The following is a 131,551-nucleotide window of genomic DNA, read 5'->3' as shown; positions in this document are numbered from 1 at the left end:
TCAACAGAGAGACAAATGACCGGATAGCTAATCTGTCCCAATTTTGCTAGTTGAGGAGTAAATACTTGCCAGGATGCAAAAGGTCATCTATGAAATGCCATGGATTTCTTGGAATTATTTTAGACAGTCATAGAGTATTAGATTGGTACAGCATGGAAACAAACTCTTCAGTAAAACCTGGCATTCCTGATGAAGGGCTTGTACCCAAAACATCGACTGTCCTGCTCCTCGGATGCTGCCTAATCTGTTGTGCTTTCCGTCACACTTATCGACTCCACTTCAGTCTAACTTGCCCACGCTGACCAAATATCCTAAATTAATCTAGAGCCATTTACCAGCATTTGGCCCATATCCCTCTAAACCCTTACCATTCATGTATGCATCTAGATGCCTTTTAGATGTTGTAATTGGTACAGCCTCCATCACTTCCTCTAATAGTTCATTCCACACACGCGCCACCCTCTGTGTGAAAAAAATGCCCCTTAGGTCCTTTTTAAATCTTTCACCTCTCATCTAGTCCCCTTTAGTTTTGGACTCTCACACCACAGGAAAAAAGACCTTGGCTTATCACACTATCCATGCCCCTCATGATTTTATAATCCTCTATAATATACCCCCCTCAGCCTCTGACGTTCCAGGGAAAATAGCCCCAGCTTATTTAGCCTCTCCCTTTAGCTCAAACCCTCCAACCCTGGCAACATCCTTGTAAATCTTTTTTGAACCCTTTCAATTTTCACAACACCTTTCCTATAGGAGGGAGACCAGATTGAATACAGTATTTCAAATGTGGCTGCACCAAAACCGTGTACAGCCGCAACATGACCTCCCAACTCCCATACACAATGAAAACTGAAAAAAATTGCAGATGCTGTAAATCAGAAACAACAACAGAAATTGATGGAAAATCTTAGTAAGTCTCGTAGCATCTGTAGAGAGAAATCAGAGTTGATGTTTCAGGTTCAGTGACCCTTCCTCTGAACTAAGATAGGGTCCTTCTGAGTCAGGGTCACTCGACCCGAAATGTTAACTATGATTTCTCTCCACAGTTGCTGCCAGACCTGCTGAGCTTTTCCAGCCATTTCTGTTTTTTGTTCCTATACTCAATGCACTGACCAATAAAGGCAAGTGCACCAAATGCTTTCTTCACTATCCTGTCTATCTTCAACTCCAAATCCAAGGGACTATGAACCTGCAGCCCAAGATCGCTTTGTTTGGCAACACTCCCCAGGATCCTGTCATTAACTGTATAAGTCCTGCTCTGGCTTGCCTTTCCAAAATGCAGCACCTCACATTTATCTAAATTAAACTCCATCTGTCACTCCTCGATCCATTGGCCCATCTGATCAAGGTCCCATTGTATTTTGAGATAATCTTCTTTGCAGTCCACTACACCACCAATTTTGGTATCATCTGCAAACTTACTAACCATGCCTCCCATGTTCACATCCAAACCATTTATATAGATGATGAAAAGCACGGATCCTTGCGGCACACCGCTGGTCATAGGCCTTCAATCTGATAAACAATGCTCCACCATCGCACTCTCTCTCCTACTTTCAAGCCTATTTTGTATTGAAATGGCTCTCCCTGTATTCCATGTGATGGAACCTTGCTAATCAGTCTACCATGCGGAATCTTGTCAAAGGCATTGCTGAAGTCCTAATAGCCAATATCCACCATTCTATCATCATCAATCTTTTTTGTCACTTCTTCAAAAACCTCAATCAAGTTTGTGAGACATGATTTCCCATGCACAAAGCCATGTTTACTATCCCTAATCAGTTCTTGTCTTTCCAAATACATGTAAACCCTGTCCCTCAGAATCCCCTCCAATAACCTGCCCACGACTGTCAGGCTCACCAGTCTATAGTTCCCTGGCATTTCATTGCCACCTTTCTTAAAGAATGGCACCACTTTGGCCACCTCCCAGGCTTCTGGCACCTCACGTATGGCTGCCAATAATAAAATATCTCAGCAAGGAGCCCAGCAATCATTTCCCTAGATTCCCACAAAGTTCTGGGATACACCTGATCAGATCGCAGGGAATTATCCATTGCTGGAGGAGTCTTGGTTTCATAGTTCATTCAGCTTCTCAGACAGTGCAGCACTCCCTCCGTTCTCCTCTGAAATAGAAGCTTGGATAATGGGATTTGTTTTCATTCTTTACTGGGATGTGAAAGTCACTGGCAAGGTTAGCAATTGTTTCCCATTCATGATTTGCCCTTGAGCCAAATGGCTTCCCTGGTCATTTCCTGAGTGAACTACATTTCTGTGGGTCTTGATGACAAATCTCATACCTATAAGGCCCCATATGACAAATTTGATATTACCTAACCAACCTGTTCAACGATGTTATCACACACCTCTGTTTCAGGTGGGACTTGAACAGAGGTCTCCTGGCTCAGAGCTAGGGACACTGCATCACAAAAGCCTCTTGTCCATTTGATGATGAAATTTTTTAAAAATCCATTTATTTATTATAACACCTCTGAAGCAGATGGGACTTAAATCTGGGCTACATCCCTGTATTTTTAAACCCCTGCATTTTTAAACCCCTTTCTATGGTGAATTGGCCGTGCTAAATTGCCCATAGTATTAGGTGCATTAGTCAGGGGTAAATGTAGGCTAGTGGGTTGGGGAATAAGTCTGGGCGGGTTACTCTTCAGAGGGTCGGTGTGGACTTGTTGGGCCAAATAGCCTGTTTCCACTTTGTAAGAAATCTAATCTAATCTGATCTAATCTAATCTTGCTAAAAAATTGATATCCAAGAACGCTGAGCTGTCATTTCGCCCCTCTTTAAGCCAACTTTCTGTTACAGTAATGATATAATGCTATCAAGTGCCTGTCTGTGCCCTCAGATCATCAGCTTTATTTGCTATACTCCTTGCATTTCCACCTATACCACTGAACTGTGTGCTGCACACATTTTAACCATGGCTTCCATTCTCTTTCAGAATTGCTTACTAAATTCCCATCTCCTACTCTCTGCTCTGAATTTGTCCTTTTGTCCTACATGAGTCTTTGTCCTTACAAGGTTTCCATCCCCTGTCAATCCAGAAAACCTCCCTGTTAGCTTATTCGCCCCAGTCCAGTTTCACTGTAGATGGCCTGGCTTTTACAACATGTATCTTCCCCAGAACTGGTTCCAATATCTCAGAAATCTGACACCCATCCCTATCCACTCATTGTACAGCCTCACATTCAATCGCTCAATCCTGTTTTTAAGCTCAACAGCACGTGGGACTGGGAATAATCTTCAAATTATGTTAAAAACCACACAACACCAAGGTTATAGTCCAGCAGGTTTATTTGGAAGCACTAGCTTTCAGAGCGCTGCTCCTTCGTCAGGTGGTTGTGTTCCAAAAGTTAGTGCTTCCAAATAAACCTGTTGGACTATAACCTGGTGTTGTGTGATTTTTAACTTTGTACACCCCAGTCCAACACCAGCATCTCAAATCTTGGAATTATGATCTGACGTCACAGTGACATACCTCCTTTTGCAATCCTACCTGTAATAAAGATACAATTACCTTGACTCTGCAGCATTTTAATGCGTGATTGCTTTGAACTTTTGCCTGGGAACAAGAAATGACCAGAGGTCATGCTATTTATCCAAGTTTCCTTTGAGAAGCTTCTAAGAAATCCAGCAATTTATTACAATCATTTCCTGTAACAATGAAGAGAGTCAAACATTAATGACATTTTAATGTTCCTGGTTCTCACAAGGCTAAAGCCTACCTATGAACACAGCACACTTTGACTGTGCAGCAGTTATTCAACATAAGCTACCACAACAAAACTGTTGGGAAAATCTTTCATGAATGATTCATCTCAACCTGGGGGCCGTGTAAGTCTTTCAATTGAACCTGGAACTGTAGTAATAATTGATACATCTGATGAATTTTGACCTGAAATCTCATTTCTGCTGAAAGTGGCATTTTTCATTTAAAGAGATAATGCCCCTAAATTGAGAACAACCATTTAGATTTTGCATTAAGAATAACACAGAGCAGCAATTAGTAGCAAATAAATCAAACAACAGCTTCCAGCATCCAGACAATTCTGGTCTCCTTCCTATCGGAAAGATGTTGTGAAACTTGAAAGGGTTCAGAAAAGATTTACAAGGATGTTGCCAGGGTTGGAGGGTTTGAGCTATAGGGAGAGACTGAACAGGCTGGGGCTGTTTTCCCTGGAATGTTGGAGGCTGAGGGGTGACCTTATAGAGGTTTACAAAGTTATGCGGGGCATAGATAGGACAAATAGACAAAATCTTTTCCCTTGGGTTGGGGAGTCCAGAACTAGAGGGCATAGATTTTGGGTGAGAGAGGAGAGCTATAAAAGAGACCTAAGGGGCAATTTCTTTCACACAGAGGGTGGTACGTGTATGGAATGATCTGTAAGAGGAAGTGGTGGAGGCTGGTACAATTGCAACATTTAAAAGGCATTTGGATGGGTATATGAATAGGAAGGGTTTGGAGGGATATGGGCCAGGTGCTGGCAGGTGGGACTAGATTGGGTTGGGATATCTGGTCAGCATGGATGGGTTGGACCAAAGGGTCTGTTTCCATGCTGTACATCTCTATGACTTTATAACTCTTTCTGCACATGTTGTGGGCGGCACGGTGGCACAGTGGTTAGCACTGCTGCCTCACAGCGCCGGAGACCCGGGTTCAATTCCCGCCTCAGGCGACTGACTGTGTTGCGTTTGCACGTTCTCCCCATGTCTGCGTGGGTTTCCTCCGGGTGCTCCGGTTTCCTCCCACACTCCAAAGATGTGTAGGTCAGGTGAATTGGCCATGCTAAATTGCCCGTAGTGTTAGGTAAGGGGTAGATGTAGATGTAGGGGTATGGGTGGGTTACGCTTCGGCGGGGCGGTGTGGACTTGTTGGGCCGAAGGGCCTGTTTCCACACTGTAAGTAATCTAATCTAATCTAATCTTATTAAAAGCAAGTTGAACCTGGAAGTTCATAACAAAATCCAGCAAAGCCACACCATCATTTCAGCAAGAATCCATCAGAACAGCCAGGAATTAGACTGAGCAGGAGAGGTGATGGTCCAGTGATATTATCACTAAACTATTAATCCAGAGACCCAGTTCTGGGGGCCTGAGGTCAAATCTCTGCCATTGCATGTGATGGAATTTGCAGCTGCCTCACAGTGCCAGGGAGCCAGGTTTGATTCCAACCTCGGGTGACTGTGTGGAGTTTGCACATTCTCCCCGTGTCTGTGTGGGTTTCCTCCCACAGTCCAAAGATATGCAGGTTAGGTGAATTGGCCATGCTAAAATGCCCATAGTGTTCATGGATGTGTAGGTTAGGTGCATTAGGCAAATATAGGGTAGGGGAATGGGTCTGGGTGGGTTACTCTTCAGAGGAGCAGTGTGGACTTGTTGGGCCAAAGGGCTTGTTTCCACACTGTTGGGATCCTAATTCTAAAAATCTGGACTTAGGAGTCTTATGATGACAATGAAACAATAGTCAGGGGAAAACCCCATTTGGTTCACTAATGCCCTTTGGGGAAGCAAATGTCTGGCCCATGTGTGACCCATGACTCACAGTCCTCTGAGCAATAATTAGTGGCATAGTGCGCACATCCTGTGGATGATTTATTTTTAAAATAATCTTGTACTGAGCAATTGGAATGTCCCTCCTGATTATTTTAGATTAGATTACTTACAGTGTGGAAACAGGCCCTTCGGCCCAACAAGTCCACACCGCCCCGCCGAAGCACAACCCACCCATACCCCTACATTTACCCCTTACCTAACACTACGGGCAATTTCGCATGGCCAATTCACCTGACCTGCACATCTTTGGACTGTGGGAGGAAACCGGAGCACCCGGAGGAAACCCACGCAGACACGGGGAGAACGTGCAAACTCCACACAGTTAGTCACCTGAGGCGGGAATTGAACCCGGATCTCTGGCGCTGTGAGGCAGCAGTGCTAACCACTGTGCCACCATGCCGCCCACTAACTTCTGAACAAAATGAAACCCTTGTTAAACTGTTTGTGTGGAGTTTGCACCTTCTCCCTGTGTCTACGTGGGTTTCCTCTGGGTGCATCAGTTTCCTCCCACAGTCCAAAGATGTGCAGGTTAGGTGAATTGGCCATGCTAAATTGCCCATTGTGTTATGTGCATTAGTAAGAGGGAAATGGGTCTGGGTGGGTTACTCTTCAGAGAGTCGGTGTGGACTTGTTGGGCCAAATGGCTTGTTTCCACACTGTAGGGAATCTAATCTAATCTAAACATGTGGGCTGCTTTGACTTACTGTGCCTTAACAGACAAAATTACAAATTTCTAAAATCGATGCCACAACCTTAATTTAATGCTGACATTGGACTGATTGCTGTTTGCTGAAAAATATCAGAGACACTGCATCAACAAAAGTTGTAAGAAACAGGATCTAGTGGAACACATCATGTTGGGTGAAGTGCAATGAAAAGTCGTAATTCCTCAGCACACAGTTTCTATGGCACTCATAACGAAAAAGTGAGGACTGCAGATGCTGGAGAGTCAGAATTGAAAAGTGTGGCACTGGAAAAGCACAGCAGGTCAGGTAGCATCCGACAAGCAGGAGAGTCGATGTTTCGGGCACAGGCAATTCACTAGGAAAGTGTCATGAAGGGCTTATTCCTGAAACATCGATTCTTCTATTCCTCGGATGTTGCCTAGCCTGCTGTGCTTTTCCAGCACCACTCTTTTCGACCCATGACGAAAAGTCGTCGACCTGAACCGAGAAGCTGATTTTCCCCCCTTTTTTTGGAGTTTTTTTTGAGTGAAGTTCATGGTGCCTGATCCTCGTGTTCCATGCTGACTTTTCTCATACAACATTTCGCTCTTCAACACGTTAATTCCACAATTGGCCTCTCTAGCACCTACTCATCTCATGGAATTGTGTGGCTGGAGAGGAGGAACTACTCCAGGTGTCTGCTATTGGCACCATTGGTAATGCCCAAGCGCAGACCACTTCACCTGCTACAAGTCAGGAGCTGCCTCTCACAATGCGGTTAGCCACTATTATTACCAAAGGTATGGCCCAGGAAGGAAACCAGGGATCTAGAGGCAAAGTTGGGCAGTGTTGTTAAGTGGAGGGCCACTTGCTTCCCAATGACTGGTGAACAAGGCCCCACGATAAGACATTCAGCAAATCTGGACTGTGATAACTGTCCAGGTCATCGCAAACTCCCTGTTTAAAAGAAATGCCCAGCCAAGCAGGGAGAAGGTTAATCATCCTCTGTGTTCCACAGGGTAAGTGAAATCGTCTTCTCTCTGCTACTACCTCACGTTCACAAGGCTCCATGGCGGGCTCACACACTCTAACTGTACCACTGCATTCATAGCTTACCAAAGCTCATGGACTACAACTTTCATGATTGTATGCATCATCCACTCAACAACACTCACCCACCTCATCCTCCCAAATTACTACAGCTGCCTGCTCTCTGAGCTTCCTACTCACTTAATAGCGACATTTCTCCTCATCTTACAGCACCATTAATAGTTCCTCTATCCACTGTATCATCCCAGTCCCCCTCTTTGCCTCAGTTCAGGAAGAATTTGCCCACACCTGGACTGAAGTCTCCACAGCACCTCACTTGATGAACACAGCTGCATTTCTTAGTCTGGTTGTACCCGACCTGCAAGACTGATTGTGGCCTCTGGACTAGAAATGACGGAGGCCCTGACTGACTGTAGTCCACCTTGATCCCACTAAGGACCATCCCCTTTTGACTTTCAGGTATGGCCATTTTGTTAAAGCACATGGAGTGTATTTGCCTTGTAAGCTGTTGGCACATGCTGTAGAGGTGGTATTGACATAACACTACACTACACTTCCGCTGCCTCAACTATTCAGTGCTCTGAACCATGGCAAACTGCGTGCCTCTCACTCTGCGCTAAAAAGCAATGCCACTTCCCATTTCTGTAAACAGACATGAAATAATGGAGTTCAGGTTCACGGTTCTCTGAAAGTGGACTCACAGGTAGACAGGGCAGTGAGGAAGGCTTTTGGCACACTGACTCTCATCTGTCAGGGGACTGAGTGTAGAAGTTGGGAAGTTCTGATGCAGCTGTACAGGACGTTGGTAAGGCTGCACTTGGAGTATTGTGTTAGGTTTGGTCACCTTGCTATAAGAAGGATGTAATTAAACCAGAAAAAGTGCAGAAGAAATTTACAAGGATGTTGACAGGACTCAACAGTCTGAGGGAGAGGTTGGACAAGGTAAGACTTTTTTTTCTTTAGAGCTTTTCTTTAAAGTGAGGGTTGAATCTTATAGAAGTGTACAAGATTGTGAGAGCCATGGATAGGGTGAATGCATTCAGTCTTTTTCCCAGAGTTGGAGAATCAAGGATTAGAGGGTGTCGGTTTAAGTTTAGAGGGGAACGAATAAAAAGGAACCTGAGGGGTACCCAAATGCCAGTGGAAGTGGTTGAGGCAGGTACATTAACAACATTTAAAAGACATTTGGACAAATACATGGTTAGGAAAGGTTTAAAAGGATATGAGCTAAGTGCAGGGAAACGGGATTAGCGTGGATGGACGTTTTGGTCAGCATGGACCAGTTTGGGCCAAAGGGCCTGTCTCCATGCTGTAGGACTCTATGGCTCTATGATCCTGTAAGTGACCAGAACCACAGAATCATTGCAGAACAGAGGATGCTATTTGGTCCATTGTGTCTGTGCAAGAGCCACTCAATTAGTCCCACTCTCCTTCCCTTTCCCTTTCTGTTTGGCCCTTCAAATATTGCCTCTTCAGCTAATGTTCTGTTATGGACCAGACCAGAGCACCCCACCCAACCCCATCCCACCAATGTATTATGAGGAGATAGCCTAGACTCTAACTTTTATATTTATTTAAAGGCAAGCATAAGATGCTGTGTCCATCACTAAGCTTTAAGCAAAGCACACTTTATTCTTACAACATGGTTAAAACACCCAAAAAAAGAAGAATTGACATTATCTTAGCTCTATTGAAATACTTAACAAGATAATATATGATTTAACCACTAATTTTCAACAGTTGCAATATAGACAGCATCCCATAAACTTGAAAAGTTTAACCTCGAACTTGAAAAGTTACTCGTTCACTTTCCACTCTACTTTTGGCCCGCTGGCCTTCATCAATCAGGGCATTGAGTATACAAGTTAAGAACACATCTCTTTTAAAGGCACAGTATTGTCACAAATTTAATTGTCTTTTGAAAGACATGAATGAATCTGCCTCCATGACAAGGGTAAATATTGGCTGAGAGGCCCAGAAAACATCCTTGCCCTTCTCTGTATAATGACGTGGGCTCATTTGCACTCATCCAAGTGGGTGGAGAGATCCTTGACTTAACACAGCATTTAAAAAAACAGACCTATGACTGTGCCACACTGACTTCGTACTGCACCGGAGTATCGGTCTGGATTATGTTTTCATTGTTCAGAGGTGGAATGTGAACAAATAACTTTTCAAGTTAGAGGCAGGAATATTGCTAACTGAGTCACAGCTATACAGTAAAACTGTCAGAACCAAAAAACAGCCGTTAGACGTGCAATGTCTACCTGATAAGATCAATTAATCTAAATTACATTTTGTACAGCTCCAACACAACCTCACTGTTCTTGTGTTCAATGCCTTGACTAATAAAGTTGTGCATCCCATATGCCTCCTTAATTCCTTACCTACCTGTCTCACTGCTTTCAAGGAGTTATGGGCATGCACACCAAAGTCCTCTCTGGTCCTACTATTCATCATGTACTTCCTTGCCTGTTAGTCCTCCAAAAATGTATCAGCTCATACTTCTCAGGATTAAATTCCATTTGCCACTGTTCAGCCCATTTGATCAGCCTGTCTATATTGTTCTGTACTCTGAGGCTTTCTTCCTTGTTAGTTACAACGCCACCAATTTTCAAGTCATCTGCAAACTTACTCATCATACTTCCTACCTTCATGTCTAGATCATTAACGTATTCACCAAACAGCAAGGGCCCAGCACCAGATCCTGTGGTATGCCAGTGGACATAGACCTCCCATTACAAAAACACATTTCAACATAACCCTCTGCTTCCTGTCACTAAGCCAATGTTGGATCCAATTTGCCAAATTGCCCTAGATTCCATGTCTTCTTACCTTCTTGAACAGTCTTCCATGTGAGGCATTTTCAAAAGCCTCGTGGACGTCCATGTAGACTACATCAACTGCACTGACCCCATCTTCACACCTAGTCACTTTGTCAAAAATATTCACTCAAAAATATTTGTTCATGGAATGCCCTGCCAGTAGCAGTAGTGGACTCTCCCTCTTTATGGGTATTTAAGCGGGCATTGGATAGGTATATGGAGGATAGTGGGTTAGTGTAGGTTAGGTGGGCTTTGATCGGCGCAACATCGAGGGCCGAAGGGCCTGTACTGCACTGTATTGTTCTATGTTCTATGTTCTAAATTTCTGAGACCTGATCTCTGCTGGCAAAGCCATGCTGGCTATCCTTGATTAATCATTGTCTCTCCAAGTGCAGATTAATTCTGTCCTTCAAATGTTTTTCTAATATTTTCCCCTTCCCCGATGATCGGCTCACTAGCCTGCAGTATCCTGGTTTATTATTACCACCTATCTTGAATAATGATATCACACTGCTGTCCTCCACTCCTCTGGTACCCCTTCTACGTCCGGGGAGGATTTGAAAATTAATTTCAGAGCCTCTGCAATCTCCTCCCTTGCCTCACTCAGCAGCAACTAATCAGGTTCTGGGGATTTATACACTTTAAAGCCCACTAAAACCAATAATACCCCCTCACCTTCACTGCCAATGTGCTCCAGTATGTCACAGTTCTCTGCCCTGATTCCTGTACTTACACTGTTCTTCTCTACAGTGAATACAAATGCAAGGTACTCCTTTGAAAACTCACCTACATTGTCCATCTCCACTCACAGCTTGCCACTTTGTCTATAACAAACTTAAAAAAAAGCCTTTGTATTTTCCTTTATTTTACCCACCACTGACTTTTCATGCTCCCTTTTTCACTCTCCCAATTTCATTTAAATTACCCCCTGCCCTTATATTCTGTACAACTTTAGAGCATTCACTGTTTTGTTATCTGTTATCCAATCCTGGAAATCTCTTGATGTCCAAGGCTCTCAGGATTTGTTGGTCCAACCCTTCACCTTTACAGGAACATATTGCCTTGTGCTCTCACAATAGGTTGTTTTCAATGACTCCCACTGTTCTAATGTAAAATTTCCTACAAGTAGATTTGCTCCCAATCCATTTTAGCTGGATCTGGTCTTACCTTTTAGAATAGGCCTTCCACAACTTAGATACTTTACTTCCAGTCCATCTTTGTTTTATTTCATGACTTACTGAGTTATGATTGCTATCTGAAAATGCTCCCCTATTGACACTTCTACTGCTTGCCTGACTTTGTTCCTTAAACATAAGTCCAGCATCACCCCAGTTTTCTACATGCTGGCTTAAAAAGCTCTCCTCGATTCATTTTATCCCCTTTCACACATTTTCTCTCCCAGTTAATATTCAGGAAATCCGCTCCTGGAATACTGTGTCCAGTTCTGGTCACTCCATTATAGCAAGGGTATTATTAAGCGAGCAAGGGTTCAGAGGAATTTTACCAGGATGTTGCCAGGAATAGAGGGTTTGAGTTATAAGGAGAGGCTGGGAGTTTTTGTCAATGGAGCTTAGGAGGTTGAGGGGTGACCTTATAGAGATTTATAAAATCATACAGGGGCACAGTTAAGGTGAATGACAGGTGTCTTTTGGCTAGGGTGGGGGATTTCAAGATTCGGGAGCATATTTTTAAGGTGAAAGGAAAAAGATTTTAAAAAGACATGAGGGGAAGCTTTTTTTACATAGAGTGGTTCATGTGTTGAATGAACTGCCAGAGGAAGTGGTGGATGTGGGTACAGTTATAATGTTTAAAAGGCATTTGGTTAAGAACATGATTAAGAAATGATTGGAGGGAAATGGGCCAAGCACAGACAGGTGGGACTTGTTTAATTTCGGACTATAGTCTATTTCCGTGCTGTATGACTCTATAACTTAAAATCTCCTACTGTTATTTTTATAATTCTCTGGAATTTGCCAACATATTTGTCTGACAATCTCTCACTGGCTGTTTGGAATCTATAGGACACTCACTGCAAAGTGATTGTCCCCTTTTTGCTTTTAAATTCGAGGTGTGAAGTTAGATTTTGGCTGTATTCCAAAAAAACTCCCAGCCTCTCCTTATAACTCAAACCCTCTATTCCTAGCAACATCCTGGTCAAATTCCTCTGAACCCTTGCTAGCTTAATGACCTCATTCAGGGAATTTTCCAATTATCATCCTTCCTTATTACAATTATTGATTCCTTGATCAATATCGCAATACCCACCCCCTCTTAGAACATAGAACATAGAACAATACAGCACAGAACAGGCCCTTTGGCCCTCAATGTTGTGCCGAACTGTGAACTATTCTCAGCTCGTCCCCCTACACTATTCCATCATCATCAAAGTACTTATCCAAGAATTGTTTAAATCTCCTTAAATCTCTTGTAGGAAGAATGTTCCTGATGAGGGGGTGAGTCCAGAACCATGGGTCACACTCTAAGGATAGGAGGTGTATCACTTAGACTGATGTGGAATCACACAACATCAGGTTATAGTCCAGCAGGTTTATTTGGAAGCTAAAACTTTCAGAGTGCTGCTCCTTCATCAGATAGCTAGTGGGGCAGGATTATAAGACACAGAATTTATATTAAAAGGTCAAAGTATCATGCAACTGATGCGATATATTAAACAAACCTAGAGTGCTGTTAAGTCTTTAATCACTTTGAATGGTTTGCAGGTTTGGATTCATTAATATATAAATCCCAGAACATCTTTCAAGTTACATTCCCAAGATAACTGAAGGTTTTATAAAATAAAGGTGACATCATAGCTCAGGCAATGTATTAAAGGTGTGAAGTTAGATTTTGACTGTATTCCAACCTTGAGTCAGACTGATTCTATTTACAAAGTAGGAATTTATAAAATGTTACTTGAACTGACTGCCTACAGATTATGTGTTTTTTGAACAAAATCGAACTTATCTGCAAATACAAATCTGCAAATGCAAATTCACCCCATAGACTTATAGGTGTACCTGCATGTGTGTGCATGTGTGAGGGAGAGTGAGAGTGTGTGTGTGCGTGGGAGAGAGGGACAGAGTTTGTGAGCGTGCGTGTGAGAGTGTGTGTGTGCGTGCAAGTATGATGAAGTGTGTCCTATGATTCTGTATCACTCGCTATCTAACAAAGAAGCAGTGCTCCGAAAGCTTAGATTTCCAAATAAACCTTTTGGACAATAACCTGGTGTTGTGTGATTTTTAACATTTCGACTGAGATGAAGACAATTATTTTTCACAAAGAGACCGGTGAGCCCGTGCAATTCACTACCTTAGAAAGCAGTCAAGGCTAAAACATTGCATGATTTCAAGAAGACATTGGAGCTAGCACTAGGGGATTAGGGGAGATGCGGAACAGGATAGTGAATAGAATGATCATAATAAATGGCAAAAACCATTCTGAGGAAGAGTCACCAGATCCGAGACATTAACTCTGATTCCTCTTCACACTTGCCACCAGACCTGCCAAGCTTTTCCAGCAATTTCTGTTTTTGTTGTTGATAATGAATGACAAACCAAGTTCGAAGGGCCAAATGGCCTACTCCTGCTCCTACTCTCAATGCTTCTATTTTACACCCACTTTGCCCCAGATAGCATAATCTGGAACTTCCAGATCTGCTCTTCCCTCACCCATGTCACTGTGATGGCAATAATACCATATTTCCAAATGTCTCAATGATTCGTAAGATTCCCTATATTAAAATCAATAACTTCTAGTGTCAACATGCTCCCTTGTGCCTTAATTTGACTATGTATTCTCTGCCTTCCAGACTGACTTGGTTTTTCTTCTATACTTGTCAGTGCATCATCCCTTACAGTAACCCCACTCTGTGTTCCATCCCCCTCTCAAGAGAGTTTAAATCCCTAAAAATCATACCAACAAACTGACTTGGAGAAGGTCCTATCATTTCCAGAAATTGAACCAAAGATCCAGGAATCTAAAGCCACCCCCAACAACACTGCAGCCATAGATTAATCTGCTCCATCCACCTATTCCTGTACTCACCAGGAGTAATCCAGAGATTACAACTTTAAGGTCCTGCTTTTTAATCTGCCACACAGCTTCCTAAATTCTTGTTGTGAAACCTCATCCCTTTGCTTCCACAATCTTTGACCATTCATCTTCTGCCTTCAGTTATTCAGTGATGTGTTCACCCTAGCCCCAGGCTGCAGAGGGGCCTAACCGTACAGTGATGTTTAGATTACTTACAGTGTGGAAACAGGCCCTTCAGCCATACAAGTCCACACCGACCCGCTGAAGCGCAACCCACCCAGACCCAAACACCTACACCTAACACTATGGGCAATTTAGCATGGCCAATTCACCTAACCTGCACATTTTTGGAGGAAACCCACGCAAGCACGGGGAGAATGTGCAAACTCCACACAGAGATTGCCTGAGGCAGGAATTGAACCCGTGTCTCTGGCGCTGTGAGGCAGCAGTGCTAACTGCTATGCCACCATGCCGCCAGTCTCCAGAGAAACCATCACTCCCACCTTTATTAACACAGAAAATCTGTTACTGAGTGAGATGCAGCCTGGGGCTTTGCTATCTGCCTGTTGTCTGTCTTCTGACCAGTGGCCACACATTCCTCACTGACTGCATGTGACCATGTTTAAAAACTATTTTATCCATCTAACTCTCAACCTCGTGAGTCTACTGTTGTCCCTCCAGCCAACATTATTGTTTGAAATGATAGTTTCAATAACAGCGATTGTGAAACTATCATTTTTCTTTTGTTGCAAAAGTCTTCCTTTCCTCTTAGGGAAATGACGTCTGTCATTCTTATCATGCCTGGCCAAAATGTGACTCTGAACCCATGGCAATGACGTTGTCTATTCAGTAAGCTCAGTTCAAGGGCAATTAGGGATGGGTAACAAACACTGACTTTCCAACCATCCCATAAAAAAAGAGAAAGGAAGATATGAACATCCATGTCATGAGGTTTCATAACCTTACTGAGTAAAGGAGAGCAGATGCATAAAAGTCTACTGAATAACATGTCTTGTTCAGTTCAGCTGATCCACCCCCTAATTGTAAGTCAAAAGATAAAAGTTGGCAATATCTAATAGAACATGGAGTGCATTGTATCAATACTTTTTGGTCTGTGATCAAATATACAGAAATCTCATTATCATAACAACAACAGCTCGCATTTGGATTAGATTCCCTACAGCATGGAAGCAGGCCCCTTGGCCCACCAAGTCCACACTGACCCTCCGAAGAGTAACCCACCCAGACCCATGCCCCAACATTTACACCTGACTAATGCACCTAACACTATGGGCAATTTAGCATGGCTAATTTACCTGACCTGCACATCTTTGGATTGTGGGAGGAAACCCACACAGACACAGGGAGAATGTGCAAACTCTACACAGACAGTCACCCAAGGTGAGAATCGAACCTGAGTCCTGGAGCTGTGAGGCAGCAGTGCTAACCACTGGGCCACTGTGCTGCCTATGTACTTAGGTAACACTTTTTTTTTAGAATTGGGACAAGGATGGTAATTTATTTTTATGTAAAGTTATTGCATAAGGAGGTTCTTCAAACAGCATAGTAATATGAAGAAAGGAGTTTTCTCTCACAAATTCCCTCTCATATGTGCAAACAGAAACCACGTCATTTAGAGTAAGAGTCAATGTGAGCTGCTCATTCCTGATTTCGCAGGTGAGTGTTGTTTGTTTTCCATCCCATTTCTGAACTTGAATCAATTTATCACCTTCCAATGATACAACTGTCTTACAATCTCTATTGTCAACAGTAAGTTCATTGAAGATGAAGGTGTAAGATAAATTCTGTGTTTATGTAGGTGCTCTTGGTTTGCAGAATAATATTATTGCCATTTACTTTGATGACTGTGATGGTTTGAGGACGTTGCCCACCTATCAGATTGTGAAGTCCACTCCCAGTTCCCTCATGTAATTATCGAAATTACGGGTGCCCAAAACAGGTTCCATGATTCCAGATCAAAGAACATCAGGTAATACTTTTAACATGGGAAAATGTCTTAAATAGTTCACAGGATGGAATCAGATAAGATTTGATAAGACGAAGAAGGATATATTAGGTTGGGTATCTAAGACCTTTATTCAGATGTCGGTGAGGATGGTCTTGAAAGATGAGAGTCAGGTGGGAACAGGAAAGGTTTAAACAGAATGAGGAATTCCAGACTATTCCAGAGGAAGGCACACCAGCAACTAAATGCTGGAAGAACATTTTGTGTGAATGGATAGGGAGACAACTCATGGACTGGAATAGGCTCCATCTCAGGAAAAGAAACAGAAATTGCTGGAAAAGGTCAGCATAATGTGTGTGTGTCTGTGTGTGTGTGTGTGTGTGTGTGTGTGTGTCTGTGTGTGTGTCTGTGTGTGTGTGTATGTGTGTGTGTGTGTGTGTGGGTGTGTGTGTGTGTGTGTGTGTGTGTGTGAGTGTGTGTGTGTGTGTGTGTGAGAGTGTGTGTGTATGTGTGTGTGGGGGTGTGTGTGTGTCTGTGTGTGTGTGTGTGTGTGTGTCTGTGTGTCTGTGTGTGTGTGTGTGTGTGTGTGTGTCTGTGTGTGTGTGTGTGTGTGTGTGTGTGTCTGTGTGTGTGTGTGTGTGTGTGTGTGTGTGTGTGTCTGTGTGTGTGTGTGTGTGTGTGTAAACATCAGTTGGACAGACAAAGGAGTGGATAGTGCTCAGCCTGGGAGAATGAATAGCTACTAATGGGGACAATTAGCAACTACCGATAGCAGACCATGAGTTAACAGGGGTTGGGGGTTGGGGTAAGAAGGTGGGAGGAGGTGCTTCAAGTTGGACTCGATATTGAATCCAGAACGTTGTAGAGTTCCCAAACAGAAAAGGAGATGCTATTCTTCCAGTTTACATCGCAGCGCAGCTCACTTGCTCTCTTGGTGTTCGCTTACTTAGTGCCAAGTATCCATGCCTTGCCTTGTATTGCTATTGCTAATTAATGCAGTCACACCATCAGGCAGCCTGCTTTACTGGTCATCAGTGCTCAATCTGGAAGGGGGAGCACATCTTACTGTATGACACTGTACTACGTCAATCTCACACCTTCACTGTGTGCCAGCAGCATGGGCAGCAAGCAGGAAGCCATGTCTCAAAGCCTTAGGGGAGTATTCCTCACTGAGTCCACAGAGGTATCTATCAGTCAGGGGTCCTGGCACAGTAAGTGAAGTGCAGCCCCAATATCATTCCAGGGGATTGACCATGGCCAGGCAGGGTATTCTTGGTCAGGGAACAAGAAGACTGAGCCCACACTCGGAGAAGCTCTCTGAGGGATAGATCCACCAATATGAGGCAGTTTAAAGGGAAACCACATTACATACAGACCTATGCACTGAACAGGGCACAGACCTGTGCGTCTTTATCCCTGGCCAGCCTAATGTATCAACCCCCTGTTTGATGTACACCTCCATGCCCCAAAATCGCTGACCACCTCATTCACATAAGAAACTGAAGCAGGAGTAGGCCATCTGACCCCTTCAAGCCTGCTCCACCATTCAATAAGATCATGGCTGATCTGTTTGTGGCCTCAGCTCCACTTACCCGCCTGCTCACAATACCCCTTAATTCCTTTACTGTTCAAAAATTTATCGATCTTTACCTCAAAAACATTCAACGAAGTAGCCTCAACTGCTTCACCGGGCAGTGAATTCCTTAGATTCACACCCCTTTGGTTGAAGAAGTTCCTCCTCAACTCAATCTGTTAAAAAGCGGGGGTTGACCCCCCCCCACTCCAAGAAATAAAACTGAAACACCCAAAGGTGAGCACCTTGCCTTATAATCTGTAAAAAGACTGCGAAACGTGGTGTAACCTGTCTTGCAACAACTTCCAGTGGTCAACTAAAATAAATCCCCTGACACTCACTTTAAAATCAACAACTCACAATTTATTTATTTAACTCTAATAGTGAAAAAAATAACTAAACTATTAACAAACCGAATAAATCCCTTCTAACTACTAACTATTCCCAAATATAACAAGATTCTAATGATATGCTGTTCCAATAAATATAAATCCCACTCATATATAAAAAAAGGAAGTTAGTCTCTCAAAATTTTAGTCAAGATTAGAGTGACACTGGAAAAGCACAGCAGGTCAGTCAGCATCCGAGAAGCAGGAAAATTGACGTTTTACGTAGCTCTTCATCAAGAACATCTCATCTCTCAAATTTATAGCCAGTTTACAAGTCTTCCAGAATGTTCTGTGCTTTCTCTGTCAATTCTTCTGTCAGGAACTTAGATGGTGCTTTTTATAATACATAAATGACTGTGAGACCCAGCAATTATCTCCTGATCTGAGGGCTGTTAGCTCTGTACAACTGTCCCCTTCTTTTATACCCATGATCACATGACAATTTCTTATAATAGGATTGGTCCAATGTTGTCAAGACCATCAGATTTAAATTGAATTGGTTTTTGGTATCTAAGTGCCTAGTTTAAATTAATTAGCTAAATTTAAAAGCCTGTTGTCTTGGTAAAAAACTGCTGCTTGCCCTGCTAACCATATGACCCTTCGATATAAATGTTTCTGTTCAGATGCTCCCTGTGCCCCTGCAAACATCCAGGCTGCTGCTCATAGATATACAGTTTTACATCACTAAGCACTGAAAAACAACATAGAGTCATAGAGTCATCGAGATGTACAGCATGGAATCAGACCCTTCGGTCCAACCCATCCATGCTGACCAGATATTGCAACCCAATCTAGTCCCACCGGCCAGCACCCAGCCCATATCCCTCCAAACCCTTCCTATTCATATACCCATCCAAATGCCTCTTAAATGCTGCAATTGTACCAGCCTCCACCACTTCCTCTTGCAGCTCATTCCACACACGTACTACCCTCTGTGTGAAAAAGTTGCCCCATATGTCTACCCCATCCATGCCCCTCATAATTTTGTAAACCTCTATAATGTCACCTCTCAGCCTCCAACACTTCAGGGAAAACAGCCCCAGCCTGTTCAGCCTCTCCCTATAGCTCAAATCCTCCAACCCTAGCAACATCCTTGGAAATCTTTTCTGAATCCTTTCAAGTTTTACAACATCTTTCCGATAGGAAGGAGACCAGAATTGCACGCAATATTCCAACAGTGACCTAATCAATGTCCTGAACAGCTGCAACATGACCTCCCAACTCCTGCACTCAGTACTCTGACCAATAAAGGAAAGTATACCAAACGCCTTCTTCACTATCCTATCTACCTGCGACTCCACTTTCAAGGAGCTATGAACCTGCACTCCAAGGTCTCTTTATTCAGTAATACTCCCTAGGACCTTACCATTAAGTGTATAAGTCCTGCTAAGAACGTAGAACATAGAACATAGAACAATACAGTGCAGAACAGGCCCTTCGGCCCTTGATGTTGCGCCGACATGTGAAGTAGTCTCAGCTCGTCCCCCTACACTATCCCAAAATCATCCATGTGCTCATCTAAGGATTGTTTAAATCTCCCTAATGTGGTTGAGTTGACTACATTAGTAGGTAGTGCATTTCACACTCCTACCACTCTCTGTATAAAGAACCTGCCTCTGACATCTGTCTTAAATCTATCACCCCTCAATTTGTAGTTATGCCCCCTCGTACACGCTGAAGTAATCATTCTAGGAAAAAGACTTTCACTGTCTACCCTATCTAATCCTCTGATCATCTTGTATGTCTCTATCAAATCCCCTCTTAGCCTTCTTCTTGCCAATGAGAACAGACCCAAGTCTCTCAGCCTTTCCCCATAACAACTTCCCTCCAGACCAGGCAACATCCTGGTAAATCTCCTCTGCACTGTTTCCAATGCCTCCACATCCTTCCCGAAATATGGGGACCAGAACTGTACACAATATTCCAAGTGTGGCCGCACCAGCATTTTGTATAGTTGCAGCATGATATTGCAGCTCCAGAACTCAATCCATTTACAAATGAAACTAACACACTGTATGCCTTCTTAACAGCACTATCCACCTGGGTGGCAACTTTCAGGGATCTATGTACATGGACTCCAACATCCCTCTGCATATCCATACTACCAAGAATTTTTCCATTGACCCAGTACTCTGCCTTCCTGTTATTCTTCCCAAAGTTATCCTGTTATTCTTCCTCACATTTAGCTGCATTGAACTCCATTTGCCACCTCTCAGCCCAATTCTGTAGTTTATCCAATTCCCCCTGCAACCTGTAACATTCTTCCACACTGTCCGCTACTCCACCGACTTTAGTGTCATCTACAAATTTACTAACCCATCTACCTATGCCTGCGTCTAAGTCATTTATAAAAATGGCAAACAGCAGTGGTCCCAAAACAGATCCTTGTGGCACACCACTAGTAACTGGACTCCAGGCTGAATATTTTCCATCAACCACCACTCGCTGCCTTCTTTCAGAAAGCCAATTTCTAATCCAAACTGCGAAATCACCCTCAATCCCATGCCTCTGCATTTTTCCAACAGCCTACCATGTGGAACATTATCAAAGGCTTTATTGAAGTCCATGTACACCACGTCAACTGCCCTACCCTCATCTACATGCTTGGTCACCTTCTCAAAAAACTCAATGAGGTTTGTGAGACACGACCTGCCCTTGACGAAACCATGTTGACTATCTGAAAACAAATTGTTGCTTGCTAGATGATTATAAATCCTATCTCTTATAATCCTTTCCAAAACCTTTCCTACAACAGAAGTAAGGCTCACTGGTCTATAATTACCTGGGTCATCTCTATTGCCCTTCTTGAACAAAGGCACAACACTTGCAGTCCTCCAGTCCTCTGGTACTAAACCTGTAGACAACAACGACGCAAATATCAAAGCCAAAGGCTCCACTATCTCCTCCCTAGCTCCCAGAGAATCCTCGGATAAATCCCATCCAGCCTAGGGGACTTGTCTACTTTCACTCCTTCTAGAATTGATAACACTTGTTTGTAACTAATCTCGATCCTTTCTAGTCTAATATCTCGTACCTCATTCTTCTCCTCTACAATATTCTCCTTTTCCTGAGTGAAAACTGATGTGAAATGTTCATTTAACACCTCCACGATCTCCAAAGGATCCACACTCAACTTCACACTTCTGTCTTTGACTGGCCCTCTTCCTACCCTAGTCATCCTTTTATTCCTCATATGCCTATCGAAAGCTTTAGGGTTCTCCTTTATTCTATTTGCTAAAGACTGCTCGTGTCCTCTCTTTGCTCTTCTTAACTTTCTCTTTAAATCCTTCCTAGATAATCTGTAACTCTCCACCGCCTCATCTGAACCATCTTGCCTCATCAACACATAAGCCTCCTTCTTCTTCGTAACAAGAGATGCAATTTCTGTTGTAAACCACGGTTCCCTTACCTTATCACTTCCTCCCTGCCTGACAGGGACATACCTATCAAGGACACGCAATATCTGTTCCATAAACCATCTGTTCCATTTCCATTGTCTGCATCCCCTGCGTTTTGCTACCCGATTCTATGCATCCTAATTCCTGCCTAATTGCATTATAATTGCCCTTGTCCCATCAATAACTCTTGACCTGTGGCATGTACCCATCCCTTTCCATCATTAAACTAAATGTAACTGAATTATGGCCACTCTCTCCAAAGTGCTCACCTACAACTAAATCAAACACCTGGCCTGGTTCATTACCAAGCACCAGATCCGGTGTGGCCTCCCCTCTTGTCGGCCCTTCGACATACTGTGTCAGGAAACCCTCCTGCACACATTGGACAAAAACGGATCCATCCGACATACTAGAGTTATAGCATTTCCAGTCAATGTTGGAGAAGTTAAAGTCCCCCATAATGACTACTCTGTTCCTTTCAACCAGAAAAATTTTGCTAATCCTCTCCTCCACCTCCCTGGAACTCTATGGAGGCCTATAAAAAACTCCAAGCAGTATGACCTCTCCTCTCCTGTTTCTAACCTCAGCCCACACTACCCCAGTAGACGAGTCCTCATCAAAAGTTCTCTCAGCCACCATTATACTATCCTTGACCTACAGGGCCATGCCTCCCCCTCTTTTACTGCCTTGCCTGTTCTTAATGAAAGATCTAAACCCTGGAACCTGCAACATCCATTCCTCACCCTGCTCTATCCATGTTTCCGAAATGGCCACAACATCGAAGTCCCAGGTACCTATCCATGCTGCAAACTCACCGAACTTATTTCGGATACTTCTGGCGTTGAAGTAAACACACTTCAAACCACTTCGCTGTCTGCCAGCACATTCCTGTCACCCTGAAATCCTGCCTTACATCCCTATCCCTCTTTCCACCTGTGTCATTGGTACCTACATAGACAACAACTTGAGGCTCCCTTCAGGACCCCAAAGATACGATCTGAGACATCATGGACCCTGGTACCTGGGAGGCAACACACCAACCGCGAGTCTTGTTCGTTCCCTACAAACCTTCTACCTGAGCCTCTAACTATTGAGTCCCCAATGACTAATACTCTCCTCCTTTCCCTCCTTCCCTTCTGTGCAACAGGGACAGGCTCTGTGCCAGAGACCTGGGCCCCACTGCTTGCCCCTGGTAAGTCGTCCCCCCCAACAGTATCCAAAACGGTATACATGTTTTCAGGGGAACAACCACCGGAGATCCCTTCACTGACTGTTTTTTCCTCCTTCGAACAGTCACACAGCTTTCTTTGTGCCTAGGAGTAACTGCTTCCCTGTAACCCTTATCTATTACAGCCTCTGCCTCCCGAATGATCCGAAGTTCATCCAGCTCCCACTCCAGTTCCCTAAAGCGGTCTTGGAGGAGTGAGAGTTGGGTGCACTTCCTGCAGGTGGACTTGTATGGGACACTAATGGCATCCCTCACTACAAACATCATGCAGGAGGAACATTGCTCTCCCTGCACTGCCATCCCTGTTAGTCCCCTTATCAGAAAGTAAAAACGAGAAGACGCTTACTTAATATGTTTCTGGTCTTTAAGGTTAGAGGAGTTGGTTGGGTGGGAGGCCTTGCAAAGGTAGGGTCTCGGGTTGAGAAAACACTGACTTATATAGCTGGATGGAAATAAAAATAAGAAGTCCCTCCTTTCCCAGAAACCTCTGCTTTCTGGCTTCAAATTTAAAAACTCAAATCAGTGACTCACCGCTCCCAGCAGGCCCTTGGTGCAAGCTCCCACCCTTCAAGTTGCTGCAGCCGCTGAAAAACAGAAAAAAAAGACTTGCTAAGATTTGCTTTCACAAAATGCAGCACCTCACATTTATCTGAATTAAACTCCATCTGCCGCCTCTCAGCCCATTGGCCCATCTGGTCAAGATCCTGTTGTAATCTGAGGTAACCCTCTTTGCTGTCCACTACACCTCCAATTTTGGTGTCATCTGCAAACTTAGCAACTGTACCTCTTATGTTCGCATCCAAATCATTTATGTAAATGACAAAAAGTAGAGGACCCAGCACCGATCCTTGTGGCACTCCACTGGTCACAGGCCTCCAGTCTGAAAAACAACCCTCCACCACCACCCTCTGTCTTCTACCTTTGAGCCAGTTCTGTATCCATATGGCTAGTTCTCCCTGTATTCTGTGAGATCTAACCTTGCTAACCAGTCTCCCATGGGGAACCTTGTCGAATGCCTTATGAAGTCAATATAGATCATAACTACTGCTCTGCCCTCATCAATCCTCTTTGTTACTTCTTCGGAAAATGCAATCAAGTTTGTGAGACATGATTTCTCACACACAAAGCTATGTTGACTATCCCTAATCAGTCCTTGCCTTTCCAAATACATGTACATCCTGTCCCTCAGGATTACTTCCAACAGCTTGCACACCACCGACATCATGCTCACTGGTCTATAGTTCCCTGGCTTGTCCTTATCACCTTTCTTAAACAGTGGCACCAAGTTAGCCAATCTCCAGTCTTCTGGCACCTCACCTGTGACTATCACTGATACAAATATCTCTGCAAGAGCCCCAGCTATCACTTCTCTCGCTTCCCACAGAGTTCTCGGGTACACCTGATCAGGTCCTGGGGGTTTATCCACCTTTACCCGCTTCAAGACATCCAGCACTTCCTCCTCTGTAATATGGACATTTTGCAAGATGTCACCATCTATTTCCCTACAGTCTATATCTTCCATATCCTTTCCACAGTAAATACTGATGCAAAATTCTCATTTAGTATCTCCCCCATTTTCTGCTGCTCCACACAAAGTCTGCCTTGCTGATCTTTGAGGGGGGCCCTATTCTCTCCCTAGTTACCCTTTTGCCCTTTATGTATTTGTAAAAACTCTTTGGATTCTCCTTAATTCTATTTGCAAAAGCTATCTCATGTCCCTGTTTTGCCCTCCTGATTTCCCTCTTAAGTATACTCTTACTTCCTTCTTTTAAAGGGACCACACAATGCTTCCCCCCACCCTCGGCACTTTACAAACACCATCAATACGTTTAATTCTTTCTCTCCCTCTGACTAGGTCTCAGTGCACTCACTGTTTCTGTAACTGAGGTGGAGGGAGCCTGATCAGCCAATGAGGTTCTGAAGGAGGGCCACTGGACCAGAAACATTAACCTTGCTCTCTCTCCACAGATGCCATCAGACCTGTTGAGTTTCTTCAGCAAGTTTTGCTTTCGTTGTGTCAGCCGAGTTTGTTGGGCCTGCATGTTTGGTCAGGTGTCCCATGGTATTTGTGTCTTATTTCTGAAGGCAAGTTAATCCTCCTCAGTTTCAACTTCCAAGGTGGGCAAAGGAAGGCATCAGGATGGAGGTTGAGAGTCCAGGTACCATCACAGTGTCCTGAGAGGAGACTTCTCCGTGCGTGTGGTTCTTCCTCTAGCTGGCAGCCACCCTGTCTCATTGTGAGGAAGGAGCACGGGGAGTGCTGATCAGGTTCCTTGTCCCTTTATCGTGATGTTTTCAGTCCTGAGGGCAACAGCTGTGACAATGCAGTGTAGGTATGACCACCTCAATCAGCAGACCCTGAGGGAGCTTGCCCTGGCACTCCATGGCAGTGCCAACCTCTCCATGGAGGCTGACGGACACTCACATTGACTCACTGCACTGCTCCAGCTTCAGGACAGTGAGGGCCACGCCTCCCATATTCCTGCCTGCTGCTCCCGATCCTCCCTGTGCATGTGGACCAAGTCCCTGATTATCGACCCCACAGGGTCTTCTCCTGCCTGGGGTGAGCAGGTGCCTGGTCTCGGGCAATCAGAAAATCCCTACAGTGCAGAAGCAGGCCATTCAGCCCATTGAGTCCGCACTGACTCTCCAAAGAGTATCTCACCCAGTCCTACCCTGTCCCTGTAACCCTGCATTTCCCATAGCTAATCCACCGAGCCTGCACATCCTTGGACACTATGGGGTAATTTTAGCATGGCCAATCCACTCAAACTTGGACTGTGGGAGGAAACTGGACCACCCAGAGGAAACCGACAGGGAGAACTTGCACACTCCCCAAAGACAGTCACCCGAGGCTGGAATCAAACCTGAGTCTCTGGCGCTGTGAGGCAGCAGCGCTAATCACTTGAGCCACCATACCACCACCCAGTCCTCCACGTGCCAATGGCCCAGAGTGTTTCTTCTCTGCCAGGCTGTGAAACTGTCACAGTGAGGTGCTAACCACACTTTCTAAACCTGATGTCCCCACCAAGGTCGACAGTGTGGTGCTGGAAAGCAAAGCAGGTCAGGTAGCATCTGAGGAGTGGGAAAATCAACGTTTCGGGCAAAAGCCCTTCATCAGGACCCGATGAAGGGTTTATGCTCAAAACATCGATTCTCCTGCTCCTCGGATGCTGCCTGACTGGCTGTGCTTTTCCAGTGCCACACTCTCGATGCTGATCTCCAGCATCTGCAGTCCTCACTTTCGCCAAGTCCTCACCAAGGTGTCAGTATCTGAGCTGGTGGAGGGTGCAGGAGGTAGGAAGCAGCCTCACTGATGCTTCCTCTGAGACTTTTGTACTCTCACCTTCAAAGATTGAGGTCTTCTGGGGTATGTGGCCATTTCACTGCAGGAGGTAGTGGTGATGCTGGCAGTACCTGCAACACACAAGGGAGTCAGAGTATCTTGGTCAGTGCTTAGACATGGTGTGAAATGGATAACACTGACAGCATGGTTACTGTGATAATTGCAGTCTAATGAAGAGATGTAACTACTCGACTGGTGGGACATGGACAACATCCCCACAAGAGCGCCCTCAGTCAATTCCTTCAAGGGCCTCCTGGTGGGTGGGGAGGGTAATATCCAGCAGCCCTCAATCCATACAGGCTCCCTTTTCCCTATAATGAGTAGTTTCTCCTGTGTTGCGGGAAAGGGAGGGACTGAGTGAGGCACATGTGGATGGCACGACTGTTAGTGCTGATGCCAGTGGGCAAAAGGTGTTGAGGTGACCCAAGTAACTGAGTAGGCTGCACAGAGGTCATGTAGCATGGGAGGCTGGTTGTTGAGTGATAGTGAGAGAGGGCAGATGTTGAAGGCAGAGTGGTATGTAGGAAGGTAGTCTTGAGATGGAAGGTGGGTGTGTTCATAGAGATAAAGTGAGTGTGAGGTATCAGAGAGAGGGACTTGCATTTACCCTGGCACAGTGGAAGAGGTTATTGATCGTGTTATGATGTAGCTGGCTGTTCGCCCACACCATGGAGATGACACTGACACAAAATATTGTGCCGATCAGCCCTGGCACAAGCAAAGTTACACATGCTGCCAGACTTTCAATGATACCTGCTGACTGTGAGCTGTTCTGAGATGACACATGGTAAGTGGGGTTGGAATCAGATGTGAGAGATGCCATGGAGGCAGGGTAAGTAGTTAATGAGGCATGTTGACAAGATACAGAAGGAATCTCGCTAAGCCTCACTGGAGGAATCCCTCCAAAATAAACATAATGTAACTCGTAAAAAATGGTGGATTCAGTCCGTTGTCTCTACAACTGACACAGTGTGATACAGAGTCAAAGTTACCTTGACAATTAGAGGCTTCACTTGGTTGAATAAATACTTCCTTTCGCATCAGAAAAAACTATTGACGAGATAACAAAACAAGAGAGTTACACTGATCTCATTCACCCAGTGGAAAAAGAGTTTGTTAAGTAATGAAGCAAGTTTATCAACTTATTTAATAAAACTCTCCATTCACACAGTTGTATTTTGTTTATTGATGAATACAGATACCTCAAAAGTCTACTTGAAAACGGTTGGATTTGAGCTCAATAACTGGAAGAGAGTGAAGTGGAATGCCCATGATGATGAATGCTGCTTCGCCATTATCTTACTCTACTTGGCTTTGACGGAAGATGGACGACAAAGGCTAAAGACACTAGAGAAGGAAGAAAACTCAAGAAGGCATGCAACCACCAAATGGACTGACTGAAGGTTTGTCCTCCCGTTGATACAGTTCCTCCCTTAACCTTGTTCTTTTCACATTCTCCCTCTTCTACTTTTCACCGACTTTACCCCAGTCTCTTCCAACCTCTATCTCTACCTCTCCCCTATCATTTTTAAAAAATCTCTCTCAGTCTCTCTATTGCAGGGCACCACGACAAGCCCATCCTCTTCAAAGGGGCAGTCAAGAGATAAATAAGAGAAATGTATGAAATACAGAGCTTTGTACCGAGATCTTGGAACTGAGAATGTCAGATGGACTTGTATTTATAGATAAACGCATCTACGCACATGTACATATATCTTACTTCAAGGTGACTCACAGGAACAGCAAGTCATTTAAGGAAATATGAGGCAAGGTGACCAAACGATAGATCTAAGAGGCACGTTTTTAAGGGGAATCTTAAAGGAGGAAAGAGAGGTGGACAGTTTGAGGAAGGAAATTCCCAGAGTTCCAAACCCAAACAGCTAAAGACACGACCAGCAATGGGAAATCAAATAAAATTAGCTGTGATGAAATTCCAGAATCAGAGGAATTTGATGTCTCAAAAGAGATTATTATGTTCGGGACGGGGAAATGATTTACACTTTGCAAATCCAGCAGAGTATCTTTACTTGATGTGGCATACTTATCAGTTGTAACATAAGAAACTAGGTGTGGATAATATGGTATTGAAAGATCTGGTTAGTATACACAATTATTACACTCACAGGCACATAAGTGTCTGGGCCACTGTTAGGCTATTTGTCACAAGGAGCAGCACGCTTTCATCAGCTCATCCTGATTCAAGTGATCCCAGGGTAAGATGGAGTCTGAGAACATTATACCTTCAGATCCCATGCTACAATACAGTGAAGATATTATGAGCATGCTGTAGAGCCATGGAGGTCTACAGCTCAGAAAAAGACCCTTTGGCCAATCGCATGCACGCCAGTCAAAAGCAACCAGCTAACTATTCTAACCCCATTTTCCAGTGCATATCTCTTAGAAGCATACTGACCGCCAGACATACTATAATGGGCATGGTCATGTTGGGATTTGAAAACAAGCAAAGTAAGTTTTAAAAGATAGCAGTTGCTTCGCAGGAAGCCAGGACTTTAAATGAGCTCACACTTACACCTTGAAGTAAGATATATGTACATGTGCGTAGATGCATTTATCTATAAATACAACTCCATCTGACATTCTCAGTTCCAAGATCTCGGTACAAAGCTCTGTATTTCATACATTTCTCTTATTTACCTCTTGACTGCCCCTTTGAAGAGGATGGGCTTGTCATGGTGCCCTGCAATAGAGAGACTGAGAGAGTTTTTAAATTATAAGAAAATGGGAAAATAGCCAAGAGTGCTGTAGTCAAGTGCCAGCATCAAGTAAAATGAGGCAGGAGTTAGATGGAGGAAGAAATAGGTGACCTTACTATTGGTGCAGAAATGTGCAAGAAAATTGCCCATAGTGTCCAGGGATGTGCAGGCTAGGTGGATTATCCATGGGAAATACAGGGTTATAGGGATATGGCAGGGGCTGGATCTGGATATGATGCTCTTCAGCGGGTCAGTGTGGACTCAATGGGCTGATTGGCCTGTTTGGACACTGTGGGAATTCTATAATTTGATGATATATTAGCCTTTGTACCAAGCATGGAACTGTGAAACATTTGCATTCCTGACCAAGAATACCCAGGGAGTGGTCACCAGGTGGAATTTATTGTCATGTGGAGATTTTGAGATGAATAGCGTTGATGTAGTTCAGGAAAATCTAGATAAGTTAATAAAGGACAAGGGAGTAACAAGAGATTTGGTGGCCAAGTGGTATTCTGAATGGGCTTGTACTAGAAAGGCTGAGTCTAATGTTCTAGTGATATGGGTTCAACTCCTGCCAAAGCAGATGATAAAGCTTTAGTTCCATAATGGCGACCATGTAACCACTGTTGATTGTTGTAGAAGCCTATCTGGGATGCTAATGTCCTTTAGAGAAGGAAATCTGCCATCCTTACCTGGTCTGGCCTACACGTGGATCCAGACCCACAGCAATGTGCTTGACTCTGTGCAATTAGGGATGGGCAATAAATGTTGGCCCAATCACTGGTGGCACATCCTGTGAGTGAATAAAAATAGGGGGACAGGGATAAATAATATGTAGTTGGAAGAGATTTGTGTGGAATATAAACACCAGCACAGACCATCTTGCTCAATGGCCTGTTCAATTTCTGTAATTTCTGTGTAATTCAGTGAAACTTATCTCTGCTCAGGCACGGTTGTAAGAGCTACGTTTTAGATACTATACCATATTCTGTGGGTTTAATAAATGATGAATTCAGGACACACACAGAGTGCCAGCACCTTAGTCATTTGAGAAGTTTGGACATTTAACTATAAGTTAACAATATCCTTGAACGGAGGATTGCCCAAGCAGAGTGTGATTGTCAGTGGCGGACATGAAAAAAATACAGGCAGCTAATACCACCAAGACTGGCTGTCCTGAATGAGCCCTTCATTCTCTGAAAGCAAACGTTAGAAGGTGTAAACAGAAAACCCATCAATGGTACTCCTAACCCACCACCCCCTCCCTTGTCAGCATTTCTGAAGGGACCATTCTCTTCATGAAACCCTAGCTCACTTCTCAGCAATCCCCATCCTACCACCTTCTACAGCATCTCACTCTGCAACCCCTGACTTTTTACCTACTCCCTTTTCACTGACCGAAGTTCCAAACCCTTCTTCCAAATGAAACAGCAATTTATTTAGGTGCACTTTTTCACTTTGGCTTATTGTACTCGTTGCTTGTAAATATTGTCTCTCCTTTCCGCGTGGCGAGACCAACATTGTTTTATGGAGCACCTCCTTACTGTCCCCAAACCTTTCCAACTGGCTCTCGTGCTATTTCAACATTGAGTTCAACAATTTCTGATCATCGTCTCTGCCTGATTTTGCTTCCTTTGCATGCTTTGAATTTTTATCTGTTTTTTTTTGTAATCTTGCTTGCAGTTTGTGGTGCACCTGCTGTAAGGTACATCTTTTGTTTCTTTGTTTCTTTCCATTCTCCATCACCATAACCCTCTGACCCTGGAGGACTAATCCTCTGTCATTCAATCTCTCCTGCCTTCCAACCAATCACGGACACTCCTATTGACCTTGTCCCACCCACCTCTTGTTCAAATTCAAAATCATTTCTGATTCTTCACAATTCTGAAGGAAGGTTTCAGCCCTGAAACTTTAACAATGTTTGTCTCTCACACACTGTCTCCTGACACTGCCATAACCTGTTAAGTTGAGCATTTCCAGCATTTTCTGTGGGGTTTTTTTTTCATCTTTGCAATCAACCAAACTGTTTGCACTGCACCAGCTAAGTAGAAGTTATAACCTGAAGGATCAAGAGCAACTCATCTCCCGTTATCAATAAAAGGGAGCCTTGGTCACTCATTGAGCCAATTGTCTTGTTAATTTTTGACTGGATCTCCCATCACTTGTAACCAAGAAAGCTATGAAGGACGTCTTGCGGTTGATATGGAGCTATCGGCAACAACTCGTCTTAATCTTGGCACCGCTTGTGTTTTTACCAGTTGTATTTGTAATGCCTCCTCAGGTAGGTTCAGGTGTCATAGCTTCAGGAATGTTTGCTAGTCTGTAATAAGTGTGTACGCATCCTGCATCCCGAGGATTACAGTGGTTCGTAGAAACATAGCAGATAGGAGCAGGAAGAGGCCATTCGGCCCTTCGAGCCTGTTCCACTATTCATCATTATCATGGCTGATTGTCCAACTCAATAGCCTCATCCTGATTTCTTCCCATAACCTTTAGTCCCATTTGCCCCAAATGCTATGTCTAGCCACCTCTTGAATACGTTCAATATTTTGGTATCAACTACTCCCTGTGGGAATGAATTCCATGGGCTTGCCACTCTTTGGGCGAAGAAATGTTTCCTCATCTCCGTCCTAAATGGTCTGTCCTGAATCCTCCAACTGTGATCCCTGGTTCTCTGGACACACCCACCATCGGGAATATCCTTCCTGCATCTACCCTGTCTAGTCCTGTTAGTCTTTTATAAGTGTCTATGAAATCGTCCCCCACCCTCGACCCCACACAATCCCAATCCGGTCAATCTCTCCTCATACGTCAGTCCCGTCATCCCCAGAATCAGTCTGGTAAACCTTCAGTGCACTCCCTCAAGAGCAGGAGCATCCTTCCTCAGAAAAGAAGACCAAACCTGCACACAATATTCTAGGTGTGGCCTCACTAAGGCTCTGTATAACTGCAACAACACATTCCTGCTCCTGTACACGAAACCTCTTGCGATGAAGGCCAACTTACCACTTACCATCTTTACCGCCTGTTGCACCTGCATGCCTACCTTCAGCGATTGGCCCATAAGGACACCCAGGTCCCACTACACGCTCCCTTCTCCCAATTTACAACCAGTTAAGTTGTAATCTGCCTTCTTCGTTGGGTTTCCTCTGGGTGCTCCAGTTTCCTCCCACAGTCCAAAAGGTGTGCGAGTCAGGTGAATTGGCCGTGCTAAAATGCCCATAGTGTTAGGTGCATTAATCAGAGGGAAATGGGTCTGGGTCAGTTACTCTTCACAAGGTCGGTGTGGGCTTGTTGGGCCAAATGGCCAGTTTCTACACTGTAGGGAATCTAATTCTTGTTTTTGCTTCCAAAGTGAATAACCTCACATTAATCCAAATTATACTGCAGCTGCCATTGATTTGCCCACTCGTCCAACTCATCCAGATCATGCTGAAGGATCCCTGCAACCTCGTCACAGTTCACTCTCCCACCCAACTTGGCATCATCTGCCAACTTTGAGATTTTACATTTTGTTCCCTCATCCAAATCACTATTGTATATTGTGAATAGCTAAGGTCCCAGCACCAATCCCTTTGGCACCCCGCCAGTTACTGCCTGCCAACTTGAAAAGCACCCATCAATTCCTACTTGTTGTTTTCTCTCTGAAAACCAGTTTTCCATCCATCACGATGCACTTCCCCCAATTCCATGTGCTTTAATCATGCGCAATAAACTCTTATGCAGAACTTTGCCAAAAGAATGTAAGGTCCAAATATACTACATCGACTAGCTCCCCTTTGTCAACTCTACTAGTTACGTCTTCATAGAATTCCAACAGGTTTGTCAAGCATGATTTCCCCATCATAAATCCATTACTCAAGGAGATTGCTCACCACCACCATCTCAAAGGCAATTAGGAACAGGCGGTAAACATTGTCCCAGCCAGCATTGCCCACACTCATGGAACAAATGTGGACAAAGTGAGATTAATGTGAGGGGTAGGGAAGTAAAATAAAACAAGTTCATAGTCATAGAGTTGTACAGCATGGAAACAGACCCTTGCGTCTAACTCGTCCATGCCAACCAGGTATCCTAAATTAATCTAGTCCCATTTACCAGCATTTGACCCATATCTCTCTAAACCCTTTCTATTCACATACCCATCCAGATGCCTTTTAAATGTTGTAATTGTACCAACCTCCACTACTTCCTCTGGTAGCTCGTTCCTTACACACCACTCTCTGTGTGAAACAGTTGCCCATTAGGTGCCTTTTAAATCTTTCCCCTCTCACCTTAAACCTATGCCCTCTAATTTTGGATTCTCCACCCCAGGGAACAGGCCTATCTATTTCCCCTATCTATGCCCCTCATGATTTTCTAAACCTCTATCAGGTCACCCCTCAGCCTCTGACGCTCCAGGGAAAACGCTCAGTCTTTCCAGCCTCTGCCTACAGCTCATTGAGCAAAAATAAGAACAAAGAACAAAGAAAATTCACAGCTCAGGAACAGGCCCTTCGGCCCTCCAAGCCTGAGCTGATCCAAATCTACTGTCTAAACCTGTCGCTCAATTCCTAAGCATTTGTATCCCTCTGCTCCCCATCCAATCATGCATCTGTCCAGACGCATCTTAAATGAATCTACTGTGCCTGCCTCTACCACCTCTGCTGGTAATACGTTCCAGCCATCCACCATTCTGTGTAAATACGATACTTTTTTACAATACTAAGTCCAAATTTTAGTCATAGAAATCAGAATGAGAAAAGGCTTCAGGTAACATGAACAATCATTCTTTGTCTACAGTGACTATAAGGAGTTTAGAACATAGCATCTTATTACTTTTAACTCTTGAGATGAGAGAGACTGATAAATTGCACCATCTGTCCAAATTGTCCTGGTGATCTTCTGCCTACTTTGCCCCAACATTAACCCAAACTACAAAAAAGCAAACGTGGCAAAGCTTCCTGGCCTGACCTGGATATTCCTCTTTGTGCACATGCACAGAAAGGTGGCATTCCCCTTAGATCCTCTCGAGTTGGACATCTTTGCTTGAGGTTTCAGGTTCTGACAAGTCAGCCATGTGCGGGGAGAGAAGGGAAACTGAGAAGCAAGGAAATGGGAAAACCAAAGGTGAGGGGAATGAGTTACAGGGAGTGACGGAGTGTGGTTAGGGAGACCAGAAGTAGGAAGAGTTTTGATTCTGCAAATAACTCACTGAAACAGCATAAACAACCTGAAGTAATATTGCAGACTCTCAGGTTCCCTCTGATTTATAGCAATACAAGGACCTTTATGTAGCTGGAAGCATTGGATGTGACCCTATTGAAGCATCCCATGGCCAGATAGCGTCTTTTCATATTGATGTTGCATACTCAAATAATGGTCACTGGGCCAGATTACCAGACAGGCAACTCAATCAGCAAACCATGCCACAGTATTAAGATCAACCCCTTCCAAAGATGACAGCAGAGTTAAAATGGGAGAGAAGCTGAGCAAAGCTTTGATTTTGGGAGTAGGAGGTTGTAAACACTTCCTAAATGACCTGATTAGGAATGCTATGTGAACCCATATTGCCTGATCCAGAGGTAGATCCAGAGGTAAGAACCCTAAGCCAGCATTTTATAACCAGAACAATGAGGCACTAATTCACATTCACAAATTGCTCGTGCCAGTTTCCTCAGTACAGGAAGAAAGTGATTGGGACCTTGGGTCAAAGAGAGAGGTAGAGATCATAGCATCGCTGTTTAAATAGTGTCTCAGATTTTCTGTGCTTCAAAGGAAGTTAAAGAGTGAGATTCACCAGTTTGGACTCCTGGCTATAACTAGCATGTAAACTGCAGGACTTTGGAAAGAAGGAAAGGGTTCTTAAACTCTGTCATGAAATCAGGATCAATGTCAACTGGATGGTAGGTACAGTTCAAAGGCTGCATAAACAAGTAAATGTCAAGGTCACTGAATGTACAGTCAGAAATGGTGGAATTTATTGACGCATGGTCGTTATTCTTACATTTGAGAGATTGGGCAATTCAGAGCTTTTAGAATTTGGATTGGTGCTAAACCCAACTGTGTTCCTATATTGCTTGCACTAGCAATGATAAGGTAGATTTCCTGAGTCCTCACGAGAGTTGGATATCTGTCTTACAAATACTGTCATTCAGAAATCCATGTGTTGCTCACTGCAGTGTTTATCAGTCCCCTGTACTCAGTCCAAATCTTTTTTTTTCTATGGGATGTGGGCTTCGCTAGCTAGGGCAGCATTTATTGCTCATCCCTAATTGCCCTTGGGAAGGTAGCAGTGGAGGTAAAGAAAAGCTGGAAAGTGAATCCAATGGTCTTTGCTTCCCAATTCCAATGTTGATATGGTCCTACATTGGCTATCCAGGCCCTTGCAGTTTAATTGTCTTCTTCTAGAAACTTCCACTGGTTTGTAAGAAGTACAGAGCAACTAATTCATTTGGAAATGTCACAGCTCACAGCATCTGCTGCAGGAGAGATAACTGGTTTTCTGCAAGCTTAAACTGTATTTTCTTTCTCTGCACAGAACAGGCAGCTTCTCCTGGGGAGAACAAATTGCACCACTTCCATGTCTTTCTCTCTCTGTAACTTGTTTCCAGTTCCAAACTTCTCAAGTTAGCTGAGAACTAATATGTTTTAGTTGAAAACAACTTCATGCCTCCTGGTTGTCTGCACATTCCAAGAATTCACAGCCACAAAAAAAAACAAATTTTCATAATCAGGACTCCCTGACATTTTCTTTTCTGCTTCATGAACATTCAAGGTCGATGTGTGGCACTGACTTCTTGAACTGAAGTTCATGTTGTGATATGTATCAGCTTGCTGATCACAGTGTGCACAATGGCGGGGGAACTGCGAGAATGTGCAGTTCAGAGGGAACATTGTTTACACGAGGGGTTGTATTTCATGTGAACCGATGCAGCCATTCTGGTATACACCACCCCTGTTTTTAAGCTACAGTTCTTTCGCCTTGCAACCTACCATTCATACACAGATGAAAATTAAAAGGCACAGTTCTTGAATGCACCACACCTTCAATTTATGACAGGGGATTTTTGTTCTCTCCAACAGCTTGCAAATCTATGCTGATTAGATGGAATTCTTTCATTCTGAGTCATAGAGATGTACAGACCCTTCGGTCCAACTTGTCCATGCCGACCAGATATCCCAACTGAAATCTAGTCCCACCTGCCAACACCCAGCCCATATCCCTCCAAACCCTTCCTATTCAGATGTCTTTTAAAATGCTGTAATTGTACCAGCCTCCACCACTTCCTCTGGCAGCTCATGCCATACACGTACCACTCTCTGTGTGAAAAGGTTGCCCCTTAGGTCTCTTTTACATCTTTCCCCCTCTCACCCTAAACCTATACCCTCTATACCGTGGGCAGCATGGTAGCAGTGGGCGGCATGGTGGCACAGTGGTTAGCACTGCTGCCTCACAACGCCGGAGACCCGGGTTCAATTCCCACCTCAGGCGACTGACTGTGTGGAGTTTGCACGTTCTCCCCGTGTCTGCGTGGGTTTCCTCCGGGTGCTCTGGTTTCCTCCCACAGTCCAAAGTTGTACAGGTCAGATGAATTGGCCATGCTAAATTGCCTGTATGTTAGGTAAGGGGTAATATATAGGGGTATGGGTGGGTTGTGGGTCGGTGTGGACTTGTTGGGCCAAAGGGCCTGTTTCCACACTGTAATGTAATGTAATCTAATTTAGTTCTGGACTCCCCCGCCCCAGGTAAAAGACTTTGTCTATTTATCCTATCCATACCCCTCATGATTTTCTAAACCTCTATCAGGTCACCCTTCAGCCTCCAATGCTCTAGGGAAAACAGCCCCAGTCTATTCAACCTCTCCCTATAGCTCCAATCCTCCAACCCTGGCAACATTCTTGTAAAGATTTTCTTAACCCTTTCAAGTTTCACAACATCTTTCCGATAGGAAGGAGATCAGAATTGCATGCAATATTCCAAAAGTGGCCTAACCAATGTCCTGTACAGCCGCAACATGACCTCCCAACTCCTGTACTCAATACTCTGACCAATAAAGGAAAGCATACCAAACGCCTTCTTCACTATCTTATCTGCCTGCAACTCCACTTTCAAGGAGCTATGAACCTACAATCCAAGGTCTCTTTGTTCAGCAGCACTCCCTAGATTTGCTTTCCCAAAATGCAACACTTCGCATTTATCTGAATTAAACTCCATCTGCCACCTCTCAGCCCATTGGCCCATCTGGTCCAGATTCTGTTGTAATCTGAGGTATCCCTCTTCGGTGTCCACTACACCTCCAATTTAGGTGTCATCTGCAAACGTACTAACTATACCTCTTATGCTCACATCCAAATCATTTATATAACTAATGAAAAGTAGTGGACCCAGCACTGATCCTTGCGGCACTCCACTGGTCACAGGCCTCCAGTCTAACAAACAAACCTCCACCACCACCCTCTGTCTTCTACCTTTGAGCCAGTTCTGTATCCAACACCCTTAGTGATTGTAGTATTGGGAAAACCAACATGTCCACTTCCTCGACTCTTTTAGAATTGCTTTGTGCTTGACATGATCTCTACCACTGAGGATTCTTCCTGGGAGAATAAAGAAACTATTTAAAACATGTCTTCTGAATCATTTCAGCATCTGACTCTGAATTATGCCAGTTAAAAATAATCAATAAGCTCAAATGAGGTTTGCTGCTCGCTGGCTGCCTGGATGCTTGCATTTTGTCGTAAACATTGTTGACTCTTGCACTTTGAATTCTCTACAGTGTTGATTGCAAGGAAAAGTATTTCTGCTAATCCAGTATCATCCACAGTGTGAAAGAAATTTCTTGGGCAAACATAACTAATCCCAATGGATTCAATCTTCTGTTGCAGTTTTGCCATGAGTCTAGTGAGACCTGTGAAATCTTCTCCCTGCGTCCTTTTGCCATCTGCTCTACAATTGGCTGTTATTTAACCAACCATTCACCAACCTTGTTCCATTACTGGGCGTCCCTGGATCAGTTGTTCCTTAGCGTCATAGTGTCATACAGCCTTGACTTGTAGGGTAGGGAGGTGAGTCTGGGTGGGATGCTCTTCAGAGAGTTGGTGTGGACCTGTTGGACCAAATGGCCTATTTTTACACTGTAAGGGGCTCTGATTCTAACCAGTTTGAATCCTGTTACCATTTAACTAGGTTGAGATTCAGACATGCATGCATATTCAAGAGTCAGAATGTTTGATTATGAAATGTGTTCTGTACAGGTTGATATTCTTTTTGTTGGATAGTTACATGTACCATATCTTTAATCTTCAGTGCTATACCTCCTTGTTCATGTGGTTGCATATTGTCAGTTGTAGATAGTATTTCTTCAACCATGATACATAAGCTGATAATACAGTAACACTTATTCCAGTAGCAAACTTAAAATGTTATATAAGGGTCCTTAAAAAGCATCTACCAAATCCACAACTACTGTTATCTAGAAGGACAAGGGCAGCAGATATATGGAAACACCATCACCTGTAAGTTCGCCTCCAAGTCATTCACCATGCTGACTTGGAAATATATCCCCATTCCTTTGTTTTGTTGGGCCAAAATTCTGACATTCCCTCCCTAACACTATTGTGGACCTGAGTGGTGCTGGAAAAGCACAGCAGGTCAGGCAGCATCCGAGGAGCAGGAAAATCGACGTTTCGGGCAAAAGCCCTTCATCAGGAATAGAGGCCTCTATCTAAACTCTGGTTTCCAGCATCTGCAGTCCGCACTTTTGCCTAGTATTGTAGACCTGCCTACTGCACATAGTCTGCAGCAGTTCATGAATATAGCTCAACACCATCTTCACAAGAGCAGCTAGGGATGGGTATTACTTGATGGCCCAGCCAACGGAGCCCACATCCCATGAGTGAATTTAAACAAACCCTTTGACTCTTTGTCAGTCAGCTATGTTTGCATAATAATATTCAATAATCCTGCCTCCACCACACTCTGGATAAGAGAATTTCTCTGAGAGTAAAAAAATGTCCTCATCACCATCTTAAATGGAAGATCCCTTATTTTTAAACTGTGTTCCCTTGTTCTAATGTTTTCAAAATTCCCTTAGCATCCAGCCTAACAATTCCCTTCAGGATCTTATTTATTTTAATAAAAGTAATACTGGAATTGATCTTTACAGTCGCTATAATTGACCTACTTTCTTATTGTGTGGTTTTAATTAGATTTTTTTTATTCCACCAGGAAGGGAAATGTCTCTATATAGTTCTGATTATGGCTATGTACTGGTGCATGGAAGTGTTGCCTCTAGCAGTAACCGCACTGCTCCCTCTCAGCCTCTTACCGCTGTTTGGAATCCTACCTTCATCAAAGACCTGCCCCTTGTACTTCCTTGACACGAATGTTCTCTTCTTTGGTGGCTTGGTCATGGCCGTGGCGATTGAAGACTGTAATCTGCACCGCAGAGTAGCACTCGTAATCCTCAGGTGTTTGGGGATTAACCCTTTAATGTAAGCACAGCAATGATGCAGCCAATTTGCAACTTCATTGGAAATCGGGGTGGGGCAGCAGGGTGGCTCAGTGGTTAGCACTGCTGCCTCAGAGCTTCAGGGACCTGGGTTCGATTCCAGCCTTAGGCGACTGTCTGTGTGTAGTTTGCACATTCTCCCTGTGTCTGCATGGGTTTCCTCTGGGTGTTCTGGTTTCCTCCCACAGACCAAAGATTTGCAGGTTAGGTGGATTGGCTGTGCTGAATTGCCTATAGTGTGTAGGCTAGGTGGGTTAACCATGGGAATGCAGAGTTACAAGGATATTGTAGGGGGTTGGGTCTGGATGGCATGCTCTTTGGAGGGATGGTGTGGATTCAATGGGCTGAATGACCTACTTTCACATTGTAAGGATTCTAGTTCATAAGAAGCAACTTTCATTCAGCACTTGAAATAGGCCCTTGTTGTTCTGCAAGGGGTGATTGTTTATGAGTATTATTAGTCATTCAATCAAATTTATGAATGTCTTGGCATCCAATGTATCTTGAGGCAAAGCAGACTGAGAGTTGGATATTGAGCAGATTAGGGAGTACAGTGATGCTCAGTGAAATATTTGAGGAAGGTTTCGTTCATGTTTTCGATCAGAAAGGCAGATGGGTTCTATAGCAAGAACTGATAGCACAGAACTTTGCAGCATGGACCGAAATGGTAAGAGTGAAATCTAGTTCATTCTGAAACATGCTCTGTGGTCATTGGAACACTCAGGGCTTCATAGTCTTTGCTGCCTGTAGAACTGTCACAAAATTCAATTCAGAAATCTAAGGGAGAGAACAGAGTAATCAGAGATTTGAACAACACAACTATGGAGATTCATTGACCTGAATTTTAACAAGATACATGGCTAATTCCACCTCCATCCCCACAGCCCCCCGCCTCATGAGAACAATTGATTACTTTTGTTCAAAAAGCCTGTGCAGCAGTGATATTATGATAGGAGTGACACCTTAAGTGATCGGCTGCTCTTCCAGTCCCAGCAGGAACAGAATTAGAGGAGCAGGCTCGATGAGCAGAATGGCTCACTTCTGCTCCTTTCTTATGAGTATATTCAAGGCTGAGACAGACAGAGTTTTAATCATTAAGAAAATCAAGGCTTACTGGGGGAAGAAAGGGAGGAAAGTGAAATTGAAGGTTATCAGGATTCTAGTTCAACAGACTCAGTGCCCTCAATGAACTCATTCTGTTCCTGTGGTCTTAATTCTATAGTGGGGGCCAGGAATCCTGTGCTTACTGGGCAAACAGTGATCAGACACCTGAGGGCAATGAGGTGGGGGAGGGGAAGAGGTTTGGGGGAACAAGTTTTGGAGACTCGGCTGGAAGGCAGAAGGTGAGGCATCATCTTTCCTGTGTGCAGACGGTACCCATGTAAAAGATATAACCCCACCCGGCCTTCCTTTATCCCGCACTTTCACCAACCGGGGGGAGAAACATCCGATACTCACACTGCCCCACCAATAGAAAATAAGAATGTGAGCAGGCTATTCAGCCCTTTGAGCCTGCTCCACCATTCGTGGCTGATGCTCCAGCTTAGTGTCCTGTTCCTGCTTTGTCCCTATTCCCTTTGATCCCCCTGGCCCTAAGAACTGCATCTAACTCCATCTTCAAAACATTCAATGTTTTGGCCTCAACTGCTTTCTGTGGCTTAAAATTCCAAGACTCACCGCTCTGGGTGAAGAAACGTTTCCTCATCTCAAATGGCATACCCCTGTGCTTAGATTGTTACCCCTCTGGTTCTGGACTCCTCAGTCATCGGGAGCATCTTTTCTGTGTTTATCCTGCCAGTCATGTTAGAATATCATAGGTTTCTATGAGGTCTCCTCTCATTCTGCTAAACTCCAGTGACTATAATCTTGACTAATCCAATCGGTCTTCATACGTCAGTCCTGCCATCCCAGGAACCAGTCTAGGAACCCTTTGCTGCATCCCACCCATAGCCAGAACATCCTTACTCAGATAAGGAGACTTAAACTGCACAGAGTACTCCAGATGTGGTCTCATAAAAGTCCTGTACTGTCCTGCAGCATGACATCCCTGGTCTGTACTCCAATCCACTCACTTTGACATTTACCTTCTTCACCACCAAGACAAGAATGCTCAGGATTTTTTATCAATCATTTATAAAACTTAATTTGTGGGGCTTGGGTGTCACTGCCTGGCCAACATTGATAGCCCATCCCTATTTGTCCTTGAGAAGGTGGTGGTGAATTGTCTTCTTGAATCGCTGCAGCCCACATGCTATGGGTTGACCCACAATGCTGGTAGGGAGGGAATTCCAGGATTTTGACCCAATGAACGAATGGCGGTATATTTCCATGTTGGGATGGTGAGTGGTTTAGTTTCATTTCCCCTTTTCCCAGTCTTGTCACCATTCAAATAATAATCTGCATTCCTGTTTTTGCGCTACCAAAGTGGATATCCTCACAGTTATCTCCATTTTACTTCATCTGCCATGCATTTGCCCACTCACTGATTTTGTATGTAGGTGGTGTTCGCATGCTTTAGCTGTCCTTGTCCTTCTAGATGGTAGAGCTCATAGATTTGGACAGTACTGTCTAAGGACCCTTAATGAGTTTCTTTAAAAATGTACTTAAGGGATTCCTGGAGAGACCAGAGAAGTGAACTTGTTTTCCTTATATCAGAGAAAGAAGTGGAGGGGGCATGGTTTGGCGGTGAGCTGGGCAGACGGTGAGAAGCTATGAAATATTTAGTGACAGTAAATAAGAAGAAAGTGTTTCAAAAAGAGCTGGTAAGCACAGATTCAAGGGAATGGTCAAACCAGCAGGAGGCAAAATGAGGGAATTGTACAGTGAGTAAGGATGACTTGGGTGGCATGGCACAAAAGGAGGAGAAAGCAATTCAATGGTTACTTTCAAAAGGCAATTGGATTAATACTTGAAGGGGAAAATGTTTGCAAATATGTGGGTGACGCTGGATAGAAATTGTCAGCACACAAAGACAGACAAATAGCTATCTCTTGTGCCATATCATACTGGAATTGTAACCCTGTATTGGCTGTGTTCTTTAGGCTCACACTGGGAATGATGCTGACCACTGCCCTTCTGTCCATGTGGCTGAGTAACACAGCCACCACAGCCATGATGATGCCGATAGCCACTGCTATCCTTAACAGGCTGTATGGAGAATTGGAGGCTGTGCCACAGAGCAAGACCAGCGACACAGGTAGCCTTAAGTAAAATCTGATCTTAAACCGAAATGTTAATTCCTGTTCTTTATGCTAAGAAGACAAAAAGGGCTGCAATACTCAATAATAGAAAGTCTGCACACAATATTTGACCAACCAGGCTGACTCCTGACAGACAGTCTACTAACCTGAGCTTAATTTCAATCCTGAAAATAAAAACTGCTGGAGATCACACTGGGTCAGGCAGCATCCATGGAGAGAAAGCAAGCTAACGTTTCAAATGTAAATTACTCTTCATCAGAGCTCCAATATTTTTTTGTTTTCAGTGCAAATTTCGGCATCTGCAGTAATTTGCTCCTTAATTTCAATCCTACTTGCTCAGTTTGTGAATGGGATGGTTACTTCCCGACTTGGAACTATAAACCTCTCACAGTAACTGACAGGACGCTGTAAACAGAGTAAAAACAATGACTGCAGATGCTGAAAACCAAATACTGGATTAGTGGTGCTGGAAGAGCACAGCAGTTCAGGCAGCATCCAACGAGCAGTGAATCCTGATGAAGGGCTTTTGCCCGAAACGTCGATTTCACTGCTCGTTGGATGCTACCTGAACTGCTGTGCTCTTCCAGCACCACTAATCCAGTATGCTGTAAACAGAGGCAGGTCCAACTCCCTCTGGAGTTGGATTATTATCTGAGAAAGAGAGAACATACCGGGTTTAGGAAGAAGGTGGGCAATAGAATCTGCAGACATACATAGAGAAATTCGGCAAGTGAGCAGGAACTTGGCAGACGGCATGTAATGTGGGAAATGTGAGATTTGGCAGGATGAATAGATGGGCTGAATATTGTTTAAAAGGAGAAAGGCATACCAAAAGCTATAGAACAAAGGGATTTGGGAGTCCTTGAATCACAAAAAACTAACAAGTAAACGGGGAAGGCAACGAGAAGATTGGTTTTTATTTCAGAGGGATTAGAGTGCAAAAGTAGGGAGATTTTGCTAAAACAATGCAAGGTATTGGTCAGACCATGGGTAGAATACTGACATAGTTTTGGGCCCCTTAGCCTTAGAAAGGTATACTAGCACGGAGGCATTCCAAAGAATATTCACAAGGCTGAGACCAGGTATAGCGACACTGTCTTGCATGGAGAGGTTGAGTGGATTAGGCCTGTCATTGGAAATAAAAGTGAAAAAGAATTTGAAAATTATTACACTGTATCTATGTGGACAAAAACAGAATTAATGGGCCGAAGTTTCCCAAAACTTGGCTCTTAATTCAACAGACCTTCGCAAAAGGCTTCTCTCAGTGAACTCTAGCAAGTTATCTCATGCGATTCTCCCCTCTTTGCCCGATTATGTATGCTCCAGGTACCACTATGCTCAGTTGGGAAGTGTTGGCACCTTCATGCACTCACCCTGCTGAGGCCACATTGAAACCCAAGCTGCAAACTCGGCCAAATTCTGCCGCCCAGATTTGAAGTCACTGTCCGGGTCAGTATGTGCCCAATGTCTGCAGGAGCGCACGGCCATGCTGCAGTCAGGTTGATGACCTTCTGCACTTTGCCACAGTATTCTCTCTGCAACCTCACAGTCACTCTTAACTCTGCCATTGCATCCATCTCAGTTCTCATGGTTCACCACTCGCAAAATTGCATGCAGCATCTTCCCTTAATGACTCTCATTCACCCCATCCGCCCCAAACTACGAACAGTTCCTGCACTCTGTGCTTCCTACTTACTCACCTTCAGCCTCCTAACTGACCACAAGTCCCCCTTGACTGTTCATTGCTGCCAAACATGATAAGCTGCCTGGCTATCTGTCTGCACTAAAAGGCAAGGCCAAGAATGCTGTGGGTATCCAAGTGGGTGCAGAGTGAGTGCACTCTTAAGAGACACAGCTAAGAGGCCTGAGATCCTTTCCTGTCCCAATGCATAGAATGAATACCTGTCCCTGCAGTAAAGCAGCCTCACAGCAGCATTGTGAAAAAAGGTGTCGTATTATGTGATTGCTGAATGTGCAATGATGAAATGGCAAGGCTGGTGCCAGGGATCCAGGTTCAATTCCAGCCTCAGGAAATTGTCAGTGTGGAGTTTGCACTTTCTCCCCATGTCTGTACAGGTTTTCTTCAGGAGCTCCAGTTTCCTCCCACAGTCCAAAGATGTGCAGGTTAGGTGGATCGGCTATGCTAAATTGCTCCATTGTGTACAGACTAGGTGGGTTAGCCATGGGAAATGTGGGGTTACAGGGATAGGGTGAAGGTTTGGGTGGGGTGTTCTGGGGAGGATTGGTGCAGAGTCATAGAGATGTACAGCACAGAAACAGACCAACTCATCTATCCCAATCAGATATCCCAACCCAATCTAGTACCACCTGCCAGCACTTGGCCCATATCCCTCCAAACCCTTCCTATTCATATACCCATCCAGATGCTTTTTAAATGTTGCAATTGCACCAGCCTCCACCACTTCCTCTGGCAGCTCATTCCATACATGTACCACCCTCTGCGTGAAAAGTTGCCCCTTAGGTCTCTTTTATATCTTTGCCCTCTTTCCCTAAACCAATGCCCTCTAGTCCTGGACTCCCCCACCCCAGGTAAAAGACTTTGTCTATTTATCCTATCCATGTCTCTAATGACTTTATAAACCTCTATAAGGTCACCCCTCAGCCTCCAACGCTCCAGGGAAAACAGCCCCAGCCTGTTCAACCTCTCCTGATAGTTCAAATCCTCCAATCCCGGCAACGTCCTAGTAAATGTTTTCTGGACCCTTTCAAGTTTCACAACATCCTTCCGATTGGAAAGAGACCAGAATCACACACAGTATTCCAGAAGTGGCCTAACCAATGTCCCGTACAGCCGCAACATGACCTCCCAAGTCCTGTACTCATTACTCTGACCAATAAAGGAAAGCATACCAAACGCCTTCATCACTATCCTATCTACATGCGATTCCACTTTCAAGGAGTTATGAACCTGCACTCCAAGGTCTCTTTGGAAAAAGTGAGGACTGCAGATGCTGGAGATTAGAGTCGAGAATGTGTTGCTGGAAAAGCACAGCAGGACAGGCAGCATCCGAGAAGCAGGTGAATCAATGTTTTGGGCATAAGCCCTTCATCAGGAAGAAGTAACCTTCTTTGCTGTCCACTACACCTTCAATTTTGGTATCATCTGCAAACTTACTAACCATACCTCTTATGCTAACATCCAAATCATTTATGTAAGTGACAAAAGTAGTGGACCCAGCTCCAATCCTTGTGGCACTCCACTGGTCACAGGCCTCTAGTCTGAAAAACAACCTTCCACTACCTTTGAGTCAGTTCTGTATTCAAATGGCTGTGGACCAAACAGCCTCCACCTGCACTGTAGGGATTCGAGGGTTCTATGACAGAGGGTACATGCAGACAGTCGCTGGTCAAAATGGAGGTCCAGAGAAGTAAGGTTCAAGATGCCATATAACCACACAAACTATCATGTCATAAATTGCCACCACATTGTCAGTTTTTCTCCACTGCTGGCAAACATAGCAAGCTGCATATAAATGAGGTGAAATTAGGTATTAACAAAATGTTAATGCCGGTGAATTGGCCCCTCACCCCTGAACAGGGACATTCATATTAAAACCCATTAAATTCTTATTGGGCTTCTTTTCCTCATGTCAAAAATGGCATTTCTTCATCTTGTACGTCCTTCCTAATGACTCGCTATTGACTGCATTGTTCAGGGGCTGGGAAAATTCAGCCAAACGTTTCAGCTCAGCAACCTTTTGTTAGACATAGCAGATGTCACAGATTTTCAGGGAGCTCAGGGACAGAGAATGTGGGAAAAGTACAATAGGGAAGATCCATGATTGAGCAGGAGGCTGGAGAGATTCAATAAGCATAAATGAGAACTAACAGCAACTGCTGTCTGAAAAACATGGGGACAATAATTATGGCCTGAAATTATTAAGTTGGTTTGATCTGGAAAATGCCTGAACTTGAAAGGGTTCAGAAAAGATTCACTAGGATGTCGTCAGGGTTGGAGAATTTGAGCTATAGGGAGAGGTTGAACAGGGTGGGGCTGTTTTCCCTGGAGTGTCGGAGGCTGAGGGGTGACCTTATAGAGGTTTACAAAATCATGAGAGGTATGGATAGGGTAAATGGACAAAGTCTTTTCCCTGGGGTGGGGGAGTCCAGAACTAGAGGGCACAGGTTTGGGTGAGAGGGCAAAGATATAAAAGAGACCTAAGGGGCAACTTTTTCACTCAGAGGGTGGTACGTGTATGGAATGAGCTGCCAGAGGAAGTGGTGGAGGCTGGTACAATTGCAACATTTAAAAAGCATCTGGAGGGGTATATGAATAGGAAGGGTTTGGAGGGATAAGAGCCAGGTGCTGGAAAGTAGGACTAGATTGGATTGGAATACCTGGTCGGCATGGATGAGTTGGACCGAAGGGTCTGTTTCCATGCTGTACATCTGTATGACTCTATAAAGATGAAGTACTGTTCCCTGCAGTGTTCTTTTTAACCAACCAATTAAATATTTTGGGAATGTGGTCACTTGTGATTCAGGATACATGGCAGCAACCTGTGCACTGAGAGCTGCATGAATAATAATATATTGTGTGCAGTTCTGGATCCTCATTAGAGGAGGGATGTGATTGCACTGGACAGAGTGCAGAGGAGATTTGTCAGGATGTTGCCTGGGTTGGAGAGTTTTAGTTCTGCAGACAGATTGGACAGATTATGGTTGGTTTCCTTGGAACAGAGGATATTGAGAGGGGATGTATAAGATGTGTAAAGTTATGAGAGGTATAGACTGGGTAGACATGAAGGAACTTTTCCCCTTGATGGAGGGATCAATGACTGGGGGTGGGCGAGGATTTAAGGTCAGGAACAGGAAGTTTTGAGGAGATGCAAGGAAAACCCTTTTCACCCAGAGGGTGTTGGGAATCTGGAATTCGCTGCCTGTAGGAGTGGTGGAGGAAGATGTATTTCAATGTGCACTTGAGATGCCAAGGCATAAAAGGCTATGGGCCAAGTACTGGAAAACGGGATTAGAATAGTTAGGTGACTGTTTTGACCAATGGTGGATGCAGTAGGCTAAAGGGCCTTTCAGTGTGCTGTAAATCTCAATGACTCTATGACTGGATGGAGTCAAGGTTGGCAAGGTGGCCTACAGTGTTAGAGAGGAGAAATTGAGGACTGCAGATGCTGGACACACTTTCCTCATTCCTGAAAGCATTTCCAATGCCCTTCCCCCAAATTCCTCTTCCCTACCTTTTATTTTAGCCTGCTGGACACACTTCCCTCATTCCTGAAGAAGGGCTCATGCCCGAAACGTCGATTCTCCTGCTCCTTGGATGCTGCCTGACCTGCTGCGCTTTTCCAGCAACACAGTTCCAGCACAGTGTTAGAGACCCAGGTTCAATTCCAGCCTCGGGCGAGCATCTGCGTGGGTTTCATCCAGGTGCTCCAGTTTCCTCCTAGAGTCCAAGCATACGTAGGTTAGGTGGATTGGCCATGCCAAATTGCCCATTGTCTTCAAGGAGGTGTAGGATAGTTGAATTAGCCATGGGAAATGGAGGGTTACAGCGATGAGGGTGGGATACCCTTTAGAGGATTGATGCACACATGATGGGCTGAATAGCATGCTCCCACACTTTAGGGATCCTATGATGAAGGAGATTCAAGTTAACAAATGAGGCGTGGCTTAAACAAAGGGCTGCTATTTCATGATTTTAAAAAAAAATTAATTTGCAGTATGCAGTCGTCGCTGGGCCAGCATTAATTACCCATCCTTAGTTCCCATTGACAAGGTGGTGATGAGTTGCCTTTTTGAGCCGCTGTAGTCTATGGCAGGTTGGAACACTCATGGTGCTGTTAGAGAAGGATCCAGAGGAGAAGTGACTCAGCCTCTGGACCTGACAAAGGGATTTCCAAGCCCCAGTGCATCAGTCACTAAAGCTGAACACCAAATTAGCAAGGTTATGAAAAAGCAAATCTATAGGCTTTTCTTCGAAAAGGACTGTTTGCAAAGGAGGAAGGTTATGCTGCCAATTTTCAGCCAATTTGTTAAACCTGTGCCCCACATGCTGTCGAAGCTGGAGGTTGAAGATCTCACAGCTACTATTTCAAGAAGAACACAGGAGTGCTCCTGATGTCTTTGTCAACAACCCATACTGAAACAGATGAATTAGGGTGATAAAAATTGTATAAGCTATATTATTATCATCTAATCTGGATTTTAAAACAGGCAGATTGATTTTGGTTAGTTCCATCTTAAAAAGGATCAGAAAGTCATTTGAAACAGTGACTTAAACACTTACTTTCTGAGAAGGCATGTGACTCCAGTGAAGTGTCTGACAGGAGACATATTGTGTTAATGGGTGGAATGCTTATATTGCTAAACCTACAAACAGACAAGAGACCATTAGTTTAGCTGTGGACTTCAGTTTGGCTCAGAACAATCAGGGAATTCAGGTTGGTTCAGTTTTTATTTCTGGCAGGAGAATCAGGTTTTTCAGTACATTTCCAGTACATTTCAAGGCTGACATGGTTTTGGTCTATGACACACTCATGTTGTGAGAGTGTAAAGATGTATTCCAGAATCCAAGCAGAAAGGAAGTTATCCCAGCACAAATGAAAAGTGGTGGTGCTAACAGACTCAAAACGAAATTGTAAAGCTGTCTCAGCAGTGCAAGGAAAAGAACTGGGAAGAATAAGTGAAGTATAACATCACAGATTTGAGATAGGATTGATATGTCATATTGCTATGACACAAAGTTGGGTGGCAGGGTGAAATTTGAGGAGGATGTTAGGAGAATACAGGGTGACCTGGACAGGCTAGGTGAGTGGACAGGTGCATGGCAGATGCAGTTTAATATGGATAAATGTGTGGTTATCCACTTTGGTGGCAAGAACAGGAAGGCAGATTACTACCTAAATGGAGTCAAGCTAGGTAAAGGGGCAGTACAACGAAACCTAGGTGTTCTTGTGCACCAGTCAATGAAAGCAAGCATGCAGGTACAGCAGGTAGTGAAGAAAGGTAATAGCATGCTGGTCTTCATAACAAGAGGAATTGAGTATAGAAGCAAAGAGGTCCTTCTGCAGCTATACAGGGCCCTGGTGAGACTGCACCTGGAATATTGTGCGCAGTTTTGGTCTCCAAATTTGAGGAAAGACATTCTGGCTATTGAGGGAGTGCAGCGTACGTTCACAAGGTCAATTCCCGGAATGGCGGGACTATCTTACGCTGAAAGATTGGAGCGACTGGGCTTGTATATGTTTGAGTTCAGAAGGCTATGAGGGGATCTGATTGAGACAGTATAAGATTATTAAAGGATTGGACACTCTGGAGTCAGGAAGCATGTTTCTGCTGATGGGTGAGTCCCAAATCAGAGGACACAGTTTAAAAATAAGGGGTAGGTCACTTAGAACAGAGTTGAGGAGAAACTTCTTCACCCAGAGAGTGGTGGGTGTGTGGAATGCTCTGTCCCAGAAGGCTATGGAGGCCAAGTCTCTGGATACTTTCAAGAAAGAGTTGGATAGAGCTCTCAAGGATAGTGGAATCAAGGGTTATGGGGATAAGGCAGGAACAGGATACTGATTGAGGATGATCAGCCATGATCATAATGAATGGTGGTGCTGGCTCGAAGGGCAGAATGGCCTACTCCTGCACCTATTGTCTATTGTCTATTGTCTAATGTCTCTCAGACAGATTACATGTTAGAGGAAGGAAACAGATTGAAATTCTGTTTTGCTTGTCAAAGCTTTGTTAATTTGATTTTTCTTTTGTGTAATCAATTCATGTTCTGTTGTTAAAGAACATCTGCAGCCTAACATTTCAGTCATTAACTACCACGGTAACCAATTGCAGAAATCAAACATTTGGTCTCTGAAGCCAGCTTTCATTCTGGAATTAGAGTTATCCAGGAATCCCATTCGTTGGGATAGTATTAGTCAGTTATTTCAGTGCAGCTTATTTGGTGCCGAAGTTAACATCTGTCCCTATACTGCAAGAACATTGGCAACACTTTCAAAAGTACTTAATTGGCATAGAGCACTTTGGGATGTCTTGTGAATAGGCCTTTTCATGAAAATCTTTTTCTTCTTTATTAACTTATCTAAAATGTAAGATCTTTAAAATAAGGAAATAAATAATGATGAAGGTTCCTTCTTTCGCTAAAGAACTGCAGAAGCACGAATTGCCTACTGAAGAGAATCCTGATAATCAAGAAGCAGAAGAGGAAGGGTAAGAATGAAGTGGAGTTTATAAATGGGCTTAAAATTCCTTTAGTCACATTGTGTTGCAGTATCATGTATTTATGAGATTTCCTATTGGTTGTTTGTTAATTGTATATTTGTGGGAGGTGCCATGATGTAGTGGGTAGTGCCCCTCATCTGAGCCAGGTATCTCAGCCGCCTGCCCAGTGCAGCTCCGATTGGTGACAATATGGGCTTCGATCTCTGTAGCAGTTCAGAACCTTGATGGCTGACCCAAGTTAGCGATCACAGCTTTGTGATTGGGTGGGGGTAACGCAAGAAGGTGTATGCTTAGCTGAATAATTAAATGGAAAACAATATCTTCAGACACCCCAGACCAGTGAGAAAAGAGGCCAGCATTGTGAAGAATCATGAATATCAAGATACCAATCTGCTAGAACAGGTTTTCAGAAAACTTGAGAAAGGACACCAGACTCAAATACAAATGGACAAAATGCTGCAAGAAGGAACACTTATAGTTATTTGAGAAGATTAAAAACACTGACAATGAATGCGATTGAACATTTGGCAGAACCCGTATAACCCCCATCTGCCCATTCGCTAGCCCTGCTATTTCTCCCACACTGCATCTCTTCACGGTGTTATGATCCCCCTGTTAGGGAGAGGTGATGGCCTCATGGCATGATCACTAGATTATTAATCCAGGACCCAGGCAATGTTCTGGGGACCTGTGTTGAAATCCCACCATGACAGAACGTAGAATTTGAACTAAATTTAAAAACAATCTGAAATTAAGAGTTTAATAATTTTTAAGAATTCAGTCTTGGGGCGTGAGCATCGCTGGCTAGGCTAGTATTTATTTCCCACCCTCTATTGCCCTAGAGTAGGTGGTGGTGAGCTACTTTCTTGCAGTCGATTGATTAAAACTGAGTGGCTCATTTAAGAGTCGACCACGTTGCTGTGGGTCTGGAGTCACATGTAGGCCAGACCAGGTAAGGATGACAGTTTCCTTCCCTAAAGGACGTGAATGAACCAGATAGATTTTACCAACAATCAGCAGCGGTTTCATGATCATCAGTTGATTCTTAATTTCAGATTTTTTTAAAATTGAATTCAAATTCCACCATCTGCTGTGGCGGGATTCTAACCCATGTTCCCAGAACATTAGCTGAGTTTCTGGATTATTAGAATTTTAATTCTAATTCTAATAGTCTAGTGATAATACCACTAGGCCATCGCCTCTCCCCTCGTTGATCAATGATCATGAAAATCATTGTTGACTGTTGGAGAAAAACCCATCTGGCTCACTAATGTTCTTTATGGAAGGAAACTGTGGTCTGGCTTACAGGTGACTCCAGACCCATAGCTGACTCTTAACTGCTCCCTGGGCAAGTAGGGATGGGCAATAAATGCTGGCCTAGTTTGTGATGCCCATATTCCGTGAATGAATTCTAAAAAAAAGCTGATGATGATTCTGAACAAGCCGTATCTTAAAATAAAACCTGGCTTGTTAGATTACATGCATTTTTAAGAAAATAGTTAACATGGTGGTTAGTTACTGAAATGGATTTACACGAGGCTGCAGTTACTCTTCAACAACAGAACCTAAGTTGTTACCCAAAAACGAAAGAAACGATAGGGATAAAGAAGACAGGTTCGAAAAATCTTAACTTAAAAAGCTAAACAAATTTTGATCCTGTTTCCTAACAATATCCATTACAGAGATTTAAAGAGAAATCACATTCCTATTACAATACTTTTAGGTTTCTACTAATTGACTCTTTCAGCTTATTTTCTGAGGTCTTTGGTGACAAGATTCCTTTCCAAATCTGCAGGTATAAACCTTTCACTATTCTGAGGGCCTAAACGTTCTCAGTTCTAACAACTTGAAGATGGCAAACTCTCTGGGCCTGAAAGCTTCACGGACTAAAAAACACTGCTACTGCAGTGATTGGGTCCTCTGAACTGAATTGAACTCAAAAATAAAAACCCTGCTAAGAGAAAAATGAAATAACTCCACAAAGGCCAGTATCCAGTCTCCAAGTCATCCTTTGTTATACACGCATTGTACTTAATAGTGATCCAGATGCCTCAGAGCCAGCTCTCAGAGTGAATACAATCTCTAACACTCCTGTTTATATCTGTCAGCCAGAGCTCCCTGATTGGACCAGGTTAACAGCCCCAATTAGGGAACTCATATTCTATGAGGTCCACCTGGTTGACCTCAATACAATGACTGCAAAAATCTTTTCCCTTTTCTCTTTTGAACCAAAATCCGATTTACTTTGATAATGGCAGTAACATATTGGTATAGAGAGAGAATTGGTTGGCTAACAGGAAGCAGGGAATAGGCAGGAATAGGTTGTTTTTTGAGTTGGAAAGATGCAGCAGGTGGAGCGTTTGAGGACTCTGAGTTTATACTCGATGGAGTTTAGAAGGATGAGGGGGGTCTAATTGAAACATACTGAATACTGAATGGCCTGGATAGAGCAGTTGTTGGGAAGATGTTTCAGAACATAGTACAGTTCAGCACAGTGCAGGCTCTACAGCCCTTGATGTTGTGCCAGCCTTTCATCCTACTCAAAGATTATACTAACCTACACACCCTTCATTGTACTATCTTCCATGTGCCTATCCAAGAGTCGCTTAAATGTCCCTAATGTATCTGAGTCTACTACCACTGCTGGCGGTGCATTCCATACACCCACCACTCTCTGTGGAAAAAAATCTACCTCTGACATCTCCCTGAAACCTTCTTCCAATCACCTTAAAATTATGCCCTCTTGTGATAGCCCTGGAAAAGAATCCCTGGCTATCCACTCTATCTATGCCTCTCATCATCTTGTACATCTCTATCAAGTCGCCTCTCATCCTTCTTTGCTCCAATGAGAGAAGCCCTACCTCCCTCAACCTTTTTTCATAAGACATGCCCTCCAGTCCAGGCAGTTTCCTATTAAATCTCCTCTGCACCCTCTGTAAAGCTTCCACCTTTTTCCAATAATGAGGCGAACAGAACTGAACACAATATACCAGGTGTGGTCGAGCTGCAGCATAACCTTGTGGCTCTTAAACTCAATTCCCCTGCTGATGAAAGCCAACAGACCATACTCCTCCTTGACAATCCTGTCAACTTGGGTGGCAACTTTTGAGGGATCTATAGACATGGACCCCAAGATCCATCTGTTCCTCCACACTGCTAAGAATCCTGCCTTTAACCCTGTATTCTGCATTCAAGGACAACCTTCCAAAGTGACAACATGCGACAACAATAAATCAAAGCATGTCTGGAAAAGACTCAATTGGTAGGAGAGACTAGGACCCAAGGCATAGCCTTAGAGTAAAGGGAACACCTTTTAGAACGAAGGTGAGGAGAAATTTCTTCAGCCAGAGAGTTGTGGATCTATGGAATTCATTGCCACAGAAGGCTGTGGAGGCCAGCCTTTTGGGTATATTCAAGGTGGATAGATTCTTGAGTATCAAGGGGATCAAGGGTTACAGGGAGAAAGCGGCAAAATGTGGTTAAGAAACATATCGGCCATGATTGAATAGCAGAGCATACTTGATGGGCTGAATGGCCTAATTTCTGCTCGTAAGTCTTACAGTCTTGTGAGTGCAATGGGGTCAGTGTTAGGACATCAGCTATTTACAATTGATTTCAGTGACTTGGATAAAGGTACTTGCTGATGTCACAAGATAGGTAGGACAGTAACGTGTGAAGAAGCTAGCAGAATCTATGAAGGGATTTGGATAAGTCAAACAAGTTGTCAGAAAGTTGGTAGATGGAGCATAAGGTGGGAAAATGTGCATCTGTCCACTTTGGTGGGAAGATTAGAAAAGCAGCATATTATTTAAACAAAGAGATTGCAGGACTGTGCAGAAAGATCTGGATATCCTGGTCCATGAATCACAAGTTGTTTGTATGCAGTACAGTAAGGGCTTAAGAAGAGACATGAAAGATTACCTTTTTTGCAAAAGGAGTTGAATTAAAAAAAAAGGAATGTTCTTCTGCATTTGCAGAGGGATTGGCGACACCACATCTGGAATACTGTGTAATTTTTCCCTCCTTATTTAAGAAGAACATTTTTCTAAGTGAAAGAGTAGTGCAATTAAAGGCAGTCAGCATGGCTTTGTGAGGGGCAGGTCATGCCTCACAAATCTTATTGAGTTCTTTGAGGAGGTGTCAAGACAGGTCGACGAATGTCGAGCAGTGGATGTGGTGCATATGGACTTCAGCAAGGCACTTGAAAAGGTTCCCCATTCATAAAGTCAGGAAGTATGGGATACAGGGAGATTTGGCTATCTGGATTTAGAATTGGCTGGCTGACAGAAGGCAGAGAGTGGATGTAGCTGGAAAGTATTCTGCCTGGAGGACAGCGTTGAATGGGGTCCCGCAGGGCCTCTTGAGCCTCTATACTCTTTGTAGTTTAAAATGACTTGGATGAGGAGGTTGAGGGGTGGGTTAGTAAATTGGCAGATGATATAAAGGTTGGAGGTGTCATCAATAGTATAGAGGGCTATTGCAGGCTGCAGTGTGACATAGACAGGATACAGAGCTGGGCTGAGAAATGGTAGATGGAGCTCAACCTGGATAAATGTGAAGTGATGCATTTTCGAAGGTCGAACTCAAATGCTGATTATAGGATTAAAGACAGGATTCTTGGCAGTGTAGAGGAACAGAGGGATCTGGGTGTGCAAGTCCATAGATCCCTCAAAGTTGCCACCCAAGTGGATGGGGTTGTTAAGAAAGTATATGGTGTTTTGGCTTTTATTAACAGGGGGATCGGGTTTAAGAGCCGCGAGGTTTTGCTACAGCTCTACCAGTCTCTGGTGAGACCACACTTGGAATACTGTATCCCGTTCTGGTCGCCCTACTATAGGAAAGATACAGAGGCTTTGGAGAGGGCGCAAAGAAGATTTACCAGGATGCTGCCTGGACTGGAGGGCTTGCCTTATGAAGAAAGGTTGAATAAGCTCAGACTTTTCTCCCTGGAGAGAAGAAGGAAGAGAGGTGACCTGATCGAGGTGTACAAGATAATGAGGGGAATAGATAGAGTCAATAGCCAGAGATTTTTCCCCAGGGCAGGATTGACTGGTACGAGGGGTCATAGTTTGAAGATATTAGTAGGAAGGTATAAAGGAGACGTCAGAGGTAGGTTCTTTACGTAGAGAGTTGTGAATGCATGGAATGTGTTGCCAGCTGTGGTGGTGGAAGCAGAGTCATTGGGGGCATTTAAGCGACTGCTGGACATGCACATGGATAGCAGTGAGTTGAGGGGTGCGTAGGTTAAGTGACTATTTTACATTAGGATTAAATCTCGGCACAACATCGTAGGTCAAAGGATCTGTTCTGTGCTGTATTTTTCTATGTTCTATGTTTGTTACTGATGTGATGGATAACTGTAATAATGTGATAACTGACAGCCTAACACTGGAGTAGAATAAAACACTGAGAATGGACTATAACACTTCATATCTGACCGAGTCTTGCAGAACGATGCACTATAGTGGTCGTGTGTCTGAGAATCTGTCAACAGCTCCAAGGAAGCTGTTGACCTCTGCCAGTATAGTTAACAATATTTTCTGTATTCTTTTTCAGGAAGAGTGAAGTACAGGAACTCAAAACTGCGGACTCACCTCAGCCAACTGAACAGAGCCAACTGGAAAAGCCTAGCAAGAATTTGGCGAAGGGTATACTCATTTCCATCCCATATGCTGCAACTATCGGAGGGATAAGCACTTTAACAGGAACACCACCAAACCTTATCCTTGACGGTCAACTGAAGAGGTAAATAATCAATCTCTCATGCTAGCGTTTAAAAGAAAGATTCTTCAGAAAGGAATTAGTCACAAAAACAGGTGCATGGCTGGGATCAAGAATATTGTGCGTTTGATTCCTGCTTTGTGTCGAGTGGAGGTGAGTGGAAGAAATGTAATTCCCAAATCCCAAGCTAATACTCTGAGGTAATGGGTTCAAATCCCACTGTGCAGATGGAGATGTTTGAATTCAATAAAATGAAAAACTGGGGTTAAAAGCTAACGGTGAACTTGTCACCATTGTTGTTTTAAAAAAAACCTGTCTGGTTCGCTAATATGCTTTAGGGAAGGAAATCTGCTGCCGTCATATGGTCAGAGTAAAATATGAATTCAGACCCACAGCAATGTGGTTTGACCCTTAACTGCCCTTTGGGCAATAAGTGCTGGACCAGTCGGTGATCCTGTGAAATAGTTGTTAAAGAAAGACTGCTGAAAAGTACATGTATGAAGAGGCCAGGATTGAGTCTTACTGCAACATCCTTCTATAATTAGTGCAACATGCCCTGTTACAATCACATAGTTAGATCATGTGAGAGTGTTATTAGGAAGCATTTTTAGCATAAAATGGATAAAGTATGGAATTCTTATCCTCCCCACCCCCATCCCTGATAAGCCTGTAGTTGCTGAATCAGTTTGGGCCTTCAAGATATTCAGGGATAAGAGTCATAGGTGAAGAAATTGAGTTGCAGTCAGATCAGCCCAAATCTAATCGAATGGTGAAATAAGCTTGAGAGACTGAACGACCTATTCCCATTTATATTAGGACCAGGTGAGAAGGGGTTGAAATGGCTCCCCCTTTTTTTCTCACTCATTGTTTGTTTGCAACAGGATATTGAACTTGACAAGCATGTATTTACCAATTCTGACTGTGTACTTAACTGTTTACATGCTGTGATAATGAATGAACCGGATGGGTTTTCTTGAGTTGAACAAGGAAGGGCTTATGTTAATGGTGAGGTAATCAAACTCAGTAAACAGGGTGCTGTCTTATATGGAGAGAGACAGAGGGAGTAGCAATTTTCTCTCACAACGGCTGGTGGTTTTCTGCTGAGACATGTCGCACACAAAACTAGTTTGGATACATGACTTCTCTCTAACTGCCATTAGAATCTTAAAACGCCATTAGATGTTGTAAAAGAAAGCATTGATTTCCTGATGAGTGCAAAGTCATCTTAAGAAAGTTAAGGTCTAAGATAGTTATTTGGTAGTATAGATCTTGAGAATGCCTGAAAAGAAGACACTTTTTATCTTGGAGGACATGCGCAAAAATAGATGAAAACCAATATTTATATTGCACAAGAGAAAATTACTGCTTGCTGCACAAGTGAGCTTTGATTGGTCGATGCATGGCAATATAGAATGCACCTGTTAACGTGATTGACAGTTAACAGTCTTTGTTTAAACGTATTGAGAGGTCACCTGGCCACTTCTCAGGTCCAAGAATGTATGAGGAATTTCCTTGAATTTGCATGATATACCATGAGAAATAATGTGATCAGGGTAAAGTTAAAAATCACACAACACCAGGTTATAGTCTAACAGGTTTACTTGGAAGCACTAGCTTTTGGACAACCACCTGATGAAGGAGCAGCGCTCCAAAAGCTAGTGCTTCCAAATAAACCTGTTGGACTGTAACCTGGTGTTGTGTGATTTTTAACTTTGCCCACCCCAGTCCAACACCAGTTCCTCCACATTGTGATCAGGATAGTGATTGTCACACAGGGTGGCTTTGTTGGGCTCGATTTCTGCATTGAGTTTGCACAGTGAATGCCGGGCCCTATTTACAGAGGAACCTCAATTATCCAGCATTCAATTAACCAAATTTCAGATTATCGAACAGGATCACAAGGTCCTGATGCTTGGCTAACTATGTTATCCGGCATTCGATTATCTGGCATTTGATTAACCGAATGAAATACACCCCGCCTTTGTCCTTTGGGCAATCGAGGTTGCTGAGAAATCCAATCTTGTAAAACATGGAACTGGAGTGTGTATACTGACCAGTGAAGGTAGGTTATAGCAGACAGTAAGGCGAATCCCTTGTCTGATCTCTCAATCAAGTCATCAAGGAAAGTGAGCTCATTTGACTTCTTTGAATTTCAATTCTTGCAAATTGTCCTGATGAGTGCAAGATGTAAATCTTCCAAGTTATAGAGTCATAGAGATGTACAGCATGGAAACAGACCCTTCGATGCAACTGGCCCATGTCAACCAGATATCCTAAATTAATGTAGTTCTATTTGCCAACACTTGACTCATATCCCTCTAAACCCTTCCTATTCCTTTACCCATCCAGATGTCTTTTAAATGTTGTAATTGTACCAGCCTCCATCACTTCCTCTGGCAGCTCATTCCATACACATACCACCCTCTGTGTGAAAACTTTGTCCCTTAAGTCCCTTTTATGTCTTTCCCCTCTCACCCTAAACCTATACCCTCTAGTTCTGGACTCCCCCACCCACAGGAAAAGTCTTTGTCTATTTACACTATCCATACCCTCATGATTTTATAAACCTCTATAAAGGTCACCCCTCAGCGTCCGACACTCCAGGGAAAGCAGCCCCAGCCTATTCAGCCTCTCCCTATAGCTCAGACCCTCCTCATAAACCCTTTCAAGTTTCACAACACCCATCCGATAGGAAGGAGACCAGAATTGTACACAATATTCCAAAAGTGGCTTAACTTATGTCCTGAACAGCAGCAACATGACTTCCCAACTCCTATACTCACTGCCCTGACCAATAAAGAAAAGCATACCAAAGGCCTTCTTCAATATATTGCCACCTGTGACTCTACTTTCAAGGTGCTATGGACCTGCACTCCAAGGTCTCTTTGTTGAGCAACACTCCCTAGGACCTGCTCTGGTTTACTTTCCCAAAATGCAGCACCTCACATTTATCTGAATTAAACTCCATCTGCCATTTCTCAGCCCATTGACCCATCTGATCAAGATCCCATAGTACTCTGAGGTAACCTCCTTTGCTGTCCACTATACCTCCAATTTTGGTGTCATGTGTACACTTACTAACTATACCTAATTTCACATCCAAATCATTTATATAAATGACGAAAAGTAGTGGACCCAGCACTGATCCTTGTGGCACACCACTGGTCACAGGCCTCCAGTCTGAAAGCAACCTTCCATCACCACCCTCCTGTCTTCACCTTTGAGTCAGTTTTGTATCTAAATGGCTAGTTCTCCCTTTTTATATGAGCCTTTAGAGTCATAGAGATGCACAGCATGGAAACAGACCCTTTGGTCCAACCCTTCCATGCCGACCAGATATCCCAACCTAATCTAGTCCCACCTGCCAGCACCCGGCCCATATCCCTCCAAACCCTTCCTATTCATATACCCAGCCAAATGCCTCTTAAATGTTGCAATTGTACCAGCCTCCACTACATCCTCTGGCAGCTCACTCTATACACATACCATCCTCTGCGTGAAAAAGTTGCCCCTTAGGTCCCTTTTCTATCTTTCCCCTCTCACCCTAAACCTGTGCCCTCTAGTTCTGGACTCCCCGACCCCAGGGAAAAGACTTTGTCTATTTATCCTATCCATGCCCCTCATAATTTTGTAACCCTCTAGAAGGTCACCCCTCAGCCTCCGATGCTCCAGGGAAAACAGCCCCAACCTGTTCAGCCTCTCCCTGTAGCTCAGATCCTCCAACCCTGGCAACATGCTTGTAATTCTTTTCTGAACCCTTTCAAGTTTCACAACATCTTTTTACAGGTTATGTGCCTTTTTACAGCAATACTCAAACTCAAGGACTTTTCTCCAAGCAATAACATTAGATTGGTTCATTCTTCCAAAGTCTAATATCTGAATATACATTTGATAATGCAGGATAATAGCTCTTCATACATTTCCATGGGTTATTTGTCACTGGTGAGGTCTTTGTAGATCCTGGTGAAGTGGGATTACAATAATGCAAATTGGTAGTTTACTTGCAGTCAATGTCCCTGTTTCATTAAAAACTCTTTTTATAAGTTTCAGATATGAAACATGGGTGAGCACCGTGATGCGAAAGTGGCTCATTGGTTAGCGCTGCTGCCTCACAGCAACAGGGACCTGGGTTTGATTCCACCCTCAAGCGACTGTCTGTTTGAGGTTTTGCACATGCGCAACCCCCCGTGTCTGCGTGGATTTCCCCAAGGTGCTCTGGTTTCCTCCCATAGTCCAAAGATGTGCAGGTTAAGTGGATTGGCCTGCTAATTTGCCTATAGTGTTCAAGGAGGTGCAGACTAGGTGGATTAGCCACAAGAAATGCAGGGTTACAGGGATCGGGTAGCAGGGTGGTTTTGGGTGGGATGTTGTTTGGAGAGTCAGTGTGGACTCGATGGGCCAAATGGCCTGCTTCCACGCTGTAGGGATTCTACAACATGTCAATTTAATATTTGACATAAGTCTGACTTTGCTAGTTGTGGGGTAGGCTGTCAGTTAGTAAAAAGCAGTAAGCATCTGCTTTCAGGATGGATGTGAGAATAGATTGCCAGTGTGGAAAAGGAACTGATGTTACAATGCCTTGACACTTACTGTTAAATAAGTTAAGTAATATCCAGCCTCCTTATCCAGCAAACAGAAAAAATATAGCAGATGCTGGAAACCCAAACTAAAAGTAGAAAATGCTAAAGGGGGTGCCGGGGTGATGTCAGGCATCTGCACAGAGTAAAAGAGATTTAATGTTTCGGGTCAGTGAATCAAATCCCTGCAATGTGGAAAGAGGCCATTTGGCCCTTCAGATCCACACTGACTCTCCGAAGAACATCTCACCCAGCATCCCCTAGCCTCCTAATCCCACATTTTCCTTAGCCAATGCATCTAAACTGCACATTTTTGGAATGTGAGAGGAAACTGGAACACCCAACAGAAGCCCACACAGACACGGGGAGATCATGCAAACTGCACACACACACACACTGTTGCCAAAGGGTTTAGTATTTTTCTGCATTTCATTTTATTTATGTTTGCAACTCTAGTATGACAATCCGAAAGGTATGAGATCAGGTTGTCTCTGCACAAATGAGCTGAGAGTGGTTGGAAGAAGAGAGGTGGCAGCCCCAGGAGAATGCGAGAAATTGCATTTCAGAATGTACACCCTCATTTCCACTTGTGAGGGGTAGAAGCAAGTGGACAGGATGATAAGACAGTCACTAATACATCCAACAAGGAATTCAGATGAAGTTTCTTTAAACAGAGAGTGATTTGAATATGAAACTTACTTCCACAAGACATGGTTGAGAAAATCTCATGGATGCTTTGGAAAGAAGGCTGGCTAAATGTACAAATGAGAAGAAATAAGAAGGATAGCTATTTTGAATCAACCTGTTCAAATGTGTTCCACTTCAGGAACAAAAAAAACATAAATTGCTGGAAAAACTCAGCAGCTCTGGCAGCATTTATAGAAAAAAAGCAGAGTTAATGTTTTGGGTCCAATAACCCTTCTTCAGAACTGATGGTAGCCAGGAAAAGGTTGGTATTTACACAGAAGATACTTGCCACCACAACACACCATCATGTTCCCTTACCAACATCTTGGGCTTGCTACAATGCTCCAGGGAAACTCAGCGCAAGCTGGAAGTACAGCACCTCATTTTCCATTTGGGTACTCTACAGCCTTCTGGACTCAATATCAAGTTCAACTATTTCAGGGCTTGAGGCACCTTCTCCCGTGTCCTTACCCCAATCCCCACACACCGGGCCTTGTCATCACATGGGCTACTACCACAGACAACCCATTGTCAGCCACTAATGGTTCCCTTTAGCTGCTATTCATTCCCCCAGACTGATCTTTACCCAGTCCTTTATTCAACTGGTTTTCTCTCTCTTTGGACTCTATCTCTATCTGTCATTTACTCCTCCACCCTCCTCCCCCAACCACTACTTCTGCATTAATGCCAACCTCTTCCCAGCTATCATCAGTTTCTGAAGAAGGATCACTGAACCTGAAACATTAACTCTGCACTCTCTCCACAGATGCTGCCAGACCTGTTGAGTTTTCCCAGCAACTCCAGTTTTGTTATAACACACCTCTGAAGTAGGTGGGGCTCGAACCAGGCCTTCAGGACCAAAGGTCGGGATACTACTGCGGCACCAAGAGACCCTTAATACTAGAACGCAGATATTATCCTGTTTAGAAAAGGCCTTGCATACCTCTGCAGTAGGAGAAAGTGAGGACTGCAGATGCTGGAGATCAGAGCTGAAAATGTGTTGCTGGAAAAGCACAGCAGGTCAGGCCGCATCCAAGGAGCAGGAGAATCGACCTGAAGAAGGGCTCATGCCCGAAACGTCGATTCTCCTGCTCCTTGGATGCTGCTTGACCTGCTGCGCTTTTCCAGCAACACAATTTCAGCTCATACCTCTGCAGTAGGTCAGATTTGAACCTGTGCAGGAAAACACCCAGTGGATTTTCCCTGATCCATGCTTTAACCGGTCGACCCTGTCTACAGGATAAAATTAAGAAGGACAAGCTATGAGGATTGGGTGATAATTTTGTGAGAGTAGTTTAACAGCATTTGCTTCTATGCTGCAAATGCTTTGTCATCCATGTAATTAATTCTGACTAACAATATCGATCTACTTGTTGGTGCATTTATAATTTGAGTTTGTTTGTCTCGTCAGCATTTTTCCTCAATCGGACGAGTTGAATTTTGGTTCCTGGTTCGTGTTTGCCCTACCCCTCTCTTTGATATTCCTCATAGTGGCGTGGCTCTGGATCACATTCCTGTACGGAGGCCTCAAACTAAGGTACAAGCTGGGATCGTGGATATAAAACATAAGATGCTGCAATGTTTTATACCTGCTGTGTATAACAAAATCTTAAATATGGCAGTCACAGGAAATTTCTCACCTCCCTTTATAAAGCAAAGTTACCATTGTTACAGACAACGACAGGGCTGCTCTCTCATGAGAGAGAGGTGACTGTTGGTGAGTTTAACCTGAGGGTCACTACGCCTCAGACAGGAGGAGAGTTTGAGAAGGTAGAACCTTCATGGTTAACTCAGCTGGTGAGGGATTTATACTCATGCTGTTATTGCCACTCTGCATTGCAAACCATCCATTGACCCATGTTCAAATAAAGGAAGTGTTCCCCTCTCCCAAAAGACTAAATTCTACCATACAGAAGATTCTCATATTTAAATACACTCTCTTTCAGACATTATCAGTAATCACTTAGATGTGTCTGTATATTCATTTGTATTCAAGGCAATGTAATGTGACAATCAATCATGTTAGACTAATCTATTTCACGTTATCAACAATACAAGTCCAAGATAGAGCTCATGACAAAAGCAACAAAACAAAGCTGTGTTTATATGGCACCTTTTAACTGAAATTCTCCATGACAGCTATCTTTACAGCCTCAGTTAAGTTGACAATAGACCTGTTTTGGAATCTCCGTGGAATTCGGAGATGAAAGTTAGTTTGGCATTTCAATTATAGTTTATAGTTGCATCCAAAGTTTTTTTTTGAAGGGATGATGATGCTAGTTTTGAATGGAGAAATATCTGGGTAGACAGAAACATTTAACTAGCACAGGGTATTGGATGAGAAACTGGGTGTTTAGCACACCTTAGGAATGGAGGAAAACTGGACAACAATAAGTGAATTGAGAGCATTGTGTGGACGAAGAGAAATTGAAAAAGATTGCAGGTTCAAGGCTCAGAGATAGGGGAAACTGAAGGCAAATTCTGGTGAGTGGGAAAAGGGGGGAATAATAGTAGAGGCAGTGAAACAAATGGTCTGAGACATCATGTGCTCCACATGGTCCTCTCATGACCAGAGGTGGAAGGGATAGGGGAGAGGAGTTTAAGAAGATGGTTGGTTACGGAGAAAATCAGGGTGTTGCCTTTAATCTTCAGGATGATCCTGCAGCAGTGGGCAGTTTTGATAGAAGAGGATGAGATTTTATAGAGATTGCTGTGCTCAGTCAGAGCATGGGTGGTTCAATGGTTAGCACTGCTACCTCACGGTTCCAGGGACCTGGGTTCAATTCCAGCCTCAGGTGACTGTCTGTGTGGAGTTTGCACATTCTCTGTGTGGGTTCCCTCCCACAGTCCAAAGATATGCAGGTTAGGTGAATTGGCCATGTTAAATTGCTATGGTGTACAGGCTAGGTGGATTAGCCATGGAAAATGCAGTGTTATATGGATGGGTCTGGGTGGGTTGCTCCACCTGGAGGGTCAGTGTGGGCTGAAGAGCTTCCATACTATAGAGACTCTATGAGTGCAGAAAAGTTAAATTAGCTGAACACCATTGAAGCTTGTGTAAAGTGTACTGATTAAGCTTTATATTGCTAAACAAGTAATTTGGGGGGAGTCATTGACATAATGATAATGTCACTTAACCAGCAATACAGAGGCCCAGGCTAATACTTTCAGGGAATGGACGTGAATTGTTATGAAGTTGTAGGTGTGTATTGTACCTTTAAGAGAGAGTGAAAGCTGGCAAGGATTTAACAAGCACAGATTGTCCTGAATAATTTAAAAATGTAACATTTGGCTGTGAAACAAATAGCTAGAGCTGGATTGCTATATTACACAACAAAGTCGAAGTTGGTCAATCAGTTTAAATTATGCCCCAAGATACCAAAATCCAATCGAATTTGAATTTTAATGTTTTGATGATATCAAATGGGTGAGACGATCTGATGTTTTGGGGGACAAAAATCAGGCATTTTTAACAGTTAATCAGAGTGGCAAAGAGCACCAACAAAATACAGATAGCCTGCAGAATCACTCTCTGAAAGCTACCTGTCCATGTGAAATCCGTGAAGCAGAAGACCAAAGAAAAGACCAAGGAAAATCTACAGAGTAAACTACAAATGGAAGACTGAAAGCTGACTGGTTTTGAAATTTGAGTTTTTAGTTAAACTTAATTGGGGGTTTTTTAATCAGATCGTATATTGTTGTAGAGTGGGAGGTAGATAGATCAATCAGACAAAGGAGGATTATAGTGTAGTTAGTTGGTGTTTAATGTTCTTTTTTTTGGAGTTAAAGAATAAATTGTTAAAATTTTCTTTAAATAGTGGGATTTGATAGTTCCTTGTCACTCATACCTTTACGGATTATGAGACAAGGTGAGCTTTTCTCTGTGCCTGGGTTAAATTAGCAGAAGGGTTTACCCTGTGTTGTAACAGGGCAGCACGGTGGCACAGTGGTTAGCACTACTGCCTCACAGTGCCAGAGACCCGGGTTCAACTCCCACCTCAGGCGACTGCCTGTGTGGAGTTTGCACATTCTCCCTGTATCTGCATGGGTTTTCTCCGGGTGCTTCGGTTTCCTCCCACAGTCCAAAAGTGAGCAGGTTAGGTGAACTGGTCATGCTAAATTGCTCGTAGTGTTAGGTGAAGGGGTAAATGTAGGGGAATGGGGCTGGGTGGGTTGCGCTTTGGCGGGTCAGCGTGGACTTGTTGGGCTGAAGGGCCTGTTTCCACACTGTAAGGAATCTAAACAGAATCCATTGAAGCAGGTAGAATATAAGATCAATGAATTAAATGTGGAATTGAAAGCTGATCTCAGTAATGGTAGCCATGAAACTACCATAAAAGCCCAACTGGTTAACTAATGTTCTTCAAGGAAGAAAATCTATCATCCTTACCTGGCTTGACCTACAGACTCACAACAATGTGATTGACCCTTAACTGCCATCTGGGCAAATAGTGTTGGGCAATAAGTCATGGGTTAGCCACCAATGCATTCATTCTATGGAAAAATAAAGTAAAATTAATCAAAATACTTGTTTTGAGTGAAGGCAGCAGTTGCTGAAGAGCACTGACTGAACATTAGGGATAAAAAAGGAACTTGCTAGAACTTTCAGGACGTCTGAAAGCACATTGAGGTACAGCCAATTAGGTGCTTTTAAGGTGCAGTCATTATCAATTTGTATACGGGAAGCTCCCAGGAACAGAAATAATTGAGTAGTCAAAATAGTCCAGGACAGTTGAGATAACGTCCTTGATATTTCTATCAGGTATCACCTTGAGGTCTTCCCTTTTCTCACCTGAGAGGGAAACAGAGCCTTAATTCAACATCACTAATGACAGTGTAGCACCTCCCCGTGGGCGGCACGGTGGCACAGTGGTTAGCACTGCTGCCTCACAGCGCCAGAGATCCGGGTTCAATTCCCGCCTCAGGTGACTCTCTGTGTGGAGTTTGCACGTTCTCCCCGTGTCTGCGTGGGTTTCCTCCGGGTGCTCCGGTTTCCTCCCACACTCCAAAGATGTGCAGGTCAGGTGAATTGGCCATGCTGAATTGCCCGTAGTGTTAGGTAAGGGGTAGATGTAGATGTAGATGTAGGGGTATGGGTGGGTTGCGCTTCGGCGGGTCGGTGTGGACTTGTTGGGCCGAAGGGCCTGTTTCCACACTGTAAAGTAATCTATAACGAGTCTGGAATTTTGAGCATATCTTAAAGTGGACACGAACCCACAACCTGCTGAGAGACAAACGTGGTCCCAACCAAGCCTCTCGTGGGCACGGTGGTGGTGCCCATACCTCAGAGCCAGGAGCCCAATCTGCTCCAGAGCTGTGTGATAACATCTCCAGTACAGGTTGATTAGGGGAAAAAAAACTACCAACCAAGCTATGGATTAAGGATTCCTTTTCTTCATTTTTTTTTAATGGTGGAACTATTAATGCCCTATCAGCACTTTCTTCAGACTGAGATTAGAATCATAGATGGTTAGTAGGTTGGGGTTACTTGATTTTGTTTTGTTTTGTTTGTAATCTCATTTTTAATTTTGCATCCTTTAGGTCACTGATAAAGAGGAAAAGTACGGAATCAGAAATCAAGGCAAAAGCTGTAATCCATTCAGAATTTGCACAGCTCGGTCCAATGACGTGTGTATATACTGCAGTGAATGTGCTTCAGCATTAGCTGCAGTTCTGTGTGGTAATAAAGGCATTAAAGTCAGCTCACGAGTATTAAATTTGGCTGCCCCTATTTAGGTCTGGAGCTGTGTAGGTATTTTCTAATCGACCTGTTCAGAGATGTCATCATACACCTCTGGAGAGGGTAGACATCAAACCCAGATCTTCTGGCTCTGAGGTAGGGACTCTACCACCGCACCAAAAGAACCTTTCATCAATCAGTTGGCCTGTATTGTGGTGGTGGACAGCGCAACTTGGGACTTAATCAGTGTACTTTGAGCCACAAATTCCAAAAATTAGAGAAACAAACTTTGTCCGTTTGTTTCATACTTCTCGTGACCATTTGCATACTCCAAAGCAGAGTTAACGTTTCAGGTCCAGTGACCCTTCTGCAGAATGTTAACTCTGTTTTTTCTCCACAGATGCTGCCAGACCTGCTGAGATTTTCTAGCAATTTCTGTTTTTGTTGCAGCACGCCTTGTTCATTTTCCAACATCAGGCAACCTGGTCATCTGGCTGCGTGGGATTGCTAAACTAGTGCCAAATTAGGAGCATTTAGCTTCTACTTCCTTGGAAGTGGATGAGCATACAAATTAGGAGCAGGATCAGACTACTCTGCCCCTCAAAACCGCCCCACTATTCCACAAGATCATGGCTGATCTGATTATGATCACCACACTGGTCAAGCTTAAGACTTCAGTCTTTTTAAAAGATTGGGAGAAAGTAAGGACTGCAGATGCTGCATAGTCAGAGTCAAAAAGTGTGGTGCTGGAGTAGCACAGCAGGTCTGGCAACTTCTGAGGAGCAGTCTTTGAAAGACTGGGATAATGAACTGATATACATAGACTGTTCACATTTTCCTGATCCTTAAACCCTCTGAAAATGAATTGGAAGTAGATTAATTGGCAAAATCTGTTTCTGTGCTGCACAATTCTATGACTATATGACTTGCATGACAAGTGCTAAAACACACATACCAAGATCCTTCTGAATGGTTTGCAGTCGCTTGGTTAATCCTAGCCAGGGAACCGAAAAGGTGTTACAATGAGCTACTGTGTCCTGGATTTGGAGAGGGGTACCTTGGTTCCTTGATTCTGATCATGCCTTTTGTAAACAGTAAGATTAAAGAATGGGAGATGCATGGATAAAGCTACTCACAAAGTTCCATTCTGCTTTACGGTCAGTTAAGTATAATTAAGGTTTTAGCCATCGTTGTAAAGCAGGAAACACTGAAAGCTCAACAAACAAAGATAACCAGAAAAATCCTCTAGATGTTGTGGCTCTACCTTCATGTCAAGTCAAAGTCTGATTGTGCTCAGATAAATATTTCACAGACTAATAGAAAGGTTACAGTGCAGAAAGCAACCATTCAGCCCAACTGTGTGTGCTGGCTGAAGAAACTGGTCACCCATTCTAATCCCACTTTCCAGCAAGTCTGTAGCCTCACAGGGGGCAATCCAGGTTCCTTCTAAGTGAGGTGAGGTCTTTGTCCTCACACACCAACTGGGCAGTGAGATCCCAGATCCCATCAACCACCCTCTGGCTGTAAGAAATTTCCTCATGCCCCCATCTAATCATTCTAGCATTCACTTGAAAGCTAAGTCTCTAATTGATCTCTTTGTTCGGAGAAACAGGTCTGCCCTATCCATTTCGTCTAAGGCACACACGTCAGATGAGTTCACTCTGTCTAATCCTTCATCTGTAGGTGAGCCTCAAGTGACTTACTGACAGGACCTCTAGTTCTGAAGCAAGCAGAATTTTTCCCCACCCTGCCTCCACTTTTCCCACAAATATCACTCCTGCTGCTGACGCCATCAAGGAGCAGTTGTCTGGGCACTTCTCATTTTCAAAAAGTGGTCATCGGTGTGGTTAGCCAGGCGGGTGACTGCTGACAAGCTGTTCACCAACAGGCAAACCAAGATTTAGTCTGCTTCCCCCAATAGCCATATCCCATTGAACTTCCTACAAGCAGCGCAGAGACAGACCTTTCGGTCCAACCTGTCTGTGCTGACAGTGGCTCAGTGGTTAGCACTGCCAACTCACAGTGCTAGGGACCTAGCTTCATTTCCAGCCTGTGTCTGTCTGGAGTTTGCACATTCTTCCCGCGTCTGCATTGGTCTCCTTCCACAGTCCAAAGAAAGATGTGCAGGCTGGATGGATTGACCATGCTAAATTGTCCTGTAGTAACCAGAGATGTGCAGGCCAGGTAGAATAGCTATGGGGAACGCTGGATTGCAGGGATATGGGAGGTGGGGTGCCCTTCAAAGTATTGGTGTAGACTTGATGGGCTGAATGGCCTTTCTCCACACAAGGGATCTTATGATTCTAAGACCAAATATTCTAATCTGAACTAAAGCTTCCTATTCACATATCTATCACATATTATCCAACAACCATTCAGACCTCTCCCATTATCCCTCCAGCCTCTACTTTGATGGCTTTTAAATGTTGTAATTGTACTAGCCTCCAGCACCTCATCAGGCAACTTGATCCATACATGCTCCACCCTCTACATGAAAATATTGCCCCTTAGGTCCCTTTTAAACCTTGCCCCTCTCACCTTAAACCTATGCCCTCTTGTTTGGACTCCCCCGCCCTAGGAAAAAGACCTTGTCTATTTATCCTATCCATGCCCCTCATGATTTTACAAACCTCTATAAAGTCAACCCTCATTGGTTGACTCACGAGCAGGAGACCAGGTCAAATCACTCCTCTCTCGTGAGAGGCAGCACACTCAAGTGGGTAACATGGTGGCTCAGTGGTTAGCACTGCTGCTTCATAGTGCTAGAGCCTCAGGTTCAATTCCAGCCCTGAGTGACTGTCTGTGTGGAATTTGCACATTCTCCCTGGGTCTGTCTGGGTTTCCTCTGGGTGCTCCAGTTTCCTCCCATAGTCCACAGATGTGCTGGTTTGATGGATGGGCCGTGCTAAATTGCCCTGTAATGTGCAGGTTAGGTTAGTTAGCCATGGTAAATGCACAGTTACAGGAATAGGTTCTGGCCGGGAAGCATTTCGTAGGGTCAGTGCAGACTCAATGGGCCAAATGGCCTTTTTCTGCATTGTAGGGATTCTCTGATATTGCAGGCCCGAAACAAACAAAAAAGCAAAATTGCTGGAGAGAGTTGGCAAGTCTGGCAGCATCTGGGCAGAGAAAGCAGAGTTAATATTATGGGTCCTCAGAACTGTTTGGAACTAGGGTCCCTGGATTCGAAATGTTAACTCTGATCTCTCTTCTTGGATTCTGTCAGACCTGCTGAGGTTCTCCAGCGGTCTGTTACCTGGAATTGTTGCTGGATCCTCTTGTTAAACCATTTGTTGTCTTTTTGTGTTTTCTGCTGGACCGTGGTACCTTCCTTGATACACCACTTACTGCTTCCAATTATCTTCACAGCTTCGCTGAGGGGGCTGTGAGTGGTTTCTTCATCGTATTTGTGATTCTCCTCTTAACAAGAAATCCCAAATTCATCCCAGGATGGGCGAAAATCTTTAAACCCAAGTAAGCAATGTGCTCCCTTAGTTAAAGGAGCTACATAAATATAAGTTGTTGTTGTTGTTCTGAAAGGCAAACGTACCACCCCCTGTTCCCAGAGCCTTTTTATCTGAATATTCTTGATGTTCCTCTAAAGTGCTTTCCTTAAGTGATTATCCAACAACCATTCAGACCTCTCCCATTATCCCTCCAGCCTCTACTTTGATGATATTGTTTGATGAGAAATGTTTTGACCTGTATATTGTAATAGTCCATGACAATGTAACCACAGGAAACCAAGTTAAAACAATGAATTGTGATTTGTTGGGGAGCATCAGTTAACCAACAACAACTGGCATTCAGTTGGTAAAGGTGGTCTGTGACTGACTTACCTCAGCTCCTTGATGAAGCAGCAGAGGTTTGAAGGTTACAGAGCTGCAGATCTTATATACATGGTATTTCACAAGGCCTTTCGAGTGGCACAGTACGCAGCACCAAGGAAGCATGTTCGATTTCAGCCTCAGGCGACTTTGAGTGGAATTTGTACATTCTCCCCGTGTCTGTGTGTGTTTCCTCCGGGTGCTCTGGTTTCCTCCCACAGTTCAAATATATGCAGGTTAAGGTGGATTGGCCATGCTAAATTTCCCCATAGTGCCCAGGGATGTACAGCTTAAGGCAGATTAGCCATGGGAAATGTGGGGTTACAGGGATAGGGCGGGATACTCTTCAGATGGTTAGTGCAGTCAGTGGGCTGGGGATCTCAATATAGATAGGGTGATTAAAAAGGCATTTGGCATGCTTGACTCAATGGGCCGAATGGCCTCTTCCTGTACAGTAGGATTTCCGGGATCAGACGAATCCAATTATTTTTAAGATACAGGAGCATGTCATTCAAGAAATAATGGGGTAAGATAGGTCATGGGGTAAGATAGGTCATGGGGTAAGATAGGTCATGGGGTAAGATAATGAGATAATAACGATTGGTTAGATAGGTCATTGTGGCTGGTATGTACAGGGGTCACCCCGCCAAATTAAGTGTTACTCAAGCACTTAAAGGAGCAATAACAGACCTTCCCAGTGATCTAGGCCCAAGGGTTGGATGTGGGCCTGCTCAAATTGTTCAGTTAATCAGAGGCCAGGGATGAGACAGTGTCTGCTCATGACACAACACTGAACCAAGGACTAGAATTGTCACTGGATCCCAAAACCTCTGGTGAGTGACGACAGTGGGGCTTTGGGGAGTGGATTACAGGATGGAGGAGATCACAGGGGAAGGGTGTTGGCATGGCACACCCACTCCTCCGTCCTTTGATTGAGGGTTCCTCCCCAGGAGCCTACCATTGGCGGTGAGATGACACCTTTTGGTGGGCATTAGCTGCTCACTGAAGGGTCTTAATTGGTGGCAGGCGAGTAGGCCACCCATGGGTGTCCCTACCTAATGTGGATGGAGGTGGGAAGGCTGAGGGTTCCCACTCACTAACTCCCCTGGACAATGATGACTGCAGGCCAGTCTTTCCAGTCGACAGCACATGGAGTGCTATGTACAGTTAATGATGGTTTTACTTATGCATAGCAATTAATGTGTTTGAAGCAGGTCGGAAAAGCTTAACCAGAGACTAAAACCTGCAATGAGTGGATTGCCTTATAAGGAGGAGAGTGAGAGGTCCTAGGTCTGTATTCTCTGGAGTTTAGAAAAATCAGAGGTGACTTTATTGAAACCAATAAGATCTTGTGGGATTTTGACCATGTGCATGATGAAAGGATGTTTCATCTGGTGAGAATATCCAGAATTAGAAGTCGTTGCTTCAAAATAAGGGGCTGCCCATTTAAGACAAAGATTTGTACAATTAGTGGTAGGGCCTCGGGTGGTGTTGTAGAACAGAGGGTTCTAAGGGTTCAGGGTAAGTAATTCTTTGAAGTTTGCATAACATATAGACAGGGTGATTAAAAAGGCATTTGGCATGCTTGTCTCATTGCTCAGTCCTTTGAATATAGAAGTTGGAAAATCATGTTGAGGTTGTACAGGACATTGGTGAGGCCTATTCTGTCCAGTTCTGATCGCCCACTTATAGAAAGGATGAAGAGGGACCAGAGGAGATTTACCAGGATGTTCCTGGGAATGGAATGTCTGAGTTACAAAGAAAGGCTGGATAGGCTGGGATCTTATTCACTGGAGTGTAGGAGGTTGAGGGACGACCTTTTTTAGAAATTTACAAAGTAATGAGGGCAATATATAGGTTGAATGGAGGTTGTCTTTTCCCCTTGCATTGGGGCAATTCAAGACTAGAGAAACATTTTTAAGGTGAGAGGAGATATATGAGGGGCAAATTCTTTACACAGAGGGTGGTTTACATGTGGAAACAAACCTTCTGAGGAAGTAGTGGATATAGGTCTGAAATAGGAAAGGTTGGGAGGTATATGGGGCTGGAGCAGGCAGGTGGGACTAGTTTAATTTGGGATTATATTCGGCATGGACTGGTTGGACCACCGGATCAGTTTCCGTGCTGTACAACTCTATGACACTATGGGGAAATGTTATTTCTCTGAAGGTTGAGAGTCAAAAGGCAGTGGATGCAGAACATTTAAATATTTTTAAGGTAGAAGTGAATAGATTCTTCATTACCAAGGGAATGAAAAATGACTGGGGAATATAAAGTTGATAGTGCAGGAATGTAAAGTTGAGGTTATGCGGAATCAGAGTCTAATGATGACCACAAGTCCATTGTCCATTGTCAATTTTTGGAGAAAAACACCCATCTGGTTCAATAATGTCCTTTAGGGAAAGAAACTGCCGTCCTTACCTAGTCTGAGCCTACACGTGTCTCTGGGTCCACAGCAACGTGGTTGCTCGTTAACTACCCTCTGAAATGACCTGGCAAGTCACTTAGTTCAAGGGTAATGTGGGGTGCCCAATGAACGCTAGTCCAGCTATCAATGCATGCATCCCATGAGTGAATTTTTTTTTTAAATCGTGGAAAGTCTATTAAAACCTTGTAAATGACTTTTGGAAAAATCAAAGGCACGGGAAATTTTAAAGCAAGTTTTTTTTATTTTTGTGGTGTGTTCTTTTTCTTAGATATGTCACAGATGCTGTGGTTGCAATGGGCATCGTTATTCTGATGTTCATCTTTCCCTCACGGAAACCCTCATTTAAGTGGAAAACAAATCCCGAAGGTTTGTTTGTCTAGTTCTTGATGATGTGTGGCTTGTATTGATTGTACCTTCCTCACAGAGAGATTCTTCTGACTTCTACTAAACGAATCTGTACATGATTGTTGAATGAATAATGTCATGTGCACATACAGGGAATTCCCTCTGACTGAACAGCTCACATATTGAAAGAAAACGTAAATTGACAGAAGAAAAAAGATACAATTTTTGTCTCACTTTTCTATCAGTTTCTATTTTTTTCAAGTATTGGCAGATTTTGGCAGTAGATAATAAAATTATAAACCATTCAGAAGGAGATCAAGTGACATGTTGAGTACCGTCCATGCCTCTGAACCAGAAGCTCTACATTCAGGGCCTACTCCAGGACAGAGTTTGTAACAGAGTCAAACAGATTGATTATCAAACAGTTGACCCACCACCAACAATTGCAAATGGCAGGCAGAGAGAGTGAGAGAGATTCCTGATCAGGCAGGAGATTTCCTCACTGCCTTAAAGATCCAACTTAAAGACCATTTCCCTCTATGTTAATTGTGTTTAATTGTACAGGTGGTGGGCATTAGCTGGGCATTAATTTGAATCAATGTTTTATAGGCACAGACTAGAATGAGGTTAAAAACAGAAATTCATTATGTTTTGAGCACAATGACTCTTCTTCTCAGTTCTGAAGAAGCATCATATTGGACTCAATAATTTAATTTGTTTTTATTTCAGATCTCCAGCATCCATGATATTTTGCTTTCATTAAAGCTGTGGTTGTTGAGTTAGGAGGTGTATATTTGTAATGTGCAACTCTGTAAGTAAGCAAAAAGCATGTGGAATAGTCCTTCACCTTGCAAGCTAACGATGCTATATCCATACAAGTTGCTAGCCCTGTTGTTAAACTTTTATCCATCACCAATTATCAGTGAGAATATGATGTGAGTCATCTTCTTGAACAGCTACTGTCCCTATGTTAGAACTACTTCCTCTGTGCTGTTTGACAAGGAATTCCAGGATGCTGACTCAGCAGCAATTATACATACACACAAATCACAATGTCATATAACTTGGAGGCAAACATTCAGGAGTTGATGTTCTCATGTGCCTGCCTCGCTTACCCCTATAGTTAATAAGGATCATGATTTTAATTGCCGTCTTTCAGATGAGATGTTAAACCAAGAGCTTACCTACTTCTTAGAATCCCTAAGTGTGGGAACTGACCCTTCTGCCCAACAAGTCCACACTGACCCTCCGCAGACTATCCCACCCAAACCCATTACTCTACATTTACCCCTGACTGATGTCCCCAACCTACACATCCCTGAACACTATGGGCAATTCAGCATAGCTAATTCACCTAACCTGCACATCTTTGGATTGTGGGAGGAAACCAGAGCACCCCAGAGGGAACCCACACAGACATGGGGAGAATGTGCAAACTCCACACAGACAGTCTCTTCCGAAGAGGAACATCATCCCAGCCTATCCCTGCATTCCCCATGCTAATGCACCCAACCTACACATCCCTGAACACTACGGGCAATTTAGCATGGCCAATTCAACTAACCTGGATTGTGGGAGGAAGCTGGAACACCCGGTGGGGAGAACATGCAAACTCCACACAGACAGTCACCCGAGGCTGGAATCGAACCCAGGTCCCTGGCGCTGTGAGGCAGCGGTGCTAATCACTGCGTCACTATGCCTCTCCTAACTAGGTAAGTACAATCCCATGCCCAGTATTTTGAAGAACAGCAGGTAACCTGGCTAAGATTTATCCTTCAATCCATTTCACATTGCTGTCTGTGGGAACATGTTGTGTGTGTTTTTTAAAAGGCTCCTATGTTTCCTACATTCTAACTGTGGTTTTACTTTGTTGCCTGTTTCTGAAAAGTACGATATATCAGTGATAGTATTATTTTTTCTCTTTTAGTGAAAAGGTGATAAATAACTCTTAATCCACACCTGAAAGAACTAGCTCTCTATTTTGGAAATTTTCATCCTCTCCTTCTGATTACCAGAGCCAGTTACTCCAAACGAGCCATTGCTGACTTGGAAGAAGGTCCAGCACAACATAGCCTGGAACGTCATAATACTGCTGGGGGGAGGATTCGCCATTGCAAAAGCGTGTGAGGTAACTGTTGTTAGGTCATTGAAATTTAACACAAGGTTGCTTCCGCTATTCGTTGCAAGCCTTACACTCAGGTCCTCGTAAATAGGTTCATCCCGTTCCCCCCTCAACCCCAATCATTTTCTAAAGATGTTCGACCACCTTTTAATATATTGTGATTGACTTGACTGCAATGACAAGAATTTAGGAACAGGAGTAGACCATTCTACCCATTGAGCTTCCCTGCTATTCAGTATGAGCCATGCCTTTTACGTATCCCAGTCCCATAATACTGCATGCCACCGGTAATCAGAAATTTTTTAATTGCTACATTGAACTTGATCAAACATTGAGTGGTCACAACCTTCTGTGGTAGAGACTTCCAAAGGTTCACAACCCTCTCATTGAAAAGATTTCTCCTCAGCTTGGAATATCCCCTTATTTTTAAATTGTGCCCCCTGGTTGTGCTCCCGACTCACCAACTCGGGAAACACCTTACTGGCATCTACCCCATTTATCAGTTTAAGTATTTTGCAAGTTTCAATGAGATCACCCCTCATTCTTCAAAACTCGAGAGAATGCAGGCTCGGCTTGCTCAATCCCTCAAGATATTACAATCCTGCCCTCTGTCTGGTTAACCTTCATTGCTTTAGTTTTGTCGCAATAATATTTCCCCTGAGGTTTGGAGACCAAAACACCACAGAGTATTCCAGGTGTGGTCTAATCTATATAATTGAGGCAAGACCCACTGCTCCTGGACTTAAATCCTCTTGTAATAAAAGCTGACATTTCACTAACTTGTTGCACCTGTATGTTAGTTTTCAATGACTAACAAGGACAGCTAGTCTCTTTGTACATCCAGACTCTTACCATTTAAGAAATACCGTGCATTTCTTCTATCAAAGTAGATCGTGTCAATCAATACTAATCATCTTTTCTGTTGATAATTTGCTGAATTACATTACACCCTTGTTATCAGAATCATCGACTGACCAGGAAGTAACTGTTCTTGGTTCAAACTCTTCATTATAATTCTGAATATTATTATCAGGTTTCTCCCACAAAACCTCTCTGTCATAGAGAACACAGTCCCAGTATGTCAAGGTTTCTGTTGTATCTACACCTTAGAGTCATAGAGTGATAGAGATGTACAGCATGGAAACAGACCCTTTGGTCCAACCCGTCCATGCCGACCAGATATCCCAACCTAATCTAGTCCCACCTGCCAGCACCCGGCCCATATCCCTCCAAACCCTTCCTATTCATATACCCAGCCAAATGCCTCTTAAATGCTGTAATTGTACCAGCCTCCACTACATCCTCTGGCAGCTCACTCTATACACGTACCACCCTCTGCGTGAAAACGTTGCCCCTTAGGTCTCCTTTATATCTTTCCCCTCTCACCTTAAACCAGTGCCCTCTAGTTCTGGACTCCCCAACCCCAGGGAAAAGACTTTGTCTATTTATCCTATCCATGCCCCTCATAATTTTGTAAACCTCTAGAAGGTCACCCCTCAGCCTCCAATGCTCCAGGGAAAACAGCCCCAACCTGTTCAGCATCTCCCTGTAGCTCAGATCCTCCAACCCTGGCAACATCCTTGTAAATCTTTTCTGAACCCTTTCAAGTTTCACAACATCTTTCCGATAGGAAGGAGACCAGAATTGCACGCAATATTCCAACAGCGTCCTAACCAATGTCCTGTACAGCCACAACATGACCTCCCAACTCCTGTACTCAATATTCTGACCAATAAAAGAAAGCATACCAAACACCTTCTTCACTATCCTGTCTACCTGTGACTCCACTTTCAAGGAGCTATGAACCTGCCCTCCAAGGTCTCTTTGTTCAGCAACACTCCCTAGGACCTTACCATTAAGTGTATAAGTCCTGCTAAGATTTGCTTTCCCAAAATGCATCACTTCGCATTTATATGAATTAAACTCCATCTGCCACCTCTCTGCCCATTGGCCCATCTGGTCCAGATTCTGTTGTAATCTGAGGTATCCCTCTTCGGTGTCCACTACACCTCCAATTTTGGTGTCATCTGCAAATTTACTAACTGTACCTCTTATGCTCGCATCCCAATCATTTATGTAAATGACAAAAAGTAGAGGACCTAGCACTGATCCTTGTGGCACTCCACTGGTAACAGGCCTCCAGTCTGAAAAACAACCCTCCACCACCACCCTCTGTCTTCTACCTTTGAGCCAGTTCTGTATCCAAATGGCTAGTTCTCCCTGTATTCCATGAGATCTAACCTTGCTAATCAGTCTCCCATGGGGAACCTTGTCGAACGCCTTACTGAAGTCCATATAGATCACATCTACTGCTCTGCCCTCATCAATCCTCTTTGTTACTTCTTCAAAAAACTCAATCAAATTTGTGAGACATGATTTCCCACGCACAAAGCCATGTTGACTATCCCGAATCAGTCCTTGCCTTTCCAAATACATGTACATCCTGTCCCTCAGGATTCCCTCCAACAACTTGCCCACCACTGAGGTCAGGCTCACCGGTCTATAGTTCCCTGGCTTGTCTTTACCACCTTTCTGAAACAGTGGCACCACGTTTGCCAACCTCCAGTATTCCTGCACCTCACCTGTGACCATCGATGATACAAATATCTCAGCAAGAGGCCCAGCAATCACTTCTTTAGCTTCCCACAGAGTTCTCAGGTACACCTGATCAGGTCCTGGGGATTTATCCACCTTTAATTGTTTCAAGACATCCAGCACTTCCTTCTTTGTAATCTGGACATTTTGCAAGATGTCACCATCTATTTCCCTACAGTCTATATCTTCCATATCCTTTTCCACAGTAAATACTGATGCAAAATATTCATTTAGTATCTCCCCCATTTTCTGTGGCTCCACACAAAGGCTGTCTTGCTGATCCTTGAGGGGCCCTATTCTCTCCCTAGTTACCCTTTTGTCCTTAATGTATTTGTAAAAACCCTTTGGATTCTCCTTAACTCTATTTGCCAAAGCTATCTCATGTTCCCATTTTACCCTCCTGATTTCCCTCTTAAGTATACTCCTACTTCTTTTATACTCTTCTAAGGATTCACTCGATCTATCCTGTCTATACCAGACATACACTTTCTTCTTTTTCTTAAGCAAACACTCAATTTCTTTAGTCATCCAGCATTCCCTATACCTACCAGCCTTCCCTTTCACCCTGACAGGAATATACTTTCTCTGGATTCTCGTTATCTCATTTCTGAAGGCTTCCCATTTTCCAGCCATCCCTTTACCTGCGAACATCTGCCTCCAATCGGCTTTCGAAAGTTCTTGCCTAATACCTTCTTCTCCCTTGCACTTTACAATGTTTCTATAATAGGGTGCCCAAAAAAGCACAGTAAAGTTGACCCAAACACTTGCTCCTGTATTGTTTACGGCTATAACTAGAGCCCAGAATCCCATGCTCCTTCTAAAAGTAAGAGTGCAGGTGAAAAGAAATGTATTTGATTTGTTATGAAAAACAGCAGGTGCTAGAGAAAATCAGCAGGTCTGACGGTATTTGTAGAGAGGGAAACAGTTATGATTTTAAGTCCAATATGACGCTTCTTCAGAACAGATGTAACACCGCAAATAAAAATGACTGCCTTTAAAAGGATATTTGCTGGATCTGTGACAGCTCTAAAGCACAAACAGCTGTTTGGTGATCCCTTTAAGCCCAGCCTCTTCCCCATATAACCCATCTTTCCCTGGGATTGCTTCCCCTGCCCTTAATTCAGCACTGAATCATACAGAATTCTTTTGTCCTTTCAGTGTCAATTGTGACTCAATGGATGCATTGAAGTGTCCCTCTGCACGCACTGAAGTGTGTAATGTTGATCCTCTTGTGGTGCAGTGGTAGTATTCCTAACACTGGACCAAGAGCCCAGGATTAGGTCCCACCTGCTCAAGAGGTGTGTAATAACATCTCTGAACAGGGTGATTAGAAAAATAGGTTTAATTTTCATAAACATCTAATGTAAACCACACTTCAATTCGATCTTGTGCTCTGCTGTAAGCTAGTTTGTGGGCGGCACGGTGGCACAGTGGTTAGCGCTGCTGCCTCACAGCGCCAGAGACCCGGGTTCAATTCCCGCCTCAGGCGACTGACTGTGTGGAGTTTGCACGTTCTCCCCGTGTCTGCGTGGGTTTCCTCCGGGTGCTCCGGTTTCCTCCCACAGTCCAAAGATGTGTAGGTCAGGTGAATTGGCCATGCTAAATTGCCCGTAGTGTTAGGTAAGGGGTAGATGTAGGGGTATGGGTGGGTTACGCTTCGGCGGGGCTGTGTGGACTTGTTGGGCCGAAGGGCCTGTTTCCACTCTGTAAGTAATCTAATCTAAAAAAAAGTTCCATTTTTCAGATGAGATGGTAGAACTGCTCCCTCTAGTGGATATAAAAGATCTGACAATGTTAATTTAGAGAAGGGGGGGGCGGAGGTTCCTCACCAGTGTTATAGTTTATAGTTTTCCTCAGCCACTACCCAAAAAGGTCAGATTATCACATTGTACTTTCTGAGAGCCTGTTGAGTGCCGTTTGGTGGCTGTATTTTCTACATTTTAGCAGTAATTAATTAGACTGAGCATTTCATCGGAGTTAGTGAAGCAGTTTTGGATGTTCTGGGGTTGTGAAAGGTGATTTGAAAAATGATTAAGAGCAAACTCAGTATGTTCAGAATACTAAAGTTGTAATTTATTTTTGCGTTATAGTATCTGGTCCATCGTGGCTCTACCACCTGCTCAGTTGGTATTTATTATTCTGCTTTTTGGGAATATTCTGTTCTAAATATGAAATGAAAATATGAATTTGAGTGATTGTATGTTTTGGCCTTGCTTTTTCCCTTGTTACTAGGAGTCAGGGCTTTCTAGGTGGATTGGAAGCAAGCTGCGACCTCTGGAATATATTTCAGCCAGTACAACTGTTCTGATTGTCAGCCTGGTCATTAGCGCATTCACTGAATTTGCCAGCAACACTGCCACAAGTATAATCTTTCTGCCTATTCTGGCTGAACTGGTAAGCTGCGTGGTTATTTTTCCCGATTACTGGTCAACTTTCGGAACAAACAGTGATGATTACAACATCTGAACTTGTCTTTGTTGTTTGGTATCCTCCCTCTGGTTACAAACGCCATGATAAAGTCATTGTTTGTATTCACTCACAGGATACGTGCATCACTGGTTACGTTGGTATTTATTGCCCGTTCCTAAATATCCTTGAAAAGGTGGTGCTCAGTTGCCTTCTTGAACCGCTGCAGTCTATTTGGTTTAGGTACATGTGCGGAATGCCATTTGGAATGGAGTTCCAGGACCTTGACCCATCAAATACTATTTTAGTTATTCCCAGACTGCTGTTGATGTGTCTTCACTTACAAATGTAAAGGTGCGGGTTTTGTATGCATGGATTGGACATGTCATGGGGGCAGTGGGAGGGAGAGTTGAAATGGGTGGCTACAGGAAGGTGGGGTTGGTTGGTGTGTACGGACCAGAGATGTTCCCTGGATCATTCCATGAGTGGGGTGCTTGGTCTCTCCGATGTAGAGGAGACCACATTGAGAGCACCTCAATGCAGTAGATGAGGTTCAAGGATATGCAAGTAAATGTCTGCCAGGTTTGGAATGATGCTTTGGGGTCTGGGATGGAGGTGAGGGGGAGGGGTGTGTGGGCGCAGGTTTTGCGTCTCTTACGGGGCAGGGAAAGGTGCAAGGTGTGGAGAAGTGTTTGGTGGGGAGCGTGAACCTAACGAGGGTATCACAGAGGGAATGGTCCCTATGGAAGGCAGATAGGCATGGGGAGGGAAATATATTTTTGGAGGCGGGGTCTGACTAGGTGGCGAAAATGGCAGAGGATGATTCACTGAATTTGGATTTTATTGAAGTGGAATGTGAGGACCAGGGGACTCTTCTGCTCCTGTGACCACCGCTGATATCACCCACATGAATGCTGCTGACACATCCACTCCCCCCATGACATTTCCGTTCTGGGCCTCCTCCACCACTTCAACAAGGCCACCTGCAAACTGAAGGAGGAACACCTTGTCTTCCACCTTGGGAACCTACAAACACACGGCTTTAACACTGATCTTTCCAAATCTTTCCACCTCCCCCGACCCCCTGGCAGATCCAAACCTCCAACTCAGCACCGCCCTCTTAAAACTGACCAACCCGTCCATCTTTCTTCCCACCTATCAGCTCCACACTTCCCGTTGACCCATTCACAATCACCTTCTACCTGCATCCACATATCGCCACCTCACCTACCTTTCCCCTGGCCCAAGGCACCCCCCTCATTTATTTCTCAGCCTCCTTCCCCCGCCACAGTCCTGATGAAGAGTTATGCCTGATACACCAACTCTCCTGCTCCTCAGATGCTGCCTGACCTCGGATGATGCTGTGCTTTTTCCAGCTCCACACTTTATCGAATCTGACACTACAATACCTGAAGTCCTCACCACCTTCTCTGATCAATGTACAGTCAACTTTGAAATAGGTGGCCCTATAATCAATTAATGGAATACATCATAACTTATAAATAAAAAATTAACAACTGAAATTGCATGTTTTTTTTCTGTTGGAATTGGGGATATTTGGTGCTCACAAACCCTTTGGGGTACTGCTTAGTTCAAGAAGGGCTGAGACTCCATAAAAACTCTGGAGTGATTTGGAACTGTCTACCTTCCCCACAATGGAACTCTAAAACAGGGAGGACTGCTTGGCGAAAGTGAGAACTGCAGATGCTGGAGATTAGAGTCAAGAGTGTGGTGCTGGAAAAGCACAGCCGGTCAGACAGCATCCGAGGAGCAGGAAAATCAACGTTTCGGGCAAAAACCCTTCATCAGGGAGGGCTGCTTGCAGACTTACTAAACATAACCTTATCCCACACTGGGAATGGGAAGGAAATCCAGAATCAGATCTCACCCATGAGTATAATAGGGCTCACAAGTTGACCCGATTGAGTGAAAGTCCGGGTCAAGTTTTCCATTGGGCTTTTATTCGCTGATAGCATTTGAGTGATTGCTGTCCCTGGACTCTAGATTGTAGTACTCCATGCTCATACTTCTTTTACTCGTCTTATCTTCTTGAAATACTTTGATGTTTGCTTTTATTTTTCATGTTTCCCCTGAGGTTACTGTTGCTGCTGCAGCTTAGGATAATGCACAGGACATTCATTCACTGGTGTGTTCAGGAGAAATACTGGATTAGTGGTGCTGGAAGAGCACAGAAGTTCAGGCAGCATCCAACGAGCAGCGAAATTGGATGCTGCCTGAACTGCTGTGCTCTTCCAGCACCACTAATCCAGAATTTGGTTTTCAGCATCTGCAGTCATTGTTTTTACCTTGTTCAGGAGAAAGGTCAATGCAATTAAATCTGGTCACCATGATCTATCCTTGAGTGCATCGTTGTCACATTTGTCACAGCGGTAGTATAATTCAGTCTACAGACAGATTAGTTACATCACATTTGTAAAAAAAAACTTGTACCAGAAAACTAAACAGTGCTGTATTTGGGTGAAAGGGAATTAGAGTTGGGGCAAAGGACAGTAAAGTACAGATGCTTGATTAAAAGGGGTGGTATGGTGGCTCCACAGTTAACACTGCTGCCTTACATCGACCATCCCCCTCCCCGTTTCATTTCCACGCTTGGGCGACTGCGTGGAGTTTGCATGTTCTCCCTGTATCTGCATGGATCTCCTCTGGATGCTCCGGTTAATCCCACAGTCCAAAAATATGCACATTAGGTGGATTTTCCCTTGGTGTCCAGGGATGTGCAGGCAAGGGTGATTAGCTGTGGGAAATGCAGGAATAGGGGCAGGGGTTGGGGGGAGGGTGGGGTGGGGAGCAGGGTTTGGGTGGAATGCACTTCAGACAGTCAGTGTGGACTTGATGGGCCGAATGGCCTGCTTCCCCAGTGCAGAGATTCTATTAAAAAAAAGATTAACAGGGTAGCTCAGAAAGAACTCAAAAATGGACTGAGGAGAGCTAGGATAGGGCAAGAAAAAGTCTTGACGGTAAGGAATAGAGAAAACCCAAAGGTGTTCTACACTTATGTGAGGAATAAGAGAATGATCAGAGATAGGGTAGAGCTGATCAGGGATAGTGGAGGGAACTTGTGCCTAGAATCTGAAGAGTTAGGGGAGGCCCTAAACGGGTTTTTTTTGCTTCAGTGTTCACTAGAGAGAGGGACCTTGTTGACAGTGAGAACACCATGGACCAGGTTAATAGGGTTGAACAGATTGCTGTTAAGAAAGTGGATGTGCTGAAAATTCTAAGAAGCATCAAGATAGATAAGTCCCCAGGGCTGGACCAGGTATATCTGAGGTTCCTACGGGAAGCAAGGAATGACATTGCTGCGCCTCTGGCGATGATCATTGCATCTTCACTCTCACAGGAGTAGTATCGTGGTCTTAGTATCTTCACTCTCACAGGAGTAGTATCATGGTCTTTGCATCTTCACTCTCACAGAAGTAGTATCATGGTCTTTGCATCTTTGCTCTCCCAGGAGTGGTATCGTGGTCTTTGCATCTTCACTCTCATAGGAGTAGTATCATGGTCTTTGCATCTTCACTCTCACAGGAGTAGTATCATGGTCTTTGCATCTTTGCTCTCACAGGAGTGGTATCGTGGTCTTTGCATCTTCACTCTCACAGGTGTAGTACCGGATGATTGGAGGGAGGCGATTGTTGTCCTTTGTTCAAGAAAGGGAATAGGGAAATCCCTGAGAATTACAGACCAGTCAGTCTTAGGTCTGTGGTAAGCAAGGTACTGGAAAGAATTCTGAGAGATAGGATTTATGACTATTTGGAAAAACATAGTTTGATTAAAGATAGTCAGCATGGCTTTGTGAGGGGCAGGTCATACCTCACAAGCCTTATTGAATTCTTTGAGGATGTGATGAGACACGTTGACGAAGGTCAAGCAATTGGTGTGCTATATACGGATTTTAGTAAGGCGTTTGATAAGGTTCCCCACAGTAGGCTCATTCAGAAAGTTAGGAGGTATGGGATACAGGGAAATGTGGCTGTCTGAATACAGAAGTGACTGGCCAAAAGAAGACAGCGAGTGGTAGTAGACGATAAGTATTCACATGGAAGTCGGTGATTAGTGGTGTCCCACAGGGATCTGTTCTTGGGCCTCTGCTCTTTGTAGTTTTTATAAATGACTTGGATGAAGAAGTGGAAGGGTGGGTTAGTAAGTTTACCGATGACACAAAGGTCGATGGTGTTGTAGATGGTGTCGAGGGCTGTTGCAGGCTACAACATGACATTGACAGGATGCAGAGTTGGGCTGAGAAGTGGCAGATGGAGTTCAACCTTGATAAATGTGAAGTGATTCATTTTGGAAGGTTGAATTTAAATGCTGAATACAGGGTTAAAGACAGGATTCTTGGCAGTGTGCAGGACCGAGGGAGCTTGGGGACCATGTTCATTGATCCCTCAAAGTTGCCACTCAAGTTGATAGGATCATTAAGAAGGCATATGGTGTTTTGGCTTTCATTAACGGGGGATTGAGTTTAAGAGCCGCGAGGTTTTGCTGCAGCTCTATAAAATCCTGGTTAGACCATATTTGGAATATTATGTCCAGTTCCGGTCGCCTCATTATTGAAAGGATGTGGATGCTTTAGAGAGGGTGCAGATGAGATTTACCAGGATGCTGCCAGGATTGGAGGGCTAGACATATGAAGAGAGGTTGAGTGAGCTAGGGCTTTTCACACTGGAAAGAAGAAGGAAGAGAGGTGACTTGACGGTGGTATACAAGGTAAAGAGATGCATAAATAGAGTAGAGAGCCAGAGACTTTACCCCAGGGCAGAAATGGCTGTCATGAGGGGCCATAATTTTAAGATGATTGGAGGAAGGTATGGGGCTATGTCAGCAGGTTGTTTCTTTACACAGAGAGTGCTGGAGGCGTGGAATGCACTGCCAGTGGTGGTAGTAGAGTCAGAGACATTAGGGACATTTAAGCGACAGCTGAACAATCACATGGACAGCAGTAAATTGAGGACTGTGTAGGTTACATTGATCTTAGATTAAGATAAATGTTCGGCACAACAGTGTGGGCCGAAGGGCCTGTACTGTGCTGTACTGTTCTATGTTCTAATACCAAGGTCCAAACACAGTCAGCATTTTGAAGGCAACTTCTGAGAGTTCTTGCATTTGTACTTGTATTTCTTTGGCCTTGTTTACAGTCAGACCATCAGGTAGCCATCTTGTGTTGAAAAATGTATGAGGGGATTTTAGGTTGAACAGAAAAGATATTTTGAAATGATAGGTGCACTCAACTTTAACACTGCCATTTTGACACTGTCAAAGGTTTTATCATTGACACTGTTTAAACTGTAATCCTTTCCTGTAGGCTGCTGAGGCCAAAGAACATCCTTTGTACCTGATGATTCCAGGGGCAGTGAGCTGTTCATTTGCCTTCATGCTGCCAGTTGCAACTCCACCAAATGCCATTGCCTTCACGACAGGGCAGTTAAAAGTCAAGGATATGGTATGTGAAAATTGCTGCTTAAAATATTGATAGTTATTTGTAATATTTGTAATGCTGAACACTACTCCAGAACTAAACAATTGAGCATCGCCGATAACGTATCAGTGTTTTGATCATTTTTTAAAAATTCAATCAAGGGGTCTGGGCATCCTGGCTATGCCAGCATTTATTGCCCACCCCTAATTACCCAGAGGGCAATTAATTGCCCAGTTAAGGAGTCAACCACTTTGCTGTAGATCTGGAGTCACATGTAGGCCAGACTAGGTAAGGATGGCAGTTTCCTTCCCTCAAGTGCATTACTGAACCAGATGGGTTTTTCCAACAATCAGTTTGCAGTCACTATCAGACTGTTAATTCCAGATTTTTTTCACTGAATTCAAACTCCACCATCTGCCTTGAGGTGATTTGAACCTGGTTGCCTGGAACATTACCTGGATTAACATCCAGTGATAATATTGCTATGCCATCACCTTCCCTAGAATATAGCCCACAATAATTAGATTAGATTAGATTAGATTACTTACAGTGTCGAAACAGGCCCTTCAGCCCAACAAGTCCACACCGCCCCGCCGAAGCGCAACCCACCCATACCCCTACATCTACCCCTTACCTAACACTACGGGCAATTTAGCATGGCCAATTCACCTGACCTGCACATCTTTGGACTGTGGGAGGAAACCGGAGCACCCGGAGGAAACCCACGCAGACACAGGGAGAACGTGCAAACTCCACACAGTCAGTCGCCTGAGGCGGGAATTGAACCCGGGTCTCTGGCACTGTGAGGCAGCAGTGCTAACCACTGTGCCACCATCCCGCCCACTAATAATGTGTTATAGAATCCTAAAATCATAAATTAAAATCATTCCAGTCTAATTTTAATCCTTGTTTCGGTATTCATAATGACATCATGATGATAATACAATGTTTCGTGGAATGTAATACAATAGACATTTGTATGGTCACTTGGCAAAGGTTGGGGAGACTCAATCAGTTATTTTTAGTGCCTTGGTTTCTGGGTTTAATGCTCCTCTTATGGGGAGAGGGCTGTTTTCTTGGCTCCTATTTTTGATGCTCTGCCAGATGCACACAGAAGGGGCACCTCAGCAAACATGACCTGGGAAACACTAATGTAGGAGGTCAGATTTTCCTTACAGAATAGTAGGCAGATTGGACAGAGGGTCAGGGAGAAATGGTCTGGGATCAAGACCAACTTTAGTGCATTAGCCCTGTGTGAAAGCTCAATTAAAATCCATACCCTTTCTACTCCCTTCTCCCCGCCCTCCCCCCCCCAAACAGTCTGCATGTCCCTCCACCCTTACCCTTGCCACCCCAAGGATATTTGACTCCCAAGCCTACCCTGACCCACTCTCCCAAAACAAAAAGACCCAGAGACCCAAAGCACTTGCCTCCGCTATCAGAGCAAATTCTCAAGGACCAGACTGGCTCTGATGCACACTCTGTGATCCAGGGATGTTACAATCCCACTTCTGTTCAAGCAGCAGAAGATTTAAATTTTCTGCTGCGTCGGTGAAATATGCAAACGTGTACTGCAGCCTGACACCACTTCCACACCCATGAAAATGGGGGATTGTAACTTCAACGTGACAAAATCTGGGCTTCATCAGAGGCTCTTCCAGACACACGGCTGCCGCTATAATGTTGCGGTGGATCAAGGACTCAGTATTAAAAATAATCTTCAAATGCGAAAGAAACATTTCAGGGACGATTTTACAGATCCAGGTATTCAGCAGGCAAAGCTCTTCATTGGCTGTGCATTTCTTATTGTGGGAAGTCATGAGCTTCAGGTATCTTTGTGCCCTGAACTCTGCAGAGGCGAGGGAAACTTAATCTGGTTTTGTCTTGTCAGATGAAAACAGGATTGCTGATGAATGTCATGGGGATCATCTTAGTTAACATTGCCATCAACACATGGGGCAGGCTCATCTTTAAGTTCTCGACGTTTCCTGAATGGGCCAAGGAGTCTGAGAACAACACCGACCGGGGAGTGACAATCTTCCAGCTGTATACTGTAAACGCAGTGGACTGATTCAATCTGGGGGGCTATCTGGTGGCCAAAGCCCCTTTCTCCTGCTTCATTTCGAAGACTTTTCCCACCATCAATGTGCCCCAGCTTCATCCATTCACACCCACAAACAACTTCCTTTCTCTAAACGATTTGTATTGACAAGCAAAAAAAAATGAAATGAATTATCTTGATACTTGTTTGGATTTGGGCATTGTTGGCAAAGCCAGCATTTATTACCCATCCCTTGAACTGACTGGCTCTCCAGAGAACAGTTAAGAGTCAACCCCATTAATGTAGTCACATCTATGACAGACCAGGAGAAAGTGTCAGATTTCTTTCTCTAAAGGAGAGAAGTGAATTAAATGGGTTTTTGCAACAATCAACTCATGGCCATCATTCAAAAAGCTTTTCATTCCAGACTTTATTTTCCTCGTTGTATTAAAATGTCACTAACTGCCCTAATTGGATTTGAACCCATGTTACTGGATTGCTATGGTCCCCTGTTAATATCATTTCACCTTCTTCTCTCAGTATTTGACAACCTAACCTATTGAACCTCACGCATCCAAAGACAGAAGAAAAAAAAACTAGGCTCAATCTGTTTTGGGACATTATTTTACAGGGACAGGCTTTGGCTTAGTGAAAGTTGTTTACTATTTGTTCTCCATTTCCTATCGTGCCCCGCGTGTGGTCATACACAACACATCTCAGTGAATGATCAGCTTACCCACAATTCGGCTTTGCAACAAGTAACAAGCATCCTCAGAATAATGCAGGGAAAGCTTACATGCCCTTCAGTTTTTCAAAGTCAATGAAACAAAGTCTAACATTTAACGGTAAAGGAAATATTCCCATGCCATTTTGCATAGACCCCACCACTCCTCTCCTACACCACTACCAATGGAATACAGAAGCCAACTCTCAAGAGTTTGTCTACTCTGATGAAACCACTTCAATGTAATACAATGAGTTCTTGTAATCATTTATGCAAAATCGCTGTACATAATGTTTCTCTTTGTTGATAGCCAAGATTCGTTACAAAAATACACATTAAATTTTTGATATATGGTTCTAAGGAAACAACAATGTGCTGTAAATGTCTATGCAAGGTTTATTGCAGTAGTCATATTACAAATAACAATAAAGATACAGGATGTTATTTAAAACATATTACTTTACTTCGTCGGTCCCTTATTCTTCCATCCTTCTTTACTTCCTCTTTCTCTTTGCCTTCATTTGATTTTCTAGTTAATTGTTAGTTAGTTGTTGCTACATTTTCCTCATTTAAAAATAAATACTCATTCCGTATTTTCCTTCACGGTATCATGTCACTCCTTTGTCAATGAACCGAACCAACATTAAAGAGCCACGTTTGGTGGAAACTAGATTGAGTGTGGACCAATGGGCTCTCCCTGAGATGAATGTCTGGATTTGAGTGGTGCTGGAAAAGCACAGCAGGTCAAGCAGCATCTGAGGAGCAGGAAAGTCGACATTTCGGGCAAAAGCCCTTCATCAGGATTTTGCCCGAAACGTCGATTTTCCTGCTCCTCGGATGCTGCCTGACCTGCTGTGCTTTTCCAGCATCACTCAAATCTTGACTCTAATCTCCAGCATCTGCTGCACCCACCTCTGCCTGAAATGAATGTCTGTCAGGACACAAACAATGAGGTTAAAATCAGGTGGGGTTTGAATCTCAAGGCCAAGATTTGTACTTGGTGATATCAGCGGGTTATCAGGATTGTATCCTCATTATACGGACAGCTTCTGTTGCCCCCTGTGTTGTGAACTGACCACAACTAGTGTGCAAAAGTTAAATTTCTCACGTGACTTTCCTTGAATCAGCATTTTAGTTCAGGAGTAGAGAGGAACCAATTCTTAAATGTAAAGTAACGTTCACTGAGTCCCTCAAGGGGAGTTTTGGATGGGCACTGGTCTTAACATCAATGATCACACCATTCCGCACCAACCAAACCCACCCCACCACTCCCCTCCTACACCACTACCAATGGAATACAGAAGCCAATGCTCAAGAGTTTGTCTACTCTGATGAAACCACTTCAATGTAATACAATGAGTTCTTGTAATCATTTATGCAAAATCGCTGTACATAATGTTTCTCTTTGCTGATAGCCAAGATTCGTTACAAAAATACACATTAAATTTTTGATATATGGTTCTAAGGAACAACAATGTGCTGTAAACGTCTATGCAAGGTTTCAGAAAGTCAAAGTTCTTCTCAGAGCACAGAAAGTTACGAGCAGATTTGGCAGAGAAATTGCTTTGGAAGAGTGGGTGAGGAAAAAATGTCTCCAATGGCCAAAGTGGTTTCCAATAACCAGATGACCCTGATTTAAGGAGATTGACAAAGAGTCGATACAGATATACAGCACGGAAACAGACCTTTCAGTCCAACTCATCCATGCCTACCAAATATCCTAAATTAATCTAGTTTCATTTACCAGCACTTGCCCCATATCCTTTTAAACCATTCATATTCATATACCCATCCAAATGCCTCTTAAATGTTACAATTGTACCAGCCTCCACCACTTCCTCTGGCAGCTCATTCCATACACGCACCATCCTCTGTGTGAAAAGGTTGTCCCTTAGGTCCCTTTTATATCTTTCCCCTCTCACCCTAAACCTATGCCCTCTATTTCTGTACTCCCCCACCCCAGGGAAAAGACCTTGTCTATTTACCCTATCCATGTCCCTCATGATTTTGTAAACCTCTGTAAAGGTCACCCCTCAGCCTCTGTCACTCCAGGGAAAACAGCCCCAACCTATTCAGCCTCTCCCTGTCGCTGAAACCCTCCATCCTGACAACATCCTTGTTAATCTTTTCCGAACCATTTCAAGTTTCACAACATCATTCCATTATGAGGAAGACGCTTCCCAATGCCTATACTCAATGTTCTGAGCAATAAAGGAAAGCATAACAAACACCTTCTTCACTATCCTATCCACCTGCAACTGTACTTTCAAAGAACTATGAGCCTGCACTTCAAGGCCTCTTTGTTCAGCAAAACTCCCCAGAACCTTACCATTAAGTGTATAAGTTCTGCCCTGATTTGCCTTTCCAAGATGCAGTACCTCACATTTACCTAAATAAAACTCCATCTGCCACTCCTTGGCCCATTGGTCCATTTGATCAAGATCCTATTGTACTCTGAGGTAACCTTCTTCGCTGTTAACAACACCTCCAATTTTGATGTCATCTGTAAACTTACAAACTATCCTTCCTATGTTCATATCCAAATCATTTATATAAATGATGAAAAGCAGTGGACCTAGCGTCTATCCTTGTGGCACACCGCTGGTCACAGTCTGACAGGCAACCCACCACCATCCTTTGAACCAGTTCCATATCCAAATGGCTAGTTCTCCATGTGATCTAATCTTGCTAGCCAATCTACCATGAGGAACCTTGTCGAATGCCTTACTGAAGTCCATAATAGATCACGTCCACCACTCTGCCCTCATCAACCCTCTTGTTACTTCTTCAGAAAGCTCAATCAGGTTAGTGAGACATGATTTCCCATGCACAAAGCCATGTTGACTATCCCTAAACAATCCTTTCATGTAAATCCTGTCCCTCAGGATATCTTCCAACAACTTGCCCAGCACCAATGTCAGGCTCAAGCAGTCTATCGTTCCCTGACTTTTCCTTACCACCTTTCTTAAATAGTGACACCATGTTAGGCAACCACAAGTCTTCTGGCATCTCACCCGTCACTATCGATGATATAAATATCTCAGCAAGGGGCCTAGCAATCACTTCTCTCGCTTCCCACAGAGTTCTATGGCACACCTGATCAGGTCCTGGGGTTTTATGCATTTTAAGATTCTGGGTATTCGAAGATGGAGGAGGGGGAAAAATTGTCGCTGTAAGGGCTGTTCCTTTTTTGAGGTGTTTTAGGTGTTTGAGGTGTTTTCCTTGAAGTCCAGAAGCAGCAATTACTGTTTTATATGCAGTTGCATTGTTATGGAAATCTGGGGGACGAAAAGATCAAAACAACAACACTTGCTTTAAAAAGGAAGAAGACAAAGGCAAAGACCACATGGTCAGAGAAAACATATTTAGACTGCTGTCTGACACAGCAGTGATTCTGCACAACTACTGCCTCTGCTGTTTGAGTTCAAGTATCTGTGGACATCAGAGTGCGTCTAGAAAAAAATAAACGAACAGCGAAATTCACAACTGACCTTGGAGTGAGAGAGCTCACAGCATGGGAGAAGCTAAGTGTATAGTTTTTAAGTGTAACCTTGCTGTAACGTAATGGGTTCTTTCTTGATTACATGTTTTATTGAGATCTGTCTCTTGATTAAATTTTTTAAATATAAAACATAGGTACTAAGTTAGCCTGGAGCAGTGATCTTTAGAGCAGTAAGACTGCTATTTTCTGGGTCGGTACATTGTTCAGGTGCAAAGATGGCCTTTAGTAGTGTGATATGCTCTTCCTGCCAGATGTAGGAGCTTGGGGAGAGTTACTGATGATTATGTCTGCAGGAAGTGTCTTTGGTTGTGAATCCTATCAGATCACTTGGATTGATTGGAGCAGTAGTTAGAGGCAAAAAGGAATTTATAGGAACTGGGGTTGTGATGGATGGCAATTATAAGAAAGGAGAAAATCTACAGACACAGTCAGTAGATGGGTTAACTCCAGGAAAGGTAGGAGGAGGAGGCAGATAGTGCAGGAATCTCCTGTGGCTATCCCCATCTCAACAAGTATGCTGTTTTGGAAAATGTAGGGAATGATGGACTCTCAGGGAAATGTAGCATGAACAGCCAAGTTTCTGGTATTGAGACTGGCTCTAATGTAATGAAGGGTACATCAGGTTCCAAGCGATCAATTGTGTTCAGGGACAGACAAATGTTTCTGCACTCTACAGTGAGAAATCAGAATGCTATGTTGCCTCCCTGGTGCCTGGATCAAGGACATCTCGGACATGGTACAGAATGTTCTCAAAGGGGAGCGGGACATAAGGAGGTCATTGAACACATTGGAAATAACGGCATAAAAAGGGAAAAGGATAAGATTCTGAAGGGAAAATATGGGAAGTTAGGCAGGAATTTAAAAAGGAGGTCCTCGAGGGTAGTAATATCTGGATTACTCCCAGTGCTACAAGCTAGAAAGGGTAGGAATAGGAGGATAGAGCAGGTGAATGTGTGGCTGAGGAGCTAGTGCAGGGGAGAAGGGTTCACATATTTGGATCATTGGAATCTCTTCTGGGGTAGAAGTGACCTGTATAAGAAGGATGGATTGCACCTGAATTGGAAGGGGACTAATATACTGGTGGGCACATTCATTAGAGCTGCTCGGAAGGATTTAAACAAGTAAGGTTGTGGGGGTGGGTGGTGGGGTGATGGTGGTGGTGGTGGTGGGGGTGGTGAAGGAGGAATGGGACCAGGGAAATGCAGAGGAAAGAGATCAATCTGAGACTGGTACAGTTGGGAAAGTGAATGAGTCGAACGGTCAGGGCAGGCAGGAACAAAGCAGCGAACAAGGTAGGATTGATAAATTAACCTGAATTTATTTCAACGCAAGAGGCCTAACAGGGAAGGCAGATGATCTCAGGGCATGGTTAGGAACAAGGAACCAGGATATCATAGCAATTACAGAAATGTGGCTCAGGGATGGGCAGAACTATCAGCTTAATGTTCCAGGATACAAATGCTATTGAAATAATAGAAAGAAGGACAACAGAGGAGGGGAATAGCATTTTTGATAAGGGATGGCATTACTGCTGTGCTGAGGGAAGATATTCTTGGGAATACGTCCAGGGAAGTTATTTGGGTAGAACTGAAAAATAAGAAAGGGATGGCCACCTTATTGGGATTGAATTGTAGACCTCCCAATAGTCAGCGGGAAATTGAGAAGCAGATTTGTAAGGAGATCGCAGTTATCTGTACGAATAATAGGGTGGTTATGGTAGAGGATTTTAACTTTAACTTTAACATAGACTGGGACTGCCATAATGTTTAGGGTTTAGTTGGAGAGGAATTTGCTAAGTGTGTACAAGAAAATTTTCTGAATCAGTATGTGGATGTACCTACTGGAGAAGGTGCAAAATTTGTCCTACTCTTGGGAAATAAGGCAAGGCAGGTGACTGAGGTGTCAGTGAGGGAGCACTTTGGGGCCAGTGACCATAATTCTGTTAGTTTTAAAATAGTGATTGGAAAGGATCGACCAGATCTAAAAGTTGAAGTTCTAAATTGGAGGAAGGCCAATTTTGACAGTATGAAGTAAGAAGTTTCAAAAGCTGGGAAATGTTCACAGGTAAAGGGACAGCTGGAAAATGGGAAACCTTCAAAAATGAGATAACAAGAGTACAGAGACAGTGTATTCCTGTTCGCATGAAAGGAAAGGCTGGTAGGTAGAGGGGCATGTTGGATGACTAGAGAAATTGAGGTTTTGGTTAAGAAAAAGAAGGAAGCATATGTTAAGCATAGACAGCAGAGATTGAATGAATCCTTAGCAGGGTTTAAGGGCAGTAGGAGTATACTTAAGAGGCAAATCGGGAGGGCAAACAAAAAATTGCTTTGGTAAATAGAGTTAAGGACAAAAAGGTAACTAGGCAGAGAATTGGGCCCCTCAAAGATCAGCAAGGCACCCTATGTGTGGTACCACAGGAGATGGTGGAGATACTAGATGAGTATTTTGCATCAGTGTTTACTGTGGAGAAGGACATGGAAGATACAGAATGTGGGCAAATAAATGTTGACATCTTCAAAAAACTTGTACTCTTTAACAAATTGAGGCTAGTAAGCTCCAAATAATACTTTCTTGAAAAAAGGAGAGAATTAAAAAGACAGGAAGTTGCATTTTATGATTTTCATAAGAAAACATCTTGCAGCAAATTTCAAACAACATTTGGCCACAAGTTTACACAGGAAGATATGAGAACAGCTCAGAGAAAGCTTGTTCAGACATATAGGTAAAAACAATGACTGCAGATGCTGGAAACCAGAGTATAGATTAGAGTGGTGCTGGAAAAGCACAGCAGTTCCGGCAGGATCTGAGGAGCAGTAAAATCGAAGTTTCGGGCAAAAGCCCTTCATCAGGAATACAGGCAGAGAGCCTCTTGTTCAGACATATGCACTATACAGAGCATCCTAAAGGAGAGAGAGGGAGGAGAATGTAAATAGTGAATAGAAACATGCATATAGACTATAAGATATAGAAGCAGAAATTAGGCCATTTGGCCCATCAAGTCTGCTGCACTATTGATCATGGCTGATATATTTCTCAACCCCATTCTCCAGTCTTCTCCCCTTAATAATCAAGTACTTATCCAATTTTGTCTTAAATACACTGAATGACATAGCCTCCACAGTTGTCTGGGGCAATGGGTTTTGTTTATTCACCATTGTCTGTCTGAAGAAATTCTCCACCTCAGTTGTAAAGGGTCGTCCCTTCACTCTGAGGCCATGCTTTCAGGTTCTAGTATCTCTACATCCATTCTATCCAGGATAAAGGTTGCATGTCACTAAATATATTCAGTGGCCTTAAATTATTTTTCCTTTAATCAGTCAGTGCAGTTTGCACTATTACATGACCGGGGGAGAAAAAATGGTTAAAACAGAAAAGTGCACGTAGTGATCAGAAATCAATTCAGAAATAAAGGTAGAACTGCATTTACATAGAACCTTTCACAACACAAGGATGTTCTGAAATATTTTACAGTGATATAATTATACATTCTAAATGTAACCAATGTTGTAACAGAGTCATCAAGTTATACAGCTCAGAAACAGACCCTTCGGTCCAACTTGTCCATGCTGATGAGATATCCTAACTTAATCTAGTTCCACTTGACAGCATTTGGCCCACGTCCCTCTAAACCCTTCCTATTCATATACCCGTCCAGATGTCTCTTAAATGTTGCAATTGTTCCAGCCTCCACCACATCCTCTGGCAGCTCATTTCATACACACACTACTCTCTGCATGAAATAATTGCCCCTTAGGTCCCTTTTAAATCTTTCCCCTCTCAGCTTAAACCTGTGCCCTCTAGTTTTGGACTCCTCTACCCTGGGAAAAAGACTTTGTCTATTCACACCATCTGTGCTCCTTATAGAACAATACAGCACAGAACAGGCCCTTTGGCCCAGGATGTTGTGCCGAACATTTGTCCTAGCTTAAACACCTATCCATGTACCTTTCCAATTGCCGTTTAAAGACCACCAATGATTCTGACTCTGCCACTCCCACAGGCAACGCATTCCATGCCCCCACCATTCTCTGGGTAAAGAACCTACCCCTGACATCCCCCTATACCTTCCACCCTTCACCTTAAACTTATGCCCCCTTCTAACACTCTGTTGTACCCAGGGAAAAAGTCTCTGACTGTTTACTCTATCTATTCCCCTGATCATCTTATAAACCTCTGTGAAGTCACCCCTCATTCTTCGTCGTTCCAATGAGAAAAGGCCTAGCACTCTCAACCTATCCTCTTATGACCTATTCTCCGTTCCAGGCAACATCCTGGTAAATCTCCTCTGCACCCTCTCCAAAGCTTCCACATCTTTCCTAAAATGAGGCGACCAGAACTGCACACAGTACTCCAAATGTGGCCTTACCAAGGTCCTATACAGCTGCAACATCACCTCACGACTCTTGAATTCAATCTCTCTGCTAATGGACGATAATATACCATAGACCTTCTTACAAGCTCTATCCACCTGAGTGGCAACTTTCAAAGATCTATGAACATAGACCTCAAGATCCCTCTGCTCCTCCACCTTATTAAGAACCCTACTGTTAACCCTGTATTCCGCATTCTTATTTGTCCTTCCAAAATGGACAACCTCACACTTGACAGGGTTGAACTCCATCTGCCACTCCTCAGCCCAGCTCTGCATCATATCTAAGTCCCTTTGCAGCCGACAACAGCCCTCCTCACTGTCCACAACTCCACCAATCTTCGTATCGTCTATAAACCTCTATAATGTCACCCTTCAGCCTCCAATGGGAAGGGAGCACAGGGAAAACAGTTCCAGCCTATTCAGTCTCTCCCTTTAGCTCAAACCCGCCAACCCCTGCACAGCAAGATCCCACAAACAGAAACATGTATGATAATAATGTGATAAACTTAATTTAGCAATTTTGATGCTGATTAAAGGACTTAAAGAGGCTGGACATCAGCAGGAACTCACCAGTCTTTTCAAAATATTGACAGTGACCTCAATTAACTGTCTCATTCAAAATTCAACACACCCTCTGCAGTGCATAACAATGGACTCTGGACTTGGACTTGACTTTAAATTTGGATTTAGATTTTATTATTACGTATAGTCAAGTATAGGAATACAGGAGCACTGTGAAAAGTGTATAATGTTGCCATTCTCCGACACCATTCTAGTATATAAAAGACAGGCTGATAAAAGGGGGCACATTGGTTTAAAACACAAGATTTCCAAGAAAGAATCAATGAGGTGGTTTCAGCAAAAATGTGATGGCATCCTTTACCTGGAAAGTCATATGAAGAAAAAGCAATAAAATCAATTTGTAGCCAAAAGACAAAGATGGGATTAGAAACAGAAGCAGAAATGAAAGGAAAAGCCAGGAGAAAACAGTGGCCAGAAAAACGAAGCTACCAAGCCAACACTGTCCTGACTCAGAAGCAGGGGGTGCTGTCCAATCAGTCATGGCAGTAACTCACAGATAATAGCAAGATACTGACTACAGACCAGAGCTCTACTCTCTCTCCATTCCCCACAGTTTAGCTGCCATGGGTAAGGAAGAAGCACCCAGAGTCGATGTTGAAAGAGAGTGCAGAGGGAGGGAAACTGGGGAGACTGCCAGATTCTCTATCATCCTTCACTAAATTAAAGTTATGAAGTTGGTTGATAGAAATTGCCCCATAGTGTTCAGGGATGTATAGATTAGGTGTGTTAGTTAGGGGAGATGTAGCGTAGAGGGAATGGGTCTGAGTGGGATACTCTTCGGAGGGTCGGTACGGACTTGTTGGGCCAAATGGCCTGTTTCCACACTCTAGGGATTCTATGAATAAACAAATAAGGAAAGAAAATCCCACTGTAATCAGACAGAAGAAAAGGAAAAAAAATCACAGGAGAACAGGGAAGAATGATAATTACTCTTGCAGAGAACTGGCACAGAATCAGTGGGCCAAATGGCCTCTCTGTGTGCTGTACCTACTGTTCTATCCCATTGGTTTTGGGCAGGAGGCACGTGAAAGAAATAATTGGAACAGAAAAGCCAAGGTGCAGTTACAAGTACCTCACAATGAGGTGGTGCTGTGGTATATGAGTTACCCTCTACCTAGTTAACTTTTACAGTTTCTGGGTGAGTTTTGCCTGTTTCATTGGGTTTAGAGTTCTCACAGATAGAAACTGCAGCACAAGGCAACTCACCAAGTCTTCTCTGGCAGCAGCTTCCAAACCCACAGCCTCTACCACCAAGAAAGAGAATGGCAGCAGATGTACCTGAACACCACCATCAGTTAGCTCGACTCCAATTCACACAGCATCCAGATTTGGAAATAAATCACCACTCCTTCAGTGTTGCTAGGTCAAAATCGTGAAGCTCCCTTCCTAATTGCTTACTGCGTGTAAATGCACCAGAAAAGCGCAGCTCAATTCCATTTTCACAAGGGCTATTAGGGATGGAAAATAAATGCAGGCCTAGCTAACAAAACCCAGGTTCCTTGAAAGAATGTTTGAAAATTGGCCTACCTGAGAACCTCCTCCCATGAACCTTGTAATTGGGTAATTTTCCACCAGCAATTGTCAGTCTGTAAATCTTTACAAATCTTTACAATATTTATTTTACAGATGAAATAAAGACAAATTGTTTTGGTTTGGAACATGCTGTACAAAAGAATGGTAAGGTTATGTTCAATGACCCATTTCAAAAGGGAACTAAATAAGTACTTGAGGGAATATATACAGGTTAGGATGAGTAAGTGAATAGGAAGGCTTTAGAGGCATATGGGTCAAATGTTGACAGAAAAGGGCTTTTCCTGATGAAGAGCTTTTGCCCGAAACATCGATTTTCCTGCTTCTTGGATGCTGCCTGGCCTGCTGTGCTTTTCCAGCACAACTTTAACCTTGACTCCTGTATTCCTATACTCAAGTACACCTGACAATAAAATCTAAATCTAAATCTAAAATCTAAAAATCACGGCAAACGGAAGAAGTTAAGAACAGTGTAAGATCCAAAAAGGAGTCACCTGCCATAGTTTGCAGGTACCAGAAAAGTGTTCACAGACTGGGGGATTGACTTTGCGGCTTTGTGTTTCTGGTGGAAGTGGGGGAGTGATCCTAACATTTCCTTTTCATTTGGTGTTTCTTTTATTTCTGCTTCTGTTTTTAATCCTGTCTTTTATATACTAGGATGGCATGAGAGAATGAGTCAAAAAGTATGGTGCTGGAAAAGCACAGTCAGTCAGGCAGCCATCTGAGGAGCAAGAGAGTTATGTTTCAGGCATAAGCTCTTCATCAGGAATGGGGGGGAAGGGGGTTGCTGACAGATAAATGGGAGGGAAGCGGGGCCGGGGGGGGAAGGTAGCTGGGAATGTGATAGGCAGGTGGAGGTTGAGGAGTGATGGTGATAGGTGGGAGCAGAGGGTGGAGCGATGAGGTGGGAAAGAAGATGGACAGGTAGGACAGCTAGGTATGGGAGAATGGCAACTTTCCACACTTTCCACTGTACTCCTGTATTCCTGTACTCAAGTACATCTGACAATAAAATCGAAATCTAAAATCTAAAATCTAAAAATCACGGCAAACAGAATAAATCACAAACAGCTTAAGATCCAAAAAGGAGTCATATAAAGTTGTCAGAAAAAAGCAACAAGCCCAAAGACTTGAAATCTTTTAGAATTTAGCAAAAAAGGACAAAGAGGTTGATTAAGTGGGGAAAATAATCATGAGGGTAAACTGACAGGGAGCATAAAAGCAGACTGTAAGAGCTTCTACATGTAAGTAGGAGGAAAAAGGTCAATGCAGATAAATATAGACCACTTACAGTCAGAAACAGAATTGATAATAAAGAACAAAGAAATAACAGAGCAATTAAACAGTTACTTTATTTTGTCTTCACAAAGGAAAACACAGAAATCTTCCCAGAAATGCTAGGGAAGCAAGGGTCTTTTGGGAAGGAGGATTTGAAGGAAATTAATATTAGAAAGAAAACTGGAGAAATTAATGAGACTGAAAGATGATAAATCCCCAAGACCTGATAATGTACATTCCAGACCACTAATGGAGGTGGCCATGGAAACAGTGAGTACATTGGTTGACATATTCCAATATTCCATAGATCCTGGACCAGTCCAAGCAAATTGTTGGGTGACAAATGTAACCCATTGTTTAAAATAAGAGGGAGGGAGAAACCGAGAATTACAGACTGATCAGCAATAGGGAAAATGTCAGAGTCTATTACAATGGAAACAGGACACTTAGAAAGTACCAACTGTAATATGCAGAGCCAACATGGATTGATGAAACGGCAATTATGTTTAACAAACTTACTGGAATTTATTTAATCATGTAATTAGTACAATAGATGAGGGAGTTGATATACCAGTGCATTTGGATATTCAGAAAGTTAATGATGAAGTCGCAAATAAGAGATTAGTGAGAAAAATTAAAGCACATGGAATTGGTGGATATACACTGAAATGATTTGGAACAGTGCTCCCTCATAGAATCCCTATAGTGCGTATCCAATCTGACCATCTCGACCCTCCCAACCAGCTTCACCCCATTCCTGTGTTTCCCACAACTAATTCACCAGTGTGCACACTACAGGAAATTTAGCATGGCCAATCCAAATAACCTGCTCATCTTTGGGCTGTAGGCGAAAACCCACACAGGCAAGGAGAATGTGCAAACTCTACACAGATAGGTGCCCAAGAGTGGGATCGAACCTGGGTCCCTGGCGCTGTAAGGTTGCAGTGCTAACCACTGAGTCACCATGCCACCCCTCTAATTTCTCTTTCAGTTGTGTGGGTCCCTGAGGTGCATGTGTGGCAGCACCTTCCGGAACTAGAAATCAATGCAGCGATCAGCAGGTCAGAACCTTGGAACAGCTGTAAAGCCTCTGGGGAAACATTGATTGACAGACAGGAACAGGAAAAATAAATGGGTCATGTTCAGAATGGAAGGTGGTGACGAGCAAGGTACCACACAGATCAGTGCTTGGACCTCAGCTATTCACAATATATATATCAATGATTTGAATGAGGGAATCAAAGTGCAATATTTGCAAGTTTGCCAACAATACTAAACTAGGAGTAAAGGTGCCGAGCAAAATGTAAGGAGGATTCAGAGAGATTTAGACCAGTCAAGTGAGCGAGCAAATACATGTCAATTGCAAATATATAGATAGATGTGAAGTTGTCCTCATCATTGGAAAAGCAGAATAACAAAGAATTATTTACAGTAACTGGTGATAGACTGAGGAATGTTGATGTACAAAGGGATCTTGTTCACCAGTCAGAGAAAACATGCATGTAAATGTGGCTAGCAGTTAGGAAGACAAAATGGTGTGTTGGCTTTCGTTGTAAGAGGTTTGAGTAGAGGAGCAAGGAAGTGTTAATCAAGCTGTACAATGCCTTCATGAGATCACATCTTGAGTGCTGTGTGAATTTTGGAACCTCAGAAAAGACATATTTGTTATGGATGGAGTGCAGTGAAGGTTCACCATAATGATTCCTGAGACATCAGGTTTGTTGTATGAGGAGATATTGGTTTGACTGGGTCTGTATTCGCTGGAGTTGAGAAGAATGAGCAGGAATCCTGACACAACTGGACACACTGGATGCAGGGATAATGTTTCCCTCTCCAGGTGTTTTCCAGAATAAGGGTCACAGTCTCAGGATTTACAGTTGGCCATACTGAAATAAGGAGAACTTCCTTCATCCACAACATCTCCAGTTTTTGTCAGTGGAGTTTTGCCTGTAGATATGGGCTAAAGTAAGTCGAAACTTTAAATTCTCAAATATTTTGGCCTTTCCTTTCTCCCTCTCAGTGATTGAATGTTTGGTGAAACTAGCTTAGTATTTCCCTCGTTCAATGAGATCCATCGTTATTTGATATGATACCTCTTTATTGTTTTGGGGAACTCTTTTTAAGGTGGGGAGGTGAGACATTTTGTGTGGCTTTGTCCCTTCCTAATCACCTCAGTCCCTGATAGAAACACAGAAAAACGGGTGCAGGAGTAGGCCATTCGGTCCTTCGAGCCTGCACCACCATTCAATATGATCATGACTGATCATGCAGTCTCAGTATCCCACTCCCGCTTTCTCTCAATACCCCTTGACCCCTTTAGCCACAAGGGCCGCATCCAGCTCCCTCTTGAATATATCTAATGAACTGGCCCCAACAACTTCCTGTGGGAGAGAATTCCACAGGTTCACAGCTCTCTGAGTGAAGAAATTCTTCCTCATCTCAGTCCTGAATGGTTTACCATTTATTCTTAGACCGTGACCCCTAGTTCTGGATTTCACCAACATCAGGAACATTCTGCCCGCATCTAGCCTGTCCAGTCCCATCAGGATTTTATATGTTTCTATGAGATCCCCCTCATTCTTCTAAATTCTAGCGGATACAAGTCCAGTTGATCCAGTCTTTCTTCATGTGTCAGTCCTGCCATCCCGTCATGCTGTCGCTTAAGGACTCTGGGATGCAGATCATCAGGCCCTGGGGATTTATTGGGTTTTAATCCCAACAATTCCCCCAATGCCATTTCCTGACTAATAAGTATTTCCTTCACTTCCTCCTTCATTCTTGACCCTCTGCGCTCCCCACCCCCCACCCACCCCAACCCCACCCCCCAAGCATTTCCAGTAGGTCATGTGCGTCCTTCTTAGTGAAGACAGATCCAAAGTATTTGTTCAACAGATTCTGTTGCCCATCATGAATTTATCTGATTCTAACTGTGAGGGACCTACATTTATCCTCACCAGTCTTTTTCTCTTCAGATATCCATGCAAGCTTTTGCAGTCAATTTTTATGTTTTCAGCCATTATGCTCTTGTATTCTATTTCCTCCTCTTGAATTAAACCTTTTGTCCTCCTCTGCTGACTTGTAAATTTCTGCCAGCCCTCAGGTTTGCTTTCTGGCAAATTTATAATCCTCCTGGTTGGCTTTAACACTATCCCTGATTTCCTTTGTTAGCCATGGTTAAGCCACCCTCCCTGTTTTACTCTTACACCAATAGGAATTTACAACTGTTGAAGTTCATCGATATGTTCTTTAAATGTCTACCATTGACTACCCACTATCAACCCCTCGGCCAGCTTATCCTAACCAGTGCATGTCTCATACCATCAAAGTTAGCTTTCTTTATGTTCAGGACCCTAGTCTCAGAGTTAACTATGTCACTTCCCACCTTAATGAAGAATTCTACCATTTTAAGGTCACTCTTCCCCAAAGAGTTGATGGCAGACTTGAATTTGGAGAGGTCTAATTTAGCTGACAACGATTTAATGCCTTATGAGCTGACGGATGTGGGATGTAATTCCTTTCCGCTAACTTGTGATAATAAAACAGGATGACTAAGACAGTTTTGAAATAGGAAATGTGACAATAAGCCAACAAGGCATTTATTTTTATCTATGAACTCTTTCATTTTCTGTAGGTCTTGTTTACAATGAGTCAAGCATGCCACAATGTATAGGCAAGGACAGTGGGTGCAACTAGAGACATATAAACTGTTTGAGATTTCCTTAATAAGTTGTAAAGAGTATTGAGACTGATGAAGGTTAGTTATCTGTCCAGAGAAATATCTGAGGTTATGATTACAAGCTAGTGGTATTGTATGTATAAATGGCTGATCAAAGACTACAAATAGTTTCAGTTTGAAATTATATTTGGTTTGTTAAATTCAGCTGGAGCTGCCCATTTCATTTCATCCCCATCTGCTTTACCCATACCAATCCATCAAATTGAAACACAATTCACTGCAGAATGCAACTCGGCTTGAAAACTCAAGTACAAACGCATAGTTGCACCATCCCTTCTAAAGACTTTAATTAGAATTTAATCTGAATCCAAAAATAAATTTTCTTGCTATATATACTCTTGATGATTAGTCATTTCATTGTGGTTCAGACTTTTCTGCACTCACTCAGCCCTATTCCTAGTACTTCTTTGGTGAGTCATGCCATCAACTCCTTTTGCAAACTCATACCAATGTGATTCAGCATGCTTTAAATAGTGGTGTTCAATGGCATTGGTTTCATTAGCAGCTACCTTTATCAATTAAGATCAGCAATTAATCTGAAAAATAATTGTAAATTTTGAGATTTCGTTTTCTATATTCAAGGCTGTAGTGATTGGAATGAAGCTGCCCGGGGGAACCTGATTGAGTAGGAGTTCTCCGACAGGGACTGTTAACCTGGGTCAGTCAGGGAGTCCTGGTTGACAGATATAAACAGGAGTGTCAGGGATTCTCTTTACTCTAAGGACTTGCTCTGAGCCAGCTGATCAAAATCCACGTAATGTGCAAGTGTAAATAAAGGGTGGCTTGGTGACAGGTTACCAGCCTCCATGGAGTTATTTCAAAGGCATTATTAAAAACAAACTGCACTTATTGAATTATAATTAAGGAAGAATCAGCATAGTCCCAGATGGTTGCACTCTATGTGACTCTATGACTCTAAGGTGTGATACAGTTGCACTCTCATTAGAGACAGACCATTGGTAGTTGGTTTCATCTGAGGGTCGTCATACCTCAGGCAAGGGGAGAGGTTGGGAAGGTAACCTGAGCCGTTGCAAGAATTGAACCCATTATGTATTCTCGCCCCTGTCCAGTTTTCCTCCATAAAAGGATCACTTTACACTTCTCTACATTTTATCTGCCACTTGTTTCCTCATTTTATAAACTTGTCTACGCCCTTTTCAGTTTAATACTTTTCTCCTTAGTCACAAGACTTTCAAGTTTCGTGTCATCTACAAATTTTGAATCTGTGTGTTGTATGCCAATGCCTAGGTTATTAATATATATAGAACAGGACAGAAGTTCTGTCATGGACAACGAGCACACTCCACCAGGAGAAAATTACTGCAGATGCTGGAATCTGAACTGAAAACAAAATACTCTGGAGATCAGAGCCGGGTCAGGCAGCATCCATGGAGAGAAAGCAAGCTAATGTTTTGAGTCTAGGTGACTCCCTCTGGATGAGTGACCTTCCACAAGTCCAAAAAGCAAATATTCAACACTGCTCTCATTCTCCTGTCACTCAATAAATTTTGCATCCATGTTGCTTCTGCCTCTTATCCCGTGAGCTATAAGTTAACATGAAAGTCTCTTGTGTGGCTCTTTATCGATGCTTATTTGAAAATCCAAGTAAACTTGAAAAACGTTAACAAGGGCTTCAGAACAGTTGACCTTGTTCCCAAAGATCACTGCTGCTGTTGCAAGAACTATATTAGCTAGTTGCATGCTACACTACAAGAACTTGCTTTATATAGTATTTTTAAAGTAGTGAAATCTAATGGCAGCATTTCATAGGCACATTACATAGGAACCAGGAGCAGGTTCAAAACATTATCTTTCTTAGCTTTAAGAACATTTAATGGGGGAGCCTCAACCACTTCACTGGGCAGGGAATTCCATAGATTCACAACCTTCTGGGTGAAGAAGTTCCTTCTCAATTCAGTCCTAAGTCTGCTTCCACAATTCTGAGGCTATGCCCTCTTGTCCTAGTATCACCTGCCAGTGGAAACGTCCTCTCTACTTCTATCCTATATATTCTCTTCATAGTTTTCTATGTTTCTATCTGATGCCCCCCTCACTCGTCTAAATTCTCCATCCAGCCACATAATGAAGTATTAAGACAGGTCACTGAAAGCTTTTAATGAGTATCTTGAAGGATGAGAGAAAAGCAAAAAAGCAAAGGGGCCCAGTGCTTCATGCCAAACTGATTCTTCCTTTATGATCCATGTTCTCTTAAAACTTGTCTCCTGAGGTTAACTTTGGGAATAGGCAAAAGTGAGAACTGCAGATGCTAGAGATTAGAGTCAAGAGTGTGGTGCTGGAAAAGCACAGCAGGTCAGGCAGCATCCGAGGAACAGGAAACTCGGCGTTTCGTACAAAAACCCTTCATCAGGAATACTTGCAGAGTGCAGAAGGCGGATTCGCCAAACATGCAAGAGCTCAAAACTGTTGAAAAAATTCTTATAAATAACATAATGTTTCTCTGAAATTGCTAAGCACAAACTTCCTCCATTTGTTTATTCTTCATTTTCTGCAAACTAAGTCCATATAAGGTGGCAACGTCAAAGGTACTTTTTTTCAAAAAAAGAGGAAACAATGAGTTGTCAAAATAATCAAAATATTATGTCAGTGGGGAAGCTGTTAAGTTTCTTTAGGACAGCAACTGTGCCAAACTGTGGATGTGATTGTTGAGTTTGAGGGGAGGAGCGTAAGGTGGGGGACAGTTTAAAACAAACTTCTGTTCCTCTTCCACCCGCTAACTGGCTTGGAAATTGTAATAGCTACATGACCGCTAATATCTGAAGTGACAACGCAGGACAAGAAACAACACCACCTTGCTGGCGAAAACATGCACAAGTAAGTAAATCCTGTTGGTTTTCTTAGCATTTCATTTTCCACGCGAAACGAGAGGCTGAATGGTTTTGTTATAGTCATCACCATTCAAAAAAAGAGGTTTTGCACCATTTACTTATTTCACCAGGTCCGAGGACACCTAAGATGGAACATGAAGGGGGATCTCCAAATGGAGTGTTTCTAAGGGTGGTACAAAATTAACAGGGACTTCTGCTACTGATCATTATAAGGTTGCAGCTGTGAATTTGAATCAGAAAGGTGATTGTGACGCTCCTCATACTGAAATAAGTGGATATCATTGGTTCTGTTTGCTCAAATATGAAGCTTAAAGATTTGAATGAGAAACAGATGCATGTAGTTGCTTTGCACCATATCACCTCACCATCATTCCTCTCCCTGACTCCAATCCATAGACTCCACAGTCTTTGCCATCCCCCTCAGTAGAATATGTAGGTAGAAGATTCAAGAGAACCAGTCAGAAGACAAAAAAAGTGCCACAATTCAAGCTACAAAGAGAATGGAATGGTTCCACTATTACAATTAACACCCATGCCCCTCCCCACCGACAAAAAAAACCTCCATTACCTATTTGGCTCTTTTTAAAATAGCTTGTTAAATAGTCAATGGTATCATTTCAATGGCCAGTCGTGTAAAGGTTCTGTTTGTACTACTCAGATAGGTTGATCAGAAAGTCCCAGATTCAATTCCTGCTTTGATGCTGAACTAAAGGTAAAGTCACCATAATCTTATCAGACTATGGACTTGTCTCTCATGAGAGAGAGAGACAACTGATGGTGGTTTAACCTGAGGTTCACTACGCCTTAGGCAAGAGGAGAGATTGAGAAGAAGAATCCTTCATGGTAAGCTCAGCTGGTGCAGGAATTGAACCCATGTCCTTGATATCGCTCTGTATTACAAACCAGCTGTCCAGCCAACAACCATTGCACTCACATTGCCTCTGATCTAGGAAAAGGATTAAAATCAGGCTGAGCTCTTGCTCTTCATTATAATCAATTACTTACTGCTGATACATGTTAGTGTTTAGGAGGATTGGAAAAATGTTGACGATGATGTATTGCATGGTCAAAATCAAAAGACAACAATAACTTGCATTTTTGCTATCACCTTTAATGTAATAAAGCCTTCCAAAAGTACTTCACGGAATTGTCACAAAGCAAATTTTAGCATAAGCCTCATTACATCAGAAGATATTACATCAGAAGACCAATAGATTACTTTTACTGAAGTAAAGGAAGCATATTTACAGAATATCATAATGGAGAGAATTGTGGCAGAAAGGGAAAGAGATTTAGGGAGCTAATTACAGAGCAAACAGCCTTGGCAACTGAAGGTGTGGCCATAAATGATGGAACAATTAACCCCAGAGATATTTTGGAAGCCAGAATTAGAGAAATGTGAATATCTGGAGGGCTGGAGGAAATTAAAGCAATAGAGTGAAGCCATAGATAGATTTGATATCAATGGTGAGAATTTGAAAATTGAGGTATTAATTAATCTGGAGTTGAAAAATGTGGTGCTGGAAAAACACAGCAGGCCAGGCAGCATCCGAGGAGCAGGAGAATCGACGTTTCAGGCATAAGCCCTTCTTCAGGAAGTCCTGATGAAGGGCTTATGCCCGAAACGTCGATTCTCCTGCTCCTCGGATGCTGCCTGGCCTGCTGTGTTTTTCCAGCACCACATTTTTCAACTCTGGTCTCCAGCATCTGCAGTCCTCACTTTCTCCTCCTAAATTAATCTGGAGCCAAGCTAGGTCTAGCAAGCTGAGGGCCTATCGGTGAATAATGGGATTTGGTGCAAATGGACTCACAGCCAACAGAGTTTAAGGTTGTGGAGAATTGAACATAAGATCAATCAGGGCTCCAGTGGAACAGTGTAATCCAGAGGTAAAAATTACATGTTGAGGATTCAGCAACAAATGGAATGAGGCAAGGACAGGGTTGGATAATATTCAATTTAACAAGTGCTGTTGTCTGTAAAGCTACACCCCAGAAAATAAAAATAAATAAACAGTGGAATGCTAATAACGCTGTCGGAGACCTAGATTTGTATATATTACATAGCTGCTACTAAGAATTTCTAAGTGAATGGCTTGTGTTTTAACCCAGTGACAAGTGACAGAAATGTACAAAATACAATGTTTGAGGAAGGATCAAGCTATTACACACTGCAAATAATTCAGCTACATTGCACCAATGCTGTTAATTTTGGTGTCACTCATGTGTGAAATTGCAAAGAAGTGAAAAGAGTTAATTTTTCAAAGGAAGTCAAAATATAAAAACCAACAAAGATTCTTTTTTTTGGTCTTTTTTTATTTTTAAAGTGACACTGAATCTTAGGGAAGTGAAGCCATTGTCTGGGTACCTTGCTGGTGCAGCTCATATTTCCAGATTGGCTGCCACAAAGACCAAGACTTCACCTGCTGGACTGCCAATTTTCGCAGTGTGGCTGTAGATTGTAGTTTCAAACTGTAACAAGTCACACACCAGATCAAAGCTCCAAAGCTGCTGCCCAAATCAAATAATTCAGTACTGTCCTGAAATCCCAACCTCAGAGTATCCTATGGAAAGGTTCCAGATGTTTTGGGAGGTAGCTTTGAAAAAAAATAAAACCCAAAGAACCATCTTTCTCCAGTATGAAGTTTGTATTTTGAATAATCTCATTAATTTCCTCCTTTAATTGAAAATGTTTTACTTCAATACTTTTATGTCTCATACAATGTAATCAAAAGTAGATAGAGCATAGAACATTACTGCGCAGTGGAGACCCTTCGGTTCTCCATGTTGCCCTGTGGAACCAATCCAAAGCCTATCTAACCTATATTATTCCATTCTCATCCATATGCCTATCCAATGACCATTTAACTGCCCTTAAGGTTGGCAAGTCTACAACTGTTGCAGACAGTGCATTCCACGCCTCTACTACTCTCTGAGTAAAGAAACTACCTCTGACATCTGTCCTATATCTACCACCCCTCAATTTGAAGCTATGCTCCCCTCATGCTAGCCATCATCATCCTTGTATAAAGGCTCCAACAGTTCACCCGATCTAACCCTCTGATTATCTTATATGTCTCAATTAAGTCACCTCTCAACCTTCTTCTCTCTAATGAGAACAGCCTCAAGTCCCTCAAGCTTTCCTCGTAAGACTTTCCCTTCATATCAGGGAACATCCCAGTAAATCTCCTCTGAACCCTTCCCCAAAGCTTCCACATCCTTTCTACAAAGCAGTGACCAGAACTGTACACAATACTCCCAAGTGCGGCCACAACAGAGTTTTGTACAGCTGCAGCATGCCTCATGGTTCCAAAACTCAATCCCTCTACTAATAAAAGCTAACACATCGTCTGCCTTCTTAACAGACCTATCAACCTGGGTGGCAACTTTGAGGACTCTATGTGCATGGACACCGAGATCTCTCTGTTCATCTATGTTACCAAGAATCTTACCATTCGCCCAGTACTCTGCATTTCTGTTACTCCTTCCAAAGTGAATTACCTCACAATTTTCTGCATTAAACTCTATTGGCCATCTTTCAGCACAGCTCTGCAGCCTTTCAGTTCCATTGGCCACCTTTCAGCCCTCTGTAACCTACAACATCCTTCGGCACTATCCACAACTCTACTGACCCTAGTGTCATCCACAAATTTACTAACCCATCCTTCTACACCCTCATTCAAGTCGTTTATAAAGATGACAAACAGCAGTGGACCCATAATAGATCCTTGCGTTACCCCACTAGTAACTGAACTCCAGGATGAACATTTCCTATCAGCCACCACCTTTAGCCAATTTCTGATCCAAACTGCTAAATCAACCTCAATCTCATGCCTCTGTATTTTGTGCAATAACCTACATGGGAACCTTATCAAACGCCTTACTGAAATCCAGATACACCACATCAACGGCTTTACCCTCATCCACCTGATTGGTCACCTTCTCAAAGAACTCAATAAGGTTTGCGAAGCATGACCTACCATTATTCCAATCAAAATGTTTATAAATCCTATCGCTTATAATCTTTTCCAATGCTTTACCCACAACTGAAGTGAGGCTCACTGGTCTTTAATTACCACGGTTGTCTCTACTCCCCACCTTGAACAAGGGACAACATTTGATATCCTCCAGTCTTCTGGTACTATTCCTGTAGATAATGACAACATAAAGATCAAAGCCAAAGGCTCAGCAATCTCTTCCCTGGCTTCCCAGAGAATTCTCGGATAAATCCTATCCGGCCTGAGGGATTTATCTGTTTTCACACTTTCCAGAATTTCTAACACCTCCTCCTTGTGAACCTCAATCCCATCTAGTCTAGTAGCCTGTATCTCAGTATTCTCGACAGCATTATCTGTTGTCAGTGTGAATACTGATGAAAAATATTCATTTAGCACTTCCCTGATCTCCTCTAACTCCACGCATAATTTCCCACTACTGTCGTTGATTGGCCCTAATCTTGCTCTGGTCATTCTTTTACAACTTATATACCTATAGAAAGCTTTAGGGTTTTCCCTGGTCCTATCTGCCAACATTTTCTCATGCCCCCTCCTCACTCATCTTAGCTCTCTCTTTAGATCAAACATAGTAAACTGTAGAGCATAAAAACCTGAACCATCTGTCAGTTGGCAATGTGGCAGGGATGAAGTAACCTAGAAGATAGCTAACAATCTAGAGGCTATGATGTCAACCCCTACCAAGTTGTGAAATTGAGTTTAATATGTTTTATGTTTCCTTCTTATTTCCCCAACCTATCGAAGAATAGTCACGCACCATTAGTAACCACAAAAAATGCATCGTACTTCTGGAAGTCTTCTGTAACCCTGAGTAAACAAGAACTGCAACATGAGATAATTAGTAATCCTTGATTCAGTAGTAAGCATTCCTCTCTGAGTCAGAAGATTGTGACATCCCTCTACATGGGTGTAACGTGAGGGCAGCTTGCTCTGTTTATGGTGGTGCTGTGCCCCGAATAAGATACTGAGCCAATGTCAAGGTACTGGAGGCCATGGTAGTGTGCTGCAAATCTGAACAAACTCACCTCCCATGGAGACTGCCTTGTAGCAAAGGAAGAGGAAGAAGCAAGATTTTGTCACTCTAGCATGATCAAAAGTTACCATCCAATAGATAATTTTACACTATGCAAATCCAAACCATTTGTCCGTTGCCAACCTGATCTGAATGAAGTAACCTAGTGTAGAACTACTAATCCAAAGGTTCTGACTTCAAACCCTACCAAGTTATGTATTTGAGTTCAATGTATCTGTTAATTTATAACACTGGATTCAAAAGTTGTTGTACCAAATACAGACTGAGTTTTCACTTTGAGGGTAGGAATCACAGTTTCTGAATCTCAAAGCCATCCCTGGAGACAACCTTCCCGCTGACAGAAGCAGTAGACTGCAGCAGGAGATGAGTAACTGAGAGTGTGCCCTAACAGGAAGGTGTCCTCTCACCAAATTTGTTGGAGAAGAGAGAAGCAGCCAGAGGACAACTGTTAGGGAGGGAGAGGGGTCTACTCCAGTAGGTGGCCTATAGGGACTTAGTGAGCTGAGAAGTAGAGTTGAAGCTGACCACCAGGATCTTATTATATGGCACAGCATTTTCTATGGGAGTACCTTCTAATCTTACATGTTTTTATTTAAATGATCTTGTGATGATCTGTTACCAGGCAGGCAGTGAATTTTTCTTTGGAGAGACAAACAGAGTTACAGAAAACCAAAATTCTGAAAAAGGGTCACTGGACGCAAAACGTTAACTCAGTTGTTCTCTCTACAGATGTTTCCAGACCTGCTGAGTTTCTCCAACAATTTCTGTTTTGGTTTCAGCATCTGCAGATCTTTGTTTTGTTTTTAGTGAATTTTTCTTTGCCAAATTAATTTGGCACTGGCCAATTCTTCATTGCCCCTGATTGGTTTGGCTTTCAGCACTCACATTCAGTCAGAATGTTGTGATAGGCTAATTGGGATCATGTTCAGTTGGAATATGTTTTTGTTCATGCATGGTGGAATAGAATTTCCAATATCGAAGAATTCACTCGCTAAAAATTAATTTATTTCCCCTGCAGATACCGTATTTTGGAGAAACCCCTTTCCTGTGGGAGTAAATGGGCTCAGAAAATGAAGGAATGCATGCGGTTTGCATGGGTTACTTACTCTAAACCTACTCCAGATGACTGGAGACAACTACTTGTCCTCTTTCTGTTATGCTCCAGTATATGTGCAATCATTGGTGGACTATTGTATAACTGGATGTTTTCATCTCTGAAATATGGATCATTGGCATCCAATATAATAACTTGCATATTCACGGGTGCCATGTTGCTGCTTCTCTTCCTGGTCCATCCTGTACGTTGCGTGTTCACAATGGTGATCCCCACATTAGGTTCTAAGCAAGGTCGTGATTTGCTCTTCTCCACGTGTTTCATGCTCAGTGCCATCAACATAATACCCAACTTTATGGGCAATATCAAGATGATTCTTCAAGTGATGCAGTGCATTGCTCTGACCTCAGCGCAAAGCCTTGTGAACTCAACAAACTTTCTTAAGCAGATTAAATTATCGATGGATAAAGATATAGCCTATCTCTTTGAACAAATCTCAAAGAGCAATGTGGTTACAACGTCGAAAGCAGAATGGCGTGTTAATTCAGACATCGAAATGTTAGCAATCAAGAACCATCTACAAGTTATTGGCAATGAAATCAAAGGCAACCTTTCAACAATTCAGGGCATATTTGATGAGACCACTTTGAATACCAACAGAGTATTAGCTGGCTTTGTTTTCTTCTATCTGTCTCTAACATCAGCTTGGTATCTCAAGGGCTATCTGACAGATCTGCAGTTCGACAATGTCTATATAACTAGCAGGCTGGCTCAGCTTATGCAGACAGATAAGGCGAAGCTAATGCAACTTAGTCGGACTTCCAGTAAAAAGCTAATCAAATCCACAGGGTTGAAGATGTCCCCAGATGAGACAGCCAGATGTGTGAAGCAATTTGTGATTTGTACAGTGTTCCTGGCCTTGTCTGCAATTTTCATTGCAGCAGATTTCATTGTCTTCAACCTGACCTCAAACATCCTGCTTCAGATTGCTGTTCTTCCACCTGTACCAATCACGTTGGAGCTTACATTTATTGTAAATATGACTTTTATTCAAAAATTCTGCTTTCCTTGTGGTGACAAGATGAAATTTTGGTTGACATTCAGGTCAATGAGGCAATTAAAAGATACATACATTTAGTACTGGGATTAATTTCTAGAGAGGTAGAATTGGAAAGCAATGGAGTAATGTTAAACGTGACAGACCGTACTTGGGAGGTGGGTGTAAACAGTCGTGTACTCTATTATAAAAATGATATAGATGCAACAGAGAAGGTGAGTTACTCTTGTTGAACTGGTACGCTATTCTGATTCAGAAAGAGATTTACTAGAATAGTTTGACTACTGTACTAATAGTTGATTGTCTTATGAGGAAAGATGACATAAACTGAAGAATGGGAAGCTGATTTCATTCAAACTAACCAGTCTTAGAAGTAGTCAACAGGACAGTTATGAAAGGATGTTTCCCTTGACTGGGGATTATAAAACCAGGTAACACAGCCTCGGAATAAGGACCAGACCATTTAGGACTGAGGTGAGAAGGAATTTTTTTTTAATTCAGAGGGGAGTGAATCTTTGAAATTCTCTACCACAGTGGGCTTTGGAGGTTCAAATTGGAATTGATACATTTCAACACAACAAAACAGTTGAAGGATGGTGTGGGGAAAATGGTGTTGCACTATAAGATGGGCCATGATCTCACTTTTAAAATTTATTCTATATGGAACCTGGGCATCACTGGCTGGCCAGCATTTATTGCTTGTCCTGAGCTGCCATTGAGAAAACGGTGGTGAGCTACCTTCTTGAACTGCAATCCATGTGCTGTAGGTTCACCCACAAAACATTTAGGAAGCGAATTCCAGGATTTTGACCCAGTGACAGTGATGGAATGGTGATATATTTCTACATCAGGATATTGAGTGACTTCAAGAAGAACTTTCAGGTGGTGATGATCCCATGTATCTGTGGCCCTTATTTTTCTAGTTGGAAGTGGTTGTGGGTTTGGAAAGTACTGTCTGAGGACGTTTGGAGAATTTCTACAGTGTATCTTCTAGATGCTGCTGCTATTGAGTATCGGTGGTGGAGAGAGTGGATGTGGGGCCAGTCAAGTGAGCTGTTTTGTCCTGATTGGTGTCAGGTTTCTTGAATGTTGACAGACGTGCACCTGTCCAGGCAAGTGGGGAGTATTCCATCACACTCCTGATCAGTGCATTGTAGACGGGGGATAAGTTCTGAGGAGTCAGTAGGCCAGCTAATCGTTGCAGGATTCTGAGCCTCTGGCCTGCTCTTCTAGCCATTGTCATAGAGATGTTCAGCACAGAAACAGACCTTTCGGTCCAACCCGCGCATGTCAACTAGATATCCTAAATAATCTAGTCCAATTTGCTAGCACTAGGCCCATATCCCTCTTAACCCTTCCTATTCATACACCAATCTAGATGCTTCTTAAATGTTTCGGCCTCCACCACATTTTCTGGCAGCTCATTCCATATATGCACCATCCTTTACGTGACAAAGTTGTCCTTTAGGTCACTTTTAAATTTTCTTCCTCTCACCTTAAACATATGGCCTCTAGTTTTGGACTCTTCTTGGCAAGTCTAGTTGAGTTTCTGGTCAATTGTAACCCCTAGGTTGTTGACAGTGAAGGCTGCAGTGATGGTAACACCATCGAACATCAAGGTGCAGTGGTGAGATCAACTCTTATTGAAGATGGTGATTGCCTGGCATTTGTGTGGCATGAATGTTATTTGCCACTTATCAGCCCATGGATGGATATTGTCCAGATCTTGTTGCACTTGAGCACGGACTGCTTCAGTATTTAAGGAGTTACGAATGATGCTGAACATTGTGCAATCATCAGCGAACATCCTCACTTCTGACCTTATGATGGAGGGAAGGTCATTGATGAAGCAGCTGAAGATAGTTAGAACATGGAACATAGAACAATACAGTGCAGAACAGGCCCTTCAATGTTGCGCCGACCTGTGAACTAATCTAAGCACATCTTCCTCCACCATCCCATCATCATCCATGTGCTTATCCAAGGATTGTTTAAATCTCCCTAATGTTACTGAGCAAACTACATTGGCAGGCAGGGCATTCCACGTCCTTAGCATTCTCTGTGTAAAGAACCTGCCTCTGACATCTGTCTTAAATCTATCACCCCTCAATTGTAGTTATGCCCCCTCGTACAAGCTGATGTCATCATCCTAGGAAAAAGACTTTCACTGTCTACCCTTTCTAATCCTCTGATCATCTTGTGTGTCTCTATCAAATCCCCACTTAGCCTTCTTCTTCCCAATGAGAACAGGTTCAAGTCTCTTAGCCTTTCTTCATAAGACCTTCCCTCCAGACCAGGCAACATCATGGTACATCTCCTCTGCACCTTTTCCAATGCTTCCACATCCTTCCTGAAATATGGGGACCAGAACTGTACATATTGTTCCAAGTGCGGCGCACTAGTATTTTGTACAGTTGCAGCATGACATTATGGCTCTGGAACTCAATCCCACTACCAATAAAACCTAACACACTGTATGCCTTCTTAACAGCACTATCAACCTGGGTGGCAACTTTAAGGGATCTATGTACATGGACTCCAAGATCCCTCTGCATGTCCACACTACCAAGAATCTTTCCATTGACCCAGTACTCTGCCTTCCTGTGTATCACCTCACATTTATCTGCATTGAACTCCATTTGCCACCTCTCAGCCCAATTTTGCAGTTTATCTAAGTCCCCCTGCAACCTGAAACATCCTGACGCACTGTCCGCTACTCCGCCGACTTTAGTGTCATTTGCAAACTTATCAACCATTCACCTATGACTGCGTCTAAGTCATTTATAAAAATGACAAACAGCAGTGGTCACAAAATAGGTCCTTGTGGCACACCACTAGTAACTGGACTCCAGGCTGAATATTTTCCATCAACCATCACTCGCTGCCTTCTTTCAGAAAACCAGTTTCTAATCAAAACTGCTAAATCACCCTCAATCCCATGCCTCTACATTTTCTCCAACAGCCTACTATGTGGAACCTTATCAAAGACTTTACTGAAGTTCATGTACACCATGTCAACTGCCCTACCCTCACCAGCATGGTGACATCTTGCAAAATGTCCATATTACAGAGGAGGAAGTGCTGGATGTCTTGAAACGGGTAAAGGTTGATAGATCCCCAGGACCAGATCAGGTGTACCCGAGGACTCTGTGGGAAGCTAGAGAAATGACTGCTGGGCCTCTTGCTGAGATATTTGTATCATCAATAGTCACAAGTGAGGTGCAGGAAGACTGGGGGTTGGCAAACGTGGTGCCACTGTTTAAGAAGGGTGGTAAGGACAAGCCAGGGAACTATAGACTGGTGAGCCTGATGTCAGTGGTGGGCAAGTTGTTGGAGGGAATCCTGAGGGACAGGATGTACATGTATTTGGAAAGGCAAGGATTCAGGATAGTCAACGTGGCTTTGTGCGTGGGAAATCATGTCTCACAAACTTGATTGAGTTTTTGGAAGAAGTAACAAAGAGGATTGATGAGGGCAGAGCAGTAGATATGATCTATGTGGACTTCAGTAAGGCGTTCGACAAGGTTCCCTATGAGAGACCGATTAGCAAGGTTAGATCTCATGGAATATAGGGAGAACTAGTCATTTGGATACAGAACTGGCTCAAAGGTAGAAGACAGAGGGTGGTGGTGGAGGGTTGTTTTTCAGACTGGAGGCCTGTGACCAGTGGAGTGCCACAAGGATCGGTGCTGGGCCCTCTACTTTTTGTCATTTCCATAAATGATTTGGATGCGAGCATAAAAGGTACAGTTAGTAAATTTGCAGATGACATCAAAATTGGAGGTGTAGTGGACAACAGGATCTGGACCAGATGGGCCAATGGGCTGAGAAGTGGCAGATGGAGTTTAATTCAGGTAAATGCGAGGTGCTGCATTTTGGGAAAGCAAATCTTAGCAGGACTTATACACTTAATGGTAAGGTCCTCGGGAGTGTTGCTGAACAAAGAGACCTTGGAGTGCAGGTTCATAGCTCCTTGAAAGTGGAGTCGCAGGTAGATAGGATAGTGAAGGCGGCGTTTGGTATGCTTTCCTTTATTGTTCAGAGTATTGAATACAGGAGTTGGAGGTCATGTTGCGGCTGTACAGGACATTGGTTAGGCCACTGTTGGAATATTGCGTGCAATTCTGGTCTCCTTCCTATCGGAAAGATGTTGCGAAACTTGAAACGGTTCAGAAAAGATTTACAAGGATGTTTCCAGGGTTGGAGGATTTGAACTATATGGAGGGGCTGAACAGGTTAGGACTGTTTTCCGTGGAGCATCGGAGGTTAAGGGATGATCTTATAGACGTTTACAAAATTAAGAGGGCCATGGATAGGGTAAATAGGCAAAGTCTATCCCTGGGGTCGGGGAGTCCAGAAGTAGAGGGCCTATGTTTAGAGTGAGAGGGGAAAGATATAAAAGAGACCTACAGGACAACTTTTTCACGCAGAGGGTGGTACATGCATGGAATGAGCTGCCAGAGGAAGTGGTGGAGGCTAGTACAATTGCAAAATTTAAGAGGCATTTGGATGAGTATACGAATAAGAAGGGTTTGGAAGGATATGGGCCGGGTGCTGGCAGGTGGGACTAGATTGGGTTGGGATATCTAGTCGGCATGGACGGGTTAGACCAAAGGGTCTGTTTCCATGCTGTATGTCTCTATGACTATATGACTCTATGACTCTATGACATGCTTTGTCACCATCTCAAAAATCTCAATGAGGTTTGTGAGACATGACCTACCCTTGACGAAACCATGTTGACTATCTGAAATCAAATTGTTGCTTGCTCAATGATTATAAATTCTATCTCTTATGATCCTTTCCAAAACTTTTCCTACAACTGACTTTTCCTCACTGATCTGTAATTACCTGGGTTAGCTCTACTGCCCTTCTTGAACAAGGGCACAACATTTGCAATCCTCCAGTCCTTTGGTACTAAACCTGTAAACAATGACGACTCAAAGATCAAAGCCAAAGGCTCCAATACCTCCTCCCTAGCTTCCCGAAGAATCGTTGGATAAATCCTATCTGGCTGAGGGGACTTGTCTTCTTTCACTCCTTCAAGAATTGATAATACCTCTTCTTTACTAACCTCGATCCTTTCTAGTGTAATATCTCATATCTCATACTTCTCCTCTACAATATTCTCCTTTTTCTGAGTGAAAACCAAAAAGAAATATTCGTTTAACACCCCTCCGATTTCCACAGGGTCCACACACTACTTCCCACTTCTGTCTTTGACTGGTCCTATTCCTAACTTAGTCATCCTTTTATTCCTCACATACCTATAGAAAGCTTTAGGGTTCTCCTTTATTCTATTTGCTAAAGACTGCTCATGTCCTCTTTTTGCTCTTCTTAACTCTCTCTTTACGTCCTTCCTAGCTTACCTCCCACTAAATCAAACACCCTCTTGTTGACCCTTCGACATAACGTGTCAGGAAACCCTCCTACAGACATTGGACAAATACTGATCCGTCCAACGAACTGGAGCTATAGCATTTCCAGTCAATTATGGGGAAGTTAAAGTCCCCCATAATGACCACCCTGTTTCTTTCACTCCTACTCAGAATTGTTTTGCCGATCCTCTCCTCCACATCCCTGGAACTCCGTGGAGGCTTATAAAAAACTCCCCTCTCCAGTTTCTAATCTCAGCCCATACTACCTCAGTAGACGAGTCCTCATCAAAGGTTCATTCAGCCACCGTTATACTGTCCTTGACTAACAAGGCCACACCACCCCCTCTTTTACCGCCTTGCCTATTCTTAATGAAAGGTCTAAACCCTGGAACCTGCAACATCCATTCCTCACCCTGCTCCATCCACATCTCCAAAATGGCCACAACATCGAAGTCCCAGGTACCTATCCATGCTGCAAGCTCACCTACCTTATTTTGGATACATAGAACATAGAACAGTACAGCACCAAACAGGCCCTTCAGCCAACGATGTTGTGCCGACCATTGATCCTCATGTATGCACCCTCAAATTTCTGTGACCATATGCATGTCCAGCAGTTTCTTAAATGTCCCCAATGACCTCAACTGCTGCTCTCACAACTCTCTGTGTAAAGAACCCGCCTCTGACATCCCCTCTATACTTTCCTCCAACCAGCTTAAAACTATGACACCTCGTGTTAGTCATTTCTGCCCTGGGAAATAGTCTCTGGCTATTGACTCTATCAATGCCTCTCATTATCTTGTATACCTCAATTAGGTCCCCTCTCCTCTTCCTTTTCTCCAATGAAAAAAGTCCGAGCTCAGTCAACCTCTCTTCATAAGACAAGCCCTCCAGTCCAGGCAGCATCCTGGTAAACCTCCTCTGAACCCTCTCCAAAGCATCCACATCTTTCTTATAATCGGGCGACCAGAATGGGACGCAGTATTCCAAGTGCAGTCTAACCAAGGTTTTATAGAGTTTATACAAGATCTCATGACTCTTAAACTCAATCCCCCTTTTAATGAAAGCCAAAACACCATATGCTTTCTTAACAACTCTCTCCACTTGGGTGGCCATTTTAAGGGATCTATGTACCTGCACACCAAGATCCCTCTGTTCCTCCACACTGCCAAGAATCCTATCCTTAATCCTGTACTCAGTTTTCAAATTCGACCTTCCAAAATGCATCACCTCGCATTTATCCAGGTTGAACTCCATCTGCCACCTCTCAGCCCATCTCTGCATCCTGTCAATGTCCTGCTGCAGCCTACAACAGCCTTCTATACTGTCAACGACACTCCAACCTTTGTGTCGTCTGCAAACTTACTGACCCATCCTTTAATTCCCTCATCCAAGTCATTAATAAAAATTACAAACAGTAGAGGCCCAAGGACAGAGCCCTGTGGAACATCACTCACCACTGACTTCCAGGCAGAATAATTTCCTTCTACTACCACTCGCTGTCTTCTGTTGGCCAGCCAATTCTGTACCCAGACAGCTAAGTTCCCCTGTATCCCATTCCTCTTGCCCTTCTGAATGAGCCTACCATGGGGAACCTTATCAAATGCCTCGCTAAAGTCCATATACACCACATCCACAGCTTGACCCTCATCAACTTTTCTGGTCACATCCTCAAAGAACTCGATAAGGTTTGTGAGGCATGACCTGCCCCTCACAAAGCCGTGTTGACTGCATTTAATCAAGCCATGCTCTTCCAGATGGTCATAAATCCTATCCCTCAGAATCTTTTCTAACACCTTGCAGACGACAGACGTGAGACTGACTGGTCTGTAATTGCCGGGGATTTCCCTATTTCCTTTCTTGAAGAGAGGAATTACATTTGCCTCTCTCCAGTCCTCAGGTACGACTCCAGTGGAGAGCGAGGATGCAAAGATCTTCGCAAGTGGTGAATCAATCGCATTCCTCGTTTCCCAGAGCAGCCGAGGACAAATCTGGTCCAGGCCTGGCAACTTGTCAATCTTAATGTTTGACAAAATTTTCAGCACATCAGCTTCCTCTATCTCTTTCCATTCCAGAATGCACACCTTCTCTTCAAAGGTTTCATTCACTACAAAGTTCGTTTCTTTCGTAAAGACAGAAGCAAAAAACTCATTTAGGGCTTCCCTACCTCCTCAGACTCCACACACAAATTCCCTATGCTATCCCTGATCGGCCCTACTCTTTCTTTGACCATTCTCTTATTCCTCACATAAGTGTAAAATGCCTTTGTGTTCTCCCTAATCCGTTCTGCCAAGCTTTTCTCGTGCCCCCTCCTGGCTCTCCACAGACCATTTTTGAGCTCCTTCCTCACCTGCCTGTAATCCTCTACAGCTGAGCTTGACCCTAGCTTCCTCCACATTCTTGCCTGTCTCAGAGGGACATACTTATTCATCACTTACAACAACTGTTCCTTAAACAGTCTCCACATGTCTATAGTGCCTTTACCATGGAACAAGTGCGCCCAATCCATGCTTCCTAACTCATGTCTAATCGCATCATCGTTTCCTCTTCCCCAATTAAATATCCTCCCATTTTGCCTAATCCTCTCCTTTTCCATAGCTATGTAGAATGTGAGGCAGTTGTGGTCACTATCACCAAAATGCTCTCCCACCACAAGATCTGATACCTGCCCTGGCTCGTTTCCGAGCACCAAGTCTAGAATGGCCTCTCCCATCGTCGGCCTGTCAACGTACTGAGTTAAGAAACCCTCTTGAACACACCTTACAAAAACAGCTCCATTCAAATCTTCTGCTCGAAGGAAGTTCCAATCAATATTGGGAAAGTTAAAGTCACCCATTACAACAACCCTACTACGTCCACACTTTTCCAAAATCTGCCGACCTATGCTTTCTTCCATCTCCCTGCTGCTATTGGGGGGCCTGTAGTAAACCCCTAACGAGGTGACTGCTCCCTTGCTGTTCCTAATTTCCACCCACATTGACTCGGTAGGCAGATCTTCCTCGACATTGGAAGCTTCTGTAGCTGTGATACCCTCTCTGATTAGTGGTGCTACACCACCTCCTCTTTTTCTCCCCTCCCTATTCTTTTTAAATGCTCTAAACCCTGGAACATCCAGCAACCATTCCTGTCCCTGAGAAACCCACGTCTCTGTTATGGTCACAACATCATCGCACCAGGTACTGATCCATGCTCTAAGTTCAAACTTTTATTCCTGATACTCCTTGCGTTAAAACAAACACACTTTAACTGATCCCTTGGTTCCTTCCCAGGAAACTCCTTCCCACTAGCTGATCTACCTCTTGCTATTGCCTCATCTGCATCAACTCTCATCTCTGGTATACAGCTCAGGTTCCCACCCCCCCCTGCCATGCTAGTTTAAACCCTCTCGAATTACTCGAGCAAACCTTCCATCCAGGACATTGGTCCCCTTCCAGTTCAGATGCAACCCGAGGAGAGTGTTAGTCATTGGGGACTCAGTAGTTAGAGGGTTAGATCGGAGGACTGTTGGGAATGAATGAGACTTGCGGCTGGTGTATTGCCTCCCAGGTACCAGGGTCTGTGATGTTTCAGATCGTGTCTTTGGGGTCCTGAAGGGAGAGAGGGACCAGCCCCAAGTCGTTGTCCATGTAGGCACCAATGACACAGGTAGAAAGAGGGATATGGATTTAAGGCAGGATTTCAGGGAGCTAGGATGGAAGCTGAGAGCTAAAACAAACAGAGTTGTTATCTCTGGTTTGTTAACCATGCCACATGATGGTGAGGTGAAGAACAGGGAGAGATATTAGCTGAACGTGTGGCTGCAGGGATGGTGCAGGAGGGAGGGTTTTAGGTACATGGATAATTGGGGCTCATTCTGGGGAAAGTGGGACCTCTACAAACAGGACGGTCTTCATTTGAACCAGAGGTTTACTAATATCCTGGGTGGGAAATTTGCTGGTGCTATTCAGGTGGGTTTAAACCAGCTTGGCAGGGGGATGGGAACCTGAGGTGTAGTTCCAGTGCACAGAAGGATGAGAATAGGGAGGGCATGGACAGGATTTCATGGTCACAGGAATGTGCTGGCAGACTGCAAGCTGGTTTGAATTGTGTCTACTCCTAAGGCTCAGGACAAGGATAGGTGGGTTACAGTTAGGGGGAGGAAAGGGGACAGTCAGACAGTGCAGAGATCCCCTGTGGACATTCCCCTCAGCAATAGGTATACCGTTTTGGATACTTCTGGGGGGATTGACCAACCAGAGGAAAACCATAGTAGTCAGTTCTCTGGCACTGAGCCTGACACTGTGGCAAAGAAGGGAAGGGGGCAGAATAGAAAAGTACTCGTGGTAGGGGACTCGATAGTTCGGGGAATCGACAGGAGATTTTGTGGTCAGGATCGGGATTCCCGGAAGGTATGCTGCCTTCCTGGTGCCAGGGTCCGGGACGTCTCCGATCGGGTGTATAAGATTCTAAAAGGGGAGGGCGAACAGCCAGAAATCGTGCTACATATTGGCACTAATGATATAGCTAGAAAAAGGATCAAAGATTTAAAAAGTGATTTCAGGGAGTTAGGATGGAAGCTGCAAAGCAGGACGAACAGAGTAGTGTTCTCTAGTTTACGACCTGTGCCATGAGATAGCGAGGCGAGGAACAGGGAGCGGGCACAGCTTAACATGTGGCTACGCAGCTGGTGTAGGAGGGAGGGCTTCAGATATGTAGATAATTGGGATGCCTTCTGGAGAAGGTGGGACCTGTACAAGAAGGACTGCCTTTGCAAAGGAAGTCTGGAGGAAGATGCAGTGGTTTTTGTTGAGGTTCATCCCGAACAGCTCCATTACCCAGGACTCTGTGATCTATGGTCTGTTTCCCCAGGACACACAATGAGACAAACATTGACAGCACCTGGAGGACCATCAACCCTCCTTTCCCTCCTTCCCTTCTGTGCAATAGGGACAGATTCTGTGCCAGAGGCCTGCACCACACTGCATACCCCTGGTAAGTCATCCCCCCCAACAGTATTCAAAACGGTATATTTGTTTTCCAGGAAAATGACAACAGGGGATCCCTGCACAACTGTTTTTTCCTCCTTCGAACAGTCACCCAGTTTTCTTCGTGCCTAGGAGTAATTGCTTCCCTGTAACTCTTACCTATCAAAGCCTCTGCCTCCCGAATGATCCAAAGTTCATCCAGCTCCCACTCTAGTTCCCTAAAGTGGTCTTGGAGGAGTGAGAGTTGGGTGCACTTCCTGCAGATGTACTTGGATGGAACACTAATGGTGTCCCTCACCTCAAACAACTTGCAGGAGGAACATTCCTCTCTCTCTGCACTGCCATCCCTGATAGTCCCTTCTCAGAATATGACAAAAGAGAAGCTTACCTGATGTGTCCCTGGTGCTTAAGGTTAGAGGAGGTGGTTGGGTGGGAGGCCCCACAAAGGTAAGGTATCAGGTTTAGAAAACACTCACTTATATGGCTGATGGGAAATAAAAAAAGTCCCTCCTTTCCCAGAAACCTCTAGTCTCCGATGTCAGATGTAAAGACTCAACTCAGTGACTCACCACTCCCGAGAGGCCCTGGTCCAAGCTCCTGCCCTTCGAGCTGCTGTAGCTGCTGCTGTTGCTCCTGTTTGAGCCGCGGACATTACCCTGAGGAATTCCTGCACAAATATCCTGGAGCTGAGATGTCTGAACTCCAACACACGCAACCATCTTCCTTTGTGTCAGGTATAACTCTAACCAGCAGATAGTTTGTTCCCTGATACCCACTGATTCTCTTTTTGCTAGCACTCCTTGATGCCACACTTGTTCAAATACAGCCTTGTTTTCCAGGGCTGTCCCTCTCACCTTCCCTCTGGAATTGAGCTCTTTCATCCATGTTTGAATCAAGGCTGTAATGACGCCAGGAGCTGAGTGGCCTGGGCGGAGCCCAAACTGGGCATCACTGAACAGATTGTCCCTGAGCAGGTGCTATTTGACAGCGCTGTTGATGACACCTTCCATCACTTTACTGATGATCAAAAGTAGACCGACAGAGCGGTAATTAGCCGTGTTAAATATGTCCTGCTTTTTGTGTACAAGACATACCTGGGCAATTTTCCACATTGTCAGGTAGATGCTGGTGTTGTAATTGTAATGGAAGAGTTTGGCTAGGGACATGGCAAGTTCTGGAGCATAACTCTTCGGTACTACACAAAGGAAGATAGTTGCGGTTGTTGGGGTTTAGACGTCTCAGCTCCAGGGCATTCTGCAGGAGTTCCTCAGGGTACTAAGCTTCTCTTTTATTGGTACTACTGCCAGAATGTTTTCAGGGCCCATAGCCTTTGCATTATCCAGTGTCTCCAATCATTTCTTGCTATGATGTGGAGTGAATCGAATTGGCTGAAGGCTGTTACCTGTGATGCTGGGGACCACTGGAAGAGGCTGAGATGAATCATCCACTTGGCACTTATAGCTGAAGATTGCTAAGAATGCTTCAGTCATATCTTTTGCACTAATACGTTGGGATCTTCCATCATTGAGGATGGGAATATTTGTGGAGCTTCCTCCTCCAGTGAGTTATATAATTAATCATCACCATTCACAATAAGAGGTAGCAAAACTGCAGAGCATAGATCTGATTTATTAATTGTAGGATTGTCTGTCTATTACTTGCTGTTGCTTGGCATGCAGATTGTCCTGTTTGGTAGCTGCCCCAGGTAACACCTAATTTCTCTGCCTGAAGCTACTCCTGGTAGGCCCTGCTGCACTCTCCACTGAACCAGAATTGATCCCCTGGCATGAAGGTAATGGTAGACTAAGGTATATGCCTGGCATGAGTTTGCCATGAGTTTGCCCAGTTTGAAGTCTGTCCCATTTAGCACAGTGATAATATCACACAACATGATGGAGGTTATTCTCAATGTGAAAGTGGGACTTTGTCTCCACAAGAACTGTGTGGTGGTCATTCTTATCAACACATCTGCAACCAGCAGATTGGTGAGAGCAGCTGAGGAGTGAAATCTGGCCAGCACACATGGTGGAATATCCTAATAATTCATCTCAAAAATGGGCTGTATCATTTCCTTTTGAGATTCTTGCAAGCGATGGCCCTATCAATAAAGTTGGTAACGTTCTGTATTGTGTAATTACATAAAACACTTTGAGACCGCTGATGATTGCAAAAGACACAGAGTAAATACAAGTTGTTCAATTATATTACATTGATAGGATTGTCTTTGTTATATGATGAGAGATTCGAGTTGTAGGCAGACAATCTCTTTATAGGAACCAAGAGTTTTATAACATAGGGAAATATTAAGTCAGAGGCACAAGTTCAGATTTTTAACATTGTTGGAGACCCTCTCCACATGGCAGAAGTAGGTTGAAATCCTAAGTTCCAAACCCACATTTCTCACTTTCACTGGGATGAGATTGCAGGGTGCACTGTGGTCCCAGCATTCTCAGTTTGTGAAGGCTGTTGTCTATTTAAATGAAATTGATTCCAGAATCTCTTATTTCGAGAACCTAGAGTATGGAAACCAGGCCACAGTGGCTCTCTTCTCAGTACATTTCTTTTGGATAACCAGGTGTCCCTCTGGAGAGCCAACATATCCCTATGCATATAATTTCAGGACATTCGTAGCCCGTAGTTTTAGGTAAAGGGGTAAATGTAGGGGAATGGGTGGGTTGTGCTTCGACGGGTCGGTGTGGACTTGTTGGGCTGAAGGGCCTGTTTCCACACTGTAAGTAATCTAATCTAATTATTGGCGCAGGGTCAAGTTTCAGGTATCCTTTAAGGGTGGAGATCAGGGATCCTTTGTAGGGATGGACGGGATGAAGGGACGCAGATATCCTTTGGGGATGTCAGGTATTGTTTTGGATTAATAATATGAAGAAGATTGTGCGCAAGGGGTGCATTGATGCACTTCTCTTTTTGCATCTCAGCCTTTCCTGTTTTTCTCTGCACGAGAAAAATGGCTGCAACTAATTGCAAAACCAAAACCTCTTCATCTCTCAGTAAGCTCCCTCTGAGTTTGGGAAAGGAGCCAGTTGGAATAATGTGCTGCTTTATAAGATAGAAAGGTTTTGTTATGGACCAGTAGAAGAGTAACTTCAACAAAGTAATAAATAATAATATAGAATAAAGCTTTTCAAGACTGCAAGTTACTGGAAATAAGTAGTTGTTTAATAGAAGATTAAATGAAGCTGCTTAAATGAAGTTGTAACATGAATTTGTTCATTTGACACATACAATTACAATGAAGTAACATTGCTCAAGGCAACAAGTAATTCATTTCATAGCTTGATCACTTTTTCTCTCCTATCCCATGCTTAAACAGGCTGCTCAACAGCAAAAACAGGGAAGCAACAGACAGACATCTAATTATCTTCATAAATATTTCATATGAGTGGCTTTTAACGGGTGAAATTTCAGGGCCTCAAAAGTTATATCCCTAGACCGGTGAATATGTATGAAATTATAAAGAACAGCCACAAGCATGATGGTATGAATGGCCTCATTCTATGATTCAATGAGCTGGGAGTGAGTGACAGTTGTAATCTATCCAAGAGACACAGATTGTTCACCAACGATAGTGTTTAGCTGGGAATTATTTTTAATCAAACGTCCAGATGATGTACAAAAAATAGTATTTGGGCTGTAGAAATTCCTTGGGGTTCAGGCAGAAAAGGTAATGCAAAATCAACATTCCCTATATCCAGGAACCCCAAAACCAGTGCAAAGTTGTAACTCAAGCTTCAGCTATTAGTCTGGGCAGGCTAGGACTTGAGTTGTGCCTTTGCAATTGGTTCGGTTTTCTGCAAAAACACGTTTCAAGTTACTCACTACACTGGCATTGGTCTCAGTTGAGCTTGTGAATTGTGGGGCTGGGATTGAGGCTTGTTGTGGAAGCTTTGCTGATTGTGGTTGAGTTGAACGATCATCTTCCTTCCGGCTCCACATTTTATCTGGAATGTGACTAATGCCCATCTCTTCCAGGATACTGTGTTCCTGAGATGGAGAGCCAAGCAGAGCACAGCCGATGTCACTTCCATTCCTGGGTTCTCCAACTTTCTCAGGGGTCTTATAATACAAATTAAGTCCCCTCCTTCCATTTTAAAGTCCTTTACAGCTATGTTTCGATGTATAGCACAGCACTGTACAACATGAAACATATTTAGCTGTCAGGAATTTATCAGGCAAATGTGGGAAATCTGGTCTAGTGTTGTTACAAAATATGATGATGTCAAAATTAGTTTTGAAATTACGTTGGTACACACACATTTAAGGAAGCCAGACTGTCCACAATGTATGATATCCAAATTCAGTCTGCAGATTAAGTCTGGGGATTTACAGTTAAAACCTAAAAATAATTAATCCTTCTCTTTCATTATAAGGACATGATTTTAATGCCACAATTGATTGCAAAATGCCATCATATTAGCAGCTTGGGAAAAAGATGGCTTTAAAATGTGCTCTGTACTTTATATTTTTCATATTTATGTTCATATTTATGGCAATTTTTAAAAATGAATTGGTCTATTTCAGGTAAATATGGAGATACTTACACAACTTACATCTCACACTCTAATAAACCGAAAACCACAATTCCACTGGGATTTCATCTTTGTTTCTGATGTTTGCACGTTCCACCCATCTTACCCTAACATCAAGGTCATCTGTATTATCTGCCTGCTCCACACTATTGCTTATATGACAGTGTTTTTGGAAACCTATGCTTTACGTATACGAAGGAAAATTTCGGCAGCTTTCTTTGAGCAACGAGAAGTCGAAAGGATCAACTATTTGCACCAAAAAATTTTGACAGATTCAGAACATGAATTTGAAAATAAGACTGCTGTCTTCACTGTGTCCGAACAATGCAATGTGACCTTCGAATAGTAATGCAAAATATGAATGCTGTCTACTGGCTGGCTTAGATTTTGAGAATCATATTAAAATATCAGAGGAGTAGAAATTAAATTTAAACATTTGGTGCAAATATTAACACTGCTCTTAGGTTAATGCTAGTCGGTGTCAGTACGAACACCCCATAGTATTGTACTGTGTTGAAACACTGTTACTTGTAGTACAGTGCAGATAATGGTACAGAATTGGTGCAGAAGAGTTGTACATATTATAGAGTCTGACTTGGTGGTGTTGACAGCACTAAATTAAATATGGAGGTGCTGTCACAAAATTATTCTAATTACACAAGATGTAAATCCTAAAAGCAGCCAAATAAACTTACCACAAGCATGCAAACAAAATATTCAGTTCAACTTGTACAAAAGATTCCTTTTTCACTCCACAATACTGTATTCACTACTGGTTGGACTGACCACATGAAGAATCGAAAGGTTTCTGAAGAGTCCTAGAAATGGTCCCATAGCACCAAGCTTTATTTCTCCTTGCTAATAATCTACAAGAAACCACATTACATCACAGCAGAGACATTCCATCAGGCTCTCGAGAATAAGCAGTTAACAAGAGAGCTGATTGAGTTTACAACATTGATAATATGATGTCCAAAATTTATTTGATCTTCCCAATGAGACAACCATAGAATTTCCATGAGTCTCTCCACTGATTCCTAAAGGCAACTAAGAGTAACATGCAATAAGTAACAATAGAATAACCACAATTATTCAATGCTGAACTACAATGGATCTATTATTCATTGTTTCACTGGTATCATGCTTTGTTTTAAAATGAGACTAAACTATTTTAATGTGTGTTGTATCTTCAACATTCAAAAAAAATGCAGCAAATGCTACAACTGTTTCTGTGCTGTTGTGTTTAGATTATGTAAAGTTTGAAACAACAACGGAAACCTAAAGCTGGCTGACAAAAAGAATGAGACAATATTCTTGCATTGGGCAAAAGTGAGGACTGCAGATGCTGGAAAGCAGAGTTTAGATTAGAGTGGTGCTGGAAAGGCACAGCAGGTCAGGCAGCATCCAAGGAGCTGGAAAATCGACATTTCAGGCAAAAACCCTTAATCAGGAATAGAGGCAGGAAGCCTCCAGGGTGGAGCGATAAATGGGGGGTGGTGGTTTTAACTGATCAGTCATTGGCAAGTGTGAGGTTATCCATTTTGGACCAAAGATTCCTTGGGGGTGCTTCCTTGACGGTATCAAGTTAAACACAAATGGATGTCCAAAGAGACTTGGGAGTTTAGCTGCATACATCTTTAAAATGCCACAACCAGGAGTAGAAAATAATTAATAAGACTAATGGAATCCTAACCTTTATTTCTGAAAGACAAGGATGCAGAAATTATGCGGCTGTTTTACAAAAACTTGGTAAAAACAATGACTGCAGATGCTGGAAACCAGATTCTGGATTAGTGGTGCTGGAAGAGCACAGCAGTTCAGGCAGCATTCAGGTAGCTTTGAAATTGATGTTTCGGGCAAAAGCCCTTCATCAGGAATATGAAGGGCTTTTGCCCGAAACGTCGATTTCGAAGCTACCTGGATGCTGCCTGAACTGCTGTGCTCTTCCAGCACAATTACAAAAACTTGGTTAGACCCCTGTAGTGATTGGGACCATGTTGACTTTGTTAACCATAAGGTTCCCAATTGGTCCTGGTTTACAATCTCAATTACAAACCTCATAGGTCACCCAATCACTACAAACCCATTTGGAATATTGTGAGCAGATCTGGGCACCACAGCTTAGGAAGGATATATTGGCCTTGGAGACAGTACCATGTGGGTTGACAAGGGGACTTCAGTGGTTAAGTTATGAGGAGGGACTTCACAGATGAGGTCTGAATTATTTTTCTGCAGAATTCAGAAGGTTAAGGGATGATCTGATCGAACTCTTCAAGATATTAGCAGGAAAAGGCAGGGTAGACAAAGAAAAACTGGTTGGGGATTCTAGAACTAGGAGTATAGTTTAAAAATTAGTGCTAGTCCATTCAGGAGAGATGTGAGGAAACATTTGCCCAGACAACGGGTGGTAGAGGTTTGGAACTCTCTTCCACAAATG

General features: G+C 43.4%; 2 protein-coding genes across 2 annotated transcripts; both read left to right on the top strand.

Moving 5' to 3' along the window:
• Positions 1–28,332: 28,332 nt before the first annotated feature.
• On the top strand, positions 28,333–88,534 carry LOC140462768 (Na(+)/dicarboxylate cotransporter 3-like). The gene is made up of 14 exons (XM_072556039.1): positions 28,333–28,504; positions 30,918–31,033; positions 38,960–39,225; positions 42,284–42,438; positions 50,566–50,629; positions 56,198–56,386; positions 63,038–63,163; positions 67,168–67,254; positions 70,676–70,780; positions 73,830–73,927; positions 75,922–76,034; positions 80,856–81,017; positions 86,350–86,487; positions 88,355–88,534. Exons 1-14 carry the CDS (start codon positions 28,333–28,335, stop codon positions 88,532–88,534), a joined length of 1,971 nt encoding a protein of 656 aa, XP_072412140.1.
• Positions 88,535–107,052: 18,518 nt separating this feature from the next.
• Positions 107,053–129,460, top strand: ocstamp (osteoclast stimulatory transmembrane protein). Its single transcript, XM_072556038.1, has 3 exons — positions 107,053–107,060; positions 113,136–114,204; positions 129,107–129,460. The coding sequence occupies exons 1-3, from the start codon at positions 107,053–107,055 to the stop codon at positions 129,458–129,460; spliced, it is 1,431 nt and encodes a 476-aa protein (XP_072412139.1).
• Positions 129,461–131,551: the final 2,091 nt, after the last annotated feature.

Source organism: Chiloscyllium punctatum, chromosome 37 (assembly GCF_047496795.1).
Source record: "Chiloscyllium punctatum isolate Juve2018m chromosome 37, sChiPun1.3, whole genome shotgun sequence".
Lineage (NCBI taxonomy): Eukaryota > Metazoa > Chordata > Chondrichthyes > Orectolobiformes > Hemiscylliidae > Chiloscyllium > Chiloscyllium punctatum.
This window is presented reverse-complemented; position numbering and strand designations above follow the sequence as displayed.

Coding starts and splice junctions, on each gene's coding strand:
- LOC140462768 (XM_072556039.1), top strand. CDS start 28,333: ATGGAGGTCTACAGCTCAGAAAAAGACCCTTTGGCCAATCGCATGCAC. Junction 42,439..50,565: donor GAGCAAGACCAGCGACACAG/GTAGCCTTAAGT, acceptor CTTTCGCTAAAG/AACTGCAGAAGCACGAATTG. Junction 50,630..56,197: donor CAAGAAGCAGAAGAGGAAGG/GTAAGAATGAAG, acceptor ATTCTTTTTCAG/GAAGAGTGAAGTACAGGAAC.
- ocstamp (XM_072556038.1), top strand. Junction 114,205..129,106: donor CGTTGGAGCTTACATTTATT/GTAAATATGACT, acceptor GGTCTATTTCAG/GTAAATATGGAGATACTTAC.